The sequence below is a fragment of the Strix aluco genome, chromosome 2 (genome assembly GCF_031877795.1).
Source record: "Strix aluco isolate bStrAlu1 chromosome 2, bStrAlu1.hap1, whole genome shotgun sequence".
Taxonomy (NCBI): Eukaryota; Metazoa; Chordata; class Aves; order Strigiformes; family Strigidae; genus Strix; species Strix aluco.
In genome coordinates, this window is record NC_133932.1 from 26,568,636 (window position 1) to 26,712,814 (window position 144,179).

At 39.3% G+C, this 144,179-nt stretch overlaps 1 protein-coding gene across 7 annotated transcripts; it reads right to left on the reverse strand.

The window, feature by feature from the left end:
* Nucleotides 1-9,026: 9,026 nt before the first annotated feature.
* On the reverse strand, nt 9,027-117,192 carry SAMSN1 (SAM domain, SH3 domain and nuclear localization signals 1). Of its 7 annotated transcripts, XM_074813622.1 has the most exons (21): nt 117,028-117,192; nt 116,026-116,105; nt 111,148-111,265; nt 109,996-110,158; nt 109,214-109,314; nt 107,562-107,698; nt 92,990-93,127; nt 86,590-86,630; nt 84,099-84,136; nt 82,555-82,641; nt 78,079-78,146; nt 73,383-73,451; nt 67,127-67,250; nt 62,720-63,096; nt 28,066-28,137; nt 27,335-27,490; nt 25,061-25,181; nt 23,481-23,632; nt 20,936-21,142; nt 19,757-19,907; nt 9,027-10,273 (listed from the first exon to the last, which is right to left on the reverse strand). In XM_074813622.1, exons 6-21 carry the CDS (start codon nt 107,583-107,585, stop codon nt 10,068-10,070), a joined length of 2,031 nt encoding a protein of 676 aa, XP_074669723.1. In that variant the 5' UTR covers nt 107,586-107,698; nt 109,214-109,314; nt 109,996-110,158; nt 111,148-111,265; nt 116,026-116,105; nt 117,028-117,192; the 3' UTR covers nt 9,027-10,067. The 7 variants fall into 7 exon arrangements, with proteins under 7 accessions (XP_074669723.1, XP_074669730.1, XP_074669736.1 ...); XM_074813629.1 differs by lacking the exon at nt 109,214-109,314; XM_074813635.1 differs by having other exon boundaries at nt 109,214-110,158; nt 116,960-117,192.
* Between the last annotated feature and the right edge of the window lie 26,987 nt (nt 117,193-144,179).

The window sequence follows — 144,179 nt, forward strand, 5'->3', positions numbered from 1 at the left end:
TAGATTTAAAGTGGAACCTGTTACTGTGCCAGTGGCTGGATGAGGATCCTGCTGTGCCAGTCGAGGGGGAAGAAAATCCTTCTCTGCCAGTTCTCAATGAAGAAGTTCTTGCTGTGACAGCAGATCTAGCTTGTACGCTTGATTTAATGCCCGCAATTACCATATCTTTGTAATTATCATCCATGTCTGATAAGTCTTGTGGAAACTATCAGGTCTTGAGTAGAGAATCTAGAAGTCTTGTAAGAATATAATGTCTTGAATTGATCTTTCTGTTTAATGTTTCATCACTCCGCTACTGATTGATCATTCTTTGAATAAAATGATAGCATAGCTGTATGCCAACACTTGTGATTCATTTTCACTTAGCTAATCAAAATGTTGTTTCACAAGACCCTGATGATGTTCAGGATGCCTTTTAGGAGGTATTACCTTACTCCAAGCTGGCTGACTCAGATCGTCTATTTCTTATAATGCTACCAGACCAAACCCCATGATTTATGAGGCATGCTTTCCTCTAGCAAATAGTTCTTATGTGGGTACAGAACTGTTTCACTGCAAAGTTTTACAACTAGTGAGAAATCATAGTAAATATTTTTTTTCAGTTGAAGGACCTCCAGCATCTCAACATATCCAGGATCAATAACTGCACAGTTTCTCTTTTTACATGAAATTTAGGGATTAGCAGAAGATTTCTAGCCTGGTTCATACAGATCAACCATTCATTGTTAGGTAGCCAAGCCAAGCATCTTTTTTCACTCTGTCTCATGCTGCAATCATAATGCTAAGATTCAGACACTGACTTGTTTTTAGGAGGCCTTCTTTTAGTGATGTGAACAAATTAAAAGAAAGGTTTTCACTTCTTCTGTAGTCATGAATCGTGTTTATGTTTGTAGCTGAATTTTGAAAGCACATACCCATCAGCCAGAGATGTGACTTATATTTTTTATGAATACTAGTTGCTCTTTTTACTCATCTAATCCTAGTAAGTTAAACAGTGTAATGGAGTTTGATTTTTGTAATAGCCATGAAGTGGTAAAGATCACCTTTAGGAAGACTTAAGCACTGAAGCAGTGAGTCAGAATACTCTAATGCAGTTAAGAGACTGTGGTTCTCAGACTGCAATAGTAAGAAAGTGTTTCATAGACCTTAGAGACACAGGTGAATTTTACCCAGAAAACTAAGCATTTTCCTACAGTTTTATGTCTGGTATAATTATGTTCTCAAGTTTTAGCATGGTTTTTTTATATTCCATGAGCCTCAGTAGTGGTAGCATTGGGAAAATTGCACTGTAGCACTGAACACTGTCTGCCTACAGCAAAGACAAAGATCATAAAGGACACAGAGGCACAGAGCCCCTGTTAACCTTCGGTGAATGAAGGTTTGTTAGTACACTCTGAGAAAACAATCTTTTCTCCAACTAGGTCTTTGTACAGTCTTGTATGTTTTCTTTTCTACAGAGAGAAGACACTACTGTAGTCATTTTATAACTATCATCAGCTTCAGAAAGACTCTAGAACCATCTGGTAGGGCCAGAAATGTGGTTCATGGTGTCAACCACTACCTTTCACATTAATTTTTAAGAAGTGAGTTAAACAGCCTCCCAAACACTGACAGTTTGGATATAAGCCTGACTCAATGGTGGGTGTGGTCAGCAGCTGTAATGGCCACTGGATGATGTCCTGCAAAGTGATCAATGATCTGTATTGGTTTTTATGGGTTTTTTTGGTTGGTTGGTTGGTTGCAATATAATTATAAACATGTGAGAAAACAAGCATTTCTCTAAGTCCAGTGATTCACCTGTATTTTCCTGAGTGTGATTACAAATATTCTCATTTAAAGTGTCATGCATATGCCTCTTTCACAGACCAGTATGTCAGACTTCTAACCACTTGCCTTTTCTTTCTACAACATTGATGGTCCTTTGAGTTAGTGATGCTTATGCAATTCCAGATGAGAGCTCCCAGTGCTCACGTGGTACCATTTCTTCCTGATTAAGCAGAACAAGTGAGCACCTGATTGACTTTTACCATAAATGCTGACATTCTGCAGCCAAAGGGGAGAGGGGAAAAAAATCTTTGATAGCATTTAAAGCACACAGGCCATTTTCAGCAAGGATTTCCATTTCAAGAGATTTGTTAGTGTAGTCTTGGATTAGTGTATGCATCGAAAGCTTTACTTAGGAAGATTTTCATCCTTTGAGGCACACACATACTAAAGCTCTTTGTTGTTCTGAATCTGTATGATTATATGCTGAATAATGAATATTTTTTAAAAGCTTTATGCAGCCACACTGTGACACCTCACCAATTTTAGCCAACTTCACTCTCTCTCTTTTTTTTTTTTTTTTGACATTTTCTAACACAAAACTTTTAGCAAAGACTTTTAGCAATTTAGAAGTTCTTTAGTGCCAGGCAACTGAATTGCTGAGATGCTGATTTAAAAAAAAAAAAAAAGAAAAGGTATCTTATGCTGATTTTGTTTTAGAACAAGCTGACTAGCTGCAATTGAGGTTAATTGACCTTTATAATGGATACACAGGACAGTACTAAAGCTGTATACATAAACTGCAAGTTTATTTGAAAGCAAATTGTGTTAATTGACATTCATTGTGCATCTTTCTGTTGTTTATTGCTAGTTGCTCATGTGAATAGTTTGTTGATATTATAGATAGGGCAAACATTTGTTTCAGATAAATAGGATTTTCAGTTGAATAGGTTTTAATTAAATGATCCCCTGTACTCAATTTTGAAACTGTGAAGTACTGTACAGTATGTAGCTAATCTTGTTACCTAGAATCTTAAGTTGTTGAATCACGTCTCACACAAATTTGTTTATTTTTGGCAAATAATGTCTAAATTCTCTGCCAGTTGTGCAAGATTTAGGTCTTTCTTCAGAGTAAAACATGAAATTATGGTTCTGCACAGACTGAGTTTATGCGACAATTATAGGTGGTTGGTCTGTCTCACGAAGAAAATCAGTGTTATAGTAAACACATATTCACTGCTGTATTAAAAGTATAAGTCAGACTATATGCAGCTTCTCTCGTATATGGGTCCTGTTCTGCTAGACACTCAGACATTGTCTTTCCTTCATAGACCTCACTAACCACCTGCAGGGCCTGGCCAATATAGCCACAGTCTTAATGCTTTTTACAACATACTGTATTTTTGATCCCTTAATTAAGTTCTACATATGTCCACAAATTCAGTCCAAACCAGTCAGTTTTCCCATTTTTTTTCTCTAATGAAGGGAAGCCATAGCTGACAAAGTCACTGGTCACACAACTACCTCCAGTAACAATGGCTTTCTCTTCACTCTGAAAGCAAAATGAGAAAGCAACCCCTCTAAAGCCCCAGATAGAAGCCTATTCTAGGTTACAAAGCACGTTTTGCTTAACCAAGTTAAAATGAGCTAAGATTGATAATACATTTTGTCTAAAAATAAAGCAGAACTAAGAAGACAGGTAGATGTCCTGTAGGCATATTCATAGCATTTACTGAGTGGTGCAGAGCTATCGGTTACACTAACAATCTTCTACCTCCTTTTGATACTTCATCACTGTCTTTAAATAGCCATGTAGCTAGGCAGATAGGCAAGGAAATAAAATAAGTATTTACTGTATATTCTTACCACAAAGGTATTTAAAGAGAAATAACTGTTCTTCCAGTAAGTTATGTTTTCTTTTAATATGTCGGTGTAAAGAGTGGTACTACTCATTCACCTCTTATGTTAAAGATGTGAGCAAACTTAGGAGGCAAAGTAGTTAGGTAATATACAGAGAGACTTTTCTGAAAGCATGCAAGTTCCTCAGTTATGCTGTGTTCATTTTTCTCTAAAGCATATTTTCCCCACATGAGTGGCTTTCTCTTTCATTTTTTTTTACATTTGCACTCTGTGAAGTGTAAGGTTATTGCTGATAGTATTTTAAGAAGCGCTTTCCCTGGAGGATGGTTTTTTGATAGCCAGCAAGGGACTGCTCTCTAACATGATGGTGAACATTTTAGAGAGATTTGTGATATAATGTGTGTCACAGGCACAAGTTATAAGTACCTTGCTTTTTTTCACAGTAAAACAGCAAAAAGCTGAGACCTGATTTTCAGCTCTGACTGAGATAACCAGCGCCAGGAGCAGTCACTGAGACCTGCACTGAGAACTGGGCATCCAAAGCAGGTCAGTATTGTCCAGATGAGGGTGCTTCAAAAACTGAGAGAGTAGAAGCAGCAGAGGCTGTCTGTCATGATGATGGAGTATATACTGCTGTATTCAAACTCAATCCCAAGTCACCAAGTAACTCTTAATGCTTGTATGTTATTTTGCAGTCAGGGTAGCTATGATTCACAGAGTTTGGCTCCTTCTGCAGGAAAGCTAAGGCTTAGGAATGATTCAGATTGAAGTCCTCCCATGTCTTCCCTTGGCCATGTGGACATGACTGGTAGCCAAACAGTGTCAACCAGCTTGCCCACAGTCTGTCAAAACTGCCCTACGGCCCTGCACACTCTTGACCTGTCTCTGTGTCCCAGTGCTGAGTTGCACAACATGTCTGCACCTTTGATGTTCCACCCTAAAAATCCATGTATGGCACACAACAAGAGGGCCCTTTCATATGTGGAGAGCACCTCCAGAAATCATGACTGAGGAAGGGAGACAGGTATGCTGGAAAACCTGGTTTGCACAGCTTCTATAATGGGAAAGTAATGGAACAGTAGTAAGGGTACATCTAACCCTCACTCACTGTGAGCACAGAGAAGCCATGGAGACTCAGACTTTGAAATCTGAGATCTCTGAACATGGATCATTTGAGAAAGGCCAGGGTTTGCCACAGCCCCATGTTAGAGCACCAGTGAGTAGGGGGGCATTAATGTAATTGGTTGGCATAGGGAATGGACCTTAGGAGGTGAGGACATGTGGGCTCTGCCCAGGGAACACACACATTGTGGGACACTAACCAGGTTTAAATTAAGCAGCCAAGGTATGTGAACTGTTAAGGAACACCACTTGCCCTCCAGCCCTCTTGTGCATGACTTCCCATTTGTGCATGACTTCCTGGCACAGGCAGATTTTCTATGCTCTTGCTGTCAGCAGACAGATCTCATGCCTAGCAGAGATTGCTAGGCAAGTCAGAGCAAATTCTGCCTAGCCACAAAAAATGAAATTACTCTCTGAGATCCCCCTAGCCTAGCATGGACCGCTTCCCACCTGTTTTGTCCTTCTAGAGAATATGTATTTCCCAAGAAATTCAGGTTCACTTCAATTACTGCTGTTTGTTATGCATACATGATGTGACTGTAGATTTAACAGCTGTGTTTCCCTGAATGTATTACTATCCCCCAGTCCCTTTTGTCATGTGCTTGTAGTGGCATTTCTTGGCCTTCTCTAGACAGGAGGAAATAGAAGATTTGACACCACTTTTGTTGCTCTTCCAGTGAACAGACAAGCCCTTCTTCTAGGGCCAGGTAAAATACGGAGCTTGACAAAATCGCTGGCTGGTTGTTAGTCTGTGGCAAGGATGCTAGCTAGTGCCAGCTCTCAGGACTTCAGAGGCAGATGAGGAGCTACAGGCTGATGGGTTCATCAGATAAGACAAACACTGTAGACGTACAAACTGGATGCTCTACACAGCCATATTATAGCCTCTTCCACATTCTCCTGAGCTGTAGAGAAAAATCTGCTTATTGCCTACCAAGAAGCAATAATCACAGACGCAAGTGACACCTCATGCAGGAACTCTTAGATGAAAAGAAGATGCTTATACCATCCTGTGTAACATATTCCTGGAACTGACCAAAGAGTGTCATTGCACAAAGCAGTAGTACAACATACGCAGCCAGCAGACATCAGAGCATGATGCAAATAACTTCTTCAGTGGCTAACGTAACCCAAAACCTCAGTTTTGAGCTGTGAAAAAGAGACAGAGGGTTTGCCATGCTGTTACTAGACGTGATGGAACTACTTCCCTCTGACATAAAGGAAGTCTCAGCCATCTATGATGTCATGTGACTCAGTTGCAAAACTGCCACTGAGGCTGTCTTAGGACAGATACAAAGCTGCTAATGTGACCCAAGGCAATGAAAGAGTTTATAGAATGTTTTTCTTTAACAGATTTATGTGTGTACATATGTGTGTATCTGTGGGCAGAAAGAACTGTATTGACCTTGGCTTGATGGAACAGGTAATTTCCGGGGAAAGGGGCTGGTTGTACTTATCCTGTGAACCTAATGTCATCTAGAAACTGGCCTATCTTGTTCACAACACCCAAGGTATCCTTTTTTCTTTCAATATTGCCTTGTGCTCTCTGAATCAGCCTTCTTTTCTAATGCCTCCACCAGTGTGATGCAGATCACCTCACAATGCCAGAAATTATTTTAATTGCCACTACCTGGGAACAAGTGCTATGGCATAAAGGCCCTTCTTATATCATAGCTAGTGAGCTGTGGGCTTCCTTGCATCACAGGAGACTGGCCACTCAGTGGTAGGATTGGTGAAGTATGGGACAGATAACTAGGCGATAAGGTGCATGGAAAATTATCTGGACTGCTGGGCTCAGAGGATTGTGCAAGTGCTGCAAAGCCCAGCTGGCAGCTGGTAATTAGTTGAGTCCCTTGGAGAGCAGTCTCCTTCAGAATTTCCACAGGTATGCCCATGTTCTGCCTTATGCTTCATGAGCTCATTCACACCTCAGCAAAATGAATGCAAACCCCTCCTTGTTGCTAGACTCGTCACTGATGCATTTATGCCCTCTGACTTTCAGAAGTTTTGTTACAAAACCTGGAGAGCGGGATGCTGACTCCCAGGATCTGCAGACTAGTCTGTGTGGATCACAGGGCTGTGATCTGGCACTCTGATACCCTCTTTTATGGTAAAGCAGCCCTCCTTGTGATGCTAGCTGTGAATGGCAGTCAAACAGTGCTAAGCATGAGGCAGCGCGGCTAAAAGCAACATTAACTTTGACCAGAGGTGGTTCTTCCCTGAGGACGAGGGCCCCTGCCACCACCTGAATTTTTCTGTGGGTCACCTAAGTCTTTCCAAATCACCAGCTTTCTGCCGGGGCAGGCGGCAGCACACGTGCCAGCAGCCAGCCCAGCGCCGCAGCCCTGGTGGGGAGGTCTGCTGCACCTGCACCGCAGCCCTCTGCGGCAGGGGAAGTCCCCACCGGCTAAAGGTGAGTAGGACTAGCCTTGTTAGCTTCTCCTCTGCTATTACAGGCTGGTTTTGCATCTTTTTGTATGCTTTGTAACCGCAGGGAACAGTGGACTCTCGGTTATCTCCAAATAAGAGACTTACAAACCTTATAGTCCTCCTTAATTGTAGAGGAAGGTTAAAAATAAAAAGGGACATGACACCACTGAACAAGTGACAGAGAGGAACAAAACCTCTGCTGCTTGCTTCTGTTCCGTGTCTCTGGGACATTTTAAAGATTCCTCAAAAGTAGCTCAGATCTCCACCAGACTTTCTCCAACAGTTCCTAGAGTTATCTTTTATTCAGATTACCCAGCACTAAGGCTGGTCAGAGAACTGTTTGTGCTATTACAGTTTAATTCATGACCAGTGTGATTAATGAGACCACTGAGAGACGAAAGAAGGTTGGGCATACTTCTTGTAGGAAACACACATTTTTTTTCTTTGTGGTAGAAAATTTCCTCATTTCTTTTCTCAGAATAGCTCGAGAGAACAGAAGCTTGTCAGTTTGAGATCTAATCTGCTCTGCCTTTGCAGGAAGTTACAAATGTCTTGAACAAGCTTTCAGTTGACACATTTCTCTAAACAAGAATCCCTTTGGACAGAGCCTTGCTGATTGGAGACAGGAGTGGTTAAACCGCAGTTCATGCCCATAGTTACCAACTACTTAACCTTACCCCTTTATCCTCTTGCCATCAGCCCAAGTTAAGCAGGGCTTGATTCCTGTAAAATAATAGCAGCTGTTGGGTATTTTGCTTCGTTGAAATCCTTGCCCATCTCACTGTAATTAGTTGGAGAGACGTATTTTCGTTTGCAAACCTATGCAAATAAACATTTCTCAGACTATTTATATCACAGTACATCTCTGGTCTCTATGGTTGTTAGTCCTTGACCCAGCTAACTTAGCTGTTTCTTGACAGTCATAATCATATGTAAACTCACCTCAACATATGGTTATAGGTTCAGCAATCTTATAGATGTCTAGATAGAAGCAACCTGAAGGTTAAGCTCCTCTGCTGCAAAGGCCAAAAGGATAAGCTCCTCTTAGAGGAATTCAAGCTGACTTCAGTCCTTCTCTAGAATGAGGAGATGATGGAAGCCAATCCAAATACATTATTTCAGAAGTTATTAAAGTCATATTAAATAAAGTCAGTACTGCACGTCATGACATACTACTGGTTAGAAAAGCATTAAGAAACAAATATAGCTGCTTGATACAAGTTCTCACATACTTCATCACGTCAAGGGATTCTGCATCCCCACCATACCTGGCAATATGGGGTCATTGCTGCTAAATAATGATGATTGTTGCCAGTGTAAAAAGTAAGTTAAAACCAGAAACATCTCCCATTCCTGTTTATTTTTCTAAACAGAGTTTATTTACTTCAAATCTTTGAAATCTAGTTAATGCAATTTTCTAAAATTGCCATTTTAAACTATAGCCTTCAAAGCAGATCTGTGTATTAGGAGTGTGACAGCAGTAGCCGTTTGAGGGGTCATGAAAACTACAGAAAGCATTTCCATTGGAAAAAAGAAAAAGAAAGGGAGAAAAACTTTCCATTTGTTTATAGCTTCTTCAGAAATACTCTTCTTGGAACTTTCCATGTTTCATCTCTTCTGAAGCTGATTTTCTTTTAAGCTGTTAATAATACGTGGAAAATTTTTAACATAAATGTAAAATGCCTTAAATTATGAAAATTGTGTGACTAATTAGTGAGCAAAAAGTTTCTCTATTGATTTGATACACAGATTATTATGCATGATAAAAATACTCAGTGGAGTTGCCATTTACTGTGTTAGTTTTAAAACAGAGCAGTCTTTGAAATGTAATGACCACATTAAAAATCAAGGAGTTTTTAAAGGGCTCAAACATGATTCTGTTTATTGTTGAAGGAAGTACTCTAAAAGAAGACAGGCAGTTAAAATGTGTATGCCAGTGCAAAATATATTGGGAAATGACAGTAAAATTTCATATGAAAGACAATAGTGCACAATAACCTTATTAGCTTCTGAGTTTTGTATACAAACAAATACTCTATTAACAAACTTCACACCACGCACAAAAAACAAGACCTTCACAAAACATGAACATAAAAGCATACCACTAATACTGATTTTTTTTTTTTCTCCAATCTTGCATTCTCTATATAGTGCTTGGGAAGAATGAGAACAGGTGTGAAAATAACAATAAAGAAATTGCCAGTGCATAAGCTGTTCAGATGGCTACATTCTCTCAAAGATAATGAACACAGAGAGCTTGATTCAGATTCACACTACAGTTCTTTTGTACCTCCAGGATAAAGTATAGAAGATGATAGTCTACTTTAGAGCCCATTTTAGAGAAGAATGGCATGAAACAGCTTTAATATTAATGAGAATTAGCTTGGTACTTTTCAAAGTAGGATGTGAATGTAACCACCTTTTCATTATGATGATATATCAGTGAAAATACCTTCTATACAAATATCAGCAAAACACATCTGAAAATAGAGACAGTGTGATTAATCCATATATTTTTAAAATAATTATGTACAATATTTACATTTTGGACAGTTCCAGAAATTAACATGTCCAGATTGTGTGCCACTACCTAAAACAATTCTCTATTATTATAGAAAATACATTTGCTGTACAAATATTTATAAATAGTTATGTATGAACTTTTTCAGTGAAATGTCTGTGGATTCATTGAAAAGAAAAGCATGAGATATTCTTATTATCAGCTAACATTTAGCTATCAAGTCCCTACATATTAAATAGTCTAGACCGTCATACATCAGACAGAAGTAGATTTTCAATGTTGAGAGTATTTTGTGTTCCGCTTCTGTGCCATCATCCTGGCAAATCTGATTGGTTTTTCTGAAAATCTACAGAAAAGCAGCACGACTGAATCAGTTTGGTTCAGTGATTGTTACTGACTGCACCATGTCAGACAGGGTTTCTGGGTCTACTTCTTCTTTACCATTATCTGAATTTTCTGATGAGATGTAACAGCCAGAATCTCTTGGGCAGTCATTTAACTGTGATTTGTCAAAGCCGTGGTGAGGGCTTAAGCTCCGCATCTCCTGACCACCCTCAATTTTCTGCTGTTGTTCAACTAGAAAGAACAGAAAAAGAAAGAAAAATATTGTCAAAATAAGTATCCTGGGAAAGAGTTTGAGATAGTAACACTGATCTTGAAGAGCTGTAGAAACAGAGCTGGTAATGTACACATGACTTGATCAATATCAGAAGCAGAAACCTCAGCATCAAAGAACTAAAAATATTATTGCATGAGTATAACTACATCTAAGCTGATGTTGAGGTTGGCTTTGATCCTGCAGTATGTTGTTCAGAGATGAATTCTGGAGACTTTGGCCTCATCCTTTAGAGTGAGGTCCTTTAGGCTGTCCACAGGTGCAACAGTCACCATGCGTGGTCGTCATGCCCACAGGAGAGATGGCAGCTTTGCCCTTCCACATTCATGTACTCCAGAGCCTGCTCTTGCAACTAATCATGCAGCCTACTACATCTCGTTTGTAACACACTACATTATGGATGTTGTGTCTTTTGAATGTAACCCCTACCATTTTACCTACACTGTGTACTGTGTAGTGATATATAATGCACTGGTCTTTAGAAGTGCTCAGCATAAAGATGTGGCAATCAGGTTTTCTAGAGCACTGGACTTTTCAGTGGGAGTGGGTGGCTCATGGAATCTTCCTAAGCTTAGCTTGATATCCAAAAGGTTATTTTCTAAAACGCACAGACCTCAGAGAAAGCTAAGATGCCTAATTCCTGCTGTATGGTTTTGAACACTGTTCAAAAACTAAGTAGAAAAAAATTATCTTGCAAATAATTTGTCCTTGTTTAGCTGCTGTATGACTAATCCATTCAAACTCAAAAGTTTGCACTCGGCGACAATACCGACAGACCTCTCAAAAAAAGCTCAGCAAGCTGGTGCCTTGCAGACACAATATACCTATACACCATGAATCTAATATATCTTGTGGTTGAAGTTTGTGTTTGTATTTTCTAGTTGTGAAATACATGATGTTTACTCACAGTAAATTTCTTGAGAAAACAAGCTATAAAATATAAAATCTTTCCCTTTCTTACTTTATTTTTTTTTGTTATCACCCTCCTGTAACGGTATTTTTACTTCAAACTGTGGCTTGCTTTCCAAACAAAATGTGAGGAACAAATCTCACAGGAAACAGATGGTTTTACCTCAGATTTTAGCCCTTCAGAGAAATAGTACCTTTTTGTTTTTGCAAAGAAAGTTTCCTTATTTCACTTGACTTGTTACTCCATGGTTAATTATCTTAGAATCTTTAGTCAGATTTAAACTGTCTCAATTCAAGTCCAGGCAGAATGGAAGTCCTAATACATGAAGGATTTTATCCTTCTCCAAAATCTAAATCTAGTTTAGCTCCCAGAATTATAACATTTCTACAAGGAAAATTTGTACTGACATTTGTTTCAATTGTTGTAAATTATAAGATTTGGTAAAATGGGAAACATGTCAAATTTGGATTATTTTTTTTTTTAATCTTGTGTTGTATAACTAAGAATAAATTAGAAATGGAAAATGGAAATGTTTCACTCTGAAAATATTGAAATCAAACAGCAGGAGGTTCAGTACCTTTCTTCATTGTGTGAGATATCAATGAACTTATTTCACAAAGCATTTTGATACACTGAGAAACATTTTTAGGTCTTGATGGAAGTCTAGTAGATTTGTTTGGACAGATTAATTCTATTTAATATTTTCTAACTTTCAATTGCCTAATTAAGTTAATAAATTAATCTGATTTTTGAAGACAAGAATCCAAAGTCTCAATTTAGTAATTTTTGCATTAAGCCTGAGGTTATAGGCATAACCTGATGTATTTAAAAAAAAAAAATTACTTTAAATACTTTCCAAGGAATAGAAGTCCCACCTTGTTCCCAAACAAATTAATGCTTAATTGCACTTGTGTGAAAGAGTACACCTTTCAACAGATTTAATTGATATCTGTAACTGTTTGATCTCCTTCTCACCTTACAGAACATAGTTTGTCATGTCAAATGTTATCTCTCTTTGCAGGGAAAATATTTGATCACGTAGGGTCCAATTGATTTCTGATTTAAGTCAGGAAGGAATTACAAAAGGCATTACACCAGTGAAGGTATCACTGCTGCTATTAGTAACAACAGATGTAGTTTAGCACAAATAACAACAGATGCCCCAGTAAAGCCTTATCTAAACTGTGTCATTAGCTCCTTGCACCCATCCCACCGGCACCAAGACGACCCATGTCTTGGTCACTGTGGGCTGACAGAGCTCAGCCCATGGATGGGTGAAATCGTCCTGCGTGGCTGCAGGCAGGGCTCCCCTGCCCTCCACTGTAATCCTCCATCAGCCTAATGCTGCTTGCTGGTACTTTTATCAGCTTCTCTAGCATCATCTGCTGCTCTGGCAAGCAGTGACCTAAAAAAGTGTTAATCCTGTTTACATTTTCAAGGTCAAAGAGGAACCTCCATCCACTTTGTTTTACAGTGGAAAGAAGAGCAAGTATCTAGTGAATTAAATAGGAAATGCAGTTTCAGTGAGTGTATTAGTGCCCTGTAACTAGTTATGATAATCTGAGTAGTTCCTATGTGAAAAACAGATCCTAAATTCTTTTGTAGTGATATCTTTCCCTTGTACATTTCAGGGGAAAAGACAGAGACAAGCCTGGAACTGAGATTTTTTTAAAAATCTGAATTTAGGTCAGTTAGGAGAATAAGAAATTTCTATTTAGAAAACATACAGAAATGTAAAATTTCTGTCTCCTTCCATAACACTAGAAGATTTTTTTACATGAAAAACTGAAAACCAAAAATGTTCAGGTGTTTGAGACAGTAAAATTATTATATTTTCTATTTTTCATTCTGAGCATAAAAAGTTGAACCCCCTCCCTATTTATGAAGAAAAGACTGAAAGCAAACTTTGGCACTTTTTTCTTTTCCTCTATTTAAAGCAGCCTTAAATATTATGCAGTAACTACTAAACCACTTGAACAGGATCTGAGTATTATAAATATATGTAGCATACAACTTTAGACATTGCTTCACAAGAAAAGAAACTGTGCTCTTTTTTTGCCTTTTTTTATTTTAGCTTTTGTCTCTTACTTTCAGTTCTACTTCATTCCTTCCTCTAACATGTACATGTTCATGTTCCACATTAGTAAAGGTAAATTTGCTGTCTTAATCTTTTAGACATCAGAAGAAAGATACAATGCACAGGAAACAGGAATTGATAAAATTAAACTGCCGTTAGATGTTGCAGAATCATCAGAAATAACTATCTTATCAACAAATGGATGTCCTATCATTTTTCTATAGTAAAGCAGTTTCATACAAGATAAATAGCTTTCAGTCACTGTTGTCTATGATATGGCCAGAAGAGTCCAAGATATGCATCATTTTGACACATATATTTTAATACTACTTTAGACGATGGGATTATATTCAGACTTCTGAAAAAAATGTGAGGCCTTTAGCCTTGGTAATAGATGTGTGATGCATACTTATCTTCCTCGCTATTTAGATCTTTGAAATGAATATTTGTTATTCAGTGACATAGATGTGCATGACACATGGAGGGATAGATGCCTTTTTTCTTTCAACAGCTTTTTTTAATGAGTTTGAAGTCCTGTTTAGGAAAGCACTTTAAGCTTAGGTTTAAGGCAATTCAGCTCAAGAATGTACAGAGGTCACACTGACATAACTGTGTGGTTATGTCGGTTTAAACCAGATGAGGGGCAGGAAGCTTGGATTTTGTCTTGGAAAAAAAGAAGGTCACCCAGCAGCAAGCCATACTTCATGAGTGTACCCTCTGAGAGTTTGCCTTCATGAGTTTTGCCCAGGAGAACTGGGGTAGGAGCACGATGCTTTAGGCTGAGTCACTTGTGTGTCTTCCTGGAAGGTGCAGTGGTGACATACTGAGCAGCACCATACAACAATTAAATACAAAAAAGTGTGTCTTCAAGGCTGAAGTTAGACCTCCTAAGTACATGTGAAGACCATGTATCAACCTGTAGTGCCTGTACCAGTTAGACCACCTAAGTGTTAAAATGAAATGAAAACTCACAAAGAATCTGTGGTGGTTTGACCTTGGCTAAATGCCAGGTACCCACCAAGTCGCTCTATCCCTTCCCCCCCCTTTCCCCTTTTTTTCTCAACAGGGCAAAAAGGGGAAAGAAAATAAGATAGAAAAAAACAACCCTTGTGGGTAAAACAAAAGCAGTTTTAATATAAGAAAAGCGAAGCAAAGGTCCACACACAGAAGCAAAAAGAAAACAGATTTATTCTCTACTTCCCATGAACAGGCGATGTCGGCCCTTCTCAGGAAGCAGGGCTCCGATACACGTAGTGGTTGCCCCGGAGGACCAAGGGTGACCCCACTCACTTCCTCCTTTTTCCCAGCTTTATACTTGAGTAGACGTCCTATGGTCTGGAATATCCCTTTGGTCAGTTTGGGTCAGCTGTCCTGGTTGTGTCCCCTCCCAAGACCTTGCCCACCCTGTCCCACTTCTGGGGGGGAATGTTGGAAAGAGCCTTGGTGCTGTGTAAGCACTACTCAGCAGTAGCCACAACACCAGTGTGCTATCAACACCCTGACAGCTCCCAACATAAAACACAGCACCATGAGGCATGCTACAGGGGAAAACCAATTCCAGCTCAGCCAGACTCAGAAAGGATCATTTTGAAGCAGTAAATGGTGATACTTCTTGAAAAAGAAGCAGAGAAACCTGAAGTGGTTCTGTACATACATGCAATACTCTGGGGACTCAAAGGAGTAAACCTGTTGTGGATATTTACAGACATACAACTTAAAAAATTTCACTCACTGAAGTCAGTGGCATAGCTTTTCTGGGAGGGATACTGTACTGATGTGAGAGGAGAGTCTATGGTGAAAACAGAAATGAGAAGGTTCTTTTTTCTCTAAAATCTGGAAGCAAACAGATATGCCTGAAAAAAGGTGAAAAATACTAATACTCATGCAAGGATGAGTTTCCTTGTGAAATCTGGAAATATTATGTCCAGGTCAATGAGTTGTACCACAGTACAAAAGGGAAGATTGTCTTTGAGCACAATTTGACCTTGTCATGATATTGTGTAATCCCACATACTTAAAGGGACTGCCCAGTGTAAAATCATACTCTTGATGCTAGGTCCTCATGTAAGGAATCCAACTGAGAAATGAAAGTTGGTGCCCTCAGCTATCTACTGTCTCACTGTCCAAGTACAATAAACAAGGAACAAACCTTATCTGGTACTGGCAGTGGGATTTAGACTATGATCTGGCACTTAAATATGAAAAGTAAGCTAAGGAAGTGGTTTTGGGGAGATAAGCGCAAAATATTATCCCCCAAATTGCACATATGCAACTTTTTTTTTCTATAAAATGAACTGTATGCACATATCCAATAAAGTCTAATTCTTCTTTAACTCAGAATAGCTTCGGACTAATGTAACCCATTGGACATCAGGAATGAACCTCTTGACTTACATCATCTAAGTGAGAAGAGAATCAAGGCTATTTTACACACACAAAAACATTTGTCTGGGAAGCGGTCAAGAAAAAAGTTCCAAACTTCTTTTATTACTTTATTCATTAACCATCCAGCAACTGCTTCACTTTAAAAATAGCATCCTACAAAAGCACAGACATCCATCTCCTGTCTAGAAGCCATCTGGGAGAAGAATGGAAAGCTATTAAGAAATACGTTATGAAAAAGGGCTTTTTTTTTTTCCTCCCCAGCCATGAATTCATGGAAACCAATCATTTTGTCCCAAATATATAGGTCTGATCAACTTATAGAAAATCTAAAAAGAGATCTGGGAAGGGGGGGAGGGTCATGGGGAGCTTACAAGACCTTGCAGTACTAGGATAGCCTTGCTACCTGAAGTACTTGAAGATGGTGAATTTGGGCCTGGACTCCCAGGAAATGTAGGAAGAAGATACTGCAGTACCAGAAAGCAAAATCTGCTTAAAGAACCACTATGTGGTAGCATTTGCTAAATAAAACTTATTTTTTAGTTCCTGGTATAAGAAGGATATTTTTTTTCCTTTCAAATTCATTCAGGTCTAGATCAAATGTAAGATGAAAAAATTCTCACTGCCAGAAATCCTACATTTTGGATGGCTTTAAGAAGCATATAATATGGAAACTATTGCTGCTCGTCTTTTGGTTAGAAAACTCAATAACTGTTTATTCTGCAACATGAATTATATAGTCACAAATATGCGGCATGAAGAAATCACTTAGTATAACATACAATAAATGTCAAGAAAAAGCCAAGGAAAGAAAAGGAAATTAAAAGCCCTGTAAAAACATTTCACAATATCAGATATCACATTAAAGAAATATTAAATCTTGTTTTACAACATTTATAGTAGAATATAATAAGTATAGCTATGTTCCAGTACGCTTGGCTCTTCTGAATAATAGCAGAGTCACAAAAACTCAGAAACCCTTGCATTTCAACTCTGGCCCATACCTGAGACTCCATCCATTAATCAAACATGTACTTCATGGAAGCACAAATGTAATGCAAAGACATGGAAGTCTTCCAAACTCTGTGAGAAAGATGGGCTTAGAACAGCAAATATGGTCTATGGCCTTAGTATATTTTCACACAAAGCTTAAAAAATGAGTGAACTTTTACCTGGAAAAGTGCTGAACTTATATCTAGAATACTCTTGGCCAGTAAACAGATTACCTTGTAGCTGTGGGTAATTATGCTGCTCACTTCTAAGCAATGCAGAAAATCAATTTTAATTAAAAAATCATTTATGCTGGACTGAGTAATGCCCATTTAGGAAAAAAAAAATATTGACCTAGGAAAGTTCAGTTCAGATGCAGAATTCACTTTCACAGTAGCACCCAGCTCTTTCAACCTAATTTTCCAATCGGATTGACAGAAGGACAAAAAGGTCAAATGATTTGGATGAAGTCAGACTCATGCTGAGCTTATCCTCAAGATCATCTTGACTCCCCATCTTTCGTTATAACGACTTAACGGATAGCTTCTATCAATTTTAGTCTTTAGTATCTTCCTTTTTAGAGCAGGTTGTTAAATTCTGATCTGTCCCTACCAGTCACGTGACAAATGCTGTGAACCTTTGGCAACCAGACAAGGCAAAGATTTGATTCAGTCCTGATTCAAGACAGTAACCCAAACCAGGAAAGTATTTATGCATGGCTCATCTTAAAATATACATGAGTCTTATGAAACATAACTAGACTTAAATGAATGCTTGCAGAAGATGTGCTATATAAAGATGTCTTGGTTCTGGTCCCTGTGAGTATTCATAAATTCTGGGAATATTATTCTATGTAATTTGAATACTAGAAAGATTGGCTATACCTATCTAAAGTGGATGAGAGGAAATATTCATTTCTTCTCTTGATCTAAGATTACAGTGTCATCACTGGTTTTGAAGCATAGGCCACTTTATAAGATTTAATAATATTATTTCCAGAACCATTACAAGAATTTAAACTATTAGACTACCATACAGATAACATCAGGGACACTGTTTTGCCTGGAGAACTGACTTAATCCCATGCTGCCAGCTAGGAAGAATCCTATTTGGATAATTAAGGTAAATTTATTAATTTTCAGTGTATGGGACATGTAAGGACCTTGTTAGATTTGGTCCTTGCACAGGTGTATGTAGAATATTAAGTGTTTAGACACCTTCAGAAAAAGAAAAACTCGGTGTCATCTTCTAAAAAGGTTAGGTGTCTAAGGCTGCTTGCTGTGCTTTTTGTTACACGAGAAATATAAATTGTAAACCACATCCTCACTACTCCAGAATAGTTTGATGCTCGTGTGGTCTCTTAAAAACCATTATGTTTTGGTTTTGTTTTTCACACTGTTACAAAGCTGAAAAATTACAATCTAGCATTTTTGTGTGTGTGTGTGTGTTAAATATTGATATAGAAAAACACACACAATAAAAGGTGCAGAAAGGCTAGTTACCAAGAAGTATACACAAATATACCCATATTCAGTTTAAGGGCAAACTAGGCAAACAAATGTCTTTTCAGATGGTTTCCAGCTAGATCCCTGCAATACAATTCTTGGAAGATGTAACCCTTTATTTCCTGGATTCACTCTTTCAATCTACATAGAGAGCCCTTCAAGAGTCCTGTTCTAGCTTGTCATCTTACAAAACTATAGACCAGAAAGAACTACTGAACCTGGTGGGCAAAGAAAACCCATTTAATACTGCTCCAACATGTTTGCAAGGACCTTACCTTTCCCTGGAAGCTGACTAAGAACAGGAAAGACCGCATGTACAAATGGGCTCCTGAAAAAGCCCAAACATACAGTAAAAAACAAGGTCAGCAAAGACAGAAGGAGGGAGATTAGAAAAGATCTGCAGGGAAAGCAGAATGGATGAGGTTGCCAAAGACATGCGTAGAAAACCAGAGATATTTATGTACTGAAGCACACAGGGTACATATGTACATACAGATGTGTGCATACATATGTACATGTGCTGCAGTGATAATTGGAAAGCTACCTACCTACTGAGGAGATAAAAGTGGACACCTGACAAGAACTGATATTAAAATATGCCAGGAAGACATTGCTTTTCCAGTTTTCCTTTTTTTTTCTTTCAGATGCTTCTCAATTGCAAGTGCACATTTGATGAAATGACTGCTCAGCATAGGGATGAGTATGAGCAAATATTAATGAAGAAGAAAACATCTGTTTTGGCTTAGTGTCTAATTAAGTAGATGCTTAGCTGTAGTTTCTAGGAATTTGACATAATTTATTTAAAATTAAAAGTCAGGCTGGAAATATCATTAAAATATCATGAGAACAGTGTTTTCTGTTCTGTGTCCTAGCTTTTCCACTCCCAGTAAAAGGAACAAGTGAAGAAAACATAATGGTGATCCATACACATACATAGACACACACCCTATGATCAGCTTTCAGAAGCTCACCAGAAACTTGAGTCAGATTCATTTTGAGAAGAGTGCAAACCAGCTATTAGTATATGTTTATTTAAAAAAACCCCAAACTTCCTACAAAAGAAACTGATTTGGATAAGGATTTAAGTATGGAATAAAGTGAGGAAAGAAAAAATGTATTCTTCTGCAGAATGTTGCTTAAAAAAATTTAAAGAAAATTATTTACTGTAGCTATTTGAAATAAGCTCTATTTTGGTTAAGATACTAGTGCAGAGTTTGGGAGTTTTATTTTCTGTTCTTGCACAGACCTTGTGACTTTTGGGAAGTCACTTAACCTCTCTGGGGGTTGGGTCCCCAACCATAAATAGGGTTGTTCTTAAGCAATAGTTGCTACCAATCTCTCGTGTAGGACCTATAAATAAGAAATTTTAAATCATTCATGTGTTGCTAGTATAGTAATCATATACATATCTAGAAGAGACGTAGTTTGCTGTCTGAACAAATAAGTAAACCATCTGACTCCATGTTTCATATTTAAAAGAAAATTAATTTAACACATCAGTGTGAGAATCACTATTTCTTTAAATGTGTTTCTTCAGTTAAAACTTGCACATGAGTCTTAACAAAGCTTAAACACTTACTGTCATAGTCCTGTAGATTTTCAATTGCTGATAACAATCTTGCCCTGTCTTCTGGGTTTGAAATATTTAATTCGATCAGGTGGCTCTCCTGTAGATCCTTTAAGTCCTCTAGAGTTTCATAGCCATTTAGCAAGAGGGTTGAGGCATATTCCTACAGAAAGAAAAAAGCAAATCCTCTCATGTAAACAAGCACTATGTTTAGTAGAGGAATAGGCACAATTTATCTTTTACTTTTTTGTCAAGGTTGAAATGTGCTCCATTCTCCACTCTGATTGACCTGCCTTTGTCATAAAATGAGAGCTGGAAAGCAAGAGAGGACAGAGGTGGAGATGTCTGGGGGTCCTCCTGGCCATCCCAGCATCTGTGTTTGAGTTGTCTAAGAGTCCGGCAGCAAATTGGACCAGGACAGAGCTCTGGCAGAAATTATTTAACCTGCCAAGTGTCTGGACTTTTGTGGGTCACACCATGAGTGCCTCCCGCTCTGGGTCCAGGAGGGCCTCTGAGATGGGGTGTGCTCTGCCCTTGCACAGAAGGAGCCCCTCGATATAAGTGAGGGTGAGAAGCTGAGGGAGCCCTCAGCCTTGCTGTGTCACACATGGTTCCCCTTGAGCTGTGTGTTGATGCAGTATGAAACTCTGCGCATACTCCAGGGAAAGGATTGTTTGCATCAGCGCCAAAGCAATAACCGTTATTAAAAATGTTACCTGTAAATCATGACCTAATTATGCTTTGACACTCAGTTGAGAACTAGGGTTGCAGAGAGGGAGAGGTGCAACATGAGCATAGTGCAAAAAGACTATTGCTCCCTAAAGATCACGAGAAATTAGAAACCCAAATTCTAAATGTTGGCACTGGAGCCAGGCTGCAGTCCTGTCCCTGAGGTGTCCACAGTCACACACCTCCTATGCTTAGGCACACAACTGCGGTCAGGTTACAGTGACTTGACAAGTCACCACTGTACCTCTTTGCATGGAGTCTCTTAGCCTAACCAAATGATGTCGTAAAATGCAGTTCTGTAAGCCACTCACATCAGGTAAAAGACAGACACAAAGCTGCTTTGCTTTGCTGACATCAAAACTGCTGAAACCTGCCTTTCTGCTTCTGCCTGTAAATGACATCCAAACCCGAGCACACAGAAATTAAATGTTTCAAATACAGCTGGGAAACATGTTGGCTGACCTGCAGGTGGACACAATCCAGGAGCTCTTGCAGTGTTTTAGGCTTGGTCCTTTTGCTTCCTCTGTGCGGCTTTATCTTTCTGGGTGCAGCTTCCTCTTCCAAGATAATATCCACATAAATGAACTTGAAGTTTCCTACTTTGTTGTTCAGCATGCCTGTCCATATGCCCATGGGGGTTTTACAGATGATATCTATAATGTCTCCTTTCTAGAACAACAAAAAAAAGAACACCACTGCTTACACATCTGGTTTGTTATATGTAGCTTTTCCTCTACAGACCAAAACCAACACAGACAGCACAGCATCTTAACTAGTCAGTGTGAAGTAACTTTTTAAAGTTACCTAGATTTAGCTCATTTGCTTTTATAAAATCCCAGCAAAGTAATTACAGAAAATGGAGTTAGTCCTTATCTCCAAAGCTTTGTGAAGGGGAGGTGAGCATAAGCAGCCCCTCTCACCTTTTTTGTGCTCCACTTGGTCCCTGAAAAGGGATAGGATTGCATCAGCAATCAACTTTTGCCATGGATAGTGGTCATAGCTTTGGCAAAATGCAACGGAGCACTGTCAGGTTACTTTTCAAATATGTGCCAAACTATTTACACAGTAATCATATTATCCAGCATCTCAAGGATCTTCAAAAACTGATAGCTGAGCTATGTGAAAGGTGCACTCTTACCCATTTTACAGTGAAAACTACTGGCCAGATTTCTCAAAGGCGATAAAGAACATTTAGCTCTCTTAATATTTTCCTGTCTGTCCTCCCCAAAGGACTGACAAATTTTCCCACTATTGTTAATACAATTGACTGAGAAAATAGTGGAAAGCACCTTAGTAGACAGATCTAAAGGCTTCAGCTCTCCACACTTGTGCATTCACTTGTGCACTCACTTTGTGAGTGCAAAAAAGAGTGACAACACAGCTACTTCAAGAGGGCTTTTTTGGTAAAGGTGTTCACAGCCACAGTGTGGGAGCCAAGGTCTCAGCTCAGCAAAACAGTCACTCTGAGTAATTTTCGTAGTAAAAAGGCTCCTTTGTAAGCCATACCCCCTACACAACTTGCTCCCCTGACGTCAGAATTCAGTCCTCTCTTCTGGAGAGATACCACAGAAATGATAAAAATGTTGAAAGTCTTTAAAGAGTTATTGAACAAATGCCCCTGTACACACTGTGGCATTCTGTTACAAAGTTAAAAATCAAACTCTGTTAAAATACCTGTTAATAACTCCTGAACGTTTTCTAGTCTGGTCAAGAAACTGCAAGTAAAACGGTCACCCTAGTTTTGGTACAAACCCAAGTATGAAATTGAATGTGTTCCAGTGACCTGGTTTTGTTAGAATATGAAGCTCAGAGCTATGAGCACGTTTGAAATGGAAACTAAACAAACATTTGTTTAAAGCTCTATAAGCACACACATTATTCTACATACTCATGGAGGCTCAGGAACTTCAGATATGGATGCCGATCAGGATTAGGCAGTGGCTCTAAGCCAAACTGCAGACGCACTCTGAATTCAGATTCAGGGTACTGAAATTTTGTGAGATAAATTTAGGGGATTTCAAACCTAAGTATTAGCTTATAACTGAGTCTAAAATACACTGCCCCAGTGACTAGAAAAGGAACCTATGTGAGCCAGGAGGCATCTGCTGCTCTGTGATCAGTTAAGCTGTTTTGAAAGAAGTACCCTAGGTATGGGTGGAAGTGGAGGGCAAGTGGTGAAGACTGCAAGTACTGATAGAACAATGGCTGTAATGTAGGCCAGAGAGGAGGAGAGGGAGACTTCAGTGAGATACAGATGAGGATTTTGACAAAAAGAAAAGGCTGCAAAGAAGAAGAAAAGATGCTGAAGTGTGAATATGATCTGGATATGAAGGTGTTTACAAAGAGGGAAAAGAAAGAAGTCCAGATTACAGACGTGAGTAGTCTGAAGTATGATGATATTGAATCTATCTGTGCATGGAAGAAGAAAAGGGCTGGTCTTTTTTAGTAATGTTCAGCTGGCCCACGTGTGGAGCTTCTTTTTCTCACACAGCCTGGACACCCCTGCCATGTTGTCAGGGACAGAGAAAACTCATGGTTCAAAAGTATGCCTGAAAAAAAGCTGAATGGAAAGGCAAACTGTTTTCATTAAAGACAATGAGTCTTTTGATATACCCTAGTTGTAACTGAAAAAGCTGGGGAGGCGACTTAGCATCCCATGAGACTCAAGTTTTTCTTACTCCAGACCTAGTATGTGGGAAGCAGCATGTATTTTACTCTGAAGAAAGCTGTGGTATCCAGGTAGATACCATGATGAAGTACCTACCTGGAGTCTGTGCCTTAAAAAGCCTTTAGCAGCAGTTGGCTTTGCAGCACTGTCCGAACTAAGTCCTTATAAAAGCACTGCAAAACCAGACTGGTCTTCCTTTCAGAGTGTTACATGTGCTTAATAGTTAAAAATGCATTAGTAGCAGACATAGTAGACATGCAGTAGACATATTCTTCACATGTAAGAAATGTCCCTCTGGCATTCTTACTGGAGAAGAAGAAATCCTGGTGGTTGGCTTACCTTGATTTTCAGAGAGTCGGTGTCATAAGGACTTGGTGTGAAGTCAGTGTGAACTTTGGCTCGACCGCAGAAGGGCCCATTGTAAGGGACTTCATCATCAAACCGGAGGCTGTCCCTGTTGCTTGTTCCATCTGAGCAGCTGGTCACTCCACCTTAAAGAGAGTCAAGTTGAGAGATCTGCTGCACCAAATGCCCAGACATGCAATTCTGCACAGCAACCAAGAGGAGAGTGTTCAAAAGCACAGAATTAGAGGAAGAGTGTACTCTGTGTGGCTTTGACACATTCCAGGAAAAATACATTTAATAAAAAGCATACTACAAGAGACCAAAGAAAATAGGTAGATCTTTCATTAACATCTTCCTTTCAATAATCTTTTTCTGGTGATGATACTAATAGACTACATATTTTATTTACAGACTTTTTGAAATATTACCCCTGCAGATTAATAAAATGTACTCTAAAAGTGCAATTTAGGGAATTAATTCTGCTGAACTTCTCCTGTTTATTCAGAGAAATGGAAACAAGTACTGTAGAAGTTATTTTATTTCATTACAGTGCTAGCTGAAACATCAAAGGAACCTGCATTGCAGAGGGAAATTTTAATCTTATCAACATTTCTGCCTGTCATTTTGTCCAAGTTGAGCAATAAAATATCAGCAGAGTAATTCAAGCAAATTTGAGCAAGCTCTGCAATATCCCATCCAAATATGTTTTTAGATAAGAGCAGCAGTGTATTGGAAGTAAACTCCCATATACAATTTTCACAAATCACATCATAGAAAATGATCATAAAAATGGTTTTGTTTGAAGTGATTGCTTAAGTGCACAGCTCCGTCTCAGGGCCAGATTAACTACTAAGTGCAAATGGTCAAGACGGTAGCTTGAGTCCCCACTTAGGGCTCACGTGGTGCCTGCAGTGATGGCCCACCAATGTCATCATGGACAGATGTGGCCTCCTGCTCAGCAAATGTCCACAGCAGAGCAACGGATAGAGAGGTGGAGGCAAACTCCACTTCTCATCAGAGATTCATCTGCCCTCCAACTGAGACTACCCTGTTGGGGGAAGGTTTTCAGTGGGTTTGTGGAGAAGCAGACTGTGGCTCTCCGCATCATAACCCGAAGCTGCCAGGTCAGGCCCCCATCACCCACCATCTCAGAGAGACTTTGTCTGCCTCACATCTGCAGGGCAAAGGATGAACTCACAGACACTACCCCCAGAGACAATGTTTGTGTGGCTGCACCCAGTGATTACAACCCTATGGGTGCCAGCACCATAGCAGTGATAACCCCCCCAAAACCATATATGGCATATATACCAGCAACTTCCCCTATAATCCATGTTATTTTTTGCTTCGGTTAATATTTCCGCTCTTAAAAACACTGTTTATTTCTGGAGAGAGGTATATCTATGCTAGCTGCCATGCATTTAATCAAATTACACTTTTGTCTGCCAGACTGAAGAGGTCTGGCACATTTTTGTGCCATCACATTTTTGATCACCAGCTCTGATACCTCAGACTTAAACAATAACAATATTGATCCAGTGACTGAATAAGAACTATGGATATCTTGTACTTACTAGATGAGCTCTGGCCACTGTTCAGACTATAGAGACTTTCCATAGAGTCACTGGCTTTTAGGGAGACCTTCTCAGTGTGTATTCCACCACCAGGATCACTGTTATCTTTTCCTTCTTCATTCTTTAACACAAAAATCAGATGTTAACTACCAAGAGATGTAGTCTAGACAAATATTTGTTTTTTTCTTTTTAAATCATCATTGGAAATTAACTCATCATTACACTTTATTAAGAACCACTCTATGAGAGAAAGCATTTTAGAGGTTGATGCCCGGTACAGAGGATGTCCAGCACAACCCCTAGCATCTTATGATCTTGGAGGAATGCCCTGTCTGCTCTCTGCCCCACTCACTTCATTCCACTCCTTCTCAAGCATCTCAAACTGATTCTCCATCTCAGAAGACTGCAATATCCCACAGCAGTGACACAGGCTTGTAATGAGAAATTTGCAGGTAGACAGATAAGGTGGTTTTTCTGATTGTCTCAGAGGAGGAAATATAAAGTTTAATTCTGAAAGCACATGGTGAAGTGGCAGATGACGTAGCTGTGTTTTGCATTGAACTTCTGAAAATTGTGGGCACTTGGTGGCAGGCTGGCACCCAAGCCAGGATGTTCTGGAAACAGCTTGCACACACATACGGCATCGGTGTGTTCTAGCACCATGCTCACCACATTGCCGGACCTACACGTTGACCTCAAAATCCGGTGCATTTCAGAATTAACAGTTGCGTGTTTCTCTCACAAAATCTAATGGTGTATGAAATTGGCCCCTTGAGTTTATAACATTAAATCACACCTCAGGAATCGCAGCCTATTCAAAACAGTAAGATCCATATTTCAATCACAGGTAAGTTAGGGACAATGTAACAACTAAATGACATAATGATGAGCTTTCAAAGGAAGGAATTTCTTCAGCAGATTTCATCATGTTGTCAATGTGCATGATATTCTGATGCAACTGAAACATCCTGCAGTAATGAGGAAGTTACGTTATATTTGGGGAAATATTAATTATTCATCAGTTTGTTGATGAAGTCAAGCAAAGATGACAGTGCTCGTATGAAGTAGAGACCTCACAGGTATGTTTAAGGCATAGCATTGTAATGAGACTATTTTGGTTTTCAACAAGGACAGTGCTTGTTATACCAGCTAGCAGCATAAACTATAGATTAATCAGCGGGACAGTATTGATTCTCATCATCTTCTGCAGGAATGAAGATTATGCTACATGTGTGTCCAATCAGATAATTCACTGAATTTCTGTCATGTGAATTGTTGCTGTAAATGTACAGAAGGTAAATGTTGAAATTTTTATTTTTCTTTCTTATAATATAAAAATCGTGGATTGCAGCCTCTCAAATTTTAGCAAAAATTGCAACATAAACTAATGAAATAAGAATCCTTGTCTTTGACCTCCAAAAACTCTCTAAAGGTATCCTGTGAAACACTATTTTCTACTTGTGAAGTTTCTTATTTATTTTCGCTACTTATTTGATATTGACATGTGTGAGATAGGATGCAGACTAGCTTGATTTTTTAGGATGATTAAGTATGACAAGTCCTTTTTCCTTACATTTTTTAAAATTTGGAACTCACTGACACAATATATTGAGAAAACAAGGTTTGCAGGGTGTGAAACATTATAGGTTTTTTATGTTTAATAAAGATAAGTTCAATAAGATTAGATAAGGTAAAAGCAGATAAGGCATATGAGTTGTCATGCTCTAGTATGCTGGCTGACCTCTACAAAATGGACTTTGGAAACAATTCTTGTATTGAAAGATAAATTCTTCTAAAGCAGCATTTTGTACAGGTTGAGTATCAGAATGCTCAGATGGGGTTCATCCATGCTTGCTTGTGTCCACATCACAGAACCATAGAATCATAAAATGGTTTGTGTTGGAGGCGGCCTTGAAGATCATGTAGATCCAAGCCCCCTGCCATGGGCAGGATCCAATCAGGAGATTTTTTTTTTGTGATGCTTATACAAATGCTCCTTGATAACAAAGTAAAATTCAGTGATGTAAAACTCCTATGTCTATCTTGGGCCCTTACTGTGTGATGCCTTGATTGTATACCCGCACGTGTGTGTACATTAGCATGCACATGAAGGAAAGGGTGCATACTAAAAGCTGTCTTAATTCAGTATGCTCTACCACGTTTATATGGATTGTCATGACTGATGACAGTTGAAACATGAACAGGAAAAATGGACATAACATTTTTATTTCACATGTATTATCATCAAACATGAGATTCTTAAGCTGTATTTACCATCTCCTCAGAAAGTGCCTTGATGTACTTTTTACCCATCTTTTTCTTCATGGTAAGGGAAATGGCTCTCATCTTCTTACTCAAACTTCCTCCATTATTTGCTGCTTTAGTTTGTACTGCATCTCCAATGTCACTTATAGTCTCCAACTCAGATATCTGATTTGAAATAAAAAAGTAAGCAACAACTCACAATGAAAATGAAATTTGGTGTAGTGGAATAGGAATTACAGAAAAATATTAAGGACACCAATGCAGTTAGGATGACAAAAGTCAGTCATAGCCATTTGCCTGGGGAATAGTGTACCTAAACAGGTTTACAGCACACTACTGTATGTGTGAATGACAGAAAGAAAATATATTTTATGCTAGAAAATGTTGTTTCCTATTGTTTACTGTCCTTAAGACAAACAAGAATTGAGGGGATTTATGCAGGTTCTTAAAAACAAAAATGACACACCTGTCTGTTGCATACATATGCTGATTACTTTGGGCATGCACCAACCTGAAGTAGACTTTTATCTCTTTGAAAAACTGTTTCTAATCTTCCCATCAAAGTACCAAACCTTAGGTGTGATTCTCTTGTTCATTTTGGCAAGAGCTCAATGACCCAGACAGATCCATGTACACAAGCAAAGTTCTCCAGCATAAAATTTACATAAGAGTTTCCCAACTTTTTTGTATAACTGTCCTGCAAAAGTGAACTGAAGAAAGTAAAACTGTGTTATACAGACCTCAGCTGAATCATCTGTCTTTGATATTGAGTGATGCCTGAAACGGTCAAAGCTTCCAAAGCTGCTTGTGCGCTGTAAAAAAAGAGAAGGCAAACCTTGTCTCACTGATGGAGTTTTGTTCTGTTACTAAGACTTAAATACAACTGTCAAGTCACCTGTTCGTGTTAAAAATTCCTCCCAGATCAGTGGACCATGAACTGCTACATCCAGCTAGAAACAAATTAGGAGGTGACTACACAAAAAATAAATGTGACTTTACAGCCAGAAGCATAGAAATGAACAAGAGAACCAATACTCCTTCAAATACTAACTAGATCGTGGATATGATTGAGTTCTTTTACATCAGTTTCACATTAATTATACACATATATCTATGAGTTACTTCTAGGTAAGGTTGCTGTCTGTGAACTTAGAAAAAAAGATGTTTCCATAAATACTATACGAGTTATAGAGTTGGCTATGGTGATGTCAGCTGTGGCAATTTATATAGTTATAACTATACTTTCACAGCTAGCGAGACTTTACAGTTCTTTGCCAACAGGAATCAACAAGGACTGCTGACGATTATGAATACATTTTTTCCAAAATGTATATGTTGTGGAAGGAGTAAGTAACAGAATAATAAGGCATGCCCCATGTTTTTCTTTCCAATCCCCCAATTTGAAAATCTGATTTTTAAATGTACACGGGTACAGTTTTTCCCTATGCCACAGCACATAAGAACGGCTGCATCACCTGAGCTGTGCATTGAGACTGTGAATGGATTGCTTTTACTTCCTTCTAATTTTCAGCCTTTCTGTGTGTGGATAATTGACATAGTAAGGCGGGAAGTGGCACAGCAGGTTTTTGCAAGAGAGGTCACACAAAAATACCTGCCAGACATGCCCAGGCAAAATTGTTTGACACTGCACTGCCCATGGTGGCAAACTGCATAAAATTGGCATTGATGACAAGTCAGAAGTCCCGTTAAGTGTGGCCCTAATAACAGCCAGAATTCGACATTTATCAGCTCTACAGTGTATTTAAGACCTTGTTTTTATATCTTCACCAATACTCAATGCTAAGCCCAGAACAACTCATTTTTTAAAGTTCTTTACTCTTGCATACTAAATGAAACTCTTAATGCAGTGTCAGATTTCTCGAAGCATCGTTTACTAGTATATACTATGCAATATAATCTCAGTATATTTCTGAGTATTCAAAATCCCCTCTGGAGGGAAAAAACACATAAGTGATATCAGACTACCTGGTTACAGGTTCTCCTGTATTTATTCATCCATTTCCCATGCCCATGTGATTTCAGCCAAACCAGTCCTTTGCTCCATTGCTTTCTTCCCCCGAAACCACAAGCCATCTTTTCATCTCCCCCCAGGTTTCTAAAGCACCCATCGTGCCCCCTTCCCCTGGCATCTCCAGCTACCTCCTTTTGCTCTCAATCTGGGAACACCACAAGCCTCAAAAGGACTTGCAAGCTCCTGGCTCTACCATTACAGCTTTCCAATCTTCTCTATCAGGGAAGAGTTTTCATGAGGTAGCCTCAGAGGTAACTGAGGTAGACCATCCTATGGGCAACAAAAGAGGAGGAGAAAGGACTGGTTTAATAGCTGGTCCCTTTGCCTGCCTTTGTGTTGCAGACACACTTGATGCTGGCATCAACCTGCTTCCAGAGAAACTAAGGAGAAATCTCTGGGTGATGGTAAGAGGAGCAGAACTGCCCAAACAGCTGGAACTGCAGGGAACACCGGCCTTGCTGCGCCCATCCTCCAGCCCCCTACGTAGGCAGCAGGGTTAGTAACGCTGTGGGAGTGCCATCCTCTGGGAAGCTGGAAAACCAAAGACCTGTTTGAGCTGAGACCTGAGTAACGATTTCAGCTGCTAGCAAGTTTCTGAGTGCTGGTATGGCCCCGTACCTGGTCTGCCCACAGCCACTAAGCTGCTGTTTGCTGCTCTGTCTCCTTACGCTCTCCTTTCCTTGCAGCAGCTAGTCCTCTGCAGGACTCGTCAGTAAGAGCGTCAGGCTCCTGATGCCGCACAGGGTGGCGAGGTGGCATTCAGGCTTCACAACTGTGATCTTATGGAAGGAGTCATCAAAACTGTACCAGCTACATGGAGCACACACATACCTCCCCTGGCTGTTTCCATCCAGGCAGGACCCCATCTTATTCTGTCCCTGCTCATAAATCACGGGGTTACTATCCATATTAGCTCCTTTATCTCTTACACACAGTCATTTTTAAACTAAAAATAGTTTGGAGAGGGGAAAAAAAATGACAAAGAAAAGCTACAGTAGACCATGTGTTAAAGTCTCCACTTGAGAAGAAAAAAATCAGCATCCCCTGGAGCACAACTGAAAATAAAAGCTCCTTGCTGTTTCATTTCCCTGTTTTCCCACACTTATTTATTAACTAGCTCCCTCACCCCACAAAAAAAATGAATGTGGACATAGCAATGGAAGAGTCCTGAGCACAGCCAGATGAAAGAGCAACGTGTACCTGCATTTTGGGTCCATCTTCTAAGCACTACAGCTTAAGAGAAAAATAAATTACATAATTTTTTTCACTGCATTTCTGGGCACATCTAACCTGAAAATTATTTCCAGCCAAAGGTTATTTGAAGAAGCTGACCCAGATCTGTGAATATTTTTGGACAAGTAAAATGACATTTACTATTCACTGAGGGGGGAAAAAAAAAAAAGAAAAGAAAAAATCACACAGCTCTCCTCTTAATTGATTGTAATCTCTCAGAAAATCTCTGTTGGCTAAACATTGTGGATTATTTGTTTGTTTTTACCTTGTGAAATTGAAAAGGACAATTTGGATTGTCCATTTTAATTTTATCTAAAATTCCCATAAAGAACTTTGCTATTAAGTAGATGAACAATATCCTGTGACAAGGGGTTAGCTCAATAGTATGATATAAAAACACAGCCCCAAGGATTATGCTTCTATTAGACAGGATTAACACCTTTCACTGGTTTGTCAACCCAGCCAAATGTGCCCTGCAGCATGGAGCGGGAGGGATAGAAAGAGGGAGGCTGGGATTCACAGCAATATTGGGGAAGTATAAAATAGTCTCACACAACGATCTCTAAACATACATTGACCTTTCTGTTGCATTCAATCACTTCAAGATGTCTAGTAGGAATAACTGTATATTAAAGTGCAGATGTGCTGCAAATATTTTAAAAGGAACAAGAGGAAAACCATTGTTTATTATTGGTCTTACCTATAAACAGCTTGAGCACAGAGAAATCAGTTACTCTTTTTTGACCCTTAAAACAACCTTATATCCTACATGTGCAGAAGCCTTGGGCTATTTTGTAGTGTACTTCAATGTTGCTTCATCCCTATTAAATATTAATAAGGGTTACAGGATGATTTCCACTATTCTAGATAATGGTCTTGTTGCACTGGAGAGCACTAAATAGGGCTGCTTCAGCAATTCTCTATACTAACTTTTTCCATTAAGTAATCAATAGCTACCACCTTTTAAAAATGTATTCAACCCCATTATACTGATAACGAAAAGCAGATTTAGGAGCTCTGGGCTGCAAAGGGAACAGGACTATTACTTTCAGTAGTGTCAGTCACTGCATTAGTGTCAGGGAACACCTACTTTGTGAAGATACGGACAGGCCTTATTTCCAGATGAAGGGAAGCTTTTAAAGTAAATGCAAAGCTACTAGGAGAAAATATGCTATTGACTTTTGATACCAGGATTCAGCATCCTATAAAGTTAAGTGATTTTTCTGGCTGGATTCATGCAAGAGCTACCAATGGATACGTTAAGCAAATATGAATTTGCTCAGTGAAATCTAATGGAGGCATGGCAGGGGAGAAACACTTTTCCCACACAAGGACCGATCAAATAATTTCTACGAATCAATGCATTAACTTCCATCCTTTCCCCTTTGGTATAACAAATTAACATAATAGAAAATATAAAATATATTTTTCAGTATTTTAAGTCCTTCTTCCATCTTTTCCTGTATCTTCAATCTCTGAAATCCAGGAACTTTAAATAATCATTTTAAAGGGGTAAGTGCTATGTTATTGCTGCTTATTTAATTTGGACAGCCTGCAGTTGGTGATCTGGTTTGTCTGTAAATTGCCTATCATTTTTCCTATGAAATGGTATGGTATACAAATAATAAAACAACAAGAGAAGGTTCTGGGATCTGTGTCTTTCCCTTGTAGGACATATCATAGGAGAAATCAGTTAGTTCTTATTATAAACTAGTCAGAGCTTCTCTGTGTCTAAAGAACCTTTGAGCCAAAACTGAGAGCAGTTATCCTGATAAATAATCATTATGGGTGATATTCATGTCATATTTTCCTTTAGACAATTCACAGTGCTCAGAGATCTGGTTCCCTTCTGTGAGAAATTCTGGCCCATTATGTTTTGCTTCAAGTCCTATTCAAAACAGCTTTTAAGTCCAGCACGACGCAATGACTTTGTACTGACCCTCTCGCACAAGTAAATCTCCTCAAATTCTTCTATGCATTTTCATTTTTAGCTTCCATTCATCCTTAGACTACCCAGACCATGTAACCTGTGCAGGGGCAAATGCGGTCACTGGGAGTAACAAAAAGGGAGCTCAGCATGTTGCCCAATTTCCTCGCCTGCCACAGACACTTGTATTCTTCCCTCTCTTCTTGGAAGAAGCCACAGAGGACAAGTGTCCAAGAGGACAGCCTGTGCTTGCTGCTTTCATCAATGGAGATAAGTGGACCTCAGAATTTAGTTCACTTCTTCTATTCTCTGATGCTCTCAGTCCCTTCAGAAGGAGGAGACTACTCTGTGAATGAAATTAAGAGTTACCAAAGTAGGGATGAATATACCCACTCTGCTAGCTTATCTTCTTGCATAGATAATGAGAGAAATTGTCTCCTACTTTCCCAGAAGGCAAGATTGCAATTTTTAGCTTTTGGGAAGTTGTGTGAAAAAACAACAAACACAATAACCTCCCCACATACACACACACTTCTGTGTAAAGAATGAGAATTTGCCTACAAGATGCAGTAACTCTCCAAAGAGTAATAGAGAAGCAAAAAAAGAGAAGGCATCATGACCTCTCTACCTCAGGGGTTTTTTCCTATTTACACATTACTTACACATATAGAACTTCTGACCACTAACCAAGCTATTAATATAACTTTATAGCCCACACGAAACATGGCCTAAACCTTGTACTTCGCCAGTCAAAAGCAATAAAAAAGATACAGCTTGTTCTTGCTAACTCAAATAGGGCAATCTACTGAAATGGCATTTTTAACTGGCTTAAAAATGACTCTATAAAAGACTAGTTGTTATCGTGGTCTGGTATTCAGTAACTGCATGGAGGTGGGGAGAGAGGGGAGCAAAGTGGTCTTTGAACAAAGCTGCCACCATGAAGCCTCAGAGCAAACATACTAATTTTTTTAATGATGGAAAATGACTGGAGAAGAAAAGCTGTATAAAATAATGAGTTAATCGTACTAAACACTCCTCCAGGTCAACAAACTGCTCTCCAAAGTAAACACTGAGTGGCTGTTTATCAGTGCCTCTGTCTGCTACCAGCCTTGGTCCCCCAAGCCTGAACCAATGCTGACACAAAGCACGTAGTTCCCCATAACCCAGCCCACATGTCAGAGTTTCCACTAGAAACTCATTTCTTGAGTGCTTTCAAAGGGTACCTCGTGCAGGGCTGGCACTGACACAGCCAAGAGCAAGCGGGAAGCTACCGTTCATGAAGTTAAACAAGGGCAAGATGGTTTGCAAGGTCTGTAAGTCTTCCTCAGGAAGAGGCAAACCATGTAGGAAGTCTGAGCAAAAAGGCAATTTCATCTGGCAAAAAATGTGCTGTGTTGATTAAATGAGTTTGTGAGGAACTAAATAAAGAAGCAATTTAAGAAACGCAGATCTTAACACTGAGAAAGATTTTTGCAACTGTGTTGCAAAATGTGCAAGGGGGAAGGGATCTGACTCCTCTTCCTTTAAATGCCCATTGACCCTGAATTTTGAGCAGTATCGTTCCTGCCCAGTTGCTGCAGAGCACTCTCAGTTCCCGGTGAGAAAAGTCACTCCAAGTGCTCTTCTGGCAGTCTGTCCAATTCTGGGAGTGTGCACACAGGTATTTGCAATAATTATGTAATTAAGACTTTATTATTTATATGACATTTAATTAAAAGTGACTTTCAGTGGCACACAAAACCATGAAAAGAAAATGACTTTAAAAGAAGGTTAAGGATGTGTGACAAACTCAGAGGAGCTATGAAAATGACAGTTAAGGACTTAGCATGATGTGCACTTCTACCTCCCTGCTATCCTTTCTTACCCTTCACTTACACATGGGCAGGAACACCGAGGGACAAGACTGGAAATCCACCCTGCACAGAACTGTGACTGCAGTAAAGGGGAGCGCTGTCTGAGTAAAGACTGGTTAAACACTACATAAGCACTGCAGTCTTTGATCTTTAATCCCTTAAATACCAACATCTTTCCTCTGCTGAAACTTTCTCCTCTCCAAACCAGATGAATTCACAGACGAATTCTCATATTTTAAAAACAAATCACCTTGCTCCAGTTAAAGTCCTTTCCCTGCTTACTTACACAGCACGATTTTGTTAATGCTGTGTGCTATCTAGGTCCTGACCTCGCAGGGTTCAGCTGGATTTCTTGTGCAAGAGAAATTACACACATGCATGCTTGCAGAATGGTCTTTAAGTGAAGATGAAAATAGATATGCCCAAAGATGAGCTGAGAAGCATTCAACCCCATGCCTGTCCAGCGCCCACGGAGCGGGGTAGCTGGCGAACTTGCCCAGTGAAGGTGGGGATATCCCCTACCATGAATGCTCCCACGCCAGAGCAGAAGCGGCAATAAGGAGCCTACAGCCTTGTAGTGCTATACACAGACTGCATACAGAGTAGCGTGGGGAGACACAGTATGTCCGAGGGCTTTTCTGTTCCTTTTGGCAAGCCTGAGAAGCGGCCACAGCTGCTGATACAGTGCACTCACCTGCCAACCCCAGAGCGGAGAAACGGGGGATAGGCAGAAAATACTCCCTCCCTGGTATGACAGTGCTTTGGTCAGAGCCTCTGTAACTCAACAACTATACCACAGCCATACAAGATCCTTTACAGCAGTTATTTTGATGGCAGGAAGAGCCTCCTTGCCTATCTTACACTTTGCTCATGCATGATGTGGGAGCTGGTCCTGCTCCCAGGGAGTCACTGAGAATGAAAGCCAGCTCCTGCATTCCTTGATAGGGAGAGGCATGTTTTCAGTGGAAGGTATTCCCTCAAATGACCTTCCAGAGGGAAACAAGATTAAAAAGTAACCTCTAAGTCATGGTTAAATCTGACCGTTCCAAAAGCTCATTTGTTTTTTCTGAAGAGTAAGCAAACTTTAGAAAACCCTTGCACAAGTTTTACTGCCGTCCTGCAGTCTTATCCTTGACAACAGGTAATGACCAACAATAAGCTAATTCTAAGAAACTTGGGGGAGGGGGGGAAAAAGAGAGTTAGTTTTTATTACTTTTAAATGAGTGTTTGATACATCATGTTGGTTCCCCTGATTAATGTTCACAGCAAACTCAGCCATTGGAGTTGTAATGTTTCTGCAAGCTTCCCTACAGCAAAGCTTAGCCATTAATTCAGTGGCATATGTCAGCTCAGCAGAGCAAGGTCACTCTTCCCTTTCAAGGGGAACCTTTTTAGAAATAATAAAACTGACAGAAAGTTCTTTTTTGCATGCTTTATGTCACCTGAGGTTGAGTGCTGCAGTTAATATCACAGAGCTTATAAACATTCCCATCTTCAGCAGTCTCCAACACCACTGGGCTCTTGGAACCTCAACATGTTGGTTTTTTTTTTTTTAAGTAATATAGTGACAGCTTTATGTGGGGCAGATATACAGTATGTAATCCTAAATGAGTAAAAAATGAGTAAAAAATGAACAAATCTTTTCTTAGGATCTTTAGAGGAGAAATTTTGGAAGGCACTAAGAGACTGCTGATACTGCAGTATGCATTTAGGATGTTAATGTTTAGAGAAAAAGATGTGGGATTAAAGACTTTGTCTCCATAATGCTTGCACCTTTGGCTAAGAGGGTGAAAATCTTGAAATCCTACTGGTCCACCTTGTTTCCATTTCACTGTTAACTGATACTGTGGGCTGGAAATCTGTATAGGCATGCGATGTAAAGAGAACACAAAGATAATTGATCTATTTATGGAATAATTTTGAATTTGTAAGTAGCTAAAGATATGTTAGTCATCTGTTACGATAACTAATTGTGACTGGAACTTATTTATCGGGATACAAATATTATGGAGCATGATAAACAAACTAATTAGCTGAAGAATAAGATCCAAACAATAAGCCAATTTTTTCCCCCTCATTATCTCCTTTCAGACATCCTGACTACACTTGATTAATGAATCCATAGTGAGATTAGCTGAAATTGCCTTAATGGAGATGCACTACAGTAGAGAAGCAAAATTCAGTGCAGTATCTATCATCAGTCACTGTGAATTTTAGTTTTTCATCAAATCTATGTGTCCATTTATTTACATTATTTTTATCTGAGGAAAAAAAAAAAAAACAACAACACACAAACCACCCACACTATACTCATTACAGTGGGTTAACTTTTGACTCCTTTAAAATAATGACCAGTGGCACCATTTTTTTCTCCCTCATGTATCCTCCCTTTTCAGAAGACTGAGTTCCAGTGTTGGCTTATTGCCATCAACGGGCCAAAGTTATCCTTATTTTCCAGTTGAAGAAAGCACACATGGCACTTCATTGCAGCCTTGCAGGCTTCAAAAGCTGGATATGCTTGCACAACATATGCCTGGGAATCTAAAATATGCTCCTTGGAAATTTGAAGTCATAAAATAATTTCAATAAGCTTTTGGTTTTCACCAGTATGGAAGCTGAAAGGTTTCCAGCTGAGGGTTTCCTAGTGATTTAGCACTGCTTAGGAACACCTCTTAGTGCAGAAGTTATGATGTGTTAAATTCTGGGTTTTCTTTGTAGCATAAGTTCTATAACTGCAATCCCAGGAAAAAAATCTAGTCCTCTGAAGACAAGATAACATCCTGATTCTGTTCAGGTCACTCTTATACCAGAAAAGAATGGGTACAATCAACAGCTCACTGAGAGGACCGGGTACAGTAAATGGTATTAGTCCAGCATGGGCACATCAATTCCCCTCTCTCTGTTCGTTTATCTCTGTGGCAAGGAGTTACTGCGATCACAGCTCAGTGGAAAACTACAGTTTCATCTCATGAAAAACAAATCTACGAGACGTTTGAAGTGTGTTTTCATTCTGATGCACAACAAAACATAGACTAAGCTTTTCACCCCTCCCCTGCAGCCTCCATGAAAACCACGCATAGTTGAGAGACACTCACCAATGATATGATGCTACGGAGGCACAGACAGCAATGAGGGCTTTGACGTGTTATGTGAAGCCCAAATTCAAGGCCATGCTCCAAATCCTGCTTAAATCTGGCCTTCCATTGCAAAGGGAATCATGCCAGCTACAACATTTAAAGCTTTCATGAATGGGTAGGAACATGTCTGCTCTTTCCATTCCCTCAGATACTAACCAAAATTCCAAACACATAGTTTTCAAACATTTTACCCATGTAGACACAATTATCAAGAGACATTAATCAAGTAAATATGATCTCCATTATAGACAGAAGGAAAATCATGGAAACACCCCAATAGATGATATCAGAAGAGCCTCGCCATCTACTTGTGACTAGAGCTGACTGCCTGCTCTACCATCATCAGTCATTTCATGCACCCTCTACACAGGCTCTGAGCTGCTCATCCATCAGTGAACCATGTCCTCTTTCCAGCTCTGTGAATAGGTTTTTGGACTTAACATCTGACCTTAAAAAAGAGGCAGACAGACAGAAGTATAGGAGAAAAACAGCGCAGTTGTGGTGAATGAAAGCAATTTGTGAGTGGTAAAGCTCAGCATCCGCTTTGCACAGGTGAAGGCAGCAGAGGGTCAAGCTGCGTGAGCTCATTTAGCTGTCTCAGCCACTTTGTCATCTCATCTTCACACATCTACTTTTGGTTGTGCCGTTGCTAAGTGAAGCCGTTTTCTTTATCTCACAGCTGCAGGCTGTCAGTGACAAATCTCCATCTCTATCTCCAACATAATGGTAAAGGAAAGACATGAAACTGCACCATAGATTTTCCATGCTTTCTGGTTGAACAGCACTCCTATACTGTTTCTCTTCTCCCTGAGGAATCCATTAGAAACCCTGCAGAAAAACCTAAACCCAAGTACTCAAGTATTCCAGTAGACCCATATTTCACTTGCCTTTCAACATACCTGAAAGAACAGTAAACCTACCACACCTTCTGAATGAGGTCAGCATGATGAAGTAGAGGAACTTCCTATGCTTCTCAAGGAAGTAACCACTCATCATCCCATGGAAATCAAGGTCAGGAGCATGAAGTTACTTGGTTGTTCTTATGAAGATTATAAAAGAGGTGAAGACATAAAAGGGTAGGAAAGGGACTAAAACTCCATCCAGAGGACATAATGGTGCAAAACATTAGGTGGATCACAAGATCTTTTTCCCAGAGAAAGCTCCTTGTCATCCTCAATGCTGGGTGATGGTTAGAAATGACAAATCCTTTGCTGTTGACATTCAGCTTACCAGAAAGATGACAGTAGATGTTACAACTGGCAACAAAGCAGCCTGAGGACTGTGTACAGATGAAGCTATTATCCAGATTTCTGTGTGTCCATGGAATAAACCAAAGAGGTATGGGGGAAGAAGTGGCAATATGGTGTGTATAATATGTATAGTCAAAGAAGCAGCTTCCCCGAAGCAATTAAAATATCTCCAGACTTTTCCCTAGACTGGAATTTCAGTCTGAATTTTGGGAAGAAAACAAGAGTAAAAACATGCTCTTGGTGCACTGTAAGTGGAATAAGATATAAAAAGATGGAAAGGTAAGAGCAAGCAGGTATACAAGAGAGATTTCACTTGGGGCAAAAGGTAGGTGGGCATTCATCTTCCTGTGGAATATCAACACATGTGCACACACATGCCTTCATCTGGTATATGCAACTAAGTTCTCCATTATGATGATTTAAAGAACATATGACTTGCTAAATATTCAGAGCATATATAATCTGTAGCCTGGTGCCAAGCAGCAAAATGTCTAGAGCAAAAACACTGACATTGCTAATTTGTGGAAGAGAGTATAACTGTTTCTAAGAACTGAAGTAACTCTGCTGTCTCTGTTTCAAGCTTTCAGAAGATAAAGGTTAAGGGATATTGTGATTACAGAGGCCCAGAAGTCTTTTTATTTTCCTCTCTGCAGTGGGTAGTGCTGTGGGTTTCTGCCCACACATTGTTGTGTGTGGGTTGAGTCTTCTAGCTAAAGTGTTTGTAGCCACCCACAAATTGCTTATACCAGCTGGCCAGTGATGGCTTTATAATGACTTCAGTCTGGATTTATGCTATGACACAGATTACTAAAAAAGTGTTGAAACCTCCAGAAAACTGTAGGCCACATCCTCTGCCTGTCCTGCCTATACACAGTTAATGCTTTCTTCCAGCAATGACGGGTATCCTGGCCAATGTTTAATTTGGGGTATTTTGGGTTTCCTAGAAACATAGTGTTGAAGTAAGCCAACTGCTCTATAAAGCTAATTAAAGAATTAGAGGGCAACTAATGCTGATTTATGTCACCTTGGTAGTTGTGCTACAGTATTTATCAGAGAGTAGTTATAAATGATGTGGCTGATAGTCCGGTTTCTAAAAATGGCCGGAGAACGTGGTTCAGACATCTTGAAATGCTCTTGCTTGCTTAGGAAAACAAACAAAGAACAAAATTGGGTTTGTTACTCTAAGCAAAGTCGATATTAATGTGAAAATATTCCCTTACTATCCAGGCCTTAAGCTGGATAGTATCCAGCCTTAAGCCTGGATAGTGAAGGAAAACAAGGACAGGGAAGAAATAAGAAATTACCTGAATTTTGAGCAAAGTTGGTCAAAATTTAGAAGGTGCTGTAATCAAGGGAACACACAAAAGAGGTCAGGACTGGACCAGGCCAGGAGTGGACCAGATGTCTTTTTTTCCTATGGCACACGAGCTAGACTAGAGTTGTGTGAGCCCTCAGCAAGCCTGTCTGTTTGTCTGAGTATCAAAATGTGGAGTCTGGACATCTTAATCAACCTCCTGGCAAGGGGCAGGAGAGACATGGATGTTCTTTTCCCACAAAGACCCTGGACCCTTACTTTCTGGTGAGAAAACAAAATTCCTCAAATTTCAAGACCTTACTAGAAGAGATATGCTAACATATATGTTAAGACGCAAACAACTTTCTGAAACTTCTGTTGAAAAAAACCCCTAAAAATTGGCTGATGATCAAGAAGCAAGATGATAATATAAATGAAGAAAAAATATCAGAGGTAAGAGGAGCACTAACATGATTGTAGACCCTTCTACTTACACGAGAAAAATAACCCAAAGTTAACTCTAACCTTGTTCTAGCTTTTTATGAAGCCTGAGGGAGACAAGAAACACCTTCTGAAGTGTCACTTGCTATCCCTTTTTTCCCCATCTACACATACATGGTTATTACAAGTATCATCTTTTCTTTCTCTGAACCCTCCCTGGTAAAGGCCCACAGGTATTTCCACTATAACCCAGGTTCTTAAAACTACTTCCCAGATGTTGTCATCTGTTTCTGCTTATTTAACAGAGTTCAAATTGATTTTGACAAACAGTCTTTCTTCAAGAGGCAATGCAGTAAAGACCTTTAATGACAAAACTATGTGTCATCTTTGCCTACAAGCATAAATTTGCGCAGCGGGCAGTACGGTGAAAACAGCTTATCATCAACTCATCACCTCTCATCATTGTTAGAATGAAATGCAAATAGAAACGAACATCACTTCAGTCATGGTTGTGAAAATTAACATCTGTGACATTAGCAGTGGCTCATTTATTATGCACTCAAAATTTCAGGGGGAAAGAAAAGAATATAAAACTTGATGTTTTCAGAACTCTACCAGCCTTTACCTTTGAAATAAAATTAAAATCCTCAGCTTCTCCCACTCAAGGATAAATCCTAGTTAATATTCATTAACACCAAGCAATCTCTTCACTGCAGATCTTGTCCCACAGAAGATCTAATTATGTCTTGAATTATTTTTGGTGTTTAGGTTTGCTGCACCCATTTTCTATTTTCTTTTCTTTAATAAGTATTCCCCACTAAAGAGTCACAAGCCACTGTCTAAGAAAAAAGCATCACCAAAAAACTTGCTTATAGCATGCCTACAATCTCCATATACTTAGGTAAGCGATAAACTTTACTCAGATGACAAATCCCATTGAAATCAATGGGATCACAGCTAATTTATTCATTTAAGTGTTATCAGAATCAGGATCATGCCTTCAGTGAGTAATATATAAAAAGGGGAAATCCTGGCCTCAAGTCTATGGCAAAAATGTGCATTGATTTCTGTGGATGCAGGGTTTCATTTAAAGCTTATAAAAAGGAAAATTATTGGTATGAAATAGTACTAGGGAACAAAGCTACACATTAAAATATTTTCTCCCATTGGATTTTCTCATAACCCTGAAAATAAATAATAGTTTATCACCTAAATAAGTGACTATTGATTTAATTAGAAGCTTGGACATGTTTTTGCCTAAACAAAATGCACAGGCATTGACCCTGAATTGTCTTACACACCAGAAGTAGCTGAGTTTCAAGCACCAAGTGCATTTGGAAGCAGAATAAGGAAACAAAAATGTCTCAAACCTTTAGCATAAACATAGATCAACTGTCATGTAGAATAATGACACAAGACTTTCTTCAGTCAAGCCAGAAAAAATGGCACAAAGTAGTCTTTGCTTCAGCTTGAAGTAAAGCCAAGAATCATCAGGCAGTTCTCAAGTTTGCTATATCTGTAGGAATTTGAGAGAGAGAGAGAGAAACAAATAGGCTCTACCCAGCACATTACATCCCATGAAGTGGGTAAGACAATGCAGGAACATTTTATAGATCATTTGCACCTTCCATTGTCATTTGCACCTGGTCAAATGTGTAAAACAGTGCAAAGTGGAATGCAGAGTAGCTGCAAAATGTTTTAATGGTGTTTTATTTGCATGGTGCCAGGATATGGTAGGATGATGATGCCAGGATATGTCTGAAGCATATGAAAAAGAGAAGACTAGATCCTATGTAATTTCTTAGAATGTTTTTCTTACCATCTTTCTAAATCTTCTTCATGCCACTCCCCAGACACACGGACATCTGTAACGTCATAAGGGCCAGGTGATTTTAGGGGTCTTTGTTTCATCCTCTAAGGCGACTGCTGTCCTTCTCCCCAGCTCTCTAAGGGGTTCTGGGACAGACTGCACAAATTCATAGCTGAAACAAGTCTAGCAAAAGCATCCTATCTCCACTTGCTACAGTACTTTCCTTCTCTGCAACTAAAACTCCAGCAATGCAAGAGACACATGCTCTCCCTGCAGTGGAGCTGATGGAGCTGAGGCTGACTCTGGCCATCAGAATGACCATGAACCTCAGGGTAAGGTGCAAGACCTTGTTTGTTTGACCTCACCTGTCCACAAACAACACTGCAGATCAGAACAGCTATGCCATATAAACCAAGCCATGTCTCGTCTGACAGAAAAGAAAGAGCGAGAGGTGAGGACTGAAAGGAAAGCTGAGAGAGAGCTGCCCCTTGGTGGATGCCCTGATGGGAGGTGCACAGGCTCTGTTGTGATAGAAAGTCATTTAAGGTCCTGGATAGACAGATAGGTTAGATTAGACAGGCTTGAAATAGAGACCTTAGCCCTTCAATGTGTTGAATTTCTTCAATATTAAGCAAGGTATTTTTAAGCCTTAGGACTTTTCCTTTATAGTTCAACTACCTGGGTCCTCAGCTGATGTACAAGGTATAAATGTACAGTTCCATGGCAGTATGTACAGCTACAATGATAAACATTGGCAAAGGATCAGAATCCTTCCAGTATGTCTTTTGATAACATCTCTCTCACATCTCTCTCCCTGTTTTGTCTGGGATGACACCAGGTGTAGAATTTTTTTGCCTAGCAATGAATGTTTATTTATTTAGTTTACACAGAAAGCATACAATAGTTATATGCATATCCATACATATGCAAAAGCTGCCAGATATGCAAAGAAGTTATTAGCATGACTGCAGCACTACAGAAATCCTGCTGTATAATGAAACAAACTGCAACACTATTATTTCATGGCAATGGACAAGTATCAACCCTTTCATAGCAGACACTGAGAGTTGTAAGAAGCTACTTTTTGTCAACATAGCACCTAATGCATCTGCAGAAGTCCCTTAAGCACCACAGTAATCAATAAAGTAAAGTAAATGCATTGCATGCAGAGAACTGGCAGTTAGACACTGAAAATCTGTATTCATCCTGCATTGGTCATTGACTTGCCCACCACTACTGGAGGCTTTTTACAGGAATAGCAAATTGCCTCGAGAAGGGTTTTAACACCAGCCTTCCATGGTATTCCTTCATCTTTATCAAAAGGCATAACTAGATGCTGATATTATTCACATTAGAAAACAATAAAAAAAAAGGGATTACAAAGAAAATCCTGGTGAAACACTTGAATTAATGTACAGAAGTTCATCCAATTGTGTTAAAGACAACTCGTTGCTATGGGTAAGATTCAGTTACCTAAAAAGATCTTTTTGGTGTTCTCTTTGAGGGCCTAAGGTAGCAAACCTGATTTTTACTTAACACTCCAGACTTTATGGCTCTCCCATAGGTCTTGTGTCAGCCCAGTGTGGATGTGTTGGAGACACTGGGACATTTAAGCTGCCTAAAGGCAAGGTGAGGTAGCCCGAGACCTCCACAGGTCATCCCACCCTGTGAGTACAAGGAGGTACCAAATGTTGCGTGCGCAGAGCAGGGGCAGCCAGGAAGTGATCTAGGGAAGTCACTTGTGAAATCCTGTAACTTCTGTTGGGAGGTAAGGACCTGTGCCTCATGTTACCCAATTCAGTATTAAGCAACTTAAGTATTTACGTTGCTTCCACAGGGCATGTTTTGAAACATGCTACAACAAGCTAAGATTTCTGTTCTGTGCGATGTGAGGCTGTCTCCTTCTATGACCTTTTTGTGAATAGCACATTCAGCAGAAACATTCTCATGGTGGAAAGTTTACACAATTCTGTGCGAAAGTGGGACTACAGTAACTGAAATATTTCAAAGCACACTACCGAGGCAGTAAGACATCCTGAGCCACTTCACCAAGACCTTTCCATTTTTGTAAACATTTACAATAAGACAAAGTCAGCACAGCAAAATCATCAGGTTTGACACTCAGTCAAGTGGTTAGACTGTTTTCATCCCTGCTTTACACATACAGTGAATCAAATCCATGACTATTATATACATATATATATAATATTGTGGGTTTGAGAAGCCACAATGCCAGCATTTTAATAGCATGGAGTGCATTCATGAATAAGTAACTAACTGTGTGGAAAAAAAAATAAAAAATAAAAATCAGACTGTTGATAAGGAATGCATTACTCTGGAAGAAGAAAGTCATCAAAACTTGCTTTTGAAATTACTTAACAGACAAGAAAACAAAGCCCATCCACAGAGTCTCTTGTGGTCATTTCTTGCTTAACCTATAGTGTAGTTAGATATTATTCTTCTGCCCCATCTTTAAAAAACGGTATGATGATTGAACTGAAGAAAATACATACCATACCAACCAGTAAAATGCTTAAAAAACCATTCAAATCGAAAATGGACTCAGAATTGTTTCAAATCCATGGAAAAAGTATTAATTTTAATTGCTAACGAGTCATAGTCTAAAACTGCAAGTGCAATACACAAAACCCAATGTTGAGTAAAACCAGAAGACATTCCTGAAATGGTGTGTGCAATAATATTTAGGACCCAGAAATCACAAAGTGAGGTGTATTCCCAAACTATGAAAAGATGGGTCTGTAAACCAGTACCAGAACTCCTTAGCACAGCTATAGCAGCTTCACAGTGATGACTTCTTGAATTGGATCATTACATTTATAAAGTGAGTATAGACAAATAGATTCCTGAGATTATACCACTGAGGCACTTGCTAGCACATCAGGAAATTGTGAAGCTAAGATTTAAAATGAAATCCTCCTTTTAAAAATTGTTAAGAATTCCCGTTATTATTCATTGACAATAAAAATTAAACATTCTTACCTTTGGCTTTTGACTTTTCTCCTTATCAGACACGTTAGATGGTTTTCTCTTCAACATTTTTAATTCAGGTTTATCCAGCTGATGTGCAACTGCTACTAGCTTGTAACCAAACTAAGTACAACTAAGTGTACTGCACAAGCATACATCAGTTATGCAGTTCCTTATTCTATCAGGATGTGACTTCATGCAGCTGCTTTGCAGCATGAGTGAGAGCGCTGAAATATTTGTTTGGGGAGGGAGTGAGAAAGGAGGGGAGAAAGTGACGGGGTAAAGAAAGAAGTGCACTAAGGAGATGAGTTGAAAATAAAGAAAGGGTTCAGACTGAGAAATGCTTCAAGACTTATCTCCTTCTATGTCACCTTCAGGCCTCAGTAAGACTTTGGACAACCTTAAGAAAATCTTCCTCTTTTCCCTACTCAGCCTTGTGCCACTAACTGCACCCTTCATTTCTTCTGCTGGGACTCAGATGTGAAGAAGGTGTGCTGCTGTTCAGAGGACCAAGGATTATTATCCCCCAGCATATTCACACTGCTCTGTGGAACATGGTCTAGCTGGTCCCTAATGCCTCCCTTTCTCTCTTAGCTCCACAGTAGTGCAATAAGAGCAATGGGATTGAAGGTCACTGTTTGGCAGAGAAGGGAAATTTTCTAAAGCCATCTTTTTCTTTTCCATGGTGGAATAATTTTTTGCCATTCATCACAGAATTTGGACTCAGTGAAACAGTAATTTTCAGTCCTTCGTTGTCCTTGATTTGCTGACAAAGTCACAGGGAGAAAAAGCAAGTCTAACAGAGGGCTTACAACAAAGAAACAGAGGAGAATAACAAAGGTCCTTTATACCCTCTTGAAAAACAGTCCAGAGGCTAAATGAAAGTGGAGGTATTAAGATAGCTTTGAATTTCTGCTTCATTTTTCTTAATATTATTTGCCAAAGTCAAAAAACAACAGTCGTGAATATCCTAAGTAAAATTTACTTGTTGTGAATCCCAGGCCACAAAATCTGAAACCATGAAAAAATCCCAACTTTTTGCTGAAAGATGGAGGCAAATTCTCAATTTCAACCCCCAAACTTTTGGGCCACCCACAGAGTTTCAATTAAATCTTAATTTATCATTACTACAAATGAAAAAGGAATCTATTTCTAAGTTGCAAGAGAAAGGTTCAAGAATGTCAAGAAAAAACTTTAGTAAAAATTAATTTTGTTTTTGAAATTTTCATAACATTTTTTCAAACTTTTTTTTCAAGCAAATCTATTCCAAGCAACTTTTACTCATAAGTTTTGCACAGATAAAAGCTCTTTTTAAAAAGCAAGCCACTGTGGAGGGCTCTTGCACCAAATAAAAATCAGAAGTCCTTGTCAATCCAAATACTCAGGTGCACAGACCTTTCTTTCTCTATGTGATTCTTTTAATATGGTTGAACTCAAATTTCAAGGAATGCTAAAGAAAGATGTTCAAACTGAAAACTGAAAGAACTGATGGTTGAAAGCTGGTAAGAAAGGCACAGGTCTTAATTCTTCGAATCTGTACACACTTCTAACTTTTTGAATCATCTATGAGAAGGCAATGCTAGATAGGCATGTAGTCTCTTGGCTGAATTGCTCTCTTCTTCTTCTATCATATGAATACTGCAGGGAGGGATAAGACTGCTCATCAGATGAATTCCCATTTCAGTTTGCTATTTGGACTTCTATTTAAATGTTTAAGAAAAGTTTTGGAGGCCTTCTTGGATTCTGATGGATGGGCAACAGAATGGACTGAGACTGACTGATTAAAAAATAACTTATTATATGCTAATAGTATAATGAGGTTTTCCTTTCCAGACCTTCTAAGAACCAGGTTGGTGAGAAGAGGAGGAGGAACTGGGGTTAAGGTGCTAAAATTCTGCCAAATATAATGCAAGATTGTTCTCTAGGTTATTGGATTGCAGTGAAGTCCAAGTTGAACCTCAATCCATTAACCAAGATGTTTCACTTCACATTTTAATCAGAACTACATTTATCTAGGACAGAGTTGAATTTGTTATTGTTATTATTAATAATATCATATCCATCAGAGTTCATAATCGTTGTTATTATTAATAACCAATAATTAAATAATAATAATGAACTCTGAGAGATATGTTTCTTTCATATATCTGATAACAACACCTGAAAAGTCCATTTAAGTTTCTAACTACAAGGAGGTTTTACCATTGATATTTACTCAGCTTTAGCAATTCAGGAGGGCCGTATGTTTTTATAAAAGCTGTATGTATAATAGTAATTAAACCTGATTATTTATCTACATAGATGTACATTGTAGTATATTGTTTTTCTTTCTAATCTGATTCAAACATGAGGATTAAATCAGACTCTGCTGATCATTAGACTGTGATTTCCTGTCTCAGGCCACTGTTAAAATCTTCATGATTAATAAAATGGGAACTCATCTGAAGAGTAATATATGAGCTTCCTTTCTATAGAATATTTATTGTTAAACAGGAAGAAAGAGGTCATTTCAAGAGATATAGTACTCACCCATATCTATTTCCTTTCCTCATCCACATATCAGAAAAATTATAGCAGCTTGAAAGCTGACCTGATTATGTTCTTGCCCTTGGAAAGTTGACCCACAGTAGTTTTAAAAGTAACAAAGTGAAGAAAATCAAACATATATAACATTAAGTTCATTTAATTTAGTTAACTGATAAATTTCAAAAGCAGCTTTTTTGAATTAAAAATTAATAATAAGCTTGGTGCTTGTATACTCTGTATTTGAGACTAATTTTTCAAAGGGGAATGATTATCTATGTAAAATTAAAAGAAGAATTATCATACTTCGTTTTCTGTTGGACATGACTGCAGGTAAATTACTCCATTTCCTTGCTGGTCTTTGAACCTGATCCAAACCCCAGTGAAATCAATAGAAGTTTTTCAGATGAATTTTATGGGGCTTCATCCTGAACTACCCAGGCAATGTCACTCTTCTCTCTGGGAAGTCCTATGGGGAAAAAGGCTATCTGCTTAAAAATAATTAAGATGACCCCATGAGAATGATTCCCACTGTCATTATATTTATAAAAGGCAACATACCTTATAGCTTATTATTATCATTATTCAGTTTAAATGAATGGACCATGATGAATGGTCCTGGATATTCAAGTGTTTTATGTGCCTCCCTCCCACACGATATCAAGCGCTGCAACAGTGACATCAGTGGCTCCATCCAGTTACCTTGCCCTGAAAGGAGAGATCAGTTCCAGTCTAAACTGCAAGTGTAAACTTATCCTTTCAATACTTGATTACGCTGATAAAACTAAAAAGTAGAGTGCAAAGTAGATTGAAGGGTTTAGCATACTGGTCACCTGTCAAAAAGCAAATGAAGTGAGACTTTTTTTTTATTAGCAACTCATTTTTCATTGTCTGTCAGACAAATCTGGTCCAAGTTTAACCAGAGTCTGAGATACCTTGGGCCTGTACATTGCTTTCCTTAATGCTAAGCAATCCCAGAGTGTGTTAGTCTGTTTATTTTAAATAAAATAAGGTTGTATTTTGTACAAGAAAGGGATCATGCCTTCAGCCTCTGCTTTTATGGCCATGCCTCTCCCTGTATGATCTAACTCCCTTAGATATTGCAGAAATCTCAAAATAGCAAGTGGAACTGAGTGAATAATTTGCAGTGAATAATTTACTTAACAAATTTAATCTTTATTTCCTCAAGGAATGTTCATGAGCAGAAAAAAATTTCCTCATATGTATTAATTATGGGCCAGAACATAGCTGGATACTTCCCTCTCCTGTTACAGTCACTGCCACTCCTCGGCAGAGCTCTCTCCATAAACTACCCCAGCAAAGACTCTATGGAAACTAAAAAGAACAAGTGTGAAAAAGTGAAGCTAAGCCCTCCCTCCCCTGCCAACAACCCATGAAAGAAGCCAGATATTGCAGGCTGGGCTGTCTTTATAACTGTTTAAACTAAACACTCGCTTTTAATTTTAACTCCAAAGATTGAGACTGTGATTTTCCATTGGGATGCTGGGGAATGGAGCTGGATACTTAAGGTTCCATCTTTGAAACTCCCACAGTCACTGCAAATTCATCACTGCAAGCATCCATAATTTAGTACTGAAAATTGGTCCAAAATGCTTAGGGGCTTCATGCAACAGGGTGTGTAATTTCCGATTGAATAGTCTCCTATGTGCTTTTCATCAGGAATAAAAAATGAAGAAGCTACAGAAACTGTGAGTCTTCAAGAGACAAGATGGGATTAAATAATATTTTAAGCTTACACCCTTGGTTTGGCAGAGGGTTGACACTATATCAAGAAGACTTCTATCCCATACAAAGTATAATTCTTATGAAGCCTGCAGAAACTGGTTATTCAGCAAAGCTAGTAACTAACATTTGAAGTTAGCTTCAAAAACTTCGTCTTTGCTGAATAATTTATTTTGGGGGGATTTTTAATACCATACATCCACTGAAACAACATGAGGGAAAAACAACAGAGTGGAGTATAAGCTTCTTTAAGCAACTGTCAGGGCACAGAGTAGCAGGAATACCCTCATCATGCCAAGTCTCAGGAATTATGAATTCAGCCTCTCTCATACTATTGGGCTTCCTTCTCTTCCTGAAAAAATATTTTTGTGATTCTTCCTTCTCTCATGCTAATCCTTTGTCACTAAGGTCAATGGAGTCACAAGAAATGTGGCAGGGACAGGCTACAGCGCATCACTGCCAGAGCTACTGAATTTAAAGGTGTGTGGTACAAAAAGCGGTTGCTGTTCTGTGAGTAAGAAAAAGTATCTTATTGCCAGGCCTTCAGACTGTGTCCTTGGCATGCTCCCAACACCATCTGGCCTAAAGGGAAAATGAAGTACCAAGAACTTACCTCAAACTTTGATCCCAACACATTCTCTTGCATTAGCAGTAGATGAACAGATCAGTCATACCTACACTATGTCAGGTTAGCACTAACACTAATAAAAATCTATATTATTGTGACAGGAGGATTCTCAAGGAGATTTGCTTTCACCTATTGAACAAATCCCTTTCTTACTACCTTGAAGAGTAAGAGCCAGAGTTGTATCTATATCTTCTAGTTATTCCTGTTGGGGAAACTCAAAGTCAGCAAGGTTGGTGTCTTGTAAAACACAGCCACAGGCTTATCCAGCATCTGTGTAATAATTTCCAACAGAAATGTGTGCGTCACTAGTGGTTTTCCTGTACAATTTATCATAAGCAGAATACACTTTACTGTCTGTGATGAATAACAGAAAGTAACTGGCAGAATGCTGCTGCTGTGGGTTCAGGCATGTAAGTGAACAGCACAGTTTCTCAGAGTGAATGTTAAAATGTAGCTCAAAGCTACATCACAATGCTCATGTCTAGAACATCTCAATGGATTCTGTTAGTGAACACTGCGATTACTAGTCAGCTACAAGGGCATTTTATCCCACATAATTTGAAGGTTTATATAACTGTTGTTTTATAGTTATACAGCTGAAGCTCAGCCTCCCAGAAATACGTTTATAGATAAAGAGTGACAGTTTCCTTGCACATTATTCAGAAAGCTCAAATATGAGATTTTTGATAAAGTGAACTGATATAAAAACAAATTTAGGCTCTCTGTTTTAATCTCATACACAAAACATGACATGTTTCATTCGGCATTTAGAAGACCAGCTTAATGCACAAGCTCTGGCAGTGCAGCAGGGGATTTTTTTTCAAGGTATGTACATGATGTCTGCCTGCCTATGTCTGATTAGAATCAAGATCAACAGAAGTAAATTCTGATTAACTCTAATGTGTAGCCTGCTGTCAGGAAACTCTTTGTACTGTGAACCATCTTTTACCAGTAAACAGCTCCTGCGGAATTTCTTTACTGGTGTCAGAGTGTCAAGTCACTGTGCCATCACAGCATTAGGACTGCTGTGCAAATACTAACGTGAAAAGGAATAAAGTGTGGTACACTGCATATTCACTTGCAAGGCTTTGATTTCATTTTGGTTCTAGAGGAAAATGTCATTCTTCCTTTCTCCTTGAGCATGGTTTCAAGTGGGTGAAAATCATAATTTGGAAGTGAGAGAGGGACAATTGTAATTGGTTTTAAAACTAACTTTCTACCCATCTAACTGATGTGATACCTGATTGATAGCCAGAAGAAACACAAAAAAGCTTCATCATCAAGAATAGAGGATGTTTCAATCTTACATTCTTTTTTTTTCTTAAAACACTCTGTACCAGACCTGTGGGTTTATCTGTTGCAACACTTGATTCAGGTGCAAACATTAATGGCACTACCTTCAAAAGCAAGCAGGATGTCGTTTAGAATAGCTCCATCACCAGACCTGCCAAATTACATATACTGGGAATGAGACTTGAGCAGTTGATTTGCCATCATGCTCACTTCCAGGCCTGAACCTTGCTGCAGGGAGGTCTGGCTCCTGCTCTGTACATCTGTCTGGCAGGTGTAGCTGGGTACCTAGATCCATTCGCCACACCCCCATAAAGAAGAGGAGGCTCTTTTCCTGCCGGATTTTGGATTTCGGCATGAAGTCCCTCACTGAGGAGGACTGTCTGGGTGATTTCTGCACCTCGTGCTGTCATGGTTGATACCCCGTTTGCCTCATTCAAGGCTTCATGGTACACTTCAGGCTGTGGCTGAATGGTCACAATTGAGTAAGTTGCTCCGGGTCAGCTGAACCTCACTAATGGGGTGGGAACTTGCTCTTAGCCCATCAACAAGATGAAGTGAAGCACAGTCACAAAAATTTATTTTATTAAGGATTTAAGATAATATGCTTTATCTTAGGCTGTGGGCTAAAAGCAGTCATAGGGACAGTCATGGTACTCAGTAGGCATTAGGTAATTACATACATGTCAGTAACTTGTCTTTGGGGAGAGAAGGGAATGGAAAGGGGAGGCTCTCTCTGAAACTGTGCTCTGTGGAAAGAGAGATGGATGCTTTGCCTCTTCACAAACACCTCACTGTTTTTCTGGATTCCCTCCACCAATCTTGATCTTTTTTCATCGTATTATCAAACTCTTCCCCTCTCACTTCCCCACAAAGTATATGAGTCTTTGACTCACAGCTTGCATACCACTTCTCTAGAGAATCTTTCTTTACTTCCTACTCTCACCTATGTGATCCTTTTTACTTCTTTCTCACGTATTATCTTGTGTGTTTTCTGTCTCCCTTGTCTTGCTGCTGCCACAGAAAACAGAGGTTGATGAAAAGGCAACAAAACTTTCCCCTCCAACAGCTCTGTGATCTGTTAAAAGGTCTATTGAGCTACAGACAGCAAACTGGAGAGGAGTCTCATGTCAGAAGTAGCAAAACCCTGAAAACTCGATATAGGCCTGTTAGTTTACAACAAGTAATTTTTGTTAATATATGTACAAACTGGTGAAGATAAATGTTAATATTACGCTCCTCTAGTTTGGGAGGTGAAAGTTCATAAAAATCTTTGAAACATCTTTGGGTTCAAACACCCCTATAAACCTAAATAATGCCTAAAACCCTAAAAAATAGCACCCTCATGTACCATACACACACAAACTTATTAGATTAAGAAAACAAACTTTTAAAGCCAAGGGAAGGCAGAATTAATGCTATCTGTGATACCTGAATATCACCCCTACGTGTGTATTTTATGATGCAGTTTTAATTATGCAGCTTTAATATTTACTACATTTTCTTTACTGAATTTCTGTCTCATTTAGTGCAAAGGATTAATCTGAATAAAGGTGTCAGAGCCTGCAAATAAACTGTTTGAACTCCTGCCCTTCTGGTGCACAAGTCGGTATGTGTATTCTTGCTTGTGCAACAGCCATCTGATGTGTAAAATAACATACTACCCCCATTTTGCAAATGAAGCCTGGGGCAGACAAGTGATTTGTCTAATATCACACAAAAGGTCTGTAGAAGTGCAGGGAATTGAATCTGCATTATCTACATCCTTAATCATTGGATCATGATTCACAGAGTTAAGGAAGCTCTGCTGCTACAAAGAACTGATATAAGGATTTATTTTGTCATCATAGTTCAGTGAAATGCTAAGAAATTGTGTTAAAACTTATTTACTTGGCAGTTGATCATTTACTGCATGTAATCCTCAGTTTGTGACCCTGTGGTTAGATGTGCAGAAAATCTGAGCAAATATAGCTGCAAGCTGCAAGTTTGGGAGTTGACTTCAAGGCTTTCAGACTAAAAAAATCTGAATAATATCCTGCCTATCTTAAAATGGCCACCAGAATTAACTGATTTTTCTCTTTTCCACCTGTACACATCTTGCTGTAGGATGTGAGCTGTCATTTGTATTTATCTGGGAACAAGAACTGTCTTGTGAGCTAGCATGGCTGCTAACACACTAGTCACCTGTCGTAACTGAGGCCACATGTACTGTTCTATTTCCATGCTGATTAATTTTTAGGGGAGTTATGTGGAAGAAAGGATGATCTGTGAGGAAGGAAATCTAGGTATGAAAACACCTACACAATACAGGACTAAATACAGAAACCCTCAAAATATCTGCAAAAGTTTCTGTCTCATGATCTTAAACTCTCTGAACTCTTGATTTTCCTACTTCCCACACACTGTTTGTTGTCATTTCTTGTGGCATGTTATCAAACCTAAGTTGTAAGTAGAAGTGAACAAGAAGTTTCATGTCATTTAACCTAATCAGTTTGGTCCTTTCATGAAAAATATTCAGCCAGATTTCTTCAAATGGATTGGAGTGTAAGCACTTCCAGCAAGAATTATGCTATATTCAAGTTTTCAATTTGATTTGCTTATGTATTAGGGAAGGTGCACTTCTTCAATCAATTAAATGTCTACAGAAAGTCAGTCCAGAAATTTCATTACCATAGGTGAATTCCTTTCAAAATAAAAGTGAATACTCAGATACAAATCACTGTCCAGTTCTTTCTGAAAAGCCCTGATCTTTGTCTTCTAATGATCTGTTCATATACCTGGAAGTATTTAAATAGCAGAATTAGAGGTGTGTCCACTGTGTGTTCACTGTTTCACTTCCAATCTTATTTTTCAGACCCTATTCATTTTACTCACAATTATTTTTTCAAAGCTGGATGAAAACCCAGGATCCAAATTAAATGTTCAGTTTCTAAAACCAAGTTTGAAATTATGCACGACATACCCTGTTTTTGGAGAATGTCACAACAGAAGTATTTCTTTTCCTGGACTTTAAAACAAATTCATTATAATAATGCTGCAGCCCTGGAAATCTTAATTCCCTTCTGGCACTGAAAATCCTCACTCTTCCATTTATGCTTGCTGAGCACTGATATCCTGTGACTTTTCCTACATTTCTATGTGAGGGAGATGAAAACAGAACTAATTTCTTCTGATTTATGAAGGACTTATTTGACAAATAGGCTTTACAGGAACACTTTAAAGCATACAAAAATGACTTACCAAAGAGAATAAGTATCTCAATCTACACTCACAAACATAATTAGCTCCTGAGCCAGCTCAGAACTTCCAGAAAATTAATGTTCCCTAAAAGAAACGTCATTTGAATTAGCTAGGGAAGAAGACAAGGAACATCAGGCATTATTGTATGCACTGCTATCTACCACCCAAGTATTCTTGTAACTTAAGGTTGGTATAAGGATCCTTGAGTCACCTTAAGATGTGGCTTCTTTACAGAAGCCTTAGCCTCAATATCCTTACTGAATTAGTCATCTGGGTAGCACTTTAATTTCAACTTCATCAGGGACACTGAAGAAATCTGAAGCTAAGTTTGCTTGTTCTCCTGAATAAAGATGAGCACACAGGAAAGGTATAGTGAGCTAATGCAAGCACAGTGAAGATTAAACATTTTGACTGCAAATGGGAAGCTTGTCATCAACTCAATAAGCACAAGATCAGGCCAAAGTTTAAGTTTCAAAAGTGAATCTATGCAGAAGTAAAACTGCATTACTTAGTATAAGGCGATAAATTGCACTTAAAAAGTTGCAGTCTTGGATAGGCAGATCCCAAGGCACCCGATGGCTTCATTGGTCTAAATGTTCTTGCCAGCATCAGGAGCTAATACATTAGAACAACACAGGATGAAAACACAGCCTGTATTAGCTGATTCATTCGGCAGGAGCACTGTTCAAGCAGAGTAATGTATACTTTTTTTTTTTTGCTTTGTATGGTGTATGGGAAGAAATGATAGCTTCTCTTTTTTTTTTTTTCTATAAAAAACCAAGAAGAAAAATGTCAATTATAAAATACTGGACTGACAGCAGATCCACAGAAGGATAATATTGTCACAGTGTAGGTATGTAAAGCATCAGACAGACAATACAATCTATTTCTTTCAGTATACAAAGTGCATCATTATGGCAATTCTAAAGGATGCTAACAGGAAGTCATCCTTTCATCAGACAGTTTTTTATCAACAACTGCACTTAGTTTAATTATATTTTGACTCTTAATCATGTTTCATGAAGCAGGTAGCATTCCTTTTTTCTATTAAGAATTCATATGCCATTTATAAAGAATAAGTATATGAAATGCACAATTTTCCACGCACTTTCAACAATTATATTCCCCTTCATACCACATTCATGACAGTAATCCAAAATAACCTTTTATTTCTCTCTCTAGCTGTAGCACTGCAGTACCTAACAGTTATGTCAGAAACAAACCCATGAAATCTGCTGAGTTGAATTGAAATGTTCTTCTGAAGTTATCTGTAACCATATTAAAGATGTTATGGTATTTTAAAATATCTTTCACTGCAAATAAATTCCCTTAATTATCATTCTGTCTTATATACACTAGGAAGTACTAGCAACCCAACTTTACAGAATAGTCCAGCACCATTTGGAGGGGAAAGTTTGGAAATGTTAAACTTTTTAGTAGAGTTAGGTATATGTGCCACTAAGATTATTGGAAAATGTGACATAATTCACTACATAGCTATGAAAATTCCAGTAAGGTATTACAAATCTGAAATAGGACAAGAGTTACCATAGGGAAGAACAACGGCATCAGATTTTTCATATTTTTTAAAACCTGTTTTGAGACTGCATGGTCAAAGTCACCACAGATGAAGACACTAGATTTCTAAGTTTTTCACATTACTATGTAGGAAGGAGCAAAAATCACTGTAGGATGCAGAATGGTAGTGGCAGATATTTGCTATCAGCATGGTGCAACGGTGCAGCTACAGCAAGGCTGGATACCCTCCCAGCCTCCTCTCGTCCAAGCACAGCGTTTGAGGGATGAAGCCTTGTGCTCTAAGAGGTGATTTTCTCCCACGTTTTGTATTTAGCTAGAGCAAGCCGTAGCATATTTACCAACTCCCTGATGTAAGTTTCCTAAATAAAGGTCCCTCTGACAGGAGACAAAGTATGACTCTACAGACACTGAAGCATCAGGAAAATGAGTGCTCTTATGTTCACTAGGATTTGTATCTTTTTTGGCTGAGTCCATATTTTGCCTGGTATTTCTGGGAAAAGTAAACACTGAAAATTCAGTCATGGACCCTGACTTTTCCCCAGTTTTAAAATCAAAGCCATTCAAATTTCACCAACATTGGAATACAACAGACATGCATAAACATATCTCAATCCACACCCCCACACAAGGCTTAAAATTCAAAATGATCTTTCACAAGGTTCTGGGACAGGGTTTGAACTGGGAAATAGTGAGTGCGTTTGACTTTAACCATGTGTTAGTTTTAGCTGTAGCACTGTTCCTTTTTGTCTATCAGTTCATATATCTTTGAAGACTCTGCAGCCTGGAGAGCACAGAGGGGTTTCTAGCTATCTTTTTACCCTGCAAGAGGTGTGCTGAGTACACAGGGTGAAGGGCTGAGCTGGTGAACTGATGGCCAGAGCAGGGTAACAGGTGAAATTAGCTACAATGTTATAAAAAGCAACAGGAAACCTGTCGGGGTGCTTTTAAATGAAGATATGATAAGACGAAAGAGAAGCAGCTGGGGACGGTTTCATATCTTAGAAAACAATTCCGGTTTTCATGTCTTAGCCACACCTGAACATCCATCTTCATGGTCTTGACTGCTTTGTTTACTGTCACCCTTTCAGCTGCTCTTCATCTCTTCACTGGGCAAAGACTTTGGGCCTCAGCTTGGGTACAGCTTAGCAGGACTTCCTAACACCAGTAGAAAAAAGATTTGTACTTGGTGAGGATCTGGCTTCCTACCTTGTCACTGAAATAGGAACAAGTGAGAGCTACGCTTTTAAAAGGACCACTTATTACTGATACTGAAGAAGCTACAGTGACTGGAGCAATTGAAACTTGGTGTCTCAGAAAAGCAATTTGGGGATTTCCAGACATTCTTTTTAGTGCTATAGTTGTGCCAAATGAGGATTCAAAATGTAATTGAGAAAGCTCTTCTAAGGCATGTGCAGGTGTCTCCCAACAGACATTAGCTGAAGAAAGAAAAAATGCAGAAAACAGTCAAATTGCTTAAGAAAATTGAGCAGCCAGAAAGTCCATTAGAGCCCACAGCGTTCTAGTGCGCAGAAGAAACTGCTGGCTGACATGAAGTAGAAATCTTCCTGTAGCCATTCTCCTGGTGTGCAAATGGTCAAATATAGCGTTCAGTTTGAAGCACATTTTGCTAGAGACAAGCACTCTCTGTCCTGTTTGTTTATTACTAGCTGTCCATACTCTTCCTCCTCACTCCACTAACCTAGAGCACAATGATCAGTCACTGGTATCACAAGAGATCCAATAACCTGTGTAAACCTCGAGGCAATATACAGCATCTCTTTGAGAACCAAGATGATCAGGAGCAGGGTAAGAGCAATCATAGCAAGCAAGCAAGGTTGTTATGGGGCAACCAGGAAACAGAACCTATTAAGTAGAATATGTCAGGAAAAGTGAGGACAAGAAAATTACTAAAAATAGAGCTGAGAAGAAGAGTGTTTCTTCAATAAACAGATGAATGTTAAGTCAGACATGTCTACTAAGGGTCAAAGGGAGATGCTGAGTAATGGCTTGTCTGGCAAGAAAGCAAGCCAGACCAGGAGGAAAGCAAAAAGCCACAAGGTCACTGAAATGGCAGAAAACCATGGCCATAATAACAGGGCTAATGTAACCCTAAGACCATAACACATTTCTGAGAGAAATATGGAGAGAATGAACACAGGTGTTGACATAAAGCCACTTGCAGTTTTCCCAAACTTATTGTTCATTCCACCACAACGTAATGCATTCATATTGGATAGAAACCAATCCTTTGAAGCTTTCTACTCTTTTCTTAACCTAGAAATGGGAGAGAAAAGGTATTTTGCTCTGCAGCACCCTTAGATTTTTTTTCTTTCTCCTCACCAAAATCCCAGGTCTTCTCTAGTCTTGAGAAATGACCCTTGTCTTTTCATTCTCACTGAATACCAAACACACATTGCAACAGATAAATATCCTTATGGTATCAGTGACTAAATCTTTCTTCTGTTAAACCTAACCATGTTTCTAGATGCTGCAAGAAGAGAAAACCACTTCCAGTAACTCTCTGGTGATTTTTGTCCATCAGGAGATGTAGTGTCCTCTCCTTTTCCTGTAATGGATGACTGCGTCATCCTACAAACACAGCTTCTATACTGCACAGTTTCTGGGCGAGTGGATGGGTCAGTCAGTGAAGTAGCATGTTAAACTATTGAGGGAGAGGAGAAAGGGACTCATCAGCTTTTCTCTCTCTCTCTCAAGCTGCCCAAGACAGTCTGGGAACCCTTTTGTGAAGAGGACCGCTCAGTTGTAACCCCACTATGTGCCTGTTTCAGGGCCAGTCAAACCCATCAAGCTCCTGTACTTTCCAAGCTTCTGACTCTAGATTTTAAATGCCTTGCATGAGGTTGCAAAAGTCTTATGCAATTGCACAGATTGAGAAAAAGTAACAGAAGGCTAAAATGACTTGTATAAAAGTCATTAGAATATGGCACTTCTAAGTATACTACTTTGTTAGCATAGTGAAGATCTTAGCATATGAATAACAGGACAGCTTCTAGTAACAACATTTAAAAAAAAAAAAAAAAAGGAGGTAAAAAAAGCCTGAGACAGGCAGCTGATCTGTTTTCTACAGTGTTAACCTTGAGGAATAAAAAGAAGTATAAAGATCAATAACCTTTCACATTAAGGTCAAGTGGTTGTTAAAGTAGTGTCTGGACAATCTTTTCTTCCATCCTCTGCCTGATTTTCAGCTGATTCATAACATTACAAACACTGGCCCGGATCACTCATTTCTCTCCCCAATATTCTTTGTGATAGTATGAAAATGTGCAGCATAGTCATTTCTTTATCCAGGCATATTTTTTCTTTTTTGCTGAAGTAGTCAGTATTTTCTTAAATACATTCTTCCACTTTCTAAGGAAGAACTATTTACAAATTACATCTCCTTAGGTAATAATTTCACATGGCAATCCTGACACACCAAAAAAAGCAATGCTCTGTGTTGCCCCTGGCAAAATTTTGACCAACCACTAATTATGTTGTAAACAGCTGAACAATGCAGAAAAAAAATGACCTGTGTCTAAGTTAACTTTGCACAAAGTTGCTAACGGTGTCACCGTAGCTGTAAAATGGTAACATAGCACACTAAGTTCTGTATTTAATTAAAGGACAGAAATACTGACTTCTAAAATGTTTTCTTAATACATGAAGACGGGCAGGATGGCTGAGATTTGAGTTGTCTCCAATGTCCCTGTGCCGGAGGCAGTCAGCTAACAAAGGTGTTTATTGTGTGCTTAGCTGGGGGAGGCTGAAGGAAGAGTAAGTAGCTGGAGGAGTTTGGTGAGCCTGTTGTAGCTGAAGATGGATGTGACTTTTGCAATCTGTTCTCACCCTTCTTGTTAAGGTGACCAACTTGGGTGATCTCTGTCAGCTTTTTTATCGTTTTAGGTGAAATAAACAATGGCAATGTGAAACACCGTAAGAGAGTCTGTGTAAAGTGCTGAGGAGGAAGAAAGGAAGAGGATGAAAAGAGACAGGGGAAGAAACTGGAGGAAGGGAATTAAGATCACTCATATTTTGTCTCTCTAAACAGTCTATTATGAAGAGATCCAGGTCTTTTTCCTTGTGATTATGGGAGAGCACTACTTAATTTACTATCTGCAATTCAAGCTTTAATTATGGCTAGGCTCAATCAGTTTTGTGTGTTTTGCTGAGCTGAGTCTGGATAATGTGTCCAACCTAGATATTTGTCTGTCTCCCAGACCAGATCAGCCACAGTTTGCTGATGGAATAGCAGAGTCTTGGATCTTAGTCTTGCATCTACCAGTTTTGTCTGTTTGCCTTAATTCAGGACACACAAACTAGCATTTCAGGCTATCTCAGGCTATTTCCTCCACATCATCCTGCAGCAAAGACAGTATAGCCAAGCCAAGATCAGCCAAGAAAATGAAATGATGCTTTACTCATAGAATCAGAAATAATATTATGGAATATATTTGGTTTACTCTAGTAAGTAAATCAACATCAGAATGAACATCTGCATCATCCCCAATGTCTGATTCCCTCATAGCAAAACTACCAGTGTCGGCTTGTTTGATTCTTAAAAAGCAAAACTGAAAATCCAGTCTTTGTAATCTTCAGCTGAGCCAGTTGGTAGAATGCAAATTCGAAGAATGAGATATCTTGCCATTGCCTGTAATCTAAATCTAAAGACACTAAGCCCACAGAGATACATTAAAGTCAGGGAGCCCGTCAGGAAAGCAGATGGCAAAATAAACAATAATGCAGAAAAAAAAAAAGCACTAAACCTCTTGCTGGCACTTAATAGTAACATGGGTAGGACAAATCTCACCAGGATAGAGAACATTAACAGCCTGTTTGTGACAAAATGAAATAAAATTATTTGAATTGACACTTACGCTCTCGTAAATCTGACCGACACATCTATTATTACTATTTTGCCCTGGGACTTCAGCCTTAGCTTGGGATGCAGAAAGTTGCTTTTATTAGGAGCAGGCTTATGATAGAGCCCAGCATCATCCCTGAGACAGTTCGGTTTCTACAGAGAGTCCTATTTACTGTCAGAAGGAGGACTCACCCGACAGCACAGTCTTTGTTCACAGCTGCCAGTCTATTTCTGCCAATGCTCTGCCCCGAAGGTCTGTCTCCAGGGGCTCTCCCTGGGAGTCTATAGTGCTGAGGCTGTCCAGGGTTTCACTGCTGCACCTTTCTCAGCTTTTTTTAGGGGTAGTTTGCTTTCTCTCTCTTCTGATTACAGTTCCATCAATCAAAGCTTTAGCCTTTCTGTTTTCTATGTCAAATCCCAGGAAAATCTTCTGGGCTACATTCAGCTAGATAAATCCCATGTTTCAGGTACAGCCTGCTGTTATGTCAGCTACTGTGTCATTGAAAAGAAACTGAATGACTACCTCCATGTATTCAGAAATATGGTTGCTATATTGACCACCACATCTATGCATGTGTACCTTTCTTTAATGATGTATGAGCACACATTAGAAAAAATGCTGTTTCAAGTAGGAGACTCTGATCTAAGGTTATGGTTGCTCAGGTCTCCATTTGAACACTCAGCTGGCAAGTTTCAGCAGGTATCTTGCCTCCTGTGGTTTAGATGAACTTTTCTGGGAGCTGGCCTTATTGCATGGTGAGAACCAGCCCTGTCCCTGGAGCACTGTAGAGGGAATAGGCATAAAGGGAAAAGAGGTTACTCTTTACTTCTTCCTTGATATATTTCAGTCAACCAGTAATCCTCCATGTGATTACCAGTATGTGGAGTGCCAGAAGACCTGATGTGCCTGGTGAAGAGACAGAGAAAAGCCTCATTGCAGTGTCCATATTTTGTATATCTCACCAACTAAAGTTTTTCTTGGCTTTGTTTTTCTAGTTTTACATAGCCAATTGATGGCTTTAAAAAAAACCATCAATTAAAATAAATCCTCTTCCAGATAGCTATCCAGAAGGATAATTTCAGAACAAGATTAAACTCTGTTCCTTTGTATCTGGCCCTAAAATGTAATTGCAAAAATAGGCTCCACCAGCTGAGGTGACCCAAGGTGGCAGAAACACCGATACCTCTTCAACCTCTGACATTTGTCTAAATAACTCTAGTGTTCTTTACTAGTTTTGCAGTGACCTCTAGGGGCTTCATTGTCCCATACCGACTTACTCCAGACTTCCAGAAAGTTTTCTAAGCCTGGATGGATAAGTATTTAATGTACAGATGAAAAAAACAGTGTGTCTGATGAGAAACAGAATAGCCTAAAGCCTTCCATCTCAATGCTGCTGATGTCTGCATGGTTAAAAATGAACTACCTATATGAACCCCTGGTGTTAGCCTGAACAACGCATTCAAATCCATTTACCTGAAATCTAAATTTGGTTTATTGCATTTCATAACCACATGGAAGATGACAACATCTCTTTAATGCTGAATCAGAGCAAAAATTTTCCACTTTTTATGCATATCAGCACAAAAGAAACCACTTCCACTTACCCAGGAGTACTGTAGATCCATATCAGTTAGAGAATATGGAAGATGTGGGTGATGAGAGGAGCAAGTACAGTTTTCCCATTCTCCTATTTTTGAAATCAAGAAGTCACAAGGACAGAGCTGGTTATCAGGAAATGGCTTCCAGTCACTCCATAAGTGAAATTCGGTTTCTGAATGGATTGAAATAGTCCCTAAATTATTAAGTCTGGAAGTGTATGAGCGGCCCAGAGATGCAGAAATAAAATCTGCTCTCATCTCAGTCTCTTCTTTTCTTCTAACGTTGTCTTTCCAGGTCTTCTTTTCCTGAGGTTTTGTCAGTTTCATGCAAGAAGTTACTGCTTCGTCATCCTCTTCAGAGGCATAAGCATCTTCTAATGTATCTTTAAAAATGAAATACTTCTGTTATAATATGGTGCAATTCATAGAGAAAATAGCTCACATTTTTTCTTAAATGCTGTCTGTTGCATTCTATATAATGAAAAAGACAATGACTCCATAAAAAACCCAAATAATCACAGAATCGTCTAGGTTGGAAAAGACCTTGAAGATCATCCAGTCCAGCCATTAACCTAACACTGACAGTTCCCAACTACACCATATCCCTCAGCGCTATGTCGACCCGACTCTTAAACACCTCCAGGGATGGGGACTCCACCACCTCCCTGGGCAGCCCATTCCAACACCTAACAACCTATTCTGTAAAGAAATGCTTCCTAATATCTAGTCTAAACCTTCCCTGGTGCAACTTGAGGCCATTCCCTCTTGTCCTATCGCTTGTTACTTGGTTAAAGAGACTCATCCCCAGCTCTCTGCAACCTCCTTTCAGGTGGTTGTAGAAGGCGATGAGGTCTCCCCTCAGCCTCCTCTTCTCCAGACTAAACAACCCCAGTTCCCTCAGCCGCTCATCATAAAACATGTGCTCCAGGACCTTCACCAGCTTCGTTGCCCTTCTTTGGACACACTCGAGTAATTCAATGTCCTTTTTGTAGTGAGGGGCCCAAAACTGAACCCAGTAATCGAGGTGCAGCTTCACCAGTGCCAAGTACAGGGGTAAGATCACTTCCCTGTCCCTGCTGGCCACGCTATTTCTGATACAAGCCAGGATACCATTGGCCTTCTTGGCCACCTGGGCACACTGCTGGCTTATGTTCAGCCGGCAACACCCCCAGGTCCCTCTCTGACTGGCAGCTCTCCAGCCACTCCTCCCCAAGCCTGTAGCGCTGCTGGGGGTTATTGTGGCCGAAGTGCAGCACCTGGCATTTGGCCTTATTGAAGCTCATACAGTTGGCCTTGGCCCATCGCTCCAGCCTGTCCAGATCTCTCTCCAGAGCCTCCCTACCCTCGAGCAGATCAACACTCCCACCCAACTTGGTGTCATCTGCAAACTTACTGAGGGTGCACTCGATCCCCTCAATAAAGATGTTAAACAGGAGTGGCCTCAAAACCGAGCCCTGGGGGACACCACTCATGACCGGCCACCAACCGGATTTAACTCCGTTCACCACAACTCTTTGGCCATCCAGCCAGTTTTTTATCCAGCAAAGCGTGTGCCCATCCAAGCCGCGAGCAGCCAGTTTTGCCACAAGAATGCTGTGGGAAATGGTGTCAAAGGCCTTACTAAAGTCAAGGTAAACAACATCCACAGGCTTTCCCTCATCCAATAAGCAGGTTGCCCTGTTGTAGAAGGAGATCAAGTTTGTGAAGCAGGACCTGCTTTTCACAAACCCATGCTGACTAGGCCTGATCCCCTGGTTGTCCGTTATATGACTTTTAATGGCACTCAAGATGACCTGCTCCATGACCTTCCCTGGCACCGAGGTCAGACTGACGGGTCTATAGTTTCCTGGATCATCCTTTCTGCCCTTCTTGTAGATGGGTGTCACATTTGCCACCCTCCAGTCCAATGGGACCTCCCCAGTTAGCCATGATTTCAGGTAAATCATGGAAAGTGGCTTGGCGAGCACATGTGCCAACTCTTTCAGCACCCTTGGATGTAACCTATCCAGTCCCACAGACTTGTGTGCATCCAAGTGGTGTAGCAGGTCTCTGACCACCTCCTCTTCAACTGTGCTGACCTCAATCTGCTTCCCCTCCCCATCTCCCAGCTCATGAGGCTGGGTGTCCAGGGAACAGCCAGTTCCACTGCTAAAGACTGAGGCAAAGTAGGCGTTGAGCACCTCAGCCTTTTCCTCGTCCTTAGTTACCATGTTTCCCTCTGCATCCAGTAAAGGCGGGAGATTTTCCCTAATCCTCCTTTTGCTGTTAATGAATTTATAGAAACATTTTTTATTATCCTTAACAGCTGTAGCCAAGTTGAGCTCTAGCTGTGCTTTAGCTCTCCTAATGTTCTCCCTGCATAACTTCACTACATCTTTATAGTCTGCATGAGAGACCTGGCCCCTCTTCCAAAGGCAATAGATTCTCCTTTTGTTCTCGAGATCCAACCAAAGGTCTCTGTTTAGCCAGGTCAGTCTCCTTCCCCGCCTGCTTGGTTTTTGGCACACGGGAACAGCCTGCTCTTGTGCCTTTAAGACTTGTCTTTTGAAGTATGTCCAGCCTTCCTGGACTCCCATATCCTTCAAGGCAGCCTCCCAAGGGATTTTGTTAATCAGTCTCTTGAACAGGTCAAAGTTTGCCCTCTGGAAGTCTAAGATGGCAGTTTTACTAACCCCTCTCTTTGTTTCTCCAAGGATCAAAAACTCAATCATCTCATGATCACTGCACCCGAGACGGCCTCCAACCTTTACTTCCCCCACAAGCTCTTCCCTGTTCACAAGAAGCAGGTCCAGGAGGGCACCTTCCCTGGTCGGCTCACTCACCAGCTGTGTGAGGAAGTTATCCTCCACACATTCCAGGAACCTCCTGGATTGTTCCCTCTCTGCTGTGCTGTGATCCCAGCAGATACCCGGGAGGTTAAAATGCCCCACAAGAACAATGGCAAGTGACCACGAGATTTCTCCCAACTGTTTATAGAAAGCTTCATCCACCTCACTGCTTTGGTTGGGAGGTCTATAGCAGACTCCCACAGCAAGATCTGCTTTATTGGTCCTTAACCTAATCCAAACACTCTCAACCCTGTTATCACTATACTGGATTTCTGAGCTCTCATAGCATCCTCTTACATACAAGGCCACTCCACCACCTCTCCTTCCCTGCCTATCCCTCCTGAAGAGCTTGTAGCCATTGATGGCAGCACTCCAGTCATGTGAGGCATCCCACCACGTTTCTGTTATAGCTACTATGTCATAGTTCTTGTGCTGCATCATGGCTTTAAGCTCCCCCTGTTTGTTGCTCGTACTGCGTGCATTGGTATAGATACACTTGAGATGAGCTATTGAATCCAACACCTTTTTGTGAGTGTGGGCCCCATTCCCTACCAGACTCTTCTCAGGTGCTTCCATGGTTCCTAAACATAATCATAATTAGGGAGATGGAAAGGATTTTGTACTGGGTCAGATATCTGAGCCCAAAGCAAGATTTATTCTCCATTTGGTAAATTTGTCTTGTTCCCTCAAAAGCCTGGAAAATTGTACTGGTTCTGCACTGAACATGAAAATTTGCTAATTGAATGTCATATTGCTGCATAGTTGCAGAAAGCATGAGTTCAGCTTAAATACTGGAAAAGTTCAGAAAGCTTTTCTGGATAATTCCTCTCACGCCCCTTCCCAGTATGTATGCTGCAATTACAAACTAGTGCTGAAAGCTAAATTTACTCATGTGTTTCAGCCCAAGCAATGATTTGGCTGGAGTAGTAGTTCATCAGCTAGTTTAAACTCATTTTGCTAGTATTGGTTTAAAAACAATCATATACACAAATGTGTTGTACAACAAGTGCATATACTGTTAAATTAATGTTGTCAAAACAAGTTCAGATGAACTGCTGCACAGTAAGATCAGTGATCTATAGGAGACTCCAGAAAATAACCTGAGTTCAGCATCAGTTTAGAATTTCTGTGTCTTATGGCTCTAGGCAATCAGGTATGATGAGAGGCCTGACTTGCTTATCATGCTGCAGACCTTCTTGTGCTCCCAGCTGCTACTGACTCATGGATTAACACTGAAAGTTATCTTTGCATTTGTGAGTTTTGCCTTTCTGATCTGAAATGTGATACAAAACTAAGAACTACTCTAAAAAAAAATTTTCTTCAGCCCCACTGTTATACAATTCTATTTAGCTAAAATCCCCTCTTGCAAGATATACTGTTACAAAACTCAAGCTAGTGTGACAGGAAACAGGTTTTCACACTATGAGGAAGTCAGCACTAAAGTGGTATCACAGTAACATCTCAGTTGGGGTTTGAAAATCGTGGGTGGTGAATGACAGACCAGGACAGGATTGTTTACAGTTATGTTCAATACAGTGTCATTTGCCAAATGTTGGAAAGAATGCTGATATGATGCTTTACTTACTGAGGGGGACCGAAACATGTTTGACATCCTCTGAGCTTTGTGTATTCATTTTTTTGGTTCGGACTAATTTCTGCAATCGTTTTAACGTTCCCATGGACTCTGCTTTATCATCTGGTTCTGTACCCTGGCAAAAAACCAAAGACATTAAAAGTATTCAAACCCTACAAATAAAAACTAAGGGTAACATGGTACTTATTTTGAGAATGGCAAAGTCTCAGATTCAAAGAATTGGTCACCTACACAATGCTTTAAAAGTTAGGCACTTCCTTGCTTGGGACCAATAGATATAAAAAAGCAAAAAGGCAAGTCACAAGAGTCATCACACTTAGATCACTCTTCATATTGCTGTTTACATATTATTTTTCTTTAATACCCCAGTATTACTTAATACTTAATTCCAGATTAGTTCCAGAAAACATTTTAATATATGTATCTACTATATTATCCAGAAGCATTTTAGGTATGCCCAGAAATCGCAGATGTGGCAAGCTACTGCATTTAAATGTGTATGGGAGTGTGTTCTGAAATCTTCCTTTATTCAAGGTCTTATTTCCTTTCCTAGATTAAATGATAATAGCATAAATGACAATTCAAATCTGTTATTGTACATTCCAACAACGTCCTACTTCAGAAACCCAAGGTTTGGGTACTACAGGCTCCTAGGAACTTTGTGAACATGCAGCCATCTCACATGCTTTCACTTATGTTAAACCAGCTGCTATCTTGGAAATCAGTCCAGAAACACTTGAGTTCTCTTCCAATATGACTCTTAACTTCTCTGCGAGGTTCAGAGAGAAATTTCATACTCTGACATCAAATAACCTCTCTTCCATCATCATATGCCATGTTTCACATAGGATATCTGCTTTTCATTAGAAACCAGAAAAAGTAAATATATTAGAAATGAGTAAAACCATAATTCACTGATGGCTATGTTTTAGAAGAATGCTGTCTGGCTTCTATGGATGTTCACCTGTTTACACCAATAATGAATTTGGCCTATTGTGGCAACGCATCTTTGGTGATATTACAAGTGCTAGTGCTGATGCTATCAGAAGTTAGAAATGCAGAGACCTTCATTGCACTCTTTCCGACAATTAGGTCACACAGCATAGATCCTTTCCACTTTCTCATATGCATAATCCTTTGGGACAAAGTTATCACAGAGTTTGCCAGCACAGTCTAATGTGTAGTGCGCAGGCTGCTTAGGGATGGGTCTCAAGAGATCCTGAACTCCTCAGCTTTCATTTGGGTTAAAGGCTTTTTGCAAAGTTTTAGCATGAAGTACATCTGAAGCCCCAGCATTCACATATTACAAGTTACATCCATCCCCTGTAGCAATAAGGCAGAGGGTGTATGTTAATTTCAGATTTTAAAAAAGACCACCATTCACTTGACAGATAACTGCTTATAAAGATAGCTGTGCTTCTAGTGCCAAAGCTTTGGATATTTTTCTATGAAGACATGAGGTTCTGAAAGCAGAAATAGAAGTCCATGACTTCTATGCCCAGGCAAAGTACATTTTTAAGTATATTTAATTAGTTTAGTGTCACTAGACAATTGTGTTGAAATTTTAACACTCATCTACCCGGGATTGTGCAAAGCTTTTGACACTGTCCCACACAACATCCTTGTCTCTAAATTGGAGAGACATGGATTTGATGGATGGATCACTCGGTGAATAAGGAATTGGCTGGATGGTCACACTAAAAAAGTTGCAGTCAATGGCTCAATGTCCAAGTGGAGACCAGAGATGAGTGGCATTCCTCAGGTGTTGGTGTTGGGACCAGTGCTGTTTAACATCTTTGTTGGTGACATGAGCAGTGGGATTGAGTGCACCCTCAGCAAGTTTGCTGATGACACCAAGCTGTGTGGTGTGGGCAACACGCGGGAGGGAAGGGATGCCATCCAGAGAGACCTGGACAGGCTGGAGAGGTGAGCCTGTGCAAACCTCATGAAGTTCAACAAGGCCAAGTGCAAGGTCCTGCACATGGGTTGGGGCAATCCCAAGCACATATACAGGCTGGGTGAAGAACATCTTGAGAGCAGCCCTGAGGAGAAGGACTTGGGGTAGTAGTGGATGGAAAAACTGACTATGAGCCAGCAGTGTGCACTCACAGCCCATAAAGTCAACTGTATCCTGCATCAAGAGAAGTGTGACCAGAAGGTTGAGGAAGGGGATTCTCCCCCTCTGCTCTGTTCTTGTGAGACCCCACCTGGAGTCCTGTGTCCAGCTCTGGGGCCCCAACATAAGAAGGACATGGACCTGTTGGAGCAAGTCCAGAGGAGGCCACAAAGATGACTGGGGGGCTGGAGCACCTCCCTTATGAGGACACACTGAGAGAGTTGGGGTTGTTCAGCCTGGAGAAGAGAAGGCTCCTAGGATACTTTATAGTGACTTTCCAGTACTTAAAGGGGGCCTACAGGAAAGATGGGGAGGGACTCTATCAGGGAGTGTAGTGATAGGACGAGGGGTAACAGTTTTAAACTGAAAGAGGGTAGATTTAGATTAGATGTGAGGAAGAAATCCTTTACTGTGAGGGTGGTGAGTCACTGGAACAGATTGCCCAGGAAAGTTGTGACTTCCCCCTCCCTGAAAGTGTTCAAGGCTAGGTTGGATGGGGCTTTGAGCAACCTGGTGTAGTGGAAGGTGTCCCTGCCCATGGCAGGGGGGTTGGAACTAGTTGATCTTTAAGATCCCTTCCAACCCAAACCATTCTGTGATTCTATAATAAGTTGAAGATAATAAGATAATAAGTTGAAGCAGAGTTAGTGAAAGTGAATTGAGAATAGATGAGATGTTCCCCTATATATTCAGATTTTTGAGCTCAAACCTTGAAAGGGTTTGTATCAAACGATTTGTGCCACCAGTTCATCTTAGTCCAGCTATAAATTGGCATGGGGATTTAATAGCCTACATCCTCCTCATATAAGACCTATGGACTAACAGAATATTAGAAATTGTCTTGAACCAAGCATGACCTAGTGCAATAAATGTATATCCACCTGTGTAAAATTACACACAAAAAATCTGAAACTATTTTATTCTTTCAGGCACTGTTCTTACTTAGCTATGTAAAACCTTATATTAGTCTATCTCTAAATACATCTTTAATGGCTTTCTTCATGGCTGATATAAATTAGCATGATTCCACTCATGCTGATGGAGCTATGCTAACTTCTTTCCTTAAGGATGGGACCTTAGGAGTCCTCTTCTTGCTAAACACAGTGAGTAATGCAGAAGTTCCCATGGTGGATAGCACCTGGGTTTAGATTCCCCTCTTCTCAGCAGCATGTTAAATTCCTTGAAGTCTGCAGACTGTCCTGAGAACTGGGACTCAACCACAGGAACACAGTGGGAAGACACAGAATTGAATCTAAACACATTTTCATGTCTCCAGCATCTTTTGTAAGTTATGGCTACATTAGTATTTTAGTTTTGTTCAGGGGTATGTATTTGAAGTGAATTTCAGAGCTATCCCTGTATGCTGCGTTTTTGTCTCAAAGTGCCACAAACTAAATTCATAGCATATGAAATTCAGATGAAAGATGCTTTCCAGAAGTTCATCTGATGAACTCCAAATACTATTGGATGTCCAGAGAGAGGATCAGAACACAGAAAGATCTCCCATAACACATATAATGTGGACATCAGCTCAACAGCACCAGCTCTTCTGCTGTGCTGATACTCACATATTACTCTGTGTTAGTTACTAATATAGACAAGGTGCTTTCAATTCCTGTCATTTGAAGAATTAATTATTTTATGTTGTAGACTAATAAAATCTAGCATTTTTGAGTTTAAAATCCTTTAGGTCTTCTTGAGGATCTTCACTGTAGGATAAGGTTTCAGCAGATCCACCTTAAAACTGGTCAGTTTAGGGCCATTCTACAGCTTGTATCTGAGTATTCATCATCCACTGTGGGCCAAATCCAGACATCCTTAGATTAGTCCTATTCTGATTTGTATTTCAAGCCCCTCTCCCCTCCTCCAAATTCAAGATAGCAGGACTGCAGTTTTAGCTTAGCTAAATAGAGAAATTGAAATGTAATTTTTCAGTCTCTCATTGTGAGATGTCTTTGAAAAATAAATCACAGTGGGTTTAAAATGCTAATATTTGCTTTAATATAAGATATCTTGTAGTAATAATAATTTGTTCACTTGTAAGTAATGATACAAAAGCAACATGATGACTCTGAATTACGATCTGGGATTTCCATCATGGAGACATCAAGATAAATGGAAGATAATCTATTCAGATAATTTTATTAATGGCAAACTATAATCCTCTTTACATTAAAAGCACTCATTTAGTAGAGTCTCTTGTTAGTGAAATATCATAAGTGCTTAAATAATAAATACAGTAACCCCCTTTTATGGAGAAAAAAGCTCATGCAGTATCAGTTAGTGATGGGATGGGGTTTAAGTTTACAGTATTTGATTTTGATTTACCTAAGCATTCAAATCCAGAAGTTTAGCTGCCTATCCAAACAGAGGTAAAACATTCTTTGATGTAGAAACCAGACAGACTATGAGGCAAACTGACCATCCTGGTCTCACAGTTTTGGTGTATTGTCCTGGCAACCCTCAGACACAACTTAGTGAAAGCATGCATAAAAGTGAGAAAAACCCATTAAATGTTATGTTCTGGTTTCAGACAATTTTCTTCTTGCTGTTTGTGTTATCTGGAATCTGGTATCTCTAGTTGCCACTATCCAGGATGTGAGAAAAGGAAGTACAGTGATAGATTGTGCAGTGCTACTGGTTGGACCAGTAACATACACTAATTCAGAGTATGATACTTCCCAGTACCTTCCTTCTCTGTGGAAGGGGAAGGATGTTCCAAAAGGAACTATGGAGGAATATTGAAGACCGGTGCACAGATCTGTAAGTCTCCACTCCTAAAAAGCTGTTCACATAAAACACATTTAAAGACTTTTAAATTACTCCTAGGGTAAGGAATATTTGCTCACTTGAATATTATAGCTGTGCTTTTTGTTTTGCCCAGTCTGTAAGCAAAGATATCTATAAGGAAAGAATTCCCTCATGAACAAGAATATTCTTTATTTCCCTGCTTAACAGGTTTTAGTCATGAAAAATCATGTCACACCACAAATAAAAATGAATTATGTAAAAAAATAATTCACAGGCTGCCCTTTAGCTGCAAATAATTTGCATGAAGTGTGTGTGACTACTTATGGACAAAAATATACGTTTTAAAAATGCACTTATAAAAAATGTATTACAGAAAAAAAGACCTAAATTGTGTCTGATGATAAACTGTTTCCAGTTTATCCTAAGATATTCTAAATAACTTAGAAATCTTTGCTCACTGAGATGTTATGAGGATTAACCTGGTGACAGAAATACAGCAATTTTGAAGCCAAGTGTAAAACACTGTTGGTCAGATTCCAGCAATCTCGGTCCTGTTGAGCACTCTCTTTCCTGGGTGTAAGTGCATTAATTTCAATAAAAGTACTTGCACAGCATGTCACTTCTCAGCATAAAGAATTTAGTCCTGGCAGAGTCTAATCTCTGTGATTTTTCTTCAACTGGTTTGCCTTTCCCAAAGAACTTCAGTGATTTAGTCATGATTACCTATGCACTTAAATTCAGAGTACTAGTGAGAAGACAAAAATTACTGTATGTTTACTGTGTCAATGGTGCTATCGTTATTGTACCACAGAAATTTTTCGAAAGTTTCGGTAATACCCTTGCTGCACGTAGTGAGTATTAAAATAGTACATGATGATAGAGAACTTTCTGCTCTATACAAAGAGTTAGTTGTGTAAAATGCACTGAATTTGGATAGATTTTATGTTAAAAATGTCAGTAAAGCCACAGTCAACTAATACATAGACAAGCACTGTACAAACTTCTTTCATGTGCTTCTGCCCATACATATCTGACCTTTAAATATCCCCATCAATTTAGTCTGGTACTCCAGCTACTCAAAAATGACTGCAGAGTCAAACTAAGCAGGCTAGGATTATAGGCAGATTTTCTCCTGGGAATCACAGAGCAATAATAAGATATTCTATAAAAGATAAAGAAATATCATGATTAATAGCAGAGCAATAATAAGGTATTCCATAAAAGATAAAGACACATTATCATTAATAACACGGATATGGATGAAGATCTTTCAACTTTTGGGGAAGCAACATACAGTAAAAGAAACACTATAAAACACCATGTTCTTCCAGGCTGCTAGCTGCTGATGAAAAAAAATGGACAATTTTCATGGCAACTCACCATTTCACTGTTACCAGCCACACTTGGATTGTGAACTCGTGGTGGAATCCACTGCTCATAGTTTATCACCTACATGGTAAGAAAAGTAAAATTTAAAAAAAATGCAACATAAATAAGATGAATAAACGTAATTAGCATCGTGTCATTGAATACAGATTGAGAGCTCAGCAGACTTTCAACACAGTATTGTGTGCATATAAAAGCAATGGCCAACATACACCAGATGACACCCATTGAAATCAGTGTGAAATTGTTCTGTCTTAATTTCCATAGTTATCTGGGACTCAGTAACATCTTGAAGACATCACAGTGTATGTGGTACAGTGGCAGAGCCATGCATTATATCATGCTTGGGGCTCATCCTAGATCTTGGCTCTCCTTTCTCAATGAGCAGAAAAGGCATAGAAGGCTTTCCTCAGCAGCAATCCCCCAGCTGAGGAGCAAGTGTCACTGATGCATTTCTAAAGAGGGCCTTGTTCAGTTTGCCTCATTTTGCCTGGGTTGTTGAGCCCCAAGGGTGTGAGTTTGAATTGGATTAACAATGCAGAGAAAATGGGAGGATCCTCAGAACTAAGCAGACAAGACTTTCATCATCTGCCCATAATCCATTTCTTGGTCACAATGTCCTCGTGACAGGAACACCATGAGAATACACTTTCCCTGGGGCACTGATGCAGTCCCCAGTGGGCAAGCCTGACAGTGCTTATAGCTTATCAGTGAAAGTAATGAACACTAGCCTTCTTTCTTCATGAATATGAATGACATTTTGAAGGCTGAATGCAACCTAAGAATTTACGTGAGAAATGAGGCATGAAACATTTTTGAAAATGTATTAGCCCAAAGACTGTATTACTTCATATTTTATGTCCTTCCCAATATGCTACAAAGGGTTTGAGCCATCAAGGGAGCCCTGCTCGACATGAACAAACAAGAACAAAGATATTAAAAGTAAATGCAGAAAATAAAGCTGTTTTTTATGGTAAGGTACAATTATTAGAGTGTTGCTCATGCTGTGCCCCTCAACCTGTACTTCTGTTCCAAGCCCCTGTTTTCCAGCACTTGCAGAATGAATGGAATGAAACGAGCATTCTATTTAGGAAATGGAGAGGGATCAAAGTTTTTATGAAGCACTCAGGAAAGATGATTTGCTTTCTTCTTTTTTTCTTTTTACTTTTCTTTCTTTTTCTTTTTTTTTTTTTTTTTAGAGTGAGTGGGAAAAAAAGCTAAAATGTTCAGCTATTCTATTTATTCTTGCTTTGAAATCTGGCTCTTCCATGTCTCATAAAATCACAGGCTCACACAGACCAGCTGAGGCAGGAATGCACCTCTGGGGATTGTCTAGTTTAAGTCCCTCTCAGAGCAGGTCACCAGAGCAAGTTGCATGGATCTATGTCCTGACAGGTTTTGAGTATCTCCAAAGATGGACTTTACACAGCCTCTCTGGGAAGCCTCTTCCAGTGTTTGACCTCCCCTCACAGTAGAAAAGTGCTTTATGTTAAATAAATTTCCTGTATTTCAGTTTGTGCCCATTTTCTCTTGTCCTGTTCCTCAGCACCACTGGTCTGACTCTGTCTTCTTTACTCCCCCCATCAGGTGTTTGTACACATGGATCAGATCCCCTGAGACTTCTGTGCTCCAGGCCGAACAGTCCCAGTTCTCTCAGCATCTCCTCATATGACAGATGCTCCAGTCCCTTAATCATCTTCATGGCCCTTCATTGGATTTATTCCAGCATTTTCCCTGTTTTTCTTGTACTGGAGACACAATAACTGGACCCAGCACCCATATGTGGTGGGTCAGCTCACCACTGCTGAGCAGAAGGGAAGGATCACCTCTCTCAATCTGCAGGCAACACTCTGCCTAATGCAGCCTAAGAGGTTGTTGACCTTTTCTGCTCCAGAACACATTGCTGGTTAATGGTCAACTTGGTGTCCACCAGGACCTCCAGGACCTTTTCTGCAAAGCTGCTTTCCAGCCAATTGGCCCCCCGACTGTTATTGGCAGAAGGGGTTATTACTCCCCAGGTTCAGGACTTTGCACTTCCCTTTATTGAACTTCATGAGGTTCCTGTTTGCCCATTTCTCCAGTCTGTTGAAGACCTTCTGATGGCCAAGCACAACTTTCTGGTGCTTCAGCCACTTGTCCCAGTTTTGCACTGACTGCAAATTTGCTGAAGGTGCACTCTGTCCAATTGTCCAGGTGATTAATGAAGATGATAAACAGTACTGGACCCAGGATCAACCCCTAGGGTAGATCACTAAGGACTGGTCTCCAGTGGAACTTTGAGCCATTAATCACATTCCTTTGAGCCAGCATTTCAACCCATTTTCAGTCCATCTCATTGTCCATTTTTCTTGTCCCTATTTCATTAGTTTGCCCATGAGAACATTATGGGGGACTGAAAGACTGAAACAACATTCACTGCTTTCCCCTCTTCCACCAAGCTAGTCATTTCACTGCAGAAGGCCCTCAGGCTGGTCAGGCATGATTTCCATTTCATAAATTCATACTGACTACCCTCAATCACCTTCTTGTCCTTCATATGTTTGGGAATAGTTTCCAGAAGTATTTGCTTTAACACGTTCCTAGGGACTGAGATAAAACTGACTGGCCTGTAGTTCCCTGGATCTTCTTTCTGGCCCTCTGGAAGATAGAAGTGACATCCATGGCATCTTACACTCCAGTTGTGTGAGCTATTCCACCACATTTCTGTGATCCTAATGAGACTGCAGTCTTGCAACTGCATGGAGACCTCTAATTCCTCCTGTTTGTTCCCCATACTGTGTGCATCAGCATACAGGCATGCCCTTTATAAGGGCACTCATCTGTGATGATTTTGCAGAAAAAGTGTGAGAACTTCCCCCATAATGCTGTTCGCTCAGCATTTCCTTATTTGTGTGCATAATGCAGTACAGCAAATGAAAACAGACATAATCAGACTATTTTGTCAATGCATTATATCAATGTTATATGATGATAATGAAGGCCAGAGGTAATAATCACTAAAACTCAAAATAATGTCACAAAAATTGAAATTTTTAAAAAGGAAGTTCAATAGGTCTTAAATTGGTACCAAAGCTTGGAGGCATCCAAGTATCTACAGCTCATTAGTCACATTCCCCAAAAAGTGTTTTCAAAAAATTAGAGAAGTCAAAAACAGAACTTTGCTTTTAAAATGGGGTGAATGGTTCATGGGGAGATGCTTTAATGGATTTTAAGGAAACTTATACTTAAAGCAAACATAGGCCTTATTGCCTGTTAATTCTTCTTCCCTTTTCCCCTCCATATTCTATCATGTCTGGGGAATGGCCTCCGGGATCTTACCCAGGAATCAGCCCAGAAGCTGTCATGGCAGGATGGAGGCACAGACAGAGATCCCTCATACTAAGGGAAGAACTGCTGTGGGAAATCAAAGAATAATCTGTCTTCTTAATACTTAGGAAGTAAGAGGAAGAAAACAGAGAAAGAGAATGAAAGATGCAGAAGAGAAAAGAGCGCTTTTCTCCTTTCCTTCCTCCTCACCTACATTTGGCAGTGGGGAGAGGAGGTAATCATGCGAACAAACTAACAATACAGAGAGAGATAAAACCCCAAGGGAAAGCAGGACAAACCTGGTACATACTGACTTTCAAGTCACCAGTTTCTTATACGGTCATCTGTCCCCCAACACACAGATCATTTGACTTTTCTTTTTAAGCCAGATTGTGTCACTGGCCTACACTGGAGCTGAGCACTCCCTAAAGTCTAGGTCTTCACAGCTCCCTGTCTTATCTCAGATGCCTTCAGGGTGATGCGTGTACAGTTTTTTCTTGCTTCTAACCTAAACATCCAAAAGGACTCCTGACATTGTATAGAAACAGCAGAGGAAACTCAGCTTGGAGCCTTTTATAAAGTTTAATGTTCACCTTGAATGCAATACTCTTCTGTAAAGGAAAATGTACCGGATTTTCAGCTTTTAAATAATTTATTGTATTAATTCTTCATTTAGACACACACACATATAGGCATGTGTTATACACTTTTAGTCAGATTCCCAAACTGGGTAAACTGTTATGTCATGTGAAATCAGCAGAGCTAAGCTGATTTGCAACAGATATGAACTGGCCCTTTAAGTAACATATTATCAGGGCAAACTTGGACTGGAAGTGAAATAAAAAGCAAATGCCAGTCATTCAAATTCCAGAGCTAGAAGTCTTTCTCCTCACCTCTCTGTTGCTAGCCAGCTGATGCGTTGTTACCTACTTTTATGTTATTATTAGTATGCAAACCCAAGTGTCAGAATTCCTTAATTGCTCATGCTGGTGGGATAACTAATGTAGTATTATAAAGAGGAGATATGTTATATATTTATAGAAATTCAGAAAGCCTTAGGATATATATGTCAATATGGAGCACACAAGACCAATCCAAACACTTAGTACAGATCTTGCTAGACACAATTCCAGCATATCAACTTAACAGAAATGTATTAATTCAGGGAAAGAAAAAGAAAGAAAAAGTTTTCTAAGTATGGTCTGCATAATGAAAATGGTGCACAACTTAGGTAGTCACCAGAGTCTTCTTTTGATGTCAGCTTCTAAAATACACAAGTATACTGAGTATGAAGTTTAGGCTAGGCAAATACTGAATGAAGCAAGAAATATACATTTTATTTGAATGAAATTTTAGATTCTAAAAAAAAGAGTAGTTCTTTCACCTGGCATGTTGTTTCTTCTATCTTCTTTCCTTGCACCAGATGTATCCCATCACCAATAATATTATCTTCTGTGAATTATGTCCAAAAAAAAACAAAAACAAAAAAAAAATCATGCTTTAAAATGTCCTGTTTTAAGTTTTTCTGAGGAATATAATTTGAATTGCACTTGATGTTTTGAGCTGACATTTTGACTCTCTGAAGTTAATCTTACATAATTTAAGCATGCAGTTTATCTCAAACTGCTTTGAAGTAAGACTACAGAAAAAATTAGCAAACTGACTCACATAAATAAAACTAATGCACGCTTACTTCTTCATCTGTACTTAGTCCTCAGTTTACTAACCCAGAACCCCACCAAGCGCTTCCTCTTGCCCTGCTAATTTACAGCAGAAAAGTGTAGAATACTCCTGTAAAAAATGAAGGGCAAAAATGGTCTTTGCAATTGAATTCAATTAGCTTAGATTAGAAATTGCTTTCAGAGAATGAATGTCCTCCCATTTCTTCCAAGAAACTGATGCTTTGCATGGGAAGAGTATTTACCTTCATTACAACAATGAGCAATAATAGGTCAAACAACTCTTTGAAAAGTTTACTCTTAGTAAGTCTACTTTGAGAGATCTACACTTACTCCCACTCTTAAGGCAAATCATCCACCATTATACTACTGTAGAAAGGCCTTAGCGATTAGATTCCATCAACACAGATGTCAGAGGCACTCAGTTATTTCGCAGGAAAAATACAGAAGAAAAATTATCTGCTAATCACAGCACAAACTGCTATCCTATTTTCCCAAAGTTACTAGAAACTAGCAGGAATGTGTTGGTTTTCTTTTCTCATGAATCCTAACTTGGCATCTGTATTGCTACTGAGGAATACTTTATAACATGAGTAATTCCCCTGTTTGCAGAAGGACAGCTAACTTAACATATAGATTCACAAAAGCTAACTGTAGGCAGGTGAGACTGATTGCATTGTTTTCTCTAAAATCAACAGGAAAAGGATTAATTCAGTGAATAATTCCAAGTGACTGAGATTCTTCAGTTATCACATCAAAAGAAGTGTTTGAACATGATCATGAAAATTTGTATTCAAAGAGGTAAGTAATATCCCAGTCCTCAAAATGCCTATGCTTATGTTGGAATTAAATGAGACTACAATGTGTATGAAGCTAGACAAAAAAAACCCCGTAAACTTATGTGAGTGAAACAATTAAAGAGCCACTGTACAGGTAACAATACATATATTTTGATATGTTATTTTTAAAGCAAATTCTGAATCAAGAGACATTTTTACGATTGTTATTTTTTCCTAGAAGAAAATCCTCTGAAAACAAAAATTGTAATATGATAACAAATAATCTTCCTCATAGTTTTGCAACCTGGATGTTTTAAGACTGGGTTAAAACTCACAAATTACACTCTGGGCATTGGACAAAAAAGAGCAACAGCCTTTTCACATCCTAGTTCCGCCTTGAAACCATAAATTAGTTGCATCGAAAACCCCATCAAACAATTTCCTTCATTTGCTATGTGCGTCAACAGGAAGCGGAAAAATGAGTCACAGAAAATTTTATTGCACAAGTTTGCCTTTAGAGGCTTCTGTAAGAACTTCTATTCTAATAGGACAGTGTCTTTCTCCTACAGACCTGATGGTTACAATAAAACCAAAAGCTTTTTGAAAAAGTATGTTACATTCCAAAATCTAACTTGACTGAACAGATTTTAAGTTTTGCCAAGCACCTACAAATCTCCTTGAAGTCACTGAGCACCAGGTGTCTGACAATCCAGTTTATTTAAATATAGAGCTAGGTGGACTTCTAGGAGCAGCATAACTCATGTCAAGCAGTGCTTATGCAACACCAGATTAACATAACTAGGTTGTTTCTGGTCCTCAGGCTAATTTGTTTTCATCTCCTGCAGGCATCGCTGCACACTGTAGCCCTGTGCTCTGTAAGCTTACTCTAAAAGTTAAGTCTTGCAGTGTTCAGCCCTGTGCCCACAGGTCCTCTTACAGTTTAGTCCAAAAGAGTATTATTTGGTATCTGTTTGCAACTGAATCATAGAGAACTGTGGGGCAACATATAATGACCTTAGCCTGAAAGACTACAGTGACACTGCTTTTAACGTAATTTCATTCAAAACCAAATGAACAACTACAAGTTATTAAAGCAAGACTTAGTGGTCCCCCCCAACCACGATGTCTTTTGCCAGCCATAATGACATGCATCCACAGTACTCTTAAATCTTGCTTAAATCAACTCTCCAATCCACTGAAATATGTAATAGGGTATTTGGGTAAAAAAAAACCAAAACAAAACAAAAACAAACGAACAAGCAAAAGATATATGTAAACTGCAGTGTTGTCTTCCTAATCTGGCAATGGATACCAGTCACTTTAGTGTGAAGAATTACGTGTGCTGACTATGAGAGGTGTCAACTCTTTTCTGTTTGTCTCTGTAATACTCTCATGGAAGCCCAATGTCTGTGACTTGCATAGTCAACTTTTTCAACAACAATGCTTTTAGGCTGGAAAATCTGGTACTGCATTTCGGTTTGGGCTTGTGAGAAAAGACAGGTATTCCCACTATTGTGTCTGTGGGATATATATGTTTTTACTGCCTTATCAGTCTGGAAAAGTGATTTTTGTAGAGGTAATATATATAGCAGCATTACGGAACTAATCCAAAGGCTGCCAGCATCAGTGGATGTCTTTTCATGGATTTCAGTGAGATTTGGGTCAGGTCTGTGGATACAGCTCTGAAGTAAGCACAGAAGTCTATACTGGCCACCACGCATGGCTTATTACATCTAATAGAAATTCATATTATGCAATAGACTTGCAGACCTTGAAGCATTATCTCTGTTAAGAGAAAGGTTTGATCAATAGTGACAAATTATCCTGATCAATAGTGATACACTGTAAATCTCCTTGCAATGGTTTTCACCACTGTGTGAAGGGGACTTCCTTTGAAATAATTTTACTGCAGTAGGGGAAAGGGAGATTTTTATTTAGCTGCCAGCTTTGTTTCCTGTTCCCTCTGGGCCCCTGCCCTTCGATTACAACACTTGTCAGCTTTTAGAATGTGCACTGCTTCTTTTGCATGCTTTGGATATTTAAAAGGGTAAAAAAGTCTTGAGTAGACAAGACTCTGGAGGAAGGTCAAAAAGTTCTGATTTCTCATTCAGCCTTTTTCCACCTCCAAACTGACAGCCTTTGGAGTAGTTTGAGGAATCATTCCAAAATGTTTTTGGTTAAAATTAGGACTTGTCTGAAGAGAAATGCCTAGTATTTCTTTGACCTGTCATTACAACCTTTTCCCTTGCAAGCCAATGAGACCCACTGGAAGTCCCTTTTCACCTCATCAGTTCATCACAAGAGTAGAGTTCCTCTAAATTTTCCGGTCATCTCTTCTTTCTGATTCTGGTTCCAAGAAACCCAATTTGCCCAAGCATGGGCAAATAAAATAGGTATTGCAACTTCAGATCTATTTTCCAAGCATTTAAGAGTTTATCTTCAAGTGGTGAAGTGAATGAAATCCAGGGGGAAATCTGGTGCCCTGTCCTCTGCTTTCTTTGGCATATCAGGGTAACAGCGGAATCTCCTAACAGTGGATGATATCTAGACCATTTGTACAGGAGATATTGAAAGTTAAGGCAATGGCCATCCTCCCATTTTGCTGGCTTAAGTAGAGAACAAAACATACATCCACTTTAATCTTACATATCTTGGTTTCTGTTTCTGCTGAACCTTGTCTGGTTTGGTCTGATTAGGCAACTATAATGGATGTACCTTGACTTTAAAAAGTAGAAATAAGAATTCCATTCCTGGAAGCAACATTAAGCAGATTACCAAAGCATTTTGATTTTTAAAAGTCCAGTTTGTGTTTAAATAGACAAGGTCACTGCTCACTTGTTTTTTCTCGTAGTTATTTTAATGAGTTTGTGCTGGTCAGCTCTTAAACAGTGTCACTGGCAGCTTCTTATACATTAGCTGTAAGGTTGTTTCAATAAAATTGATCAAAACAGGTTTAGGAAGAGAATTGGACAAAACAGTTGCCTACAAAGTTTTGCCAACTCTCTTTTGCAGCTGTCACAAGAGTTTTTTTCCAGGAAAGTTACACTGTTTCCCTGTTGGATACCTGGAGCAGTGTAAAGTATATAGGGAACATGGATTCCTACTATAGGCTCATATTACAGTTGGCAAGCCCTATACAACATGACTATGGCAATTTACTGTAGTGAAAGTCTTCTTTGGCCCGTGGACTGCAAAGTGAATTGATCACAGAGTGTGTTCTTAGCTTCCCAGTTTTAAGGTAAGTTTTATTTTAACTACTGTTTTTTCCCCTTGAACAAGACAAATCTCAAAAGGACAAATTATTTAGCTAGATTACTGGTGAAAAATGTGAAATTTTCCTAGGTGCCCTTTTAAATACTTTGTGGAAAATGCAAAATCAGCTGAAATATGTTTAGCAATTACCTTCAAGCTGACAGTGCCTTCTGATGTACGAATCATTCTCCGGCTTCTTGGAACTCTGCCAAAGTGTGCCATTCACATTTTTCCTGTCTAAAGTAAAAGCACAGAGAGCAGTCACCTGAATTCGTAGCAAATCTTTGAAATAACAGGAAAGACTATAAAAATAGAATCAGAATGAAAATCAAACAAGCTTACAGAACACTGTAGCATCTGCTCAAACACAGAAATGAACTAATGATTTTGCAATATAGGAAATTTGATGGACGGATGGTATTTACTGTGGGCAGACTTCAAGTTTTATCATCTTTTGCTGCTGTCTAATACTTCATTTAACACTGTTAAAACACGATCAGAATGATTATTATCTTAACCCTGATTTTAAGACCTAAGAGCCCACAGAACATCTGTGCCTTTATTTTGCTTCCAGGAATTGTATAAATATTATTTAATTTTACAGTTAATGAGTTAGTGTTAGCAAGAAATAGCATCAAAGATGCCCACATCTATGTCACACACACTCCAAGGCCAGTACTCTCTCAGCTTGAATGGGAGAAACTAGGTTGGGTTTGAGAACAAGATGGCCATTCTCCTGTTCCCTCAGTGAACTTCAAAGTGGTCATGCTGATTGATAACTATTAAGTTTTTGTGCTTTCTGGTTTTGTTTTTCTGTTTTGGGTTTTTTTCAATGTTGGGTTTCACTCTGACTATGTCAGAAAATTTTCTTTATGAAAACACTTGTTGATTCTGTCAAATGCTGGGAATTCATTACAGCCTGGATGCTGTACCCAAATGATACTGTTCTACATGAAAGTCTTACCAGTACTTACCAGGGCTACAGAATGAAGTCTTAACATAAGGGAACTTTCATCTATATCTGAGACACATTGTTATGAAATATAGCTGCATCGTTACAGGCAGAGATAACAACCTTTTTACTCAGTAAGGACTAGATACAACAACTAAACCCAAACTCCAAAGAATAAATAATAGAATGCTAACAGGAAGCTCTCACTGAATAAAAATAGGAATTTTTGCTTTTTAAGAAACTGATGCTTATTTCCTACAGAGGATTTACAAAATAGAACCCATTGAATCACAACTATGGATGCAGTGTCAAGACAGGTTGAAAAAAAAAAAACAAACAACCTGAATTTCTTCTTTGGTGAATTTATTTGGGAAAGCTGAAGCAAAGTAGTTTAACATGGGAAAGGGCAGGGACTTGAGTTTGTTTAGATCAGAGATATTTCAATTTTTTATTGAAATTACTAAAAGAAACACTGGAAATGCTGAGTATTTCTCATGCTGTCCCATAATAGGTTCTTTAAATTGCAATTTGGCTTCTGTGTTTACTAGTTTGTTTTCAATATCTACCTACAAATGTGTCTGTGGAAAGCAGGGAGGGTGGGTGGAATATACTGATAGATTAACTGTATTTTTTCCTTTCCTTTGCGTTTGCTACAACAGCTGTAAAGCAAATCAGACCCTTAATTAAAGTTGGCTCTGTGAGATTAGCAAGTATACAGTAAATGATTTAAGCAGTTACTAACCAAATGCTTCATTTTCAGACATGGACTTCTGGATGGATCTAAAAGAATTAAAAGAATTTACTGTTAGCTGAAAGTCAGAATGAAAAACGAAAGCACATTTAATCAAATATGGATATTTTCAAACTAAATCTTCAAAGTAGTGCACAGGGATTTAGTGGTGCAATTCCCACTGGCTTTAATTGGAGTTATTTGGCTTTTCTCATTCACCCAATCATCTACTCCCACATGCCACACAAAGCTCTGCAAGCTTCTGAGTTTTCATTCTGTAAAAATGTTATTCAAGTTTCTTTTTGGAATGAAGAATTCATGACTGAATCAGGGAGCCCATCAGGAAGAAAACAAGGGATATTTTTCTTTAGACATGATCTGAAGTGCCCTACAACTTTTAGAAATTAGTGTCTGAAGTTTGACAACATAATAATGGATTTAACCAAAGAGCTACACTTGTACATACCATCCCCACGACCTTGAATTACATTTTATTGCCCAAATAAACCTTGAGCTTTTTGCACATTTACATCAAGGAATAGCCCTAACTCATGCATCTATCTGTGGTCAGTGGTTTACAGATGATGACTTAAAGAATGTAGTAGCTTAACAGCAGAAAAAGAAATCTTTGAATTAACAAAGATTTATCCTGTGAATTAATTTGTTTCTCTTTATCCATAAAAAGCCCAATGGAGAGCAATTTATGAGCTAGAGGATGAAGTCAGAAGATTATACTAGGTGAGACCTTAGACTCTCCAATCTGTGACAATGATCAGCAGAAGAGAAAGAGCACAAAAATTGAGATCCATCTCCCAACTTCAGACATGTAGGTGCTTGAAGGGCTTCCTGAGCAAGACAGTACAACTGAACTATTGATTTTTTAAGGAACTGGTCTGTAAGAACTGGTTCCTTTTGAAACCACTTGGATTTTTTTTTTCTTCCAGAGTTTCACAATTTAATTCTTAATGTCTAAACAAGACATGCTTCTGTTTATTTTATTTCTGTTACTCTATTTCATTTGGTGCTTCCTTGTGGCCCCATTGTAAGAAAAAGAGAATGATAATTCCTCTGTCGCTTTCTCCATATCTACAGAAAAGGCCAATGTGAAAATTTCTGCATTATCAGTGGGCATATCATGCTAGGATAGTGATGGTTGGACACTCACAATAAAAGAATTTTCACTACAAAGTCTTCTAATGTTGCATGAAATTATTTTCATCAACCTTACTAATTTTTTATATTGATTAGCCAAATGATCTAGACAATCCTTCTAAATTCTGATAATTCATTTAGATTAGGATTAGGTTTAGAATAGAATAGTTTTATTTGCATTGTAAGATTTGACACTGTAGCTATAGACTACTATTTCTACTCCTGGGGTTCTTAGTTCTGGTCTAAGCAGGAGACTCTTAGGCAATTAGGTGATTGCATCATATTTGGTAGAGCTTGGTAGGGTAAACCTTGGGTAAGGCCTACACAGTAGTTTGACTTCCTTAGAAGTGTTAAAAATTGATGAGAAAACCATGAATAATAGAGTTATGTCCATACGTTAATTAATGCAATTTTGGGAGGATTTTCACAAGGTCCTGTCTGGTCACAGATAACTGAGATCTCACAGCTCTGAGTGCATACATCTCTGTGTTTGCAGTTGATAAGTTACTAGTGTTTTTATCAGATGACCAGAAATAGATTAAAACTGTTACTTAAGACAAAGGAGCTCTTGATTTCTTTGAAATCTTTATTTGTTTTGAAATTTCTCAGCAATAGACATAGATAATATTGATGTTCACAATTTAGTGGAGCCCCACCTACAAAAAAAAAAATTGTCCAGGGATTTTCATGTCTGTCACAACCAGACAAATAAGATCTGTCTCTATCATTCCATCAGGCAGGATTTCAGATTTCATCTGAAGGGGACCGCTTCAGTAATGCAATAGCCTTCAATCTGAAGCCAAAAAAGAATTTTCAAAATGAATTCCTCTGCTTACTAATATATATTAATCATTAGCCAAACCATAGCATTGTGTCTTAATGAATGGATGCAAAGCATGCTGCTGTCACAAATATACTTGATAAAATACAGTCTGACCTGCTTTATCCGAATCATTTTGCAAACTAATTTTTTACTTGGATTAAAAACACAAACAAAAAACTCTTCAGGAGATTATCAGGTCAATGGTGCAAACATGCTATAAAAATAGGTTACCACTTCAATCTTTCAGAAAAACAGACATATGGTTAAACCAAGATCAGATTAACTGCTTTTGATTTTAGCTGTCCTGGTTCTGATGTTTTGGAAGAAAGCTTTATGTGTATGAAAAATCATGGCAAAAGAGCTTTAGTAATGCATTACAAGCTTGTTACTTGCTTTCCAACTGCAACATTAATACAGGTACTCTATAAGAATTAAAGTAACATTGGCAAACATTGATAAAACAACAAGGATGAAAGGTACAGACAAGTATAGTGACACTGTGTAGACCTTGAACTGGTCTCAACTTACTTTCTTTTTTTGGTCACTGTGTTTTCAAAGTCAGGAAATTCCTTTTGAAAAGATAAAAAAAAAAAAAAAAGTCTATGAAAATCAAAATATGTTTAATACAAATATAATATTTTCCTCACTGGAAAGACACTGAGTGATGTACTTTGTACTTTTGATTAGTGTTATTAATATCCACTGACATTACCAGTCTTTCTTTTTCTAACAGATGAAGCTGTGGAGGACATAATGCAGCAGAGAATACATGTAGTTATGTGTCCTAATTTTAGGTGGTTTCCATATCCATGGCTCTCAAGTAGTTGACAACAGTAATAGCCCTGAAAAAACATAGAATGATGCTCTTACCCCAAGAATGATATCATATTTCTCCCATAGTAAGATTATTTTATGACAATAAAATACCCACATGTTACATGTGCTGGGAAAGCTACATGGGATGTAGCTTTCTGAAGGACACAGAGGGATGCAGACTCTGTAACCCCATTACCTGCAGAGGAATGTGGAAGAGAGCAGGAAACTCTGCAAGTAAAATTGAAAGTTGTGCAAGTTGGCCTGACAAAGCTTTCAGGGGCACCAAATCAGAACCAAGCACTGGCCTGGAGGCAACATCATACAGCCCCCAGGGTCCAGATGATATGTACCTTGACAAGATGTGGGAAGAAAGAGAAGAGTTATGTGGGTGTTGAAAGAATGAACAAAAGGGTGCCTCGCTCTGCAAGTAATGCCACAACATCTTGCTGCATCTTTGCTGTCGCAGTTACCCTAGGACTTGAAGTTAATTTTTACTTTAAGAAAACCTGTGGATGTCATGCTAGGACAGAAGAGATCTCTGATTCCTATACTATTTTGATATCTCCTGAGACAGAATATCAAAGCACTGTATCACTTTCATATCTATTTCTTCCAGCCTAGAAAGCAGAAACTGGGATAAAAATGTCTGTGATGAATGTCACTTCAATCTGCTGTGCAACTAGAGACATTAAAAAAAAAAAAAAAAAAAAAGATAACCATTCATTATTTTATAAATATGAAAATTTTAGTGTATGGACCTATTTCTCATATTCTTATGTTTAATTTATTTCCTTTGTGTAATACTATCTTCATCTGCATGGCTCTGACCACAGTAATTTAAAAATGTCATCCAGGTTGCATGATGAAAAACCAAAATATGTACTACTTAAAACAATGTAAGTGCATAATTGACCATTTTATATTTTTCCTCTCCTCTCAGTAAAATCCATCATAGATTTTTTAAAGCTTCTTCAGGAGAGTGCATTAAGAAAAGGCTGTTTTACTGCATTGAGTTTATTTTAGCTGAGTGTAGGAGGTCCTGTGTTAGCACCTGGACATTTTTGAATGCTGATAGTTGTATGCAGTTTCCACAGAATTTTTTTTTTTTGCATGTGTAGATTTGTTCACAGATGCTGTGTGCAGATCAAAGGGGTATACAAAATTTATCATCTACTTTGAAATACTGCAAGCAATGTAACATAAATTTCTTGCTGAAAAAAAATCAGCATTTTAGTCTTGGGACAAATCTTTTCAATCGCTCTAAACAAATTACTAGATGAGGTGCACAGGCAAACAAAAGTTGCAAAATGTTGAAAAAGTGATTTTTTGGCACTTTTAAAAGGGTAGTGTCAACATTTCATTAAAAAATATCAAATAATTGATTTCAAAGAGGCTTGTTAAAAGAAGCATTATACATGGAGGTCAGAAACCAAAGGATATTATAAGTTAGAAACTGTATATGATCCAGGGAAAAAATTGGAGACAGAGTGCTCTCTAAACCTCAATGTGGCATATACCTGGAAAGACTATTAATTCATATCTTCAGATGTCAAACATCTGGTGTGGAACATGAAACATAGAATTGTAGGTTTGATTTTTGCTCCATGATTTGAAAACAATGCTTCATCATCATTTCTTAAAATCCAGCAAAAGATGCATGTATGGCATTACATCATACATTGAGGTGATACTGACGTGAGTTCACTGGATATCATGGGATGCAGTGCCACAATGGAATATGACAGTGGGTTTAAATGACCATTTTAAAATGGCACCTTTTATTCGACACATCTCTTCCTGCTATGTCTGAATCAGCTGGCTAAATTGGGGTACAAGAATAAATTACTCGTTTGTACTTTTTTTGTTTTAAGTATCTTTTCAGTATTTGACTACACTTAAAATAGTATGTAAATTTAATCTGAAACTAGAAATTAAGCAGTTCTTAAAACATCTTTTATCTTAGAATGCAAATTAAGATTCATCTAGACTCTACTCTCCACATTCTCTGAAATGCATAATTACCTTGTTTATGGGAAGAATTCTTTCTTTCCCCATCCCAAATACAAATGATCTGTTTCCTAGAAACAAACTGCACATGTGGAAACTCAGCATTATAAGATTATTAGTAAAGTCCTTTCCTCTGTGTTTTTATCAGATAACTCTGAATTAAAGAATTGAATGAGTCCCTCTGGTGTTTACAAGCTGGCTGAGAAAGCTACAGGTTCTGTGTCTGTTAAGACTTGCAAACAGGGAAATTATCATTTCAGATAACTAACCCTCTTCTTTCTCTCGCTGGAATCAAATGCCAATTATAACACTGCAGATTAAAGCAGGTATCATGACTGATTGTGATTTTCCTGGCAATAACTTAGAAAGACTGATAAATTATTTGGCACTTTTCTGACATACAGTGTAGTCGATCATATCATGGTCAGCAGTTGAAAAATATGTGGATCTCATGACATTTGGTGATTGCAATCTGACAGAAAATATATGAAAATAGTTTTAATACTGAAGACTCTTTTCTTGAGAAGCTTAAGACAGCTCATGAGGTAGAAGACTGTAATACCAAGCTATAAGAGGTAGAAATTCAGTTTCCCAGTTAACAGCATAGTTACAGGCAAAGAGTATCTATATGATTCATTACATACTGTTGGCTACCAATTGTTTCTGAGGAAGGTCCAATTCAGCTTTGCTGTGCATAAGGTTCACAAACAACTCCATAAATCTATTTTTTTCTTTCTGTCTGAGAATATTACTGAAGCTGAGCAACAGGTGAATTAACCAAAAAGTTAACAGGCCAGTTCCCTGAGGATTAAAATCAAAAGGCAAGTGTGTATAACAGGCACAAGACAGTACCACAGGAACCTGGAGTGGGAACATAACAGGCAAAACGTTTCTTATACTAAACAGGTCTTCTAAATTATGTGGAGAAGAACAGTGTACACAAAAGAGAGATTATTCTTCATCCAGGATGTGTCATTTGGGCAGATGTTTGGTGAGGAGCAAAAATAACCATGATTCAAAAAGTGCCCAAAGAGTATGTTCACTGAATTTTGTCCCGCACAGCTTCAGTGACCGTAGTACCCAACATTTCCCACGTCTTCAGAAGAATGTCACAGCCCGGCTATGATTAGGACAAATCACAACAGATGAGATAACTGCAAGAAAATAACTACCTTGCTGCAGTATAAGGAAAATTTCCTCTAGCCCTAGTCTCCCTTTTTTAAGTTGAGGGGAGCAGACCTCGAATGCCTGCCCTGTTGATTTATGAAGTTTTATAGAAAAAAGGAAAGGGGCAAAGCTTCCTAAGGAGGAAATGTGTTGTGCCAGGCTGCTCCACCCTGAGGAGATTTAACAGCTCTGTGGAACCTGCATGGTCATGGTTCAGCCAACCATTTAAACCATACGCTAGAGCCCATACCTACTTAGCAGTGCACTTAAGTATGCGCATTACTGAATAATGATAGATGGCTAAATCAAAGTCCTGAGGGAGCCAATAATGTTCTGAATTTATCATGCTGTGGGGGCCACCCTGCAGCCTGGAACCAAGTAACGGAATTAAAAATGGGAGAGAAGTACAAATGGGCTCAGTTAATAAGCTTAACAGCTTCATCCAAGGTGTAGGTCTAATAACTCACATGCTAGAAATAGCAGATAAGATTACACATAGTCCTTTGGCCTTAGTGACATTTTTCCATAGGTCTTACTGCTGACACGTCATCACTAATCTTGTTTTCCATTTCTAGAGAGTATTTTATAAATAATCATGTTGATTCTACAGCTAGCACAGTGACACAGCATCTAGCCGTTATTTTAGTTAAGTGCTGAGCTGAATACTCTCTCAAAACAGAAAAAAGTAAAACCCACAATCAGTCTTAGGAAGCTTTTTGTTAATATCTAGTGAGCCAAGAGTTTGTTTAGTCATTTAGCGTTGCTTTTATTGATGATGAAATTTAAATTCAGTGATGAATAATTGTGCCATTGCTAAAATATCCCCATTAGGAAAACAGAAATGTATGATAAGAGCTAGCAGAAACAAAAGTGCTGGATTCTTCTATTCACTGCTGTTCATGTATCTTCATGGACTATGCAGTGCCATCCCACAAAATCAGCACTGAGCAATGTGAAAAATGTTTTCCTACAATTTGTTCAGATTAACGTACAGGATTTTCTAATCCTACGCTAGCAGCAAATCTGCTTATTTAGACTGACTCAATGAAAAGAAAGTTCTGTATTGGATAGGCTGATTACTTTTATTTAGCCAAAAAAAATTATGAAGCCTAACTCTATACTAATATAATGAAGAGTCTGAAGTAATGCTGCCAAATCAGAAAACAGAACAAAATAAGATAAAGAAATAAACAAAACGCCTGACATAAACGATCACTGCAGTTTTAATTCTTAGCCTTACACATTGTGAAAACCATAGCAGACGACAGTGCTATAGATGTGTCTTTACCATACCTTGACAAGATAAAGGATAATTTCTAGTAGTTATCTATTGCAAAGTATATTAGGATATCATATGTCACATGCTGGGTACCAAAAAATGAATCTGCTTTTAACTTTCATTTTATTTTGTCTAAATACTGTTCCTAGCAGATAAACATCTATTGGACAAGGAAATGTTAGTGTAGTTGTCATAAAATGTTAAGTTGGTTTGTAGTCACAGCAAAGGGGAAAAAGACTGAATGGATGAAGGAGCTGAACTCTAATGTCCACCTTTGTTAGTAGAATGTCATGTTTCAATACAGTTGTGTAGCACAGTCCTAGCCAAATAGCTAGACCTTCACAAAACTGAAATCCTACAAGCACGCTAGGATAAGGTTAGAGCCATATTTCACAACCATGATTAAACACACTTAGCTGGAACAGCACAGAGGTGGCTCATTCTTACAGTAACAAGGTCACAACCTGATAATGGGGAGAGACCTGTCACACAGGGGAACATCTCACACCTACTGTAGTAAAATGATAATGTAGGCACATTTCAGAACCCAGCTCATAGATCTGTGCTGATGCTATGAGGAATCATCTTGAGATCTATGCACTGATGCTCTCAAAACCAGGACCATTATATAAAGCACCAAGGTGATTATCTGGAAGAGAGAGACATGCACAGAGAGATGGTTGCAGCAGAAGGATCTGAGAAGAAGTTATTTCCATTCCTTTAGGAACTCAACAAGTGCATGCCACAATTCCCCAGCCATTCTCCTTTCCCACCGGCTCCAGCACTTTCTCCATGCAAGTCCTGTGTGCAATCCTGCTTTTGACACTGCAACACCGTAGGCCCAGAGTCTCATAGGTACACAGTACACAACCTAGAGTGCACATGGGTAAAGTCTGGCATAATCTCTGAAGGAAGGACAGTCTCTCTTCTCTGAATAATGAACATCCTGGTTTTTCTTTATTCCTTCACCAGACTGCATCATATGTTGCTATAGATAGAGATAGTAATTATAAATGAAGGAGCATTGTGAAGCAGAGAGCAGAGATTATGAAATGAAAAGGATTATGAAATTTCATATACTATGCTAAAGTATTTGTCAAAGCCTCAATGATATATTATACCAATAACATACCAATAATAAAGGATTAAGTAGGGTAACATTATTTAAGAAGAAAAAAAACAGAAGACAAACTCCTTCACATGTTTGCCTAATGAGGTCTTGTAAAATGTAAAGGTTATTCCAGAGGCCACCACTTACAAAATTCATACAACTCACACTTTAGAAACGCTTCTTTTTATTAATTAAAAGGACAGCTGAAGACACCAGTAGTATATCCTGTAGACACAAACTCTACTAATATCTGTGCCCAGCATTTTCACATGATATTGCTTGCAAAGAGAAATTCCCTTGTACAGTGAAGCTGCACTAATCTCACTTTGCTGCTAGCTGTATAGAAACTCATGACCTGTTTTTCAAGTGTGCTTTTTAAGACTGGACAGAAATCAGGTCATTGGCTACAGAGATGAGATTTGAACAGTGGCTCTAAAGAGCCTAAATAGTTCAAACAGGCAGTTAAGCCAGCTGAACACACAGCTGGCATACAGAGTAATATTTTTTTGCAAAACACATTGCATACTTTGCAATTAAATTTTACTTACCAGAGACATAGATCTATCAGGTGGTTCACAGTTTACATGCATGTTCTCTGGAGTGCTAGCCCAGCTGTCAATAGTAGTTGTATCCTTGGGTTCTTGATGTTCTGGGACAGGCTCATACAAGCTGTCCATTGAGCCCTCCTAAAATACATTTAAACAGATTTTCAAAGATGAACACTTGTAAACACATTAAAATAACAGTAATTTAAAAAGCAAGCAGTGATTTACAAACTAGAGAGTGATTTTCCTCCCATCTTTTGAAATCCTTTATTTACTTCTTTCTCTAAAAAGACATATAGAAATTGATTATAGTAAGTACCCAAATGCTGGACTTAACACTATCGTGGCTTAGATTCCACAGATTGACAGGAGTAAAGCTGGGGGTACAGCAAAAATTAACATTATCTGCTCAGAAGGAGTAAAATTAGGTGTAGATCTCCACCTGGCTACTACATGAAAATTCCTGTGAAAACTATGAAAACTATAACCCATGAAAATTTCTACATAAACTGTAAAAATATTTTATAGTTAGTACTTCTTCTTTATGGGAAAAAAAGCTAATCATCTGATGCAGAAAGGTAACCCTATTCCTTAGAAATAAAAGGAAAAAATGCTGCCAACTCCCAGAATTTGAGAGTCATGATTTAGGCCCCCAAAATAATGAGAATGGCTAGAATTAAAAATAAATTCCATTTGCCTTCTTCAAATTTTTGAACTCTATGTTATAACGCACATGTAAAGCTTCTTTTGCTCCAACCACCAAGAATAAAAACGTTTTAACAGAAACTAAAATTTATCCTACAACTCCAAGAGCCAAGATTACATATACACACCACCATTCCATAATTCAAGAGCTAAATGAAAGCAGATGGCAAAACTAAAGACACTCTAACTAATGAACCTAGATTTTAGATGTTGCCACTTTGATCTGCACTGAATATTTTCCCAATGAATTTTGATTACTGATTTTTAACTGCATTAATTAAAGAATTAATCAAATTTATAGCAGTGTGACTTACAGCAGAGCAACACCATTGAAATTAACATGGTATATTATTATTTAAAAGCATTTGTTCCTCTAGTACAGAAGATAAACACAGATGTATATTTGAAGTTATATTGTTAATATGTAAAACTTTACAGGCAATATTATTGACCGGTGAAACAGCAGTTCAAAGACATGACTAATTTTTGCAACCACAATGTTTATCTATGGATCTTTATTTGCTTCAGTCTATTGGAGTCTTTATAAGCCAAGATAAATGTTGTGGGAGAAATATTGCAAGTTGAACTTCTTGAAAATACTCAAGTTGTATACTGGAGTTTATTCTATGAACTAATGAGTCAATGCTTTGTGGGAAAGTGGCACATGGCTTATGAAGCACACTACACATGGCTTGTGCTCCTAACAGCCAGCTGAGCCTGGGTTTTGACAGCAACTGCATTCATTCATAAGAACAGTATTTTTTCTTACTGTAACTATGTTGCCATGTAGCAATGATGGTTCAGGCTCCCAGTCTGAAGTTGTGGACTGAGCATTTCTAGACAAAAATGATGAGTTTAAAACCTTGTTACACACTTCCAGGATTCTGCAACATAAAATGTAATCATATACTTCTTCCTCAATAGGGAATACAGGACTTTGGTGAAGGGAGTATTTAATTAAGAGATGAAAGCATAAAAGAGAGCTCATGTGAAAGAAAGAGTATGAGAGATGGAAAAAGAGGGGGAAAAGAGAGGGTGAGGAAGATGAAAGGAGATAGGGGAGAGGAAGACAGTAAGAAAAGAGGTCACAAGAAGGCAAAAAGAGAGAAAGAAAATTATGTAAAGGGGACAAAGGAGGAAAAGGGCAAGGATAAGAGAGGGAAAAGAAATGGGAGAGAGAAGAGGGGAGAGAGAGTGGGCGAGAAAGAGAAGAGCATAAGTAGAAGCATGTGAGAATGAGTGCTCAAGAAAGGAAAGGAGGGAGAGCGTGTAAAAGACCTCAAACAAGCAAGAGAAAGCTCGTGTGAGAAAGATGGAGCACAAAGCTGTGAGAAAGGGCAGGTGTGTAAGAAAAAGCAAGTATGTGGAAAAAAAAGCAAATGCATGTCAAAGAGTGAGGGCATGAGGAGTAGGAAGTGCATGAAAAATAATTACGGCATGAGAAAGGATGCATGCAAGAAGTGAAGCACATGAGAAAGCACAAGTGCGCATGAGAAAGAACACAAGAAGTGAGTGCACAAGGAAGAGCAAGCACACAAAAGAGAGATCAGGTGAAGAACAGAAAGAAAGAGATGAGACAGGAAGAGACAGGGGATGTGTGAGAGTAAGTAAGAGAGAGTGAATGCAGGTGAGAGAGAGCAAGAGAGAGAGCATGAGCAAGAGATATCAAACGAGGAAGAGAAAGCTCACTTGAGGAACAGTGAGCATAAGGACACAGGAAAGTGTGTGAGTGCATGAGGAAACATGTGAGTGTGTGAGATGGAGAGTAAGTGCATGGACAATATCAAATGCATGTGCGGAAGAGCCAGGAAATGAGAAAGAGTGAAGGCACAAGAAAGAAGGAGGGCACCAATAAGAGCAAGGGCAAGGAAAGGAGCAAGGGTGTGAGAAAGAGAGGGCACTCAAGAAAGGGAATGCACAGAAAGAGTCTGAGCATGGACAAGAAAGTGAGCAAGAGAGCAAAAGCATGAGAAAGAGTGAGTGCATGCACACATGAGTGTGTGAGTAAGACCACACAAGAAAGAGGGAAATAGTGCCTAAGAAGGAGAATGTGTGGAAAGATGTGAGAAAGAGATGGCAAGAGGAAGAAACTGAGCGTGAGGGTGTGGGAAAGGGCAAGTGCACGGTTGCAGGAAAGTCCAGAAGGTCACAAGAAAGAGTACAAGGTTGTGAGAAAGAAAGTGAAGGTGCAACAAAGAGACCGGGAAAGAGAAAGAGAGTGAGGGTGTGAGAAAAGGAGTGGGCATGAGAAAGAGCATACCAATATCCAGAAAGAGCAAGTGTGCAAGGGAAAGTCAGCATGAATGAGAAGATAGTGTGAGCATGACAGAGAGGGATAGAGAGAGAGGGTGAGAGAGAAGGAGCAAGAAGACAAGAAAGATCAAAAGCTAAATAAAGCAAGAAAGAGTGAAAAAGAAAGAGGGACGGCATGATCAAAAGAGAGAAAGAGCATGTGACGAAGAGTGCTAAAGGACAGGGGAGAGAAAGAGTGCATGAAAAAGAAAGCCCACATGAGAAACACTGAGTGTGAGGGCATGGAAAGGGGTGGACACAGGAAAGGGAGGCACAAGGGTAGGATAAAGCACATAAGCATGTGAGAATGTGATTGCATGAGAAGCAGCAAGCATGTGCAAGTGACAATGAGGGTGTTAGAAAGAGGGAGAGCACAAAAGAAGCAAAGCCACAAGAAAGCAGGAGCACTCCAGAAAGGGAATGCACAAGAAATAGAGTGAGACAGCACAAGAGGGCATGGGGTGGGGGCTGAGAGGTGGAGTGAGAAAGCAAGCATGAGGGTGTGAAAAAGATCAAGTACAAGGTTGTGAGAAAGGGTGTGAGGGCACAAGAAAGTGAGGGTGTGAGAAAAATCAAGGGCATGAGAAAAGGAGAGGACATGAGAGTATGCCTGCATGCAAGAAAAAGTGAACATGTGAGAAAGTCCATGAGAGAGAGAGAGAATGAGAAAGGAAATGCGAGTGAAAGAGAGCGTGACCACACATGAGAGGGTAGGCTCATAAAAAAGAGAACGCTCATGTGAGAAAGAGCAAGCATGAGGGCACACAAAAGGGTGAGTGCAAGAAAGGGTGGGGTTGAGGGAAACAGCATGACAGCACAAGAAAGCAAGCACACAGGGAAGAGCAAGAACACAAGAAAGGCAAGAGCATGAGAAAGGGCAAGTGCTTGAGAAAGGAAGTGCGCAAAAAAGTGCAAGCATGTGTGAGCAAGGGTGCAAGAAAGTGCACATGTGAGAGAAAAACAAGAGAGTGCAGGAAAGAGGGAGGAAGAAAGAGAATGTGAGAGAGAGTGTTGTGAAAAGATGGCATGCAAAAGAAAAAGCAGGCACAAGGAAGCAAGCATGAAGACATGAGAAAAACAGAGTGCGAGGGTGCAAGAAGGGGTGTGAGGTCACAAGAAAGAGCACAATGGAGTTAGAAAGGAAACACTGGCACAAGAAAGGATATGCTGGCCTGAGAAAAGGAGCAGGCACAACAGGGAAAGTGTAGTTGGGAAAGAGAGTGCCCATGAGAGAAAAATAGGGGAAATAGAGAGTGGAAGAGCAAGAGAGAGGGAGAGGAAGAATGAGGAAGAGGAAGAGGGAAAGAGTGGGAGAGATCATAAGACAGTTTAGAAAGGGGGAGAGAGATCATGTGAATAGTGCAGAGACAGTGTGTGTGAGAAATGGCACATGAAAGAGAGATTGTGCAAGAAAACTTGTGCAAGAAAGTGTGCATTCAGGCTTGAGAAATGGTGAGAGTGAGGTTGTGAGAAAGGGCATGAGAAAATGGGGGAATGGTGCAAGAGAGGGTGCAAAGCCTCAAGACAGAGAGGGTGACTATGGGAGTGAGCATGAGAAAGAGCAGGACAGTTTGTGAGAGAGAGTATGCATGTGAGAAATGGCAAGTGTGTACAAGGTAGAAAAGGAACGCTTGTGAGAAAGACAGCTCTCAAGAAAGAGGGAGAAAGCGCAAGAAAGTGAGCATGAGGTCATAAGAATGAGTGACTGTGAATTCTTAAGAAAGAGAGCAAAGGCATGAGAAAGGGCATGAGGGTGCAACAAAGAGAGTGAGGTCATAAAAAGAGGAGCAAATGGTGAAAGAGCAGGATATGCAAGAAAGAGCAGGCAAAAGCAGAGGTGGGTGTGAGGGCACAGGGAAGAGAGCTAACATGAGAAAGAGCAAGTGTGCAAGAAAGTTTGAGTGTGTGAGAGAGATGACAAGAAAGAGATTGTGTCTGAAAGAGAGCAAGAATGAAAAGAATGAGGGGTAAGAGGGAGAGATGGGGCTAGAGTGGGTCGTGGGGAGACAAAGCTCAAAAAGAGATTGAGAGAGGGACTGCACCAGAAACCAAGAGAGAGAGCATGGCAGGACAGAGAGCACGCATGAGAAAATGAGTGTGAGAGCATGAGAAAGAACAAGGACAAAGCAGAGAGAAAGGCTGTGAGGAAACAAGAAAGGTGTTAAGGTCATGGCAATGGGGGTTGTCAGAAAGGGAGTAAGGACACGAGAAAGAGAACAAGCTGTGAGCATGCATGTGAGAGAAAGAGAGCTAGATAGAGCAGAGGCAGACACAGAGAGAGAGGTGAGTATCTCCCAAGTGTGTATGTGAGAAATAGAGTGGCCACAAGAAATAATATGATCACTTGCAAGAAAAAGCAAGGGTGCACGAAGAAGAAAGTTAAAGAGAGGGAGGGAGAGATAGTTGGAGAGAGCAAGAGAGCATGCAAGAAGGGGGGAGAGGGAGCAAGAAACAGGGAGAGCATGGGAAATAGATGGCACAAGAGAGAAAGTGCATGTGAGAAAGCTAGTGTGAGTGGGTAACAAAGAACAAGCACGAGTTTGCAAGAAAGGGCACAGTGGCTTGTATCAGAAATAATGTGGCCAGCAGGACTAGGGAAGTGATCATCTCCCTGTACTCGGCACTGATGAGGCCGCACCTCAAACACTGTGTTCAGTTTTGGGCCCCTCACTACAGGAAAGACATTGAGATGCTGGAGAACGTCCAAAGAAGAGCAACAAAGCTGGTGAAAGGTCTACAGAACAAGTCTTATGAGGAGCAGCTGAGAGATCTGGGGTTGTTTATCCTGGAGAAGAGGAGGCTCAGGGGAGACCTAATCGCTCTCTACAACTACCTGAAAGGAGGTTGTAGCAAGGTGGGTGTCGGTCTCTTTTCCCAAGTAACAAGCAATAGGACAAGAGGAAATGGCCTTGAGTTGCACCAGGGGAAGTTTAGATTGGATATTAGGAAAAAATTCTTCACTGAAAGGGTTATCAAACATTGGAACAGGCTTCCCAGGGAAGTGGTTGAGTCACCACCCCTGGAGGTATTTAAAAGACTGTGTAGATATGATACTTAGGGACATGGTTTAGTGGTGGAGTTGGCAGTGTTTGGTTTATGGTCGGACTCGATGATATTAGAGGTCTTTTCCAACCTAAATGATTCTATGATTCTATAACATACTGCAGAGTCAAGAGAAAGGGCATGAGGGCATGAGAACAAACTCATATGAGAAGTGATCATGCACAAGAGAGTGCACAATGGAAAGAGGGAGAAGGAGAGAGATGACACAGTAGGAGAGAGAGAAAACAGGAGGGAGAAATGGAGAGAGAGCGCAATAGACTGAGCGTGAGGGTGGGGGAAAAGGCAGACACAAGAGAAAGTGGGGGCAAGGGTGCAATGTGTGTGAATATGTGAGAAAATGCAAGTGAGAAAAAAGAGTGACCACATGAGAAAGTGAGAGCTTGAGAAAGTGAGAGTGCTTGACAAAGGGAGTGCACAAGAAAGCATGAGTATATAGAATAAAGGCAGCACAGGAGAAAGAGAGTTAGGGTGTGAGCAAGCAAGAAAAGGAAGGAGGGAGAGAGCAAGAAACAGAGAGAGTGAGAGCAGCATGAGAGAGGTGGAAAGTGAAAGAGAGGCACAGTGCAAGAAATAACGTGTGCCTGAGAAAGCAAGCATGAGGTTGTGAGGAAGACTGAATGTGAGGTTGAAAGAAAGGATTGTGAGGTTGTTAGGGTGTGAGGTTGTGAGAAATTACATGAGGTTGCAAGAAAAGGCACAGTGTTGTGAGAAAGGGCATGAAGCTGCAGGAAAAGGTGTCAAAATATGAGAAAAGGATCAGGCACAAGAGGGTGAGCATGAGAGAGAAAGGGAGAGAGAGAAGGGAAGAGAGAGATAAAGAGTGAGTGAGGAAGCAAGTGCTCAAGAAAGGAGGAGAGAGAGCATATGAATAAAGAGAGTGTGGTGGAAAGAGATTGTATGAGGAGAGAGGTGGCATGAGTAATTGCAAGCAAGGGCACGAGAAAGCACAAGAGCAGGGTCACAAGAAAGGGCACAAGGTTGCAAGAAATGGGGTGGGGTCATGAGAAAGGGCATAAGGAAGGGAGTAAGGGTGCAAGAAAGGGAGGGGATGCAAGAAAGAGTGATAAAGAGCAAACGTGAGAGTGATTGCATGTGAGAATGAGAGACAGTGTGAGAGAGCAAGAGTAAGAAAAAGAAAGAGATAGAGAAAGAGTGAAGAGGGGGAGAGAGAGCTTTCAAGAAAAAAAGCGCTCAAGAAGGGGACAGAGTGTGTGGGAAAAGAGATGACACAAAAGAAGTGAGAGAGCATAAGAAAAAGCTCATGCAAGAATCCAAGCATGGGTATGTGAGAAAGAGCACAAGGTCACAAGAAAGGACATGAAGTTGTGATGACAGCAAGGGCATGAGACATGGAGCAGGTGCACCAGCATGTGAGAAAAAGTGAGCATGTTTATGCGAGAAAGGATGTTTGAAAGAGGGATAGAAGGAGGGAACAGAGGAGGAGAGAGAGAAGAGGAGAGGGCAGAAGGGGAAGAGGGAGTAAAGGAGAGAAATGGAAAGAGATCATGTGAATAAGTGTGCAGGAAAGAAAGACATGGCAGGAGAAAAAGAAAGCATGTGCAGTAAAGTGAGGGTGTAATAAAGACTGAGAACAAAATCACAAGAAAGGGTGCCAAGTAACAAGAAAGAGGAGTGAGAAAACTCATACAGACATGAGATCAGTGAAAGAAGGGGACTGAGAAAGAGAGATTGGTCATGAGAAGGAGCAGTGGGCATTAGAAAGATTGTGACCGTGTGCAAGAAAGAGCAAGTATGGGAGAAAGAGCAAGTTCATGTGAAAGATAAAGAGAATGAGAATGAGAAAGAGGGCAAGAGAGAAAGAGTGGGCATGCAAGGGAGAGAGATAAAGCTCATGTGAGAAAGAATGTGTGAAGGTGCGAGAAACATTAGGCAGGAGAAAGGGAGTGGGAACATGAAGGCATGAGCATGTGCAAGAGAGCAAGTGTGTGCAACAAAGCATGTGAGAAAGAACTAAAGTATGAGCAAGGCAGAGTGTATGTGAGAAAGGGAGAGAAAGAAAGAGAGATAGAGAGTGCAAGAGAGAGACTGAGAAGGGTCAAGAGAAATAGCATGTGAGAAAGAGTGCGAGAGAAAGAAAGCACCAACAAAAGGAGAGCATGAGAATGAGAGAGCTTGAGCAATAGAAAGAGCAAGCACAAGGGAACAAGAAAGGGTGGGCTCAAGAAAGGGCAAAGGTCTGGGAAAGAGTGAGGGAACAAAAATGAGCAAGTGTGCATGAGAGACTAGGCTCGAGTAAGCACAGGCACAAGAAAGAGTGAGCACATGAGCAAGAGAGAGTGGGTGCAACAGATGACCATCCAGAAAATGAGTGCAGGAAAGAAAACCTGCACAAGAAAGCACAAAAGAGCACCCAAGAAAGAGAAAGTGCACCTTCAGTTTACAAAAGAGTTTTCTTTGCTCACTGGTTTTATACCTTGTTGGAATATATTTCCCTTGTAGGTGGGAAATATTGAAAGAAATAATTATTTCAGGGCAACCTGAAGTATTTAACTAAAATTGAAATTTTCTTGCTTTCTTTTTTAAATTTTTTTAAAGTTAGGTCTACTTCTATACCAAAAAACACGATGTCAGTAAAGTCTTCCATTTCATATGTCAAGTCTTTTAGTAGTCCTGAGCACACTAAACATCACAGAGCAATATGAGAGATAACAGAAGAATATATTAACTTAATTCTGGAGTAGTTAGTACATCTCCTTTCTCCTACATGGGATGAGAAAGCCTTTTGAAGCCCTTTGCATCAGGAGTTTTATGGGAGAAAAAATCCAATTCAGATCTAGAAGAAAATAATTGTCTGTAGCTCTTTTCTTTGCACAATATTATCATGGCATGGAGAGACTAGATGGATCATAAGGCAGAAAGAGGAACATTTAGTAATGCAGTCAGGCCATTCTCCAGATCAGTGTTTAAATGTGAACTCCTGTGTATGGTGGGATGATAACAATCTAGCTAAAATGATAAGGAGTATATGAAGGTGATTACATGGGAAGCACTACAAAGCTCAGGCACTAAGATCTCTTATAGTCACACTACACTTTAGAGGATGGTCTTTCCACATGTGCTGGGTTTGTGTGGAGGGGTTTTTGGTAGTGGGGGAGGGAGCTACAGTGGTGGCCCCTGTGAGAAGCTTCTTGAAAGCTGCCCCAACTTCAAGTTGGACATACCTCTGGCCAAGGCCGCACCAATTAGTGATGGTGGCCACGCCTCTGTGGTAATGTATTTAAGGAGGGGAATCTGGGAGGGGATTGGGACTTGTGAGGAGGAGTTACAAGAAGGACACCTATGCGAACACTGAGGTCAGTGGAAGAAAGGAGGAGGAAGGGGAGAGGTGCACTGGAGCAGAGACCCCCCCTGTATCCCATGGTGAGATGGCAGGGCCGCCCCCCTGCCATCCATGGAGGTCACTGGTGGAGCAGAGTTTCGCCTGTGGCCTGTGAAGTACCCCACACTGGAAGTGGCAGCTGCGCCCGAAGAAGGGTGGTTCTCTATGGGAAGAAGAAGCCCACGCTGTCATAGTTCAGCACTGGGAGGGCTGCAACACGTGGGGGTGACCCACACCGGAGCATCTTGGAAAGAGCTGCAGCCCATGGGGAGGACTCACAATGGAGAAAGTTTGTGGAGGACTGTCTCCCGTGAGAGGGAAACCATGTGGAGCAGGGGGAAGAATGCAGAAGAGTTCTTCCCTCTCCACTTTGAGGAAGAAGTGGTGGACTGTCTGCACCCCCCATCCCCTACCCCTGCACTGCTGGGAAAGGAGGTAGAGATACTGGGAAAAAACCTGAGCCCAGGAAGAAGGGAGGAGTAGGGGAATGTGATTTTTAAGATGTGGTAACGCTTCTCACTGTCCTACCCTGTCTGTTAATTGTTGGTTTTGTTAGTGCTTGAATTAAAGTGATGTTCTTTTTCCTTCCCCTAATGAGTCTGTCTTTTGCCCATAACTGTAATGGGTGAGTCACCCTGCCTTATCCTCATCTCGATTCCTGAGTCTTTTCTCTTCATTTTCTCCTTCCCAGCACTGGGGGTGAAGGGGTGAATAAGTGACTGCATGGTGCTCAGTTTCCTTCTGGGCTCAAACCATGACACCACATTCAGGTAATCGTTCTTTGTTAAAACACATATTTTTGAGTTAAATCCATTTCTAAGTAACATCATGTCCCAATAGTCATAGCAGCATTAGCATCTTTCTATTTACTCTATGGTTTCTTTAACATATGGAGGCTCCATCTAATAATTTATCTTATTACACCACTTTTATTAATACTTATTTTCTCTGCATATTGCACCATAGAAACATTAGTTTTTAGTGCCAAGTGCTGCTTCATTTCATAACATTAGATGTAATATATTTTACATTGTGCTGTCAGTACATCTTTAAACCAACTATCAAGATAACATACACAACTAGTTCAATGCTACTGCAAATCATTAAGATGATTAGACTTTCACTTGGTACTTAACTTTAAGTTTTACTAGCAAAAGTGGTGGTTAGCAAGCTATGATATGGAAAAGAAATAGAAAAATGCAAGGGGTCTTATTTGGTTTAAACCCTAAGATCAGTGCTCAACTTGAATAACTGATCTGAGCAATCCTGCGATTAGGAGTGTTGTATCCTTTCTCTACTGCCTTTCTTACATAGGTTTCTGATATACAAGATGTTGGCACCTCTTAAGTATCCAAAATTCTTCCCTGTCTTCATTAGTTCCATTACTAATGCCACCATCACTGCCAAAGAAGGTAGGATTTAGGCTTTAAGTATCGCCTTGTGTAAGGAAGTCTTTCATGTCCCTCACATCCACTTTCTTATGGAGACTGCACTGAAGTTTGGTTTTTCTTTGAAACAGAAATACATCTGGTTGCATCTCTCTTAGTAAATGAAATGACGGACAAGAATGAACCAGGGTGCTGCAATGTGATCATCTGCACTGGTGCTCCCTGCCCAAACAGTCCCTGGCCCACACTTGTCTTTTGTTAACTAACACACATCCAAATGACTCCTTGGCACAGTGGTTAAAACATCATCAAAACTACACTTAACAGGCAGGTTGCATGCAGCTGCCTTGTTTTGGAGAGTTTGCTAGAACAGACACAGATGCTTGTGTGCCAAGGAAGCTCAACACCTGGACATGTTTCTGGAGGTGTGTACTTCATGAAATGGAGCCTCTGTAGAGAAATATCTGAAAAGCCTGTTATTTGGGCTAAGGGTACAATTGTGTTCAAAGATGACCCCTTCTAAGGAAACACTTATGCTGCTTCCAGGAGTAAATGCCACCAAACTAGTAAAAGTATACCCTGTCAGAAAAGACAATAACTCAGGACAGGATTAACTGGTAGTGTTCCAGGTGAATTGGTACTAATCCCAGTGCGTATATTCTTGATATTGGAGAATTGATTCAGGAAAATAATGTAAGAAAAGTATTCTACCTTAACTAAAGGATTGACAATTCAATAATATCTTTTATTTCTCAGATTTTTAGGATGCTGCCATTTATTAGGCAGGGTATTGAAATAGATGGTTTGGAGACATAATTTCTTGCAAATCATACAGAAGCAGTGCCTGATTTGGGCACCTCTCTGTATATTGTCCATAATACAAATCGTATTGTTCTGATTTAATTGTCTGACATGTAAAGGACCATAAAATGGAAAAGGCACTGCAAATTCAGGGTCTAAGACTGACCTTTTAAAAGGTCTACAAAAGAAGGGACATTTATCCTTTTGATCATTTTGCAAATGGAGAAGGGACACAAGGTTTTGAAGGCAAACCTCATTTGCCTGCAAATCCCTTGAGACCATGGCAGTGAGTCTGATGCAAAATTAATCTCAGTTGAGAAACCAAATAATTCTGAAGTCAACTCAGGATGCAAATGTACTGCTGGGGAAACACCCCATACTGGAACACTCATATTAGGAGATCAAAGGGCTCCCAGGTGGCAACAGATTGGAGTAATTTCTGTCTGCTTCCCTGGGAAGGGCAGAGTTCAGTCCAGGCTCCAAAACCTTTACAACCATCTTGTGAATCTTGAGTGTCTTCAACCTTCATGTCACCATTTGCTAGACTGGCCCATAACACTGTGTTTCTTATGCTAAATATATGTATCAGTTTTATGTATGAAAGCAAACCCACAGAGGATCAACTCTGACAGCATAAACTGATGTCCCTTTAACTACTGTAGTGTTCCACCACTTTGGATAAGCCAGAAGTCTGGTTCTACTCTGTTTTTAAACAGAATATTCTTGTCATTCCCTCCGGCTGTATCTTCATCCACTATACTCTATAGGGTAGAAAACTATTGTCTGAGCTATAAAGCAATGTATTTTAAAAATATATACATATAGTTCACACACATGTACACACAGGCACACATTCATTGCAGACTGAAATCTTGTCAGTCAGTCTATGGGAGGAAAATACTTCCATCAAACAGCTCTTTTTGTTCTGTCTGCCGATAGTCTAAACTTCTTTTCCATGGTTTCAGATTTAGCAGTTACTCCAGATGTTCACTTGATGTAAATCAGCAGTGATTTCTAGTCATCAGTGGCTATTTGCCTCTACTAAGGAACTGGCTCCTCTGATGTCTTTAAAAGTTGTCTTTAAAGCCCAATGTTTTGTTGCTGTGCATTATTTCTGACTTGACTCTCTCAAAGAGAAAAACACCCTTATATTGATACTTCACCTTGTTGCCAGCCTTTTCACAGTCACAGGCCAACCAAGTAGCTAGTGTACATATTTGAATACTAGCTCATTTCCAAGCTAGACAATCTGGTTACAGAAAGCAACTGCACTGTGTCGCATGCATAGGGAGGACTGCACAGGGCTCCAAGTTTTATGAAATATATTAGTGACCTATGAATTATCTTTAGATCTTTATAACTTGTGAGGTGTTTTGCTAGATGCTTGAAAGATTACCAAAGCAGACAGAATGGCTCCCATGGAAAGCTTGTAAAGAACAGAGGTTATCTTCTTAGCAGCAATCTTTAACCAGAACTAATTATTTCATTACAGAAACTATCATGGCACTAGCTTTCACTTGTCTAAACCATCCATTTTCACTTCAGTCATTATCTCTCTCACAGAAACTCCAGCTGCTGCATACCCAGTTTAACAGAGAAACTGCAACTTGACCTACTCTCACACACACAACCTACCTCACATTTTGTCTAAATGCTGATTTCTCAACTGATACAAAGCTCTACGCTTTTTTTAAAAGTTAACCAGATAGAAAGTAAGAAGCTGCCCCAATGGAATAATAAAATATTGATAGAACAGTTCTGTCCCAAAGAACTTCAGAAATTAGTATTTTCAAGCTGTTACAGAATGTACCACAAAGCCATTGTTAACTTTGAACAAATACACAGGTATTCACATTAAACTATGATCAAAAGTGTCATTGAATTCCCAGGGAATTATTTTTTATGAGTGACTCTTGTCACAGAATCCTAAAATACCACTGCATTTTACTTTAAGTACTCCAAAACAACTTTTAATTGTTATGATCTGGAGAACACCAGTACTCTGCACTAAGATAGCATTAGCAATCAGGAACAACAGTTTACAAAAAGCAGCTCCCCTATTTGAATTCCTGTCAATGCAGTTTGAATATTGATTTTTATTGTTCTTTCTAAACATATGGGGAAGATACACTAAACATCTGGACAAAAGATGAAAAATGGGCAAACAGATCTACTGTGCTGTGTAAATGCAGCAAATATACTCATTTAATTACCATTACTAATACTGAGCATTAGTATTGGCAGATGGTTAAGCTTTGAAAGCAGAAATGGTTTCCATGGATTTCCTATCCTTATTTACCTGTTCATTCTGACCATTGCCCTGGGGAAAGGAAAGAGGAAAAAACAAACAAAAAGAAAGGAAAAAAATATATATATAAAAAACAACAACAACAACAAAAAAAGCCCAAAAACAACAACAACAAAACAAAAACAAACCTGAAGAGGGTCTTAAATCAACTCCTCTGACTGTGAGTAAATATTGCCATATGACTGGATTAGCCTTCATGACTATGTCTTCATGCTTGGCTATTAGAAAACTAATGCTTGAAAAGTTCTAGCAGTTCTCCCAAACTACTTAAGAAGGAAAACAGATACTATTATCTCAAAAAAAATAAATAGTTTAAAGCAACTTATAGCATACATATATTTAGTAGTTTTAACATGTATATGAGGCATTTCACTGTGTTGGGGTCAAATGCCTCATGTTTAAATCTGCATCTTTTTGTAATAGTTACAGATAGTAACAGATAGTACATTTGTTATATGCTTTTTGCTTAATCTTAGTTTTACTGAATCATATTTTGCTATGTATAGCTTCTCATACACAAATTCTCTTTTGTGGATGCTAGAGAGACTCGCTGTTGTTACACAACCCTTGCACAGTTTATGATATAACACCTTGATTTTCTTCCATCCAAACACACCCACCAGTTCAGTTTATCAACTCAGCAACCCACTAAATGAAAACATGTGTGTGTACACTTACCAGAGAAAAACAGAAAAGATTCATGTTGGTATTGAGATCCACTCCAGCACCCCAAAATTCTGCTCCACAAACTCCCGCTGCACAGTGTAGCTCCTCCTTGCTCTCCCAGCTGTTTGTACATTTCTCTCTGGAGATTACTGCAAGATAAAATCCCTGCAATAATCCACTGGATTCAGAGCCCATTATCAAATGAGACAGGCTTCCCCAGGCCAGTACAAACTGTTTTCTGAATTAAAGAACAATGTTTACCACAAAACAAAATTATTTGTTTATGAATGATTATGATAGACTTGGAAAATGCTCTCTTGCAGGCTGTTGTTTCCATTTATTTTATCATCTAATAGAAATAGAAATCTTTCTGCCTAAAACCACTGTAACATACAGCTAACTCCAAGACAAATCTTCTCAGTTCACTCAGATTATCAAAAGACACACAGAAATTGTTCAGAAATGCTGATTTTCTATACAGATTAATTAATTTACAAAATTAAGTAACTATTGTTGACTACATTTTGAATGGAAGGAACCTTGGAAAATAAATTTGTGGGCCACAATTAAATTATTAAAAAAACCCAAACAAAAACCAAACGAAACCCTCACACTCTGGGTCTGTACACTAATGAATAATTACCAAACTGGTGTCTGACATGTTGACTGCTTGATGATGCAGATTTTGCTATTAGAAAACCTGGCAAATCTGGAAATTAAAAAATTGGGATTCATGCGTTATAATAAGAGGTATTATAGTGCATAGAGACAGGCAGATGAGGGATAAGCAATTGTAAAGGAAAACAGTAGCCTATGTCACTAACTGGTATAAATCAGCAAAATTCCATCACCCATAGTGGAGTAGAACTGTCTGAGGAAGAAATAATGTCAAAAGCACTGTGAGTCTTGAACTGTTTCTGATTATGAAATACCCGAAATTAGACTGGGTTTGGAATAATATTGCCTCCCAACCCACAATTAATTTCCCATAGCTCTTATGTGAATGCTATGATACTTGGTTACATGAACAAGCAGCAGTTGGTACCAAAGACATAAGATGAAATTCACCACAAATGGAGATGTAGTGTCATTTTGTGACCAAGATCTTGATTTCCTTTCTTTGGCCCCAGAGCTTCATATTTGTTAAGCAACTCTTTCATTGCTCATACTTCTGACTATTTCAGTTTATTCTAGTAAATTTGCAGTTTGATCCTGCACCCCAGTGAATTTGAAATGTCCATATTTTGGCAGCATAAATACATTTTACCATAACTTAGTTTCTACCCTAGACAAAAACCCAAACAAGGCTCACACAAAAGCATGCTGACAAACACCAGAGGACAGATAAGATTTGATTTTAAAAGGAAAAGATCTTTAGCTTGCACTTTTCCTATTTACTGTGAAGTATATAAAATTATTTTTTGAAGAGTTTTCCCAGACCCCCTTTTCAGTTATAATTTTAGGTTGGTTTCATATTAGAAAAGTAGGGTTGGGTATGAAGAGTGTCATGAAAAATGTTACTGTTTAGAAGCCAATTAACAAGAGATTTCTCATTTACTCCTCTTACAAACTTGAGGAACACTAACAGATTTTGTCAATTACCACCTAGTGACACTTTCCTAATGTGATTATACAAAAATAGACATCTGAGAGGCCTAGCTTACCACAGATGGGCTTGCATTTGCTTTGTGGCTCACTTGCTAGTTTCCTCCTGAGGGAGCAAGTTCTTATCCTTCCTGTGCCTCAGGTTCTCCAGCTGGAAAAACTGAAATAATAGCACAAACCTCATGTGCAAAGTACTATGAAAGTAATGATCAAATGCACCCTGTCCCAGCTATGGAAAACTACTTTTTTTTTTTTTTTTTAAATGTTTATTTACAGTAACAGCTATCTGAAAACTCCAGAAAGACCGAAGAGCTAGTAAAATTACAAGATAAAATAAAGAACCAGCACCTAAGTAACTCAGGGAGATATGTTTTCCATTCAGACTGATTTTGGGTTGTGGCTTTTGAGGGGGTTAGCTAAGAGTAGCTAAGAAAGCACAGATCTTCTACTGAGCTATTCAGTTTTCATTTTGCTTATATTTATAGACATGCAGAAAAAATAATAACTTAAGAAGAAAAACAAATTAAAAGATAAAAAGCAGCCTGTATCTACAGTTACAGACATATGCATATATAGCAAACAACTGTGTAGGAAAGCAAAAATGCAGAGCTGTACAAGACAACCTTTTGTAAAGAGAGATAAATGCCCATCTGGAAACTTTCTAGGGCATTGGGCCAACTCTTGTTTCAGTTGTTCTTTCTTCACCATTTGGACAGGTGCAATCCATTACATCGGGCTTGAAATCTCATGAGTTAGGCACTATTCCATTGAAGTAAAATGTGAAAACCGGAGGCAGGCTTTTCGCAAATACAGAGCTGGAGATTGAAACAGGGAGTCATACCAGTTTAGACTCTATAGACGTGCCTCCTGATTGCATGCCCCAGGTGGCTTGTTTGACTTCCTTCATTCTCCAAAAGGCAGTCCTCCAACATTCAATTGCTCTCATTTCATATCCTGGTGCATTCATCCTTTTGTTTCCAGCTGTATCAGCTCTCTTCATGTATCTATACCGAAGGTATTATGGTGACAGTACTGAGTGAAAGTTGTTCAAGTCAGGTTTAAAATATTCAGTTCAAATATCCAGCTTGAGAAACAGAGAAATTTAACCCATTCTGATTTCCATTCTGCTGGTCTAATAGCTTTACAAGAAATAGCCTTCAGTGAATACTTCAAGTGGGATCCCAAAGCACTGCTGCAGATATTCTGGATGACAGCCCCTAAAACCCTAAGACTAAAGACTGAAAATTTGTTATTACATGGTTTTGAGTATTTACAGTGTTAAGACTCCTCTAATGAAAAGGAAACATTTTAGACCTCTGGTAATTCACTGATATAGCCATCTGTAAGGGTCAAGTTTGTTGATAGGCCTAAACTATAGATGACATTACCCATCAGGTTCCAACTTATAATTGGTTGATCAGGATGAATAATATAAATAAAATACTCAGCGAGAGTTCTTAATGCCGCTTGATATCACAGCTGTCTGTGTAAACAATTTGAGCTTTGAAAATAATTTAAAAACCAGTAACCAAGTAGAACAAGTTTGAAGGTAACGTCAGTGTTGTGACATCTATGTACATTTTATCTGGTATAAATAGAGCAATTTGCAGCATCAGTAGCATACCAGAACAGCAAACCCACACTATAACAAGGGTACAGCAATCAGTTTTACCGAACAGGAAACACTTGAACCTTCACTTCCTAGCTCTAATCTTACACTACTGTTAGCATTTAATTATTTTTCTTCACTGCTACATGGTTTCTACATGCTTGGACTCTACATCCTTGCAAGTAGTTCAAACACAAAAAATAAAAAAATGCCCACAAATCAAGGCTTTCATATATTGAGGTTTATATTCCTGCAGAATGAATAGACTTCATAGCTGAGATCTCTAGTCATCCTTGGCCTTTTCAGGAGGCTGTATTTCAGCTCTGTATTCACAGTAAGTGGCAACCCATAATCTAGCCTGGCATAAATGATTCAGGTACTCACAATTCAGCCTTGGCTCCAGGCTCCCAGTCCTATGATAACCATTCTACTGGTGCAGCTTCATCTGTCACTGGGAGAAGTCACCAGCAGAGTTGTGCAATTCACAGATTTCTTTGGTTTGCTGGACAAAGGAAAAATAATTAGTAGTTGCTAACCTGGACACATTTCAGTAAATCTGGAACTAATATTTACCCCTATTGTCTTCTCCCTTCTTTTCTTCCTCCCATAGCATATCTATCCTTAATGAAAATGTACATCTACTCCTCTGATCATCATCTATTTCTCATCTGAGCATCTTCATACAAATTTAAAACTAAGAGCAACAATGCTACTGTCTGATACAGTGTGAGTGTTAAATATATAACTAATCATATGCTAAGTGGTCACATTTCTCTATTCACTCCACATAAAAGGCTAAATTATTGCTTTATCATGCATTGCTACTATGGTCCACAAGCTGCCCTGGTAGAAAATGGGAGATTCAGCAATTAAGTCAGCTAGACGCTTTCTCTTGGCTTTCCCATTTCTTTGGAAAGAGAATGTGTGTCTACTTTCATCAAGTGCCTACTCAATACACCACATATTCTCTAAAATGTGAAGGCAACCATGTAGGTGGCACACTGGATAAAACCCCTGCCTCATTTCACCTCCTTCTGTTCACTTACAATAGGCAGATGACAAAGCAGTTCTGTGCAGAATGCTTTCCTTGTTGACCCACAACCCATGACAGAGTGCTCTATGAGAAGCCACTATTTGAACCTAGGAAACTGCTATTATAAAACAAGTTTAACATTTTCTATCATGAACATCCCCTGAAGATACTCGAAATGGTAGAAAGCTCTGTTTCAGACCACAAACACAATAGTGTCTCTAAGACAGAGCTACTAACATTTGATATTCCTGAATCAAATGTTCCAGTGACTGGCTCTAAATTACATCTACTTAACAGTTTGGAAAGGACCCATGAAGTACTAACTAAAAATCTGATTCTTTAAACGTTATTGATTTTTTTTTTCTTTTAGAATCTCCTTCAATTTAGAGACAGCTTCTTCATTTCCTCCTTTTACATTCAGCAGCTAATTAAAAATTGGTAAGGAAAAAGCTTCACAACCCCCTCACCCCTGCCAAATTGCAGTGTTCCATTCCTCCTTTGAAAAGACAGTTTTACAGATGCAATGATCAATTCAACACAGCAGCTTTTACATCTTTGCAACAAGGATTTGCAACAGAGTTTAGCTCAGTTAAAGATTATTTTCAGCTCACTCAGCATAAATAGCCATAACATTTACTTCAGCTCAGAAAATCAAGCAAATGAAGACACAAAGAGCCAATATTCTATCACTCAAAAGCAAACAGGCAAGTAAAATGCTTTCACAGTTTCGGAATCCCAGTGAAGGTCTGTGCCTATTAAAGTCACTGGCAAAATTCCCATCAAATTCAGTGCAATCAGAATTTCATGCACCTTCTCCTGTTAACTGACCACATTTAATCACAACATCACAAAAGCACATGGCATTTCCCATACAATTCATTGTAACATACAGCCATTCCTTGAAGCTAAGATTCCTTCTAGGATAAATAATCACATTGTTCTTTCCCTTGTCCCAGATTTACATTTTTTTTCAGAGCAGTTATATTTTAATCAAAGGAAAACCTGAATCTCTGTTCTAAAGAGGAAATGTGTATTTCCTAAATGGGAGGGTGAAATCCTCTGCTCTATAGTTTTACTGAAACTCTATGAATCTGGCCCACACATTTTTTATTGCTATCTAGCACTATACTGCAATTTAGAGTGAAAACTGCTAACTTCTATCGTCAGGCCAATTTATGTATTATCAGACAAAACTGATGTCTACAGTGAATTATGGGTATAGGAGTCATTATCTTCCAGGAGCACCTTGAAAACGAGATGTCTAATCTCAATAATGTAAGTTTCCTGTTTAAATAAATCCCCTGTGCTTAGTAATTCTATGCATTTATAGAAAAGATGTCACCCCCCCACACCTCCTTAGACTTTAAAAAACATTTTAAAGCCTCGAGGGGATTTGAATCCTCACTAAACAGAATTGATTTCTGTACTTACTACTTAGTATTCTTAATCACACAGTTCATGCATTTTTGTTATGTAATGGATTGGGAAATTCAAAGAACCAGCCTGTTTTGCAAACATTTAGCTTCCCATCTCCCCACTTCCCTTTTACTTTGATGGCTTTTTTTTAATATCAAGATGACAGTCTTACTAAGCACACCCTGCTTGAAGCAGCTCCAAACAATCAGTGCTGCCCTCTAAGCCTGTAGCCACCCAGGCCTTGTGTGAGCATTTAAGAACAGAACTTTGAAAGGCCAGCAGAGGTTTTCCAATCCACTCCGCAAGAAAGATTGCCTCTCCACTTTTTCCTATGAGAATTCAGGTTAAGGACTTTAGTCATCTATTTCTTCCTTGAAAGCCTGATCCAAAGCTAACTGAAGCCAAAAGAAATCCGTCTATCGATCTGAGAACTTCTGGCAACTTAATTCAGGGTTCCTCTACCAATTTATACGCTAAGTTGGATACAGACTGAGGACAGTCTTTCTAACCTAACTTGCACCCGCTGCCTGTGACCACAGGCACCCACTCCTGTTTTCCTGCACAGCTTACCTCCAGGAGATACCCGCAGATGGCTGCTGACAGCACCAAGATCCAAGCAAAAGAGAAAGAGCCAGCTGGCTCACACAGCCCCCTGCACCTAGATGAGTAGCCTCTGAGCAGAATGTACTATTTTGCTGATACCACCATCTTTTCTGCAGTTTTCTGGACTGGAGCTGGTTCCCAGCCAGCCAGTTGCATCTATCTATATTTGTAGACACAACCTTAGATTAAAAATATTCTTCTGTCCTTTGTGAGTCTACACTGAGAATCTTGAGTCCTGTCTCTTCTCTCACTCTCATACAGATCAGGAGTAATTCACTGGAAGACAGTGAAGCCACAGTAGCACCTAGAATACAAAAACTAAAGTCTAACAATTTCATTGGTAAGCTCCTGGCATATGTTTTGATTTTCTTATCACGTCTGTGCAAGTCTCACCTTTTTGGGCATCAAAATTAGGGACTCGGAAATTCCCCATTCAGTTTTCAAATATCTTGTGAATCCTTAGCTGATTTAGATATGTACCTGCTGCCCATAGCTTGTTCTTTTACAAATCATTCCAAATTCTACTGTACAAGCACCACATTTTGACCGGTAATTCTAAGTTAGACTCAGTAGCTTTTTAAAACCGTCTTCATGATAAAAAAAGCAATTCTTTTATCCCACCAGAGAAGACCAGCAATCCATATCAGCTATACATTAAAGGCTATACAGTTGCTGTTGTGGCAAATAAGGCTTTTCTCTAACACTCTGCAAGTTAGGTTTCAATCTGTACTTAGTAAAATACAGTGATAAAGCCTAAAGTTCTAGATCAGTTCTGAAGTGTGAGTATCAATGCATCCAGGAAGTACAGAATTTGCTTAAAAGAGAATGGTCTAAACATCTTAGGACTGCAAATATAGCCATGAGCTAGAATCCGCCACATAAAATAGTTCATGTTGCAACAAGAAATACATGCTTCTACACAGCGCACTTCTTCCCACCTTACTGTTTTATATAGCTTAACAGCTCCACATTGTTTGGACAGACCCTTTATATTCTTGGAAGTTACTCTGGATAGCCCCTTAGTTGGTAGGTATTAACAAAGCTTATATTTTCCATCTGAGTTACTCCAGCTCATCCAGTGTCACCAAACAGTTACACCCATGTAGCTAATTTTTGCGACAGTGCTATTTTTTAGAGGCAAGGATACATCAACTGACGCAGTAGCAATTTGAGCTGTTTACATCCCTGTGCATGTGACTGCAGAGCCTCCAGCTTGGAGTGTCCTCGTTTTTGACTATCCATGACCCTGCTATACTGTCTTACTGCCTCTCCATGTGTTATAGCACTTTCCTTCACTTCTACAAACACACCATGCCACGTGAGAGACAAACTGTATTTGCCTCTTCAGGGGCCCTTAAAAAAAAGTAGCAGTCCTCATGCCCTATTGCAACTCATGCTGTTCTGTACCTGCAAAATATGCCCTGTCTGTACCCACTATTACTGGCTTTTATTAAGGTAATCCAATATGCAGAAGAGGCTGACATTAAGGGGAAGAAGTCTGTACACTGCTGGCAGGACATGTTGCAGGAACACATAGCATATCAGTGTCTTCTAAAATATTTAGGGAAAACAAAATTTAAATTTGATTATCACATGCCAGTAAAAAACTGCATCAGCTACACACTATCTGCACCAGTCACATTAAACCCAGGCTTATACAGTGGGAACTGTAGATGCCATCTGCAGCCCTAGAATAACCTTGGCAGCATACCAGCAAATATTCATTTCTGTGGAGAACAGCCTTGCTTGCTGTAGCTGAGTCCTCATGGTACCTCAGACTGCCAAATTGTCTCAGAGTTAGTAACTGGATATTATCACTCATTTAAATCCATCCTAGTTAAACAAGATGCTTGGAGTTGGCAGTTCCTGAAACTTTATTAAAGGTTGAGTAGGTAACCTTTCTCACGACCACCCCCACCCCGATTTAGCAGAACATGATTACTCAGGCAACTGATAACATGATTATTCAGGCAATTTACCAAAAGCCTAGGATGAATAACTTGAAAACTGGAACATACATGAAAAAAACAGTAGAGGAAAAAAAAACACCACTATTGAGGAAATTTCAGTGTTGTTTTGCTCTACATAGAACAGAGTCTTTCAACTGGAGAATTAGTATGATCCTAATGGATCATACCATAGATGGATCGAGAGGGTAGACAGCAGGGAAACTGCACAGCAGTATTTCTCTATTTGCATAGAACTTTTACCTAGGTGGCCTATCTCCTTTTAACTTATGAGAAAAAGGAACAATCAGGACAGTTCTTGAAGAGGACTGGCATCCAGAGATCTGTAAAAAGGGTACAGACAACAGATACAGTTCAAAGACTTGTACATCAAAGAGTGACCCAGCCCCATGTGACTCCCCCTGCTCTTATTTCACTCAAATTCTTCGAAGTAGGATTCAATGGAATAGATTACATTTTTATCCTGGATAACCATGGAACAGCCAAGATTTACTCTAACTCTATTGAATCCAGATGTGGTTCAACAACCTGTTACCCTAATAACACACAAAAGAAAACACTGAGGTATGCAAACAGTAATGTCCATGAATAAGTTCCAAATGTCCATCAGGATTAGCTTAGTGAATCACACATATATTGGTTTAGTGCTACAAACTGCTAGAAGTGGTTTTACCCAGAATAATGTGTAAGTAGGACTTCAAAGATGGCTCTGCTAGACATACCTTCCCACCTTCATTGTAGGCACTCACATGGTACCATTATTATCAAATCTAAAACTTAACAATCTTTAGCACAGTTATCCTTTCAATATCCCTATGACAGGGAATGTGGTACTATTCCCATGTTATCATACAGTTGAGCTTACTGTCTGTGTCACTAAAAAGCATAATCATATACATGTCATCTAGCAGTCACTGATGATGGGATGTCTGAATCCAAACCACTGATTTTCAAATCTGTAGTTTAAGTTGCTTCCTCACTCTTAAGGTACTTAAAGATACTTATAAATATAAAGTCTGCCTGTGAAGAAATTCAGATACTGTAAAATTCTTGTCAATATTGAGCAGCTAGACAGCTACCCTACATTTAAGTCAAATCGGGATCTATAATTTATTCATTCATGTTCCTATGTTACCTCTGTGATTAATCTGGTTGCTTTCCTCAAGAGCAAACTTACCCAAAGAAGGTTTGTGGAGAGTGAGAGTAAAGGAGTGGATAGGACTCGCCCCTCCTGCTGCCTCTTACCTGGCAGCCCACCAATTGCAGCCCAGAAATCGCAGCATCCTTTCTCACTATGGGGATTAGAGTTCAAATTGTCTTCTTGGTTCCTGTTCTCCTCTTCTATGTGATTTCTCGAACCACCAGGTGAGAGACTTTCTGCTTCTCCAGAACTTTGAATTAGCTGTTCTACTTTATACAGACTAATTATATACCAGCTGAGGTAAGGAGCCGGGTGTGTGTGCGTGGGCATATGTTTGCACATGACTCTGGCATGGTTGGTAGAGCAGTCACTTGACAGGGGATATGATTGGCTTACCCAGTCCCAGCTCAAATAAACATTAATTATTAATTTAGTTCACTGGAGCAGAAATTAAAAGTGTTGGCTGTAGGTACTTAGGCAAGAAGTCTGTAGAAGACAGAAATCTGAACCACACACCAGAGTTGTATATTTGTGTCCTGAGCACCCAGCCAAGATACTTTCTTGTCCTCAGAATGAAACTGGAAATAGTTTAGTTCTCTGGTTAGTTTGTTAAATGTGCAGTATAAGTAGTACAATTGCCAGTCTCTAATTTTCTTTATTAACTCTAATGTGTGACCTCTGGAGGGACAAAGGATGGTGTGCATCTTCTTAGTCTGTCAGCTCCCTCTGCTCACTGCTTACCTCCTTCCTCTAATCTCTGGGAATTTACAGGCAAGAAACTGTCAGGGTGAGGAAGGAGCCATTTTATAAGTGCAGTGGGAAAGCCAAATGCAATGAGCTGATTACTAGTAGTTTGCTGCTGTGTGTGGCATTAACCACAGGGAAGTCAGACCATTTTGTCAACAGCACCTTGCTGTAAAAATCCAGTCAGATTGAGTGAATACAGGGAATCTTATTTAAAATAAAATGATGATACTATGTGAAAATTGAATAGCAGAAGATAAACATGTATGCATATGTCCTAGCCCAGAACTGGAAACTCTTACTGCTACTATGAGTGCTGTTAGCCACAGTCATAGCTTTGCTGGGTGTCAGTTTACACTTACTTAAAGAAGACATATTATTTATCTTACATACAGCAACTGAGGCATAATATATTATTAAGGGATTAGATAGTCAAAAAGAAAAAACAAAATATGAGGGCTGGAATTATTTTTCTGAACATGACTAATATCAATTTCAGTCACCGTTGGAGATGGGATACTCATCTGTTCTTGTCCAAACATCTCAGTATACCGAGCAGTATATCTGCTCATGTGGTCTTAAGTGCTCCAGAGATGTTTTTCCGTTTACAAAAGGTATCCTACATTTGCACGTTACCTGCTGATTTTATATTAATCCTAGTAGCCAAAGATAAGCTAGAGTCCAGCCTACAAAAAGCCAGTGGGAGGGAAGATTAATAGAACAAAAGCCAGATGAGAAACAGATCCGTAGCAAACATTTGTAGTGGAAACTAAAACAAAAATTCCATGTAACAGAGATTCAGTGCAGCTGTCTATGAAAGGTCCAAGCTTTCATGCAGAAGTCCTACTGAATTTGACAGAGAAATCTTATGAAAAATTTTTAAATCAACATACCACTTTCAGGATGAAATGTATACTCTTGAGGCAGAAAAGTATACGTGTATATATAAATACTGGATTCCATAAACTGGTTTAAAATAATGTCTAGAAAACCTGCAAGTCTAGATCTGCTGCTCTCTTTCTTATTAAAATCCTTACAAACTGAACAAGTACTCTGTGATATCATTTGCTTTTCAGAAAATCACAGTAAACCTGCCACTTACTATAACTTTGGATTTGTAGAAACTCAGAAATCATTTAAAAACTAATGCAGTCATAAAGCTCTGCTAAATCTAAGTGCATAGCTTAAACAGAAGTTTCTAGAAAAAATATTAAAGTATACAAATGAAAACAAACATGAGGGGGATATAATTACAAGGGATAATGAGACTTTGGTTGTAATCTCTTGCATGTATTGGTATTATCAGCTGAATCTTTGGATAGGCCTGATCCAAAGTCTGCTAAATGTTAATGAGGGTATTTCTTTTGATTTTAATAGGTTCTGAACTTAATCCTAAAACATTTTGGTTTTGTGATGTGAAGCAGAATGTATGAACACAAACCTTGTATGACATAAGGTATCACAAATAGTGTCTCATTCTTTATTTGAAATGCAGAAAAAATAGCCTTTTTAGAAATAAAGACTCAGGAAAATAAATTTTTCAGCAGTGCATTTCTTGGGTCCATGCACTTAGATTTTGGCTTAGATGTACTATGATCAATATTTCCAGGTGAAGCAATTAATTTCCTCTGTTTGGCATGTGAATAAAACTCTTGCAATGCAACTTTGACTTTCATTTTAGTTGCAGTCTGTTATTGCTAATGAAAAAAATTACTTCCTAGCTTTTCTAATGTATCAGCTAGATAAATTGTTAACACTTAAGAACTCCCCAGGCAGTAACGAATGACACAGTTTTCTGTGTTATCCCTGATAAAGTTTAGGATATGGAAAGCAGTTTAATCCTCTTTCTATACTCTCCCATCTGTGCTTTAGAACTACCATAGTAAATTACTACATACTGAAGCACTGCTTCAGATGTAATTTCATATTTTCAAAGCTGAGATAATTTTGCTCCCCAGTGTATTTTTTAATCTTTGTAAAATAAGTAAAATGTTTAAGGAAGCCAGGTCACATAAAACTGTTGAATTTAAGAGGTGGATGGTAGTTTTCAGTGAAGTAGAACTTTCATAAAGGTTGCTTGGAATACACAGTTAAGCCAAACTAATCACTTTGTTTACAGAAAATCTGAAATGCAAAGTGTTAAGATTTAACTCAACTGTAATCTTTTGTTAATTATAAGACACTCTTTATACAGGAGTAGTTGCTGACAAATATAGCTTGAGGCACTCTTTTTATTGTACCTTAAATATGTTATTGCCTATGCTTAATGTCTTTGATTCTGCTTTCATATTACAGTATGAATTTATTTGGTACAGTTTTGCCATTAACCTGTTCAGTCAGGGTTAGAGCTCATTTCTTTCTCTGTGAGGGAAGCTTAAATTTTGTGTTGGATTTCTCCACATTTTATCAGATGTGCATTTTGCTGCTGTCTAATCATAATGGATAAAGGGACTGATTTAGTATCTATTGGAGTAAAGTGACTGACTCAGTTCAGAGTCTGAGCGTAAGCAGCTGCTCCAAGAGTAGCAGTGAATACAGAGAGAGAGAGAGAGAGACTGATTTAATAAACTTCTCTATCTTGCATTTTTCTGCATCCACATAAAAACCTACATTCAATAACACCACAGAAATCCAGTCAGTCCAGTGTCTTGCTCAGGTCACCATATGGTTGTGGAACAGATGGTTAATGTTAAACCTTCACAAAATTGAGATTATATTTACAGGAAGCAGCAGATACTTTGGAGAATCTGCAGCCATAGTGCAGCATCTAAAACAGACAGCCACAAATCATCAAAACACTCTGCCAGAGAAAGAGTTCCTCTGTAACCCTTTGTTACTTTGAATTTCAGAACAACACCTTACCACCTGTTTTATGTCCTGGGACTAACATGAAGAATATAGCCCATCCCACTTGATGACCTAAACCCAGCTAAACAAATGTCTGTCACCTCACAACCAGATTAAGGCAATGCAACACTTTCTCTGAGACTTGACAATTGCTTCTAAGACTACTGAATTGTCAAACCTGAGTTGAATCTCCTGAATTCTGGATGGAGAAAAAAGATCTGTGGATTTTTCTCTTGGGACAGGTAACCCATCTCTGCAGAGAGTAGACTGCTGACATCGAAACAGAGCTGCTTCATGCTGCGTATGCCAATAAGAAACTCCTCCAGTTCATTTAATTTTCTCTAGGTCTTCCTTGCCACACACCAGCTGCTGGGATTGCTAAGGAACAGGCTCCCATCTTCACTGCCCTACCCACATGCATCTGCTCCTCCGGTGGAGTGTGGGGTGGGTGGTGAGCAAAGAGCACCTCAGCGGGCAAACCTGGGTTTGTGTTCACCAGTGGGAGAAGTGACACATGGAGTAGAAGACAGCTTGGTAGCAGTGGAAAACTAGCCATTGTGGCTAGATTATAGTTGCATATTGTTGAAAGAAGGGTGAAGTGGCGCAGCTATGCTACTATAAAGAAGGATGTTTCAGAAAGCTCTTGAGAAAATAGAAATACCTGAATGTAAGGTGTTCATGTGGTCTAAAGTTTGCCCCTTTGGGTACCTAATATGATGTTATCAATAGTGACAGTAATACAAGGGATCATGTAGGAGAAGCAGGGAGGAGGTCTAAACCCTGCCTCCGGAAGAGAAGGAAAGCTCACTTCAAAGCTGGTGCCTCAAGAGGCAAGAGAATGAGTTACCTTGAGCCCTAGAAGGTCGGAGAATAAGGGGAACTGCTGGCAAGAGCCTGCTTCCCCTCTCCTTCCCTCCTCACCCCCATCCCAACACCCTCCCCAGGAACTGAAATGGCAGCCTGCAGGGCTCTGCCTCCTGCACAGGCCTGCTCCCCAGAGACAGCGTTCGGCTCCCTGTGCACCCCTGAGGACTCTGAAGAACAGGAGCGGGAAACAAAGAGGAGGAGGAGGAGGAGGACCTGGCTACTCTTCTGCAATTTAACCTGAACATCATTTCACAAAATTAAACAACAGATGCTTCTCAAGGGCATGACACATTGTAGAGGCCCCCTTGAAGTAGGGGAAATGCTAAAGCCTTCCAGCTAAGGTTGACAGATTTTCTGATAACAGAAAATGAAGCAATCTAAAAATATGCTCTTCCAGCTACCCCTACAATCAGTTACAGGTAGATCATAACATGTTTCATAAATGCCAAGGCAAGCTGTCCTGACATCATTAGTCCTTTATTTAAGACACTCATAGAAGAAGACGAACTAACTATTTATGAATATTCAGAGTACTATTAGGACAAACAAAGCATGTAAACAGATTGATATGAACACTCTTAATAACCTGATCCAAAGATAATTCATGGGTTCCTGTCCTGACATTTTTTTAAAATTTTTGTGGCTATGTTACTACTCGACTGTGTGTTGTTTATTGAACTGCTGTATTCTATAACAATTTAGAAGTATGCAAACAGAAAGCAAGCAGGCTTTTGAAATGGCTAGCTAAAAAATAGCTAGGATGCTAGTACAAGCATCCTGGCTTGTATCAGGAATAGTGTGGCCAGCATTTCTAGGGAAGTGATCGTCCACCTGTACTCGGCACTGATGAGGCCACACCTCAAACACTGTGTTCAGTTTTGGGCCCCTCACTACAAGAAAGACATTGAGATGCTGGAGAACGTCCAAAGAAGAGCAACAAAGCTGGTGAAAGGTCTACAGAACAAGTCTTATTGGGAGCAGCTGAGGGAACTGGGATTGTTTAGCCTGGAGAAAAGGAGGCTGAGGGGAGACCTAATCACTCTCTACAACTACCTGAAAGGAGGTTGTAGCAAGGTGGGTGTCGGTCTCTTTTCCCAAGTAACAAGCAATAGGACAAGAGGAAATGGCTTTCAGTTGCACCAGGGGAAGTTTAGATTGGATATTAGGAAAAATTTCTTCAACGAAAGGGTTATCAAGCACTGGAACAGGCTTCCCAGGGAAGTGGTTGAATCACCATCCCTGGAGGTATTTAAAAGACTGTGTAGATATGATACTTAGGGACATGGTTTAGTGGTGGAGTTGGCAGTGTTAGGTTTATGGTTGGACTTGATGATCTTAGAGGTGTTTTCCAACCTAAATGATTCTATGATTCTGTAGTTTTTATAACTTGTCAATAAAAGAATAGAAATACTATACTTGGTATAGTGGGAATTAAGTTTAGGCCTTGGATACAAATATATAGCAGGACACATGGTTTTCTTAATGGAACAATAAAAGTAGTTAGCCTTTTACTGAATTTGTGTGTTAGGTTGGAAATCTTTATAAACAAGGTAACTGAGATATTTTTGGAACAGATCATTCATATAAACTGCTAATGAAATAATGCTGGGATTTCTGAGACATGCAAAGTTACTGCTTGAATAACACTCTGACTCTGCAAACTCATAACATAGGAGAAATGTAAATAAAATACTAAGTATATCTAAAATATTAAGTATTTAAAGTATATTCAAAGTACATTGTGGAGTACCAAGCCAATGGATGGAACACAAGTAAATTGCAAGATTTAGGCATAAAAGCAGAAGGGGGTTCAGTCACAGGAGGATCTGTTTCTATAAGACATCTCTGTCAAGTCTTGTGGAGCTACAGAAACCCTAACTGGGATGTAAAGGTCTTCTTAATAGTAAAGAACATTAATAAACAGTAATAGTAAATAGTAATTAAATAGTAAATAGTAATAGTAAAGAACATTGATAAACATTAACAATGTTTAACTTATATGACACTATGTCTACTATGCAAGTGTATCCTATTTCCTACTAATGTTTTAATAACATTTATAGAACTGTTCAGAAGAGCTGCATCCAATAGCCATGAGAGAGATTTACCTGGCCTACCATTATCTGTCAATCAACACCTCTTCACCGGAGCTTGGGGTACAGACAACCAGAGTCTCACAGTAAAACCAAAATGTATAACATGAATATGAATATCAGCTGCAAGAATGTTTAACAGTAGGGTAAAATGACAGGTAAGAAGATTTTGATAAAATTATGAAAAGAATTCTTTGGGTTTTTTTAAAGGAAAAATTGTGCTTTCTCTCAAAATGCTTTCCAGGAAATACTTATTTCTTAATCAGCTCTAATCATAAGTTGTTATTATTAAGGGCACTAGTCTTCTTTTCTCCCTCTCACAAGAAAAAAAACCAACAACTAAATGACACAGATGTCACTTGTTCTCATGAGTGTGTTCAACTGTGCCAAAATAGTATTACCTGTAAAAGACAGTAAACAGCATTTGAAAATATTAGTGTAACCAGCCAGGGACAGCTTACACTCGGGCTCATAAAGAACAAGAGCAACCAGAAGGAAGGGGAAGGTGGGGGTTTAGAACAAGTAGGGACAAAGGAGGATACAAGAGAGCTCCATTCATTCCCTGCCTTGAGTTCACTTGCAGACACAAGACTCAGTCTGTTTTTTGCAGCTTTGTGGAAATGTCAACAGTGTTGAAAGCAGCATCCATCATTTCACCAAAGGGGACAGGGATTTGACCCTATTCAGTCATGCATTGGCCCACAGAGCTGGCTGTGTATGTACCCTGTATATGTATACACACTCTGCTTAGAAGACTCTGTCAGAGGCTACCAGAGGGCTTTCAGAACTGTGTAGTGTTCCCTGAGTGACTCCCTCTTCTTTTTGGAGATGAGGAGTCAAAGGGGTAGCTAGCCCAGACAGGCCCAAGAACCCTTGAACACCTTCATGTTGGTTAATGCTGTACTTTTCACATAGCGTGTATAGCCAGTCTATACACTGAGTTAAATAATTGTGGTTAATCGGTGGCGGTCTTAATTAAACTTTTGCCGAGCAAATTTAGTTAATCGTTCAAAACACATTTGTGAGATTCTGCAAAATGAGCAGCTTACCCTCCACCTTTGTGAAATTATGGTTAATCATTCACTAATGTCTGCATCATCCTATTTAAACCTTCCCCCTGTGGTTTTAGTCTTCTTTCTGCTTGCTAATCCACCACAGGGGAGTGATATGTAAACATGCAAATACATTTTTATAGGCTTTTCCTATTTGTGGTGGTAGGTTCTATCAAGCCATATTTATAGCCTCACCAAGAATTATTTATAATTCATTCGTCTCACATTCAATTGAATTAATTTAAAGGTATAATTCAATTTAACAAACATGCAGCTCAGTGTACTGAGCAGTGAGACATACTGCAGCTGTTTCAGGCATGCTGCACTTGACCCCATCTTTTTGTTTTCAGCCAGCCTCCTGGCTCAGTGGTATTCTTATATATCAAACCAAGTACCACACCAGAACAACAATGGACCATAATAAGACAACAAGAGCTTTTAAAACTCCAAGCTGTGTAACTATTACCTGGCTGTCCCAAATTTCTCTAAATTCTCCTTCTCCATGAAGAGCATGTCCTTTATTGTGCAGCTCTCTATTATAAAATCCTGTTGATATGAACTACTGCACTCTTGCTCCTACCTCTGCGGAAGTCCATTATAGAAAACCCTGTCCTATGATTTACGCCTCATTATAAAAATCAAATTTCTTGGTTGTCAAAAGTAAATTGACTGCAGTAAGCTGAAAGAACTAACTCCCTGACATACAGAGCCATCACATCAGTCTAAGGGTGTAACTTAAAATGTGATGGAAGGATATCCTATAAATACAGAGCTCTCTTAGAAAGGAAAATGAAAAACCGATTATCAGGTTAAGTGAAAAAAGTGCAAACTGTTTCTCTCCTAACCTTAACCCTAGCCACCAGGATGTGCTGAGACTTGGCCCACACTCAGAAGCTATCACCCAGATAAAAAAGCTGTCAGGAGAGAGAATGTTCTGCAGGATACCGCTCCTCTTGCCAGCCCTTTTACAGCCTCACTGCAGCTGGAGATCTAGGCAGTCTCTCTCCTAACACTAAACCTAATATTCACTGTACTTTTAACCATAAACCTAAAATGTGTTGTTCTCTGAGCCACAGCCTGGGACCTGAAGCCACGGTTGAGATGAAAAAGTTATTACAGAAGAAAACATTTTGTAGCCTACCTCTTCCCTTGGCAGCCTCCATTCCACCCAGAGCCCTAAGATTTGTTTCTCTCCTAACTTTTTGCCTAATTATAATGCTAATCCTAATGGTGGATATGGACTAAGATTCAGCTAAAGATGAACAGCAATGGCCCAGAAAATAAATATTTTGGCAACCTATCCCTTCCCTTAGCAACTTCTCTGCAGCCATACTCCAATGGGGGATATAGGCTTTGTCTCTCTCCTAACTCTAACCCTAACTAAAGTGAAGGATGAGCTGAGCCTTAACCAAGGATACCAGCTATGGCCCAGATGAAAACAGTGTCAAGTGAGAAATATTCAGCAGTCTAATCCTACCCTCAGCATTCTCTTTGCAGTCACACTCCAATTAAAACTCAATGCTTTGTCACTCTCCTAACCCTAACTCAAAAGCTAGCCAGCATCATGGTGTTCACCCACCACTGCTCTTGATAGCTCCTTTCCAGCCACTTAGCAACGGGAGAACAAGATTCTGCCTCTCTCTAAAACTGAACATAACCCAAACTGTTTAGCTTGACCTTAGCTCAGCACCAGCCCAAGACCCCCAGACATGGTATGAATTAAAAAGTAGTCAGGGTAGAAATCTTTTTGCACATTCCCTGATATAGCTTTTGCACATCCACTCCAACGAGTGCTCTAGGTTTTGTCTCTAAACCCTAACCTAACCTTAAACCCAACCTTAACCTCAGCCTTACCGACTGTCCTTTGCTGAACCTTAGTTAAGAGTCTCCTGTGCATGGCTAGATAAAAAAGTCAGGGGATTAATACCCTCCTAGCCCACCATCTCCTTTGGTAGCCCCTTTTCTGTTTGACTCCAATAAGAGTCCTAGGCTTTGTCTCTATTCTAATGCTAACCCTAACCCAAACCCTAAGGGATGGCCTTTTCTCAGCACTGACCTGGCAATTCTGGACATGGACAGAACTAAAAAGTCAGGGGAGTAAGGTTTTTGTAGCCCACCACATCCCTTGACAGCTACTTTGCAACACCAGTAGCCTTTGTCTCTCTACCAGCACCAAATGCAAACCATTTCAGAAAGTTCAAGCTTGCCTCACAGCCCCTGGGCAAAGCCCAAATTAAAAAAAAAAAAAAAAGTTGAGTAATATCTTTCTAGCCCCCCACTTTTATTGGCAGACCCTTTCCAACCCCACTCTATCTGGAGCTCCAGGCTTTGTCTCTCTCCTGACAATTACTGTGACAATAACTATCACAGAGAGTTCAGCCTTACCTGAAGACCTTCAGGCATGGTCCAGATGAAAAAGTTTTCAGGTGAGTATAATTTTTGTATCTCACATCTTGTCTTGACAGTCACTTTCCAGCCAACTCCAAGAAGAGCTCTGCACTTTATTTTTCATAAGCCTAACCCTGATTCTAAGCATCACAGAGAGTTTGACCAGGATTCCCCAATATGGCCTGGATGATAAAGTTGTCAAGGTAACAATCTTTTCATAACCTATCACTTCGCTTAGAAGCTCCTTTGCAGATACAGTCCAAAACAAAACTTAGGCTTTGTATCTCTGCTAACTCTAAAACTAACTCCAAGACTAAGGGTGGTTTGAATCACCCCTTGACCCCCAGGAATATTCCTAATTAAAAAACATTTGGGACAGAAATCTTTCTGTAGCCTATCACCCTCCTTGGCAGACCCTTTCCAGTCCATTCCCAAAGGAGGTCTAGTCTTTCTCTCCCTCCTAACTCTCACCCTGTCTATCCCTATGTCTTGACCTAGGCTGAGCCTCAGGCAAGGACCCCCAGGCAGGACCTAGATGAAAAAGTTGTCAGGGAATTAATCTTTTTGTAGTCTGCTACTTCTTTAGTAGTCCTTTGCTGCTCCACTCCAAAAGTAGCTCTAGATTTTCTCTCTCTTCTAACCCTAATGCTCACCATCATAGAAGGCTAAGCCTTGGATCAGGACTTCCAGGCATCATCCATATGAAAGTGCAGTCAGGGAAGAAGTCTTTCTGTAGTGCACCACTTCCTTTGGAAGCCTTTTTCCCACTCTGCTCTAATGGGAGCTCTCGGGTTTCTCTCTCACCTAACTGTGGCATCAATACAAAGGGTAGGATGAGCCTTACTCAAGGATCCTCAACCATAGTCCAGATGAAAAACTGCTCAGTAGAATAATCTTTCTATATCCCACCACTTTCCTTAGCATCCCCTTTGCAACCCTACTCTAGGTCTTTGTCTCTCTCCTAATCTCTCCCCTAGACTTAAGCTTGAACTGAGCCTTACTCCAGGACCTTGCTTTCTCTCTTACTCTACATGATACCATCTAAAAGGTCTCTGTCAAATAACAAAGAAAATTACATGTGTCCTGGTTTCAGCTGGGACAGAGTTAATTTTATTCCTAGTAGCTGGTGCAGTGCTGTGTTTTAGCTTTAATGTGAGAATAATGTTGATAACACACTGATGTTTTAGTTGTTGCTAAGTAATGCTTATCCCAAGTCAAGGGCTTTTCAGTTCCCCATACTCTACCAGTGAGCAGGTGCACAAGAAGCTGTGAGGGAGCACAACCAGGACAGCTGACCTGAACTAGCCAAAAGGATATTCCATACCATAGGATGTCATGCTCAGTATATAAACTGGGGGGAGTTGGTCAGAAGGGACGGATTGCTGCTTGGGCATCGGTCAGTGGGTGGTGAGCAACTGCATTGTGCATCACTTGTCTATTCTTGGGTTTGTTCTCTCTCTCTTTGTTATATTCCTTTTCACTACAATTATTGTTATAGTATATTATTATTATAGCTGTTTATTATTATTATTATTATATGCTATTTTAGTTATTAAAATGTTCTTATCTCAACCCATGAGTTTTACTTTTTTTTTGATTCTCCTCTCCATCCCACTGGGAATGGGGAGGAGTGAGCAGGAAGCTGTGTGGTGCTTAGTTGCTGGCTGGGATTAAACCATAACAATGTGTAACTACTGTAATTGCCAAGATTGCATTTTTTGGTTTACATGTAAATCATTTATTTTTATAGCTAATTATTTGCTGAATTAAAATAAGAAGCACAGTACATGTTCAACAGATCTAATCAACCATTCCTCATCAGCACTGAAACCCTACTTATATTCCAAACTTACTTCCAAACATTGTCAATTCTAGCAAAAGAAAAATTTTTAAACTGACAACAATATACTGTATGAGCTTACATTTAAAATGAAACAAAGGATCCAGGTTTATGTTCTTCTTTAAAAAAAAAAAAAAAAGTAATCATAAATTGTTTTTATTGGAAATTTTTCCATTAAAATTAATGACACTATTTGACTGATTAAAGACACATAGTCTTTCTTACACACATATGGAAATATTACAGACTCTAGCCACCAGCACATCTCCTCAGATTTTCTTAATTTTTATTTATTTTTATTTTGTTTATTTCCTGTATATTTCATTTTTAAAACATTATTTTCTTCTATTTACTTTGAAGGCATGCAAGTTAACTGTTTGACTGCACCAATACTACTAGATGTCCATATGCTACCCCATATACCCTGGATCCTTTGTTTCCAGAGAAGTAAAATTACACCAGCTTCCGCAGAGAATAGCACTGAAGGTATCATATACGCAAGCTGCATTTCTGACTGACTTTGATTTCCCCATGCACATGACCAAGAAGCTGTTGTCAGTAAGGTTAGCAATGGACAGATTTGGGGTTGAATCTGGAACAAGGTATGAACCCACATGTCTAGTTCTTCAGTGAAACACCTTAGCTACCTCATCAAAAGGTCACAGTTAAATTAACTTCACTTAATATTTTAAAAAGTATATCCTTGTGCTTCATGTATTAAATGGTAGCAGATGACATGTAGAAATTTAGAAATTAAATTATTCCTACTATCTTTCTGTATATAGGAAATCTCAGCATATTTACATTATCCACATCATTCTGCTGTACTTCCTTTCTCTCTGTTCATGTACATATACATGAAATCCCTTACTAGTTGTAACATCATTCATTTCTGTTATTCTTTGTCATTACCAATCTACCTTAAACTTGGAAAAAGGCATGTACTACAGTTACTGCTCTGTGCAGCCCATACAAACAGAGCAATCAACATCACCAAAACAAAAAAAGATGAGTATGTCCAATGCATCACATGAACAAACTGAAAAAGAAGGAGGAACTTTCTCTACATTTTTCTGTTCTGATACTTCTAGACTTATTTACCACAATAGAAGGGACCATATTTATACCCTGATAGGTGATTCTTGAGTTGACGTGTTGTTTCAAGCTTTAAAGGCAACCATCCTCTCAGCACAGATTCTGACTTCCTCTTAGCACAGATTCTGACTTCAGTAAAACCTGAAATTAGCAACTATAGCAGGCTTTGGACCAAATGGTTTATTAGTGGTCCATCCCCCACCCCCGTCATATCTGAAGAATGTCATGGCCTTACAATAGCACGCTTTTTGAACCCTTTCCAATTTCAGATATTTCCTTTCTCTTTTAATACCTCATTGCTTTTGCATCAATTACAGCCTGACCTAAAGCCACACTGGCAGTGAATGTGATATATAGTAGAACCCATTTAAATGAATTTCTGATGAAAGAATAAAACTGTTAAAAGAATAAATTTACTGCACAGATTTATACAAATCCTGTATATGCACTGAAATCCTCTTAAAGGAAAAACTGATGGAAGATTAAAATGTTAAATGAATTAAACCCCAGCATGCTAGTGAAATATAACGATTATTTGACCTATTAAATGAATAGCTCCACTGACCATACAACGGTAAGTATTCAAACGTATGTCAATTTTAAATATGTAGTGAAAAAATGTAAAGCAAACAGTGATCAATGGGAATATCTATTAGGACAATAAACTTACACAATAGCAGTGAAATGTTCTTGAAAGGTCTTTGTTCACCTAGGCATGAAGCTAACAAGTCCTTCATTTCTGTTGAGAAGAGAGACTTTTAATGATTCTTAAAACTTATTAATTGCACAGCATAAATGCAATTATTGCTTTGCTCAATTTCAACATATTAAAATGTCTGAGATAGAGCCATTCTCTCCCTTTCCAGCTGGACTCTCTACTTGTGGCAAATTTTCAGGGATCTGTTTTAAAAAATATATTGACCTGTTGGTCAATGGGCTGTCATTAGGGCTGTCTGTATTCCATTTTATGGAACGTATCTTTTAAAACTGTGACAAATTTGCATCACCAGTGAAACATACAAAAATATAAATGTCTGGAGCACTGTAACATTTATTTAGCTTTCGTAATATTAATGTATAGTCAAGATCATAGCATATAGACATATTTCTGATAAAAATTACATTCGTGTATTCCAATGCTAAAAGAAAAATTAAGCATTTCATCTTTTCCCATCCAAAGCACTATCCTGGTAACACTAAAATCCTGTGAAGTGATCCCATTTTGAAAAAATGTATGCTTTGTATGTATATCTTGGTTTTGGCCAGCTCTTCAAGTAACTGGTTTCAGGTTTAAATCCCAGATTAAACCACTAAAACCATGCACTCTAAATCCCCTGACAATGAGTTGGAAATGATATTATACATCAGTTTCCTACCTGAGAAGAGTTGAGTTCATATTCAGTTTAGGTCATAGGTGAAATGAGTTTGTCAGTCGCAATCTAGTCTGTAATGAATTTATATCTCGATCACAATATTACTGTACTACCCAATTAAATATTGCCTGAAGATACTGTTCATTAGAGATGAAGACCCAACAATGGATATTAGAGACTGAAGTGCATTTTCAGTGTATGAAGAACTGTAAATCCCTAGGTAGTCCTGTCTTCGTAGCAAGATGCAATGTGTGGAAATGGCATCCCTCTTCTCAGGTCTTCCATTTGAACCACTTTGTGTTTATATGACCTTACAAATTTCAAAAATTTCATACCAAGAAATATACATCTTGAGTCAAAACCTTCTCTGCAGAAAAAGCTTTGTAGAAATTCAAGGGTTTTTTTTTTACTTATGCGACTGTGATTATCCTTTTGCCATTTAGCTCAAAGCCTATATTTTTAAAGGATCTATGGATAAGGCAAAGCCTTTATTGGAGGGGTCTGACTGGTAGTGAAGCATGCTGAAAGCTACAACTTCCCTATACTGAAGGAACAAAGAGTATGTGCAAATTGCAGGCCATCGGAAGAATGCACATGTAAGGGTACAAGTGTATCAGACATTTCTTCCAAGAGAAGATGTCTTCTGCCTGTATCCTTCCTGAAAGCAAAACCAGATGGATATGAAAGGCCAGGAGGGACACTTAAGCCCCTAGGTGAGGTTAACTTCAAGTCTTTTGAGTTTTCCTGTGACTCTCCCATGAGCTTCAGAAAAATTTGGGATGGGAAAATTTGACTGCCTGACTGACAAAATGCAAGGAAGATTTGTCTTGGGAGATTTGATAGTGGAAACCTTTCAAGGGAGAATTTCTCCTTGAATTTCCCTTGTTACAAGGGCGATATCCCCCTTGTCCTTCACTCACAGTATCTGGGTCTACAGAGAAATTTTTAATTTACCAAAACTCCATCCACCATTATGTTCTGATAATCAATACACAATAATAGCCATAAAGATGAAAGCTGGAAATAACCATGCAAACACACCAGTCATCCCTAAAATTGTGTTCTACTGTACTTTAGAGAGCAAAAATGTACACTGAAAATACAAATAGATGATAATAGGGAGGCATAGAAGATTAACGCCACGAATACAAACATATTGAGTCAGGGTTTTGCAAATTAGAAGTTTGATGAAGAGATGATCACATTTGAACCTTGACACTCATGTTAAGATAGCCTGTGAGACTACCTTGTTGAGAAATGCAAACTAGTTGAGAGCTGGGAAATAAACATCTCCTGTTGACAAGCTGCTAGAGACACCAACCTCTGAAAAGAACAGGAGATGACTGCATAAGAAACAGGGGGTATCCAAAACCAATTAGGAGTCAGCAAGGCTCAGGTGAGAAGCTGCATGAGAAATCTAGTTATGGAACCCTGTTTTGGTAATGGTTTTACTGGGCCAGACAGAAAGAGCTTTTTCTTAATGATGTAGTGACAAACTAGATGAAGCCTTTCAAAGCAAGGATGGAGAGGATGCTGCACATACGTGCAAGACTTAAATATCTTTTGAGATATACAAGTGTTATTAGCTTTATGTGACAGCAGAAAAATGTTAATGTAAGGGAGGTCTTGATTGTTCTGCTGCCACACATAAATAACAGCTTGCATAATCCAATATTCACAGTGAAATCTTTGGCCACACTCCAGAGAAACCCGCATTTCCATCCTCATCTCTTGGGACTCCTCTTCTGAAAGACTCCTCCTTTTTAACAGTTCAGCCCACATCCCTTTCTGTTAGTAGAAAAAGGAGAGTCAGCTCACCACAGCTGATTGTCCTGATTGAACACTCAGATCAGGTTGCTGCAACATGTCCTCTAACCCCTTCTTTGCCATCTCTTCACTTAAATCCTTGCTTGTCACACTGGCAAAAGACTGAATCAACACAAGAAGGACTTAAACATCTTTTAGCTTCAGAAAAAGAAATAACTGAATCAGGATCTGAAGCTACGAATGATGTTTAGTGGGTTAATCCCAAGAAAATCACTCAAACAATGCTCATTAAGAGGACTTTAATTTTGGTTTCTGTTTTTTAATCAACCTAGGAAACATCTGACCTCCCTGCCAATAATTTCTCTGTACTATTTATAAGCATTTTTGATGGTGCTGATTACAGTGCTGAATGTCAATAGGATTCTAGCTACTATAAATGTTTTTACTATTGCTGTAGTACTTAAAGCAGCAATTAGGTAGCAAGGCCTGACTGGACTGTGGGCTGCACAGATCCAGAGTAAAAGACAGAAGAACAATATGAAAAACATTAGTAGTTAACATGGATCTACACAAGCCAAAATGTGAAACAGTGTTGGTCAGCATGACAGAGGAGAGTTGGATCACCAATGCCTTCATTGACAAGGAGAATTTTAAGGAAGATTTGAAGCATGATAAGATAATAAACACAATATTTTTTCAGATATTTATTGGGATCATTGTCCAAGAATGAGGGCCATCATGAGAGAGGTTTGATATGTTTGATACTTAATATGAATGTAATTGATGTGGCAAGAAGAATTAACCCTGAGTAACAGTTCTGGACCCTCCTGAGAGAAAAGTTTTTAGTAAGTTCAGTGTTTGAGGTCTGATGGAGCAAGAGGGGAAGAAAAGTGAGGATGTAACTGGGAAAGTAGACCTTCAGAGTTCTAAATAGCACTTTCAATTACACAGAAATGAAAAGGAGAAAGAAAATGGAGAACTTGTAGAGGCACACATGAAGCTAAGGGCACATATGCAATTTGGATTCAGATATGAAAGACTGATGTATGATTGTACCGTGAAGAGGAAAGCTCAAGCATAGTAAGAGAAAGGACGGGGTAAATGAGGGAAAATATACAGATAGACAACAGATTGAGGACAAAATAGTGTGGTACTGAGATAACTGGAGGTGATTAGACAAGGAGCATGACTCAGGAACTTGGGCCTGAATCAGGGGAAAAGTTGACACTTGCAGTACCATTACAAAGCCTGTAAGGCAATCTGGGATGGGGCAGGAAGGTCAAATGGTCATTTCATGGAAGAAAAGCATATACAGTTTTCACTGGAATAAATTGCTGTTAACATGTGCAGAGAAGTCAAGAGTAGGGGTGTAGAAGGTTTCAAAAGGGGATACAAGGTGGCAAAAGCGACTGAGGTTGTAGGCATGGGGTTCAGCTAAGCTGGAAAAGAAAAGCTGTTTAGTCAGGAAGACTGTAGAATGGAAATAGCAGAGAAATTCTTTCGTGAGACAGGTGTGGAGAAGTAGCTTTCACTGAAACACTGCAGCCTATGTATACAAAAGCAGGAAGTTGAATGCTGAAAGTGATTCTGAGTTGCAGCTTATTGGGGCAGACCACACAATTAGAGAACACATTGAGAGAACTAATGGTAAAAGAGAACAGAAAGAAAACAAAGCATCAATGTATAAGTTTAAAAAAAATAACCAACAACCCAGACCCACCCCTCCCCCAGAAAAAGCAAAAAAAATACCCACTCTAAACCAGAAAAAAGCCTGAGAGTGGATGAGGAGTTATCTGCTATTGCCTGTAAGAAATGATGGGGAAAAAGATGAACCTAGAAGGTCTGTGGGTGTACACTGACCTCAGTATCTTCAGAATAAATACTTTCTTGTATGTGTTCTCCAAGGTGGAGAAATTCCACACTTCAGATCAATTGTATTGATGCAGAACAAGAATGTGTAATGATTAAATGATTTGTGTGAGGTGACACAGAAATCAGAGCCAAACATTGACCCCAAGACCCCTGAGTCCCATGTCAGACAGTTCGTGAGCTAATAACTGTCTGCTGGCCGGTACGGACAGAAGTTTGATATCGCCCTACTCTCTGCAGAGTCTCTCTTTTCTCAGTATAGGTCTATTAATGGAAAGGCATCTTAATTAAGATGCTTCTCAAGCTAAACAGCAGATTATGTCTCAAAATATTTTGCCTTTCTCAGTTTTCTGAATTGACTATGAACTGAAATGGTAGGAACAAAGGCACACCCAGAAATGACTCATTTTTTTATCTGCTGATAGGTGGGCAGAGAGGAAAGCAAACTATGCCCCATCACATCATAGAGTTTAATGTTTCCCATAGCACGGAGAAACAAAAGGTAAAAATTCACTACTCATGAAGTATCTACCTATGCTGACAGCTAATTTAGGCCCAATATACATGCTATGCAGAGAGAATAAATTCTTATGACACATCAAGTCTGGAATCCAGGGCAGCCTGGTAGTGATATTGAAGCAACACACTGTTTGCATACTGATTTCTGTGGTACTGCTCTTTGTTTTGAAAAAACATATTTATGCAGTTTCACTGGGAGCATAGTTATCATATACAAATAAATGAGGAGATCTAGCCAGAGTGACTGTTTGTTAACAGCTCATTTTGGGGACAGATGCCTTCGAGGGTTTTGGGGTTTGGATTCCGTTTGTAAAATAGAAGTTAGGAATATGCTTTTTGTTCTCCTTTCAGATTTTTGAGATTTAAAATATCTCCTGGTCTCATCTATTTTTATGGATTCTGTGTATCCTGTGGAGTCATTTCAAGTAAAATTTTGATCTACTGATAGTTCACTGAACATTTAGAAACAACATAATTCACTAGCTTTTTTTTTTATTCGAAGGATCTTTGAGAGACTTTATCTGCTTCTTAGCTAAGTACTTCTTTAGCCCCGTGTGTTCAGAACTTTGAGAGTTTCTTTTAATAGATCTGATTTTACGTGCACTTCATCTGCAGAACTCCTCCTCAAGAAATCTACAGCACAATAAACAAATAAAAGAACTTCACCTCAGTGTATATCCTCAGTGGTTTTGCATGACTTTTACTTCACCTCTTGAACCTCTTCAACACACTGTCAAACTGACTGTGCTCTCTGCTTATCTGAGATTACTTTCTCTCCACCGAAACGCAGTTCATTACTTTCTTCAATGGAATTCTAAATCTGTTCTCTAATAGATTTCTAATCTTTAGCAAGCCCATGCATTACGAAGCAACCACTGTGCTTGCCATATGGTTAACCTGATTTTCTGTGACCCTGCCACATAATTTTTAAGAGCATGTGATTAGGAAAATACCACACCAACAAGAATGTGATTCCCCTCTCTGGTTTTTCCTTATTATTCTGAGGAGATTCTGATTATAACACACTCTCCAGTCTCTACAGAGAACAGTGATTGCTTTCCCTCAGAAATCTCTTGTTCTTACTTTTAAGTATATTCAAGAACATTGTAAGACCTTACTTCTCAAGATCTGTTTTCTGGACACTTGTAGTTCACTTGCTTGTAGAAGAATCAATAGATCAACAGACTTTTGATCTATTCCAATAAGGGCTGCACTATAATACAAAGCATGTTGCCATACTAGTACACTGTTAAAATAAAAATGTGTGTTATTTTTATCCTATTTCTGACTACATAACACATTCTGCCCACTTGTGATCATTAATAATCTTGTGTGGCTTTTAAAAACAATAACAGAGGACTTAATCAAAATGTCCTTGGAGAATTCCTGCTCATGTAACTGTATATTACCTCACTATATCCTTATTTCACCAACTGTGCGTATCTCATGTCCTAGTCCAAGCTGTCCTGAGATTATACTGAATATTTTTCAATAGTAGCAACTGTTAACCTCCAAAACACAGGAATTTCTGTGTTGGAAGGAGAAAAAAAGTATGTACACATCAGAGGACAGTGATGCTTAAGTATCTGTTGCAATATGAACACAGTAGTGAGTCTGAACAATCTGTCTACTTAGTATTCAAAGAAAGTTAAGTCTCTAAAATACAAATGAAGGATGTTTAGAATGACCACATTTAGCAAGGGTTTTGAGATCTTTGGGTGGAAGATATGATATAAATGTTGAGGTTTTCTTGTTCTGTGTTATGTTTTCTTTGCTGGTTTATTATGGTGATGAGTTTTTTCAAGTAATTATTTTATTATTAATTTTGGAGATACTTCCCAATGCCAGGCTATACCAGGCATCTTGGGATTGAGTCCTGCTGAAGAAAGACATTTCGAAAGTAATTATTAAGTATTCAGGTGTGTGAACATATTTCTCTTTTCACAATTAAAACATACAGAACTTAATGTTTTCAACCAATATTCTGTTACCATGACATAACAACTCCCCCTTATCCTGTGTATACACTGGAGTCAGGGTTAACAGCCCCAGAGTAACAGTGGCAAGAATCAGTCATGGACAGTGTGCAGGCAGCTGAGAAGAGACTTGACAACAGTTCCAAAGCAATGGTACAAACATGTGATGATGCAGTGCTTGAATAAACTTCTCAGCTTTTCTTGCATCATGAGCTATTTATTTCAATATTCTGTATGACATTAGTACTTTGGCAGACAGTCCATTTTATTAATTTTAAAACATAATACATTAATACAGCACATATAAAAGCTCAGGTTTGGAATAGCTCATTAATCTTCAATTGTTAAAGGCTGGTTTATCAAAACATACTTGGTAGCTGCATGATTTGTGTTATGACATCACCCCAATTTGTGATGGCAAAAGCCATAAGAATTCAAATAAAGGTGTTACAAAACTTACATTTGTATGTTTGACCAATAATTTCTCAGTGGAAAAATATCTGGGTCATCACCTTCCAGAGGCACAAGTGTCTGTGTTTCTATTCCTGGTCAACATTAGAACATGTTCCAGTGCCTGCGCACATGGTGTTTTCCCTGCTGATGTAGCTAGCTAGACAGGACAGAGCAATAACTGTGGTAACGAGACAGAGTGATTTCCATGTGGGAGTAGGGTTGATAAGCATACACTACAAATTTTAGACAGTTTTAAACTATCCTCTCTTGGCTCAAAGAAACCACCAGTGTTTTTATTATAGGACAGGCTCTGACCTGCCACAACCAGAGGCTTCAGTACTGTAAACAAGCTGCATACAGGCTTTTAAAGATGCTCTCAGTTTGGGAACATGTACCAAATCTATGTCAACAGCTTGGTTTACCTGTAACTTCAGTGGGTGAAAACCAGCCCCAGACCATTTAAAGTGGCTCAGTTCCATATATTAAAGTGAGATTGAAAACTAGCAATGGCACAATTCATTCTGTGCCTTTGAATTGACTATTGATCTCAGCAAATAGCACTGAGTGTAGTGAAGGAGGTTCTGGCACTAAAAGCTGGTTATTGAGAACCACCTCTCTTAGAGAGACAAGAACATTCTTCTGTCCCTCCTTGCTTCATTAACACTTCACTGAACCCAGCCGGGACAAGGGCTTCCAGAGCCCTCTTGGAAAAAGTTTTGCCTTTCAGGACCTGACATTTCCCAGCTGGAACTGTCTCTGTTTCCATGAAAATCAAAAAGCAGGTGCATCTCATGGCTATTAAATCCTGATCTTTTGATGTGCATCCATTATTCATGCTGGTGACCTAATCCCTGTGAAATTAATATGAGAGAAGGCAAGAAGACAATTCACAGACTACAGAAGACCCACACACCCATCCAGAAGTCTTCCACTATGCTCCTTGCAGATGAGTTAAAATGTGAATTATTTGCTGGAAAAATCTGACAAATAATTTGAAGTAAGGAACAGTTGAGAAAATTGTGACCTCTTCCACGGAGAGTTTGTGAAGAAATGAACAGAAAAAGAAACATTCATAATTTACTTTATTCATGAATCTCTATCTCTGGACAGCTGATAAATACATGTAAGTCACTCATAGCATCAGTGCTCCTTGTAGGACTTTCTTTCACTTCCCAGGGAGCATGGCACACACAACATTCATGAAATGGATGCCCCTTTCCCATCATGCCTACTGACACCATATCTGATAGCATATATCATTCAGACTCATAGCACTGTTGCCACCTGACCCCTGAAGAGCACAGAGCAGCCTGGGTTCAAAACTACAAAATGCTGCCAGCTGCAGTCAGCTGAGCTCAAGATGCATTTCATCTGCAACATTTGACATCCTTCCTCCTCATTTAAGATGCATAAAACCTCCTAATAAACATCACTCTGAGAGATGGGACTTTTATCTAACGCTCTTGGAAGAATTATCCATCGCTTGGAGTCTCTGAAAACAGCCTGTCCTATGAACCTGTAGGCACAAGGAAGCCACAGGTACCAGAGGACTAGGCCTTCCTGTTTGTAAATGGTAGGCCAGAAAGAGCCATTATGCTTAAGTAGGGATCCCCCTATATAGGTCAGGTAACCACCCATGGTCATTAAGCTACCCATGTACTGAGCCCCCCATCAACATATTCACAAGGATCAAGAGATGGTGAGCCCACTGTCCATAGGTCTTGCAGCAGTTACTGAAACTCACTTCTCAAAGTAGTGCCTTGGTTTCTTTCCCTCCAGCATTACCTTTGGTGATATTTTTCAGGGAAGAGGATCACTGGATTAACAGGTTATACAACTAGGAGCTGCTTGAAGAAACTCAAATACAAAGCTGAGCTCCAGACCCTGAGTTGCAGGTGAAGATTCCTCATTGAGCTAGGGCACTTTTAGGATCCCTTGAAGCTATGTTGAGGTTTTTTCATGTCAGTGTATCTTAGAGCTATTTTTAAATTAGAGTCTGCCAAAACCTCCAAGGGGCCATTATGACAGTTAGAGATTACCAGTGAATAAAGATTTCTGGTATGTCCCCTTTGAAATACTTGCTGCAGGGTTGTAGGATGAAAATTAAGGACACTATATCCTTAAAGCTCTCCCACATTTTCTGACTTTTCAGATAATCTTTCTCTTCTCCAAATCTCTTTATCATTTTATCTCATTTCCTCTGGCTCCTTCCATTGGCCTCACCCCTGGTTTGTTCTATAATCACATCCTTCCCTTCTCATCCTGCCCTCAGCAGCTCCACTTCTCCCTGAAAGCCCTCTCCAGCACTAGCTTTCAGCTTTGCCAGGTATGCTTTAGGCCACTGTCATCTTTCCTCATACTCAAGGCTCATCTTTCTCCCTGCTCCCTATGTCTTCCCCTCTCCCCATCAAGTACCATGAGCTGCTATAAATTTTCACGTGCATTTTCTTCCTTCACGAGCTTCTTCAACATATGAACTGCAGTTTCTTTCACTTTATCTGTAAGTATTTTCAATAACCTCTATTTCCTCTTCCCAGATGGTTTGCACCCAGCAGATTCTCTCTTCACCCATCTAGAACTATTTCTCCTCTAAATTACTCTTCATCTTTTTTCTTCTGTAGTGACCTTTGAAATTATCAATTCTCTTGAAACACTCCTTTATAGCCCTGCCAACTTCTACAATTCCAGTTTTATTTAATGGATGGGATGGTGTTGGTATAGTCTGTATAAACCTTTAATTTGGCTGTAACATTCATGTTTCAGTGACCTCAGTTCTATTCAACAACACCATTTCCAATGAAAAGTAATATTCTGAAGCATGCACTGTATCTACATTTTTCTTCAAATGTATTATCTCAACACTAGAGCCAAGCATGTTTTCACATTCCCTTTGACATTAGAGAAGCTTTCACTCCCATTCCTTGTCCTATGATCTAAAAGCACTGTCTCTTTTCCTCACTTTTTTAAACTTTTTCTTTGACTATAGCTGTCCTTGGAGAAAGTTGTCCCAACACCCAATTAAACACAAGTCACACCAGCAAAAGTACAAAAATAAAGCAGACAGATCCCTGTTTACTTAGATACATTTAAAAAACAAACAAACAAAAAACCACAACAAAAAATAAAACCAAAGCACACAAAAATCTAAATGACAAAAATACCCAAGGAATTCTGTGTGCCCCATGTATCTTAGTTTCTTCTGAAGCCCTCTCTCATTTGCCATGGCAAAATACCTTACAGTAGTTTCCCCAAAGGTTAACATAATGCTGCAGTAATATTTTCTTTCCTTCCTTCAGTGGATTTATTTTGTCAATGATTGTTGTCTGCCTCAGCAAAACAGCTTCATCTCTCTTCTCTATTTAGCTCATGTGGGGCTGAATCCTGCAGTACTAATCCCAGTGAAGTCGGTGGGAGTGCTGACTCTGTAAGAACCATATGTGTCCCATTGAATAATTATCCAGGGCTGAACGAACTCCCAGAAGTTGTGTGTTCAGACAAGCATTTCCATCTAAAGGTTGTTAACCAAAGCAGGAGGCCCAATAAACAACCTTCCCCACCACCTCCCAGTAATGCCCTCACTGACCTATTCAAATAAATATTTCCACTAAAAAAAACCCCAAAACATAGAGATAAGATCTCAACAAAGAGAAATGATCCAGTATTATTCAACAAAAGATAGGAGCACTAAATCTTTCCCAGTTGTAAGTCAATTTGATTTTTTAAACAGAGGCCAGGTGGTTTTTTCTGCTGTAGAAATACATGCAAAAATTCCTAGTAGAAACTCACTTTCTGAAATTTTAATAAACCGAACTATGTCAGAGGCATAGAAGGTGGAGCTCTTATTAACGTTGAAGAGTAAATAGTAACCACAGCATTTAGCAATTCAGCTATTAGAGTAGTATTTTATTGCCGCCTAGTTGCTGCCTTATTGCTACCTAGTTTCTAACTTATTTTCCACATTTATTTTTCCAGAGATATATTCTGTGAGAAAACAGGGGAGAAAATTTGTTCTCCTGGTGAAATCACTGAAGACTTAGTGTCTTATTTTAGTAAGAATTTAAAATTTACAATCAAATTGGGTGTTAAAGTCAAAAGCAGTCTTCAGATTTTAAAATGTCCTTTCTAGTAAAAAATATCATGAACTATGCAAAACCTGAAACAGACAGAAAATGTTTCAAAGATACTTTGACTAACATCTTAGTGATGATGCAAGGGTCGATAAGGGTGCTGTTCACATTTTTTTATCTTGTTCTCATATCCAACAACCCAGCAGAAGAACTGAAGAACCTTGTGCTGCTGGTAGGTTAGGGGAGAATATGGAGAGAGAAGGTCTAAAATTCTGGAGATTCATCCAAGGAACAAAATCCCTTTTGTAGTCTTTCTGGACGGGATCCACTGTTTCCCAAAATACAAGACAGAGGGCTAGTCATTTGAGACTGAACATTGATGCAATACACTCTTGCTCAGGGAAGAGGAACTTTACACCTGAGAAAGCCTTTTTCCAAGTGAGAAAGAGAAACATGGCAAAAATACAGTGTTCATTAAAAGACTCCCTCTGGGGACGTTTCCTAAAGGAATCTGTTTCTAAATTAACATCTTTTGGCTCTGACTTGCCATCTTGAGCCCAACTGGAGATTGTGCTGCAAACCAGAGATTCCTTCAAATGCCACAGCTCTAGTTAAGCTGACGCCTGAGTAACGGTATCAGAGAAAGATGATACAGAACAACAAATCCATGTTGTCAGAAGCTTTGCATGTCAAGGGAATAAAGAAGCATTTTTTTTTCTTTGCACTCAACTTTTTTGTTCATCACAGTCTTTCCTGCTAAGCTCATAAGGTGTACGGATCTGAGCCTGCCTCAGGTTCTGACTTGGCTTTGGCCAGGTACGTTGGATTTGCTAAACCCAAATATTTAAGCCCATAGAAAACCTGGGAGAGCCCAGACTTATGAATTATAGAATCATGGAATGGTTTGAGTTGGAAGGGACCTTAAAGATCATCTAGTTCCAGTCCTCTGCCATGGGCAGGGACACCTTCCACTAGACCAGGTTGTTCAAAGCCCCGTCCAACCTGGCCTTGAACACTTCCAGGGAGGGGGCAGCCACAGCTTCTCTGGGCAACCTGTGCCAGTGTCTCACCACCCTCGCAGTAGAGAATTTATTCCTTATATCTAATCTAAATCTAACCTCTTTTAGTTTAAAGCCATTACCCCTCGTCCTATCACTCAGACAGGGGCCCTCCTGGGAGCCAGGGCAGCTCAGGAGCCTTAGGGCAGGCCCTGTGGCATGTAGCTCTGGTGGGGGCAGGTCGTTCACGGCCCAGGGGCCAGGTCCTGCAGGGCCAGCTCAGGGGTTGAAAGTGCCCGAGCTCACTCTCAGGGTGCAGTGCACCCAGGGGTGGCCTGGGGTGGCAGGGCTGCCAGGGTGGTGCAGAGCCCTCCCTCTGAGGCCAGCCAGCCCCATCCTGCAGCTCTGCGAAGCGAGCCGGGCCAGTGACCAGTGTTGGCCACAGCCCAGCCACCCCCAGGCACCACCGCAGACCCCAGGCTCAGCGGGAAGCAGCCCTTCCGACTGGATAGGGGTGGGGCAGGGCTGCGTCGGGGCTGGAGGTCAGGCCTGGTCCAAGCTCAGCTGAAAGCCCTCCCAGTGCTGGGGTAGGCCCTGGGTGCACCCTGCCGCAGCACTGGGCTGTCTGGTCACACTCCCCCATGGCCCCAGGGGAACTGGCCTGCCCGCTGCGGCATGCTCCAAGCTGGCCTTGAGCCCCAGCGAGGGGACACCGCCAGGACCCTGACAGCAGGATCCCAGTACAGGGTGTAATTTATTACCAAATGGAAATTTTATACTAAAAGCTATGACAATACAATAGGGCAAGGCTGCTTTTGCAATGTATATCTGACTGAGGGGAGAAAAAAAGGGAAAAAAGAAAAGCTTTGCTGAGGGATTGTTAGGGAACTGCCAAATCAGGCTGCATTCTTTATGTCTATCACTCTGAGTTTTAAAGTGTTGGTAACACAAGGACCAGGGGCAGCTCTTACCTCAGTGCCAGTGATGTCTGTCCCCACCAGGACTCAGTAAAACCTTCCTGAGTCCTGTGTCCCTCTTGCACCAAGCATGGCAGCACACATGCCAACACCACAGCACAGGGCTCCTGCTCCACAGCCCGCGGTGGGGGATGCTCACTGGCTAAAAGTCATTAGAGCTGCCACCAACAAAGACAGTTTCAGAAAGACAACTGGACATTTTGCTCCATTGATAACCCTGCCACAGCCCTCTTCTGACCAGTCACTTCAGTCACTTCGGACTGGCAGTCTGTAATTGCACTTGGATTAAAATTTACAGAAGCTCTTTGATTTTATTTTTTTTTTCCAAAAA

Excerpts from the sequence above, each read along its gene's own strand:
- SAMSN1 (XM_074813616.1), bottom strand. The coding sequence starts at position 107,744 with ATGGGCTCTGAATCCAGTGGATTATTGCAGGGATTTTATCTTGCAGTA. Across the intron at positions 82,642-84,098 it reads GTCTGAAAATGAAGCATTTG|ACAGGAAAAATGTGAATGGC; the intron begins GTTAGTAACTGC and ends CTTTTACTTTAG. Across the intron at positions 67,251-73,382 it reads TGGCTGGTAACAGTGAAATG|GGTACAGAACCAGATGATAA; the intron begins GTGAGTTGCCAT and ends GTTTTTTGCCAG.